Source organism: Carassius gibelio, chromosome A16 (genome assembly GCF_023724105.1).
Source record: "Carassius gibelio isolate Cgi1373 ecotype wild population from Czech Republic chromosome A16, carGib1.2-hapl.c, whole genome shotgun sequence".
In the NCBI taxonomy this organism is placed as follows: Eukaryota; Metazoa; Chordata; class Actinopteri; order Cypriniformes; family Cyprinidae; genus Carassius; species Carassius gibelio.
The window spans coordinates 10,174,758-10,304,014 of NC_068386.1; the positions used below are offsets into that span (position 1 = coordinate 10,174,758).

The 129,257-nt window shown below is 37.0% G+C and overlaps 13 protein-coding genes across 23 annotated transcripts; 4 read left to right on the forward strand and 9 right to left on the reverse strand.

Annotated features, from left to right (window-relative positions):
* Window positions 1-6,293: 6,293 nt before the first annotated feature.
* Window positions 6,294-11,397, reverse strand: LOC128030566 (G-protein coupled receptor family C group 6 member A-like). Its single transcript, XM_052618290.1, has 6 exons — window positions 11,060-11,397; window positions 10,357-10,654; window positions 9,282-10,040; window positions 8,944-9,141; window positions 8,249-8,372; window positions 6,294-8,147 (listed from the first exon to the last, which is right to left on the reverse strand). Exons 1-6 carry the CDS (start codon window positions 11,266-11,268, stop codon window positions 7,105-7,107), a joined length of 2,631 nt encoding a protein of 876 aa, XP_052474250.1. The 5' UTR covers window positions 11,269-11,397; the 3' UTR covers window positions 6,294-7,104.
* Window positions 11,398-13,137: 1,740 nt separating this feature from the next.
* LOC128030567 (sphingosine kinase 2) lies at window positions 13,138-23,828 on the reverse strand. Of its 4 annotated transcripts, none has more exons than XM_052618294.1 (7): window positions 23,696-23,828; window positions 20,224-21,018; window positions 19,170-19,319; window positions 18,957-19,051; window positions 17,996-18,111; window positions 15,778-17,479; window positions 13,138-15,649 (listed from the first exon to the last, which is right to left on the reverse strand). In XM_052618294.1, the coding sequence occupies exons 2-7, from the start codon at window positions 20,675-20,677 to the stop codon at window positions 15,587-15,589; spliced, it is 2,580 nt and encodes an 859-aa protein (XP_052474254.1). In that variant the 5' UTR covers window positions 20,678-21,018; window positions 23,696-23,828; the 3' UTR covers window positions 13,138-15,586. The 4 variants fall into 4 exon arrangements, with proteins under 4 accessions (XP_052474254.1, XP_052474252.1, XP_052474251.1 ...); XM_052618292.1 differs by having other exon boundaries at window positions 20,224-21,827; window positions 23,696-23,826; XM_052618291.1 differs by having other exon boundaries at window positions 20,224-21,830; window positions 23,696-23,823.
* Window positions 23,829-25,107: 1,279 nt separating this feature from the next.
* Window positions 25,108-34,437, forward strand: LOC128030568 (CCR4-NOT transcription complex subunit 3). Of its 3 annotated transcripts, none has more exons than XM_052618297.1 (18): window positions 25,109-25,273; window positions 25,903-25,963; window positions 26,072-26,139; window positions 26,236-26,310; window positions 26,566-26,655; window positions 26,860-26,988; window positions 27,081-27,176; window positions 27,360-27,579; window positions 27,676-27,803; window positions 27,975-28,025; window positions 28,316-29,243; window positions 30,036-30,141; window positions 30,248-30,389; window positions 30,547-30,646; window positions 30,891-31,068; window positions 31,224-31,356; window positions 31,442-31,567; window positions 33,090-34,437. In XM_052618297.1, exons 2-18 carry the CDS (start codon window positions 25,939-25,941, stop codon window positions 33,186-33,188), a joined length of 2,694 nt encoding a protein of 897 aa, XP_052474257.1. In that variant the 5' UTR covers window positions 25,109-25,273; window positions 25,903-25,938; the 3' UTR covers window positions 33,189-34,437. The 3 variants fall into 3 exon arrangements, with proteins under 3 accessions (XP_052474256.1, XP_052474257.1, XP_052474259.1); XM_052618299.1 differs by having other exon boundaries at window positions 27,366-27,579; XM_052618296.1 differs by having other exon boundaries at window positions 25,108-25,273; window positions 27,360-27,803.
* A 1,042-nt stretch (window positions 34,438-35,479) lies between these two features.
* Window positions 35,480-40,062, reverse strand: prpf31 (PRP31 pre-mRNA processing factor 31 homolog (yeast)). The gene is made up of 14 exons (XM_052618300.1): window positions 39,930-40,062; window positions 39,613-39,825; window positions 39,455-39,515; window positions 39,285-39,368; window positions 39,090-39,187; window positions 38,802-38,908; window positions 38,395-38,564; window positions 37,981-38,138; window positions 37,799-37,888; window positions 37,531-37,658; window positions 36,808-36,880; window positions 36,581-36,709; window positions 36,143-36,241; window positions 35,480-35,933 (listed from the first exon to the last, which is right to left on the reverse strand). The coding sequence occupies exons 2-14, from the start codon at window positions 39,823-39,825 to the stop codon at window positions 35,814-35,816; spliced, it is 1,530 nt and encodes a 509-aa protein (XP_052474260.1). The 5' UTR covers window positions 39,930-40,062; the 3' UTR covers window positions 35,480-35,813.
* A 1,088-nt stretch (window positions 40,063-41,150) lies between these two features.
* On the reverse strand, window positions 41,151-56,966 carry LOC128030570 (uncharacterized). Of its 2 annotated transcripts, none has more exons than XM_052618302.1 (16): window positions 56,182-56,966; window positions 54,018-54,151; window positions 53,698-53,842; window positions 53,386-53,456; window positions 52,860-52,978; window positions 52,308-52,395; window positions 51,746-51,894; window positions 51,532-51,616; window positions 51,155-51,276; window positions 50,774-50,923; window positions 44,199-50,562; window positions 43,961-44,124; window positions 43,530-43,663; window positions 42,834-43,171; window positions 42,659-42,737; window positions 41,151-42,526 (listed from the first exon to the last, which is right to left on the reverse strand). In XM_052618302.1, exons 1-16 carry the CDS (start codon window positions 56,267-56,269, stop codon window positions 42,399-42,401), a joined length of 8,358 nt encoding a protein of 2,785 aa, XP_052474262.1. In that variant the 5' UTR covers window positions 56,270-56,966; the 3' UTR covers window positions 41,151-42,398. The 2 variants fall into 2 exon arrangements, with proteins under 2 accessions (XP_052474262.1, XP_052474261.1); XM_052618301.1 differs by having other exon boundaries at window positions 43,530-43,666; window positions 56,182-56,965.
* Window positions 56,967-57,660: 694 nt separating this feature from the next.
* On the reverse strand, window positions 57,661-60,983 carry LOC128030572 (leukocyte receptor cluster member 1 homolog). Its single transcript, XM_052618303.1, has 4 exons — window positions 60,174-60,983; window positions 59,693-59,884; window positions 59,269-59,570; window positions 57,661-58,258 (listed from the first exon to the last, which is right to left on the reverse strand). The coding sequence occupies exons 1-4, from the start codon at window positions 60,303-60,305 to the stop codon at window positions 58,045-58,047; spliced, it is 840 nt and encodes a 279-aa protein (XP_052474263.1). The 5' UTR covers window positions 60,306-60,983; the 3' UTR covers window positions 57,661-58,044.
* Window positions 60,984-61,113: 130 nt separating this feature from the next.
* LOC128030573 (transmembrane channel-like protein 7) lies at window positions 61,114-69,221 on the reverse strand. The gene is made up of 16 exons (XM_052618304.1): window positions 69,005-69,221; window positions 67,541-67,715; window positions 67,179-67,321; window positions 66,806-66,970; window positions 66,076-66,161; window positions 65,439-65,584; window positions 65,201-65,348; window positions 64,456-64,614; window positions 64,049-64,203; window positions 63,644-63,770; window positions 62,890-62,987; window positions 62,587-62,770; window positions 62,368-62,498; window positions 62,094-62,249; window positions 61,783-61,861; window positions 61,114-61,519 (listed from the first exon to the last, which is right to left on the reverse strand). The coding sequence occupies exons 1-16, from the start codon at window positions 69,045-69,047 to the stop codon at window positions 61,337-61,339; spliced, it is 2,178 nt and encodes a 725-aa protein (XP_052474264.1). The 5' UTR covers window positions 69,048-69,221; the 3' UTR covers window positions 61,114-61,336.
* Window positions 69,222-71,352: 2,131 nt separating this feature from the next.
* Window positions 71,353-75,436, reverse strand: LOC128030574 (lysophospholipid acyltransferase 7). 2 transcript variants are annotated; one of them, XM_052618305.1, is made up of 10 exons: window positions 75,286-75,436; window positions 74,901-74,977; window positions 74,699-74,778; window positions 74,184-74,313; window positions 73,963-74,089; window positions 73,725-73,881; window positions 73,138-73,333; window positions 72,853-73,005; window positions 71,960-72,136; window positions 71,353-71,865 (listed from the first exon to the last, which is right to left on the reverse strand). In XM_052618305.1, exons 3-10 carry the CDS (start codon window positions 74,772-74,774, stop codon window positions 71,478-71,480), a joined length of 1,404 nt encoding a protein of 467 aa, XP_052474265.1. In that variant the 5' UTR covers window positions 74,775-74,778; window positions 74,901-74,977; window positions 75,286-75,436; the 3' UTR covers window positions 71,353-71,477. The 2 variants fall into 2 exon arrangements, with proteins under 2 accessions (XP_052474265.1, XP_052474266.1); XM_052618306.1 differs by having other exon boundaries at window positions 74,901-74,926; window positions 75,286-75,427.
* Window positions 75,437-75,829: 393 nt separating this feature from the next.
* On the forward strand, window positions 75,830-78,854 carry LOC128030575 (glutathione S-transferase kappa 1). Its single transcript, XM_052618308.1, has 8 exons — window positions 75,830-75,988; window positions 76,521-76,592; window positions 76,680-76,761; window positions 77,430-77,558; window positions 77,757-77,902; window positions 78,096-78,212; window positions 78,310-78,403; window positions 78,588-78,854. The coding sequence occupies exons 2-8, from the start codon at window positions 76,521-76,523 to the stop codon at window positions 78,635-78,637; spliced, it is 690 nt and encodes a 229-aa protein (XP_052474268.1). The 5' UTR covers window positions 75,830-75,988; the 3' UTR covers window positions 78,638-78,854.
* Window positions 78,855-84,897: 6,043 nt separating this feature from the next.
* On the forward strand, window positions 84,898-90,687 carry LOC128030576 (tyrosine-protein kinase STYK1-like). The gene is made up of 10 exons (XM_052618309.1): window positions 84,898-85,136; window positions 86,443-86,501; window positions 86,604-86,777; window positions 87,553-87,879; window positions 87,968-88,149; window positions 88,661-88,741; window positions 88,879-89,087; window positions 89,176-89,216; window positions 89,340-89,436; window positions 89,552-90,687. Exons 2-10 carry the CDS (start codon window positions 86,444-86,446, stop codon window positions 89,745-89,747), a joined length of 1,365 nt encoding a protein of 454 aa, XP_052474269.1. The 5' UTR covers window positions 84,898-85,136; window position 86,443; the 3' UTR covers window positions 89,748-90,687.
* A 988-nt stretch (window positions 90,688-91,675) lies between these two features.
* On the reverse strand, window positions 91,676-101,159 carry LOC128030577 (polyhomeotic-like protein 1). Of its 3 annotated transcripts, none has more exons than XM_052618311.1 (15): window positions 100,980-101,159; window positions 100,285-100,434; window positions 100,029-100,139; window positions 99,407-99,481; window positions 99,097-99,240; window positions 98,762-98,920; window positions 98,311-98,389; window positions 96,368-97,290; window positions 96,149-96,287; window positions 95,005-95,174; window positions 94,792-94,864; window positions 94,605-94,692; window positions 94,297-94,468; window positions 93,399-93,636; window positions 91,676-93,315 (listed from the first exon to the last, which is right to left on the reverse strand). In XM_052618311.1, exons 2-15 carry the CDS (start codon window positions 100,402-100,404, stop codon window positions 93,164-93,166), a joined length of 2,643 nt encoding a protein of 880 aa, XP_052474271.1. In that variant the 5' UTR covers window positions 100,405-100,434; window positions 100,980-101,159; the 3' UTR covers window positions 91,676-93,163. The 3 variants fall into 3 exon arrangements, with proteins under 3 accessions (XP_052474271.1, XP_052474272.1, XP_052474270.1); XM_052618312.1 differs by having other exon boundaries at window positions 94,297-94,429; window positions 98,311-98,395; XM_052618310.1 differs by having other exon boundaries at window positions 98,311-98,395.
* A 3,724-nt stretch (window positions 101,160-104,883) lies between these two features.
* Window positions 104,884-106,804, reverse strand: LOC128030579 (40S ribosomal protein S9). 2 transcript variants are annotated; one of them, XM_052618316.1, is made up of 5 exons: window positions 106,755-106,804; window positions 106,205-106,317; window positions 105,992-106,119; window positions 105,638-105,819; window positions 104,884-105,136 (listed from the first exon to the last, which is right to left on the reverse strand). In XM_052618316.1, exons 2-5 carry the CDS (start codon window positions 106,299-106,301, stop codon window positions 104,959-104,961), a joined length of 585 nt encoding a protein of 194 aa, XP_052474276.1. In that variant the 5' UTR covers window positions 106,302-106,317; window positions 106,755-106,804; the 3' UTR covers window positions 104,884-104,958. The 2 variants fall into 2 exon arrangements, with proteins under 2 accessions (XP_052474276.1, XP_052474274.1); XM_052618314.1 differs by having other exon boundaries at window positions 105,638-105,824; window positions 105,997-106,119; window positions 106,755-106,801.
* A 1,203-nt stretch (window positions 106,805-108,007) lies between these two features.
* Window positions 108,008-120,577, forward strand: LOC128030578 (RNA binding protein fox-1 homolog 1-like). The gene is made up of 12 exons (XM_052618313.1): window positions 108,008-108,410; window positions 111,901-112,131; window positions 115,042-115,209; window positions 115,870-115,923; window positions 116,012-116,104; window positions 116,182-116,239; window positions 116,364-116,423; window positions 116,563-116,710; window positions 116,842-116,881; window positions 118,567-118,637; window positions 118,727-118,808; window positions 118,918-120,577. The coding sequence occupies exons 1-12, from the start codon at window positions 108,324-108,326 to the stop codon at window positions 118,960-118,962; spliced, it is 1,137 nt and encodes a 378-aa protein (XP_052474273.1). The 5' UTR covers window positions 108,008-108,323; the 3' UTR covers window positions 118,963-120,577.
* Window positions 120,578-129,257: the final 8,680 nt, after the last annotated feature.

Consider the following 129,257-nt stretch of genomic DNA (forward strand, 5'->3'; position numbering starts at 1 on the left):
TAAAACAATACATTGGTGGTTTGTAAAATACACACCGATGTCTATGGAAGCAGCAAAAACTATCTATCAGCCTAGTCAGCAGTTCAACTGAGGGGTGGGTGTGGCAACAGTAGCGTGCTCAAGTCAACTGTCAAGTAATGTTCGTTTGGCTGCCAGGGGCTCGAGGATATAGAGCGACCAACTTTCAGCCTAGTCAGCAGTTCAACTGAGGGGTGGGTGTGGCAACAGTAGCGTGCTCAAGTCAACTGTCAAGTAATGTTCGTTTGGCTGCCTGGGGCTCGAGGATATAGAGCGACCAACTTTTTTGAGCAAGCATTGATTATGCGTGACACAGTCTCAATTTGTGGGAGACGCATGAATTGGGCTTTAAACGCTGTGCGCGCACGCGCTATGCAGGACGGGTGGTCACCCTATTGAGACTATAAAAAATAATTCTGCATCCATTTTTAGGTGTTCCAGCTGCCACTGTTGGTGGCACCAGCACACCCTGGCACACCTGTGGCTACGCCACTGAGCTTAACTTATTTAAAAAAGTTTTAATGCCTATGTGGCTGGAGAGTTTGACTCCTAACCATAAAGTTTTGGGTTCGAGTTTCGGGCTGGCAATACCACAGCTGAGGTGCCCTTGAGCAAGGCACCGAACCCCCAACTGCTCCCCAGGCGCCACTGCATAAATGGGTGCCCATTGATCCGGGTGTGTGTTCACTGCTGTGTGTGTGCACTTTGGATGGGTTAAATGCAGAGCACAATTTCTGAGTATGGGTCACCATACTTGGCTGTATGTCAGCTAGCCCGCTTTGGCCCAAGGTTTATGTTGGGCCAAAAAACCCTGGCTGTTGGCCCCAAGGAAGCACCAACGAAGCGTGAACAAGCACCGGAGGTGACAATGGAAATGTGACTGGACCTGGCACGCACTAGCATGCCCGCTTTTGGGCCGACAGTGGAAATGCGGCTAATGATTACTCAGCCCCCCTAACATCCAACTTTTAAAATCTGGCAAAAGCTGGCCCGGGGGTAGAGAGAAAGCTTTCAGGACCAGCATCAAGTACCACAGTGGCACCAAAATTGGGTATGGTGGATGTAATCTCCTTGCAAGAGCAAGTGCTCTTCTGCCATACAGTCTTCATTTGTATCTGCTTGGAAATCGTCACTGTTAATTTTGTATCACCATACTTACTTGTGCAACTACTCATGTTACCTTTAAATAGGGAAAACATGGAAGTGTTTGGTAGCTTCTACTTGCAAAGAGTGAGGGACGGTCAGCAGGCCTGAGTGAGTGGCGGCCGGCAGTTAGAGTGAGGAACGGGCGGCGGATTTAGCTCTAGGGGTGATGAAGCAGACATTGTCCTCTTTTGGAAGGCCAAACAAAGTAGTTTCGCTTTCACAGTGAAACAAACAGCATCTCCACCCATGGCGGCAGCGCCAACAACAATACTACAATGAGAATAAAAGTTACGCCTTCTTTCTTTGGGTGAACACAATTATTTGTTTTATATAAATGTTAAACTTCCATGTAACATAAAGCCCCAAAATAAACTATTTTAAAATATTTATATTTACCAGGAAAAAAGACAAACGTCAGACCAGGGCCATTTGATTCATAACATTTGAATCACTCTCTGTCATAGTTTTCTAAACAAGGAATTTGCACGCAAGTGTGACTTGCAAGACGACAACTAAACATTAGTCATAGGCCTACATCTTTCTTCAAGTTCACAGGAACAGATAGATCTTCATCAATTGTTGTGCACTGATAAAGGAATACCTAGTAAGTTTTCACATATGTGGGCTTGGAACACTACAGTAAAGGGTAGACACCTAATTTACAGGTTTTGCTATTTCCAGTAAAGATGAATTGCAATGCTATGCCATGACATTTATAATATGAAGTAATGACACAGATTGAGAAGGGACTTTTTTCTAAAGAAAGTAAGATCTATATATAAATAGTTTAATAGTCTGATGTGCAAAATCTTGATTGGCCTGCTAAAGCCCAGCTCTGAGCCCGTATCCACAAAAAACATTTGATCTTACCACTAAGAGGTCTCCTAAATAGCAGTAAAAGAGTTTTCTCTTAAAACCTATTCACAGAGCTTCCGAGACAAACTTTTACTAAAGAATAGAGAGAAATGTTGGGCTAAGAGTAAGGGTTGACCTCTTGCTATGGATGATGTCAACATGCTTACTATATATATATATTATATTAATATTATGTTGCCATATTCAGAAAATGGTTTAAAAATATGCACATTCAAATAAATATTTAAAAATAAAAATGTTAATTGCTACATTCAATGAAAGATTTTAAAATGCAGGCTAAGTATCACTAATTAAACAAGTATATATTCAGCTAATTGTCAGCCTCTTATATGTATGCTTCTTGGAAACAATTAGTGAATATGGGAAGGGAAGTCAGGCCTAATGGTTAGAGAGTCAGACTCACAATCGAAAGGTTGTGAGTTCGAGTCTCGGGCCGGCAGGAATTGTGGGTGGGGGGAGTGCATGTACAGTGCTCTCTCTACCCTCAATACCATGACTTAGGTGCCCTTGAGCAAGGCACCGAACCCCCAACTGTTCCCCGGGCGCCGCAGCATAAATGGCTGCCCACTGCTCCGGGTGTGTGTTCAGTGTGTGTGTGTTCACTGCTCTGTGTGTGTGCACTTCGGATGGGTTAAATGCAGAGCACAAATTCTGAGTATGGGTCACCATACTTGGCTGAATGTCACGTCACTGTCACTTTCATATGCTTATAAACAGCCTTTTAATTAACTGAGTGGAATAATCACGGCTGATAGTAAGACATGCAAACATAAATGAAAACCAAACTGGACGCGAGAACAGCTATACATTAAGGATTTAATAAACATTTTTTGGAATTAGGATAACATCCAAACTAAAGCCGATACCTTTTTAAAAGCTCATTATCCTCAAATGTTTCTTAAATGTTTTTTCATGTTTATATTCCGAGGCAGATTGCTGGCAACAGCCATTTTAGGATAGTTCAGATTTGTTCTTAGTGACTTAGGAGTCCTCTTCACTACTCCTAACTTTTCACAGATTTAGGAGCAAGTTTAAGTGGTAAAATGCTTTGTGAAAATACTCTTAGAACAAACATTTAGAAAGCCTGAATTTAGAACTGACACGCCCATTATTTTTAACATTTTCTCCTAAATTGGCAGGTTATGAGCTACTTTTAGCATGAGCGCCTCATTTTTAAAATGTTAAGTAGAACACTTTTTGATGTAAGCAGTCACTGTTTCTGTATATATACTGAAACAGTGACTGCTTACATCAAAATGTTCATTGATGATGTAACAGTCACCAGGAACATCACCACATGTGCCAACCAGAAGTCATGGATGACAGTAGAGGTTCGTGGACTGCTAAAGAGCTGTTATGACGCGACAAAGCAGTCCTCAAAACAGCAAGAGCCAACCTGTCCCCTAAGCAAAATGATTGAATGCGCAAAAATATCAATAATCTCTTCACTGACAGCAAGGACACATGGAGTCTCTGGCAAGCTATTCAGACCATCACAGACTACATGCCCCTGACACAGGCCTGTGATGATGACACATCCCTCCCAGAAGCACTCAATGAGTTTTATGCACGGTGTGAAATGCAGAATGACAAACCTGCACAAAAACTACCCAAACCTCCCAAGACCAGGCCCTCTGTCTGTCTCCAGTCAATGTAAGGAAAGCCCCATTTAGGATTAACCCATGCTGCAGGTCCTGACAACATACCAGGCTGGGTACTGAATTACTGTGCTGAACAGCTGACAGATGTTCACAGACATCTTTAACACCTCACTAAGCCAAGCAGTTGTCCCCACATGTCTCAAGCTCACCACCATCACTCCAGTAAAAAAGAAGTTACCTGTGCCCTGCCTGAATGACTATTGTACCATAGCACTGACCCCAATCATGATGAAGTGCTTTGATAAGTTAGTCATGCATGATATCAAATCAAATCTCTCCAAAACATTCCAGTTTGCATACCATCCAAACCGCTTCACGGACGATGCCATTTCCTCCACCCTCCACCTGACCCTTAGTGAAAACAAAGACTCTTATGTTATTATGTTAAAGCTGCGGTAGTGAACTTTTGACGCTCTAGCGGTTAATAAACAGAACTGCTTGCGTCTTGCGGAAGAAGATCGTAGCCGGAACTACTTCTCTCTGTTTATGTCTATGAAGAATCACAAAGGTACTCGGTTACTCCGCCGCGGTACCCCCGAAGAAATCTAAAATACTCCGAATATAAACACTTATTATAGGTGCACCCTAGTGATTCAGGACAAGCCAAAAACACATTTTGAACACAAACAAAGTTACGGACCGCAGCTCTGATTGGTTATTTTTTACCGGGAGCGATGGAGTTTCTGCAAATGGCAATAGGACCACTGGGAGGAGCCAGAGGAGCTTGATTTTTTTCACAGATTATCTGTCTCATATTTTACTGTCAGGACATAATGACAGGTTTAATAAATATGTAAAAAATATTTTTTTTTACAAAAGTTCCCTACAGCACCTTTAAGTACTTGTATAGTCTGTCTTAGGTTACGTGTATGTATAGTAAACTATTTATGGTGTGTATAGTTAGATAATGTATAGTTAAAGACATTATAGTTTTATTAAATTAGCTGTGTAGGTCTAAAAATTGTTCTTATGTCTAGTGTTGAATGTTTATATATATATGTTTATTTAAGGAGCACTGTGGTCCTGAAAGACATGAAATTTAATTCCAACGTCCACACATGTAGTGGAATGACAATAAAGCTGGACTTGACTCTATATTTTATATATATATATATATATATATATATATATATATATATATATATATATATATATATATATATATATATAGGTAGATAGATAGATAGATATTTTATAACAGGCATTCAGCTTTGCTAAGGAAGACTGTGAGCCAAAATATATAATTATCTTTACCAGTTTATGACTGATACAAGAAAACCCCTCATTTAGAAAAAATAATTATTTAATAATTATTTAAAACTGTATCAACATAATTTGATAAGTTCCCATTGTGCACTGCTCTTTTATCTCGGTAGAGTTAAGACTTCATTTGCTTATGTACATATAACTACAAATATACCTGGTGACCATTTCACATATTCTAGAATATTGTGCATGTACATAATCTCAATCATGTCAACAAATATTTGACAAGAGATTATAAGCAGCACTATCTTCCAACAACATTAGCATCCTGAGCATGAATTTCAGTGTAACTTTATCTAAACCTTTGAGTAAATACTATTTTTGTGTTGAGTTGTGTTGAGAAATATTTCCATCCAGGTGACAAAACTGGACATGCTAGTTCATAGAGGGGAATACCACAAAACAACAACTGAAGACTGCATGCCACAGGCAATAATGACTCCACTGTCTGCTTTTGTGGCTCTGATAATTACATTTCTCACGGGGTAAAAATAAAGAATTGATTCATCACCTGTCACATTTTAAGAACAGCAGCATATTTGCATATTTGCGCCCGTTTCACAAATTTCAAGTAAGACCTTTCTTACACTGGGTGACATTTGATATTGAAGCCTGTGATATTATGCTCAGGGTGACAGATAATAGGTAAACCTAAACATTTAGCATTTACACAAACCTTCACAGAGCAAGACATACAAATACATGTATATTCAAAGTGAGCTACCACTGAATTTTACACTTCAAATTAACGCTGCATAACAACATCTTGTTTTATGTAACCGAAATCCTTAGCTGAAATCCTAATCCTTAGTGCCAAGTTACACAATTGCTAAGCATTTTAGTGATTGAGTGCATAGTGATTTCAGCATGACATAAGAAACATGATCTATTTCCCTGTCTGGGATGAGAGTTTGTGGCTCTTGTCAATCCACGAGCTTCTGGCATTATGTTTCTCTAGTATCTGTGATGTGTTAGGCCTCTAGCCAAGAGAGATACTGTCACACAAAAGAGAAAAAAGAAGAGCAAACAGAAAAGACAGTTTCATTCTCCACAGGATATGGTAGATGTTGATTGTAAATTTACTGGAAAAGTCCCAGCTTCTAGAACGTTAATTTTAATAAAGTAAACCATTTTCAAGGATCCCCCCCCCACCACTGTAGATATGCAAAATTAAATGGGTAAACGTTGCATTAGTTAATGCATTGAGCTGTGAAATCAATATTAGCTTGACAACATTTAATTATCTATAATGCTTATTTCATACAAATTAATTTCAGTATCATTTTATTATTAATAATTTTTAACAGTAAATATTCATAATAGATGTTCATGTCAGAAGAATAACTGTTTATTGGTTGTGATAATGTAATAGTTTGTGTTGACAAACTAAACATTATTGTAAACATTATTGCTACAATTAAACAATTTATACACAGTACACAAAAATATATAATAGTACAAATACTAACATATGTATTTATTTGTTTTCCACAATTAAAAGAAAGTATTAATCATTTAGATTAAGCATCATAAAGTTTGGCCTTTCTTACAGATCTTAAAAGGGACATTGGATGAAATATTACCTTTTGTGCATTTTCCCCCCATTTAATTAAAGGGATAGTTCACCCAAAAATTTAAATTTGTGTTCTATATATATATATATTGGATGTGATTCTCTTCACTTACATTATAAGACTGCTAGACTGCAACAATTTGAATAAAATATCTTTGTGTTCTACTGAAGAAACAAAGTCACCTACATCTTGGATGCCCTGGGGGTAAGCAGATAAACATAAAATTTTCATTTTTGGGTGAACTATCCCTTTAAGTTTCAAGACATGACCCATGGAAGAGAGGGGTGAGGTAAGCAGTAGCTCATTATCATTTAAAGAAACGGGTCGCTGTGAAGAGAGCTGATTTTGACCATGTAAAAAGGGTGTTTTTTTACATGACCTTTGAACAATTTGAACCAAAGTATGTTACGGATATTTTATGAAGGCCCTAAAGAATCATACCAACTTGTGGAAATGGGCATATATGATGTCCCCTTTAAAAGATAATTGTATGTAAAAATAAATAAACAACAACAACAAAAACAAAATAAGTCTATTGAAGTTTCATGTTTCATGTTCATATTTTAAGCCACATTATCTATTTTTGGTACAGAAACTTGTTTCTCCTCAGTCACAAGTGATGGATTGGAAATGACGTAGACTGAATTCTTTGTTTTTCTTTGTGGATCAATTCCAGTCAAGCCCCTGATGTTCTCGGCACTCTTTTTGGCATATTCATAAACACTGTTCAGGAATGCATCTTTGGTGTTTTGCTCCTTTTTGAAAATAATGATGTAACACTTTGGCAAAAAGTGGCAGCTCAGGATCCCATAGTTTGAAATGAGAATAACAACCACCTCCACAGCCGGTACATATTTGCCATGGATTGTGATGTACACTGGGATGAAGATGACCCAGGCCATGAGGTAGATTAGCATACCGAATGTGATGAACTTGGCCTCGTTATACTTCTGCGGAAGTTTTCTGCCTTTATAAGCAAATGTGAAACATATCAGCGCCAACAAAGCTATGTAACCCAGCATTAACCCAAACATCACATCTGAGCCCTCTTTGCATTCCAGGAGAATGGATTTGGCCTGCACCTCTTTGCCTTTAAATGGCATGAGCAAGGTCAGCCAAATAGTGCAAATGGTGACTTGGAGCCCCATGCAGATGCAGATGATCACATACGGCTTGTAGAGCTTGCGAAGAAGCTCCTTCAGGTCTAGGTTCATCTGGAATGCCAGAAGGATCTTTAAGGACTTCACCAAGATGCATGAAACACACAGCGTGAAGCTCAGGCCAAAGATGACCTGCCTCACCATACATGTCTCATTGCTTGGTTCACCCACAAAGAAAATTACACTGACAAAACTACCCAGCAGGGAGAAAAGTATCAGATGACAAAGCGGCCCGCCTGCAGCCTTTACCACCAGAGAGTCCCTTTGCCAGAAGAACAGTGCAAACACTGAGAAGAGGAGGAGGATCCCGAAGGCAGTCAGCATCAACAGAATGATAGCGAACACACAATTCCACTCAAAGAACTCATAAGCCTTGGGAAGACATTCTGAGCTATTAGTGCTTGACCATGTATTCTCAGTGTCGCACATGGAACATGCATCTGCATCTGAAAGAAAAAAACATTGTATTTATAGACTGCTGGAATAAAATTTGAAATGAAGATCAGAGATTTTCATCTTTAGTGTAAAGTGGCACCAAGGAATCTACCTGTGTGGTTGGAGTATTGGTTTTCCCCACAGACGAGACACTCATAACAACAAGTGTGCTGACCCTCTGCTGTTTTTCTATACTCCCCTGGCTGACAGCTGTCTGAACACTTAGATACCACGTTCTGAGAAGAAATTAGTGAAAAATTGTTTTAGAGAAGGCTTTATAAAACTTTTAAATAAACTATAAAAAAATATTAATATTGAAATGTTAAAAATAATAATAATAATAATAATTAGGGATGCACCAATACCAATTTTTCCAGAACGATTCCGATACAGATACTTTTATTTTTGGTACTTGCTGATACCAATACCTGTATTTTTATTGCATTTGTAAATTTAAAAAATATTGGGTCCAGAAACCTAAAGAATATGAATCATGTAATTTGGATTCATTTAGCAAATTGATATTTCCTTCAAATTTTTTTTTTTTCACACTCAGTCATGTCTGGTAAAATGTATTGTTCAAGATTTTGTTATACTCTACTGTCAATTTTACTGTTCTATCGTTTGTCATCTTTAATTTAATAGTGCATTAGCAGCGGCACAGTAATCACAAGATATTTTCCTGTAATAATGTAGGGATCTTTTAACAACAATGAGCATATTTTCTGAAATATAAGTTTGCATTTTCTTATAATTATTGTGCCAATTCAATTCAATTAAACATGACAATTAATGAGAACACAATACCTCAATATCACTTAGATTTTTCCTAGTGAAAGTAAAACTGCTGTTAGATGGATAGTATTCTGCGATTATGTCACATTCCTCAGATTCATGTTCCTCCCATAGGCAGACATCATAGCCCAAATTGATGTCGCCGTTTGCATCAAAATTGTATATTTCTCCTTCTTTCTCAAAAGTGATGTTCCTCAACTGTTTTAAGAGCTGAAACACAAACATGCAATGACTTTTAGGATTTCGATTGTGACAAGTCAAAAATAATAATAATTAATGAGTATAAATTATTAATAATAATAATTTTTTTGATTTTGACAGCAAGTGTCTCATATAGTGTGGTAAAATACCTCCCAGGGCTGGATAGCTGTAGTGGTCTTGCATTGTTTTTTTACACATAGTTCAGCCACAGCATTAGCAATAGCACTTACTGCCATCTGAACACTGAAGACCATGTCCAAATCTTTGTTTTTGATCAGGTTCTGTATTGCATTTGTAGCATTTCCTATATCAGGCTGTTTAAAAAATTCTTCCAGGAATGGATTTTTCAGCTCAGCTTCACTTTCAAACTGGAGATCCGTTAGGTATTGATGAAAAGTTGTAACATTTCCACTCTTGACGGTGAAGCCCAATACATTCCCTATATCAGAGAGGTTAACGTCTTTCAAGATATGTTTAGCTGTTGACCAGTTATCACTGGCCACCCATATCTTATTTGAAACATTCCTACTATGCAGGCCCTGAAATAGCAACATCATTTGGGATGCTTTAGCAAATGAGATCACCACATTAACCTTGGTATTTTTTTCAATGATGTCCACAGTGTTGTTGATTTGGATGTTTAATTTTTGTTCATCTCCTAGTGAGTCTGGTAGGATTGCCTTAAAGGCCACACAAATTCCCTCGGTTTCAGTGTTCTTAACAAAACTTTCCATAGCAGAACGCCCATAGTCTCCATCTGTAATGATAATGCCAACCCAGGTCCATTTATTGTCCTTCAGAAGTTTTACCATGGCATGGGTTTGGTACTCATCATTGGGGACAGTCCTCATGAAAGCAGGGAAACGACTTTTGTCACTCAGAATCGTAGCTGTAGATGCATAACTTATCTGCACAACAGATGAACAGACAGCAATTAAAGTTGAAATTTATTACAATCTCTTAAAAATTAATGTTTTTTATTGCCATCTATAATTCCATGAAAAAACACAAAAATTCATTAAATCTTTCCATTGGACAAAACATTCTTTATAGTTGAACAAAAGTTATTTTAAAATGTTCTTCACACAAAGGAAAATAAATGTTCTTTTAAGAACTGTTTAATGTAAGGTTTTTGAGGAACCAAAAACGATTATTCTATGGCATTGCTGCAAAACCACGCTTTTGGAACCTTTATTTTTATGAATTACTTCATGGTTAACTTACCTGTGGAATAAACTGGAGGTTGAGTTCCCTGGCAACTGCGATGGAGATCTCAGAAGAAGAGGGCCCAATTACCGCCATTATCGGCTGGACCGGATGAGAAGAGTTTGTTGGTGAGTCACAGTCTGAGAACGGCCGTGTGAGATCTTGGACGGCCCAAAGTGCAGTCGTGACATCAGAACATGTGTCATAGATGCGGTATCCAAGGGTAATGTTCAAACTGCTCAACATGGGTGACCTGTTTGCCATTTCCACAGCATGAATCATAGCTAGAGCCTGATTTAGACCTTTTGTGTAGAATCTAGAGAGACACAATAAGACTTAAAAACAATACTAAATATAATTACCTAAATATTATGATAAATAATTTAGCATTTCATTCAGTAATTATAATGATTAATAACTATAAATATATATAATAACTGTAATAGCTATTAAATAATAAATTATAGTTATTAAATTAAATATTAAAACACCAGCAATATGTCACTGAAACCCTTCTGCCCCAATTTGGAATCGAACTGTAACTTTTTACTGTAAAATAAAAATGATATTATTTTTACCCTTCAAATCGAAATGTTACTGTAGTGCCCGTAAATGACAGATTAACAAATATTTAATATCCAACATGAATAAATTTCATATCCAACATGAACATCTTTTTTTGGTGTGACCTTCATGACTATTCTTCACAATGAACTCTCACCTGCTGCAGTTTGGACGCTGAGGAGTAGAGAAGCTGTCTAAGCCAGTATTGTTCACTGCCTCCACTGCCTCGTGGATGGGGAAAAGACCTCCAATGATGATGTCTCCATGGGCCATGGCTCCTTGGTGGCTGAACTGTGGTAGAGAAGCTTCTGTGACCCCTACCAGCACGGACAACATGAGTAAGAAGCTCAAATTCAAACAAGCCATCACTGCTTTAGACTGTTTCCCTGAGTTCACCTGGACGACTGACAGTTGTGCTCTCACACATCTTTGTTTATAATTCACATACGGCTTATAATACACATATGAAAGTAAAACACACACCTCCCAAACTTTTTTTAGGTTCCTCCCCCACCCTCCAGACTTGGATAAATCTACCTGTAAAACAGGTGAAACATAACCGGTGCCAAAAATTGCCTTAACAAAAGAACACTCAAGGTCACCAGTTGTTTCTTAATATAGATTTGGTAATGCATATACAGAAACGAAAATCATTTGTACCAGGGATATTATAAATAACTAAAACTGAAACCATAAAAAGGTTTTTCCTTACTTGACATAAGCATTCAAACACAGAAAACACAGCAACTCAAACACAGAAAAAAAAATAATAATCATCATATTTTATTTCAGCTATTTGCAAAGGAAACATCTAGTATTTTCTTTCATTTTGATTTGATGTACTAAAATAAACTAAAGCTGAAATAAAATTTATTTATAGAACTATATAGAGGTTATTTTATAGATATAGGTAGATACTATAGATGTGTATAGAAACATTAGGTTAAAAAAACTAAATTACTAAAAACTTAAAATGGAAAATAAAATAAAAAAATAATATAAATTCTAAATATTAATTAAAACTATAATAGTATCGCTTTTAGATGCTATATGGTATCTATTTTAGTATGATACTAAAATTACACTGATCTAATTTATGCTGATCAATGACAAAGTGAAATGTTAAGAAATGTAGCAATATTAACCATTCATCTCTGTATACGAAATCACAACCGCTGAGCAAATGGTTTGTTTACGCCACCTTGTGGTGAGAGTGCACATGTTAAACTTTGTTTTCATCAATACTATGCACAGATAATTCCATAGCATGATTTTATGCTTTCATTTTTTTTTTCTTTTAATAATGTCTCTCAGTGGCTTATTGGTCAACTGCAGTTTTTTCAGTCACCGTTGGTCAAGGAACCAGTGCTACTTTCACGTCTCTCGTATCACTCCGCGGTAAATAATCACAGGTTTCGAGACTTTAAGCCAAAATAAAAGGTTTAACTGGACACTCTTGAGCGTCTATACATTTGTTAAACGAAGAAAACGAAAAGATGGTTCGGAAGAAAAAGAAACTCTTGAGAGACAGAGAAGAAGAAAAGAAGCTGGAGAAGACGCTACAATCAGGCTAAATAAGTTGTATGCCAATAGATCAAGCGGATTGGTTTGAAGATTAATAATAATAATATATTATAGTGTTTATCTTGTAACTAGGCTAATTGTTTCCCACAATGTAAAGGACTATTTTTCCTAGGTGAAAGCTTTATAGTATAATCTACAAGAAAGCTCAAATAATTACATCTCAGATGATGTTTCAATATTTATCTAAGCAGCTGTGTAATGTACAGCCAGTTGGTAAAAAGTTTACAGTGGGTGGTGTGGGGTAGACTGTGAAGAGAAGGATGAAGAGCTTAAAGAAAAAGAGGAAGAGAGTTTGAGACGTCGCCTTCCTTGTTTACAAAGTTGTGCAAACCTAATAACCAAAAAGAGACCTAGAGAAGTGAAACAGGCTATCAGACGACTGGTGCCTTACTCATATTGTCTAAGACGTTTTTCATAGTTCCAGCTCCTTTTTGTTTGTGTGCTAATCAAAAAAGAAAAACATTACTGAGCTGAGATTTGTTGAATCAGACCAGACCAAAGTTTTTATCCTCAGTGTCTGTAGTGATACCTCTATTGTACAGTTATTTCTCCTAGCTTGGAAAGCCTACAGAAGGTAAAAGACTGGAGGCGCAAATTAAAGGTTTCATAGTAAAACTTTATCTGAAATTAAACCATAACCATACCAGAAACTGTAAATGATGTAATATGTTTAATATTATATTCTTACAATCTTAATACAAGCATTGTAGAATGAAGAAACATCTTAAACTGGCATTTTCAAGATGGATAGCAGCTTAATTACAAATTTATTAGATCTCTAAAGATCAGGAGGAAGGAAATATAGGGAATGAAAAACAAAAACAAATACCTGGCCATCTGATTGCAAAATCATTTTGAGTTTCCAGACTTGCAAATAAAATGACTAGACTTACATACCAGCTAGACACTTAAGATATGAGGACAGCGCTGATCAACAGAAGCTGAAATGATTGCACTAGACAGAAACAGCTGTTTAGAAACTCCAGTCAAGTTATTGGATTTAAAAATTATTTGATAATCATTGTAAATTCACAAAAGAGAGGAACATTTGTGGTCCTCTGGAAAATGAAAAGGACAGAAGAAACGTAAATAGCACATTTTTTCTAATATTTAGTTAAAATTAAAAGCACTGGAAAGGCTCCATTACAATCTTAATCAGCTCCACAGCTGGACTTTTCAAAGGCCTGTTCTCAAGACAGCAGAAAAAAACAAATGACTCAGTGAATCAGTCTTACAAATGAGATAAATAGTCTAAAATGTTATCAAGTTGCTGATCACTATGAAATAGTCTTTGCCTAATATTTAACAGATGAATCTTTCAGTAAAGGGAGTTAAAAGTGCATTACCAGTTGATCGATAACTTCCAGTTCTTTCTCATTCATTAGGAATAAAAATGAGCAAAACGTTATGCAAGTTTGGATTATGTCAAGACAGTGATACAATATTACTAGGGGGGAAGAAAAATGCTGAACTGGAAGTTTTCCTAGCATTATTTCGGTGTTCACTGCAATGCATGTAGCTAGTTACTTAATATAATCATCATTATCATCATCATCACCACATGCATTTCTTACACAAACTAGCAATGCAATATACAATATAAAATCCTTCATTTAACTGTTTTACTCAATCTACAAAATTATTTTGTCCAAAAAATACTTGCAAAAAAAAAATGGATGTACGTAAGATGGAACTAATTGCATTTCTGATCAGTCCCATAAAACAAGTTTTCAAAAGTTGGATGGAAACTTAGTTTGATGCAGATAAATCTTTACAAATTGAGGTTTCAGAGCAAGTGATACTAAACAAGTATGTAAATAAAAAGGAGAGGGATGCATTCCAGGGATACCTATTATGCAAAACGGTTGGAGCCATATTTGGATGTGGGCATGACAACCTAAAAGCTGGCTATTTTGTTCGTGTCTGACTGTCATTTTTTTCCACTTTAAAATAAGGCAGGGGCACAGCTGTGAATCAAATTATATTAAAATGTATACACCACTTGGACACATTCAGTTTCGCCGTTTCCTCCTACATAGACATTTTAGTGTTCTCTCTCAAACTACAGTGTAGGGAATCCAAGTGTAACCCTACAGTCGTCCAAGTTTTCATCCCTTCCTTAAATTAAAAAAATACTCCTTGCATATGCAGTTTGAATAAGCTATCCCTTAGTTAATCCCAGTAAAAGCAGTGATTGCAACTACAGATGTAACAATTAACATGTTATGCTATGTCCTCTAGGACTCAGTTTTTCAAAAAATAAAATAAAATGACAATAATAGACATGAAAAGGCAAAAACAATGGGATTTTTTTTTCTTTTTCAATCAATAAATTTGTAGGTTTCAGGATTTTTTATATACCTAACTTTAAGGATTGTTCTCAACTATGTTCTCAAAAATATTTGGATAGTTTCACAAAACTGAAGTAAAACCATTGTTTTTGCTTCAAATTTCGTAATTCTACAATCTAATTTAGATTAAAACTGCACCTGTTGCTTGTATCCAGCATCTTTGTTTGGATCATGATGAAAATGCAGTGGTTGCCTCTCATTTTAAATAGAAAGAGCATAGACAAAGCCTTATTTTGTTTAATATGAAGAGATTTATTTTCTTGGTGTTACTTATTTGATTTGGGGCTTGTAATAAAATTTCAGTTTTAGTTTTGTCATGTACATTTACGTAATATTTAAATTTTTTCATTTAGCAGACACTTTTATCCAAAGTGACTAACAAAATAGGACAATAGAAGCAATCAAATCCAACAAGAGATCAATAATATGCAAGTGCTATATTAGTATATTATTATAGTAATATTTCAATTTCACAAAGAAATGTGCAGCATTTTGTTCAAGCAATAATAAAAGGACACATTTAATTTATAATTTGTCTTAAATCTAATTATGTAAAAAAAAAAAAAAAAAGAAAAAAAAAAGAAATCATGAATCAAATCAAATCGTGAGTTGAGTGAATCATTACATCCCTAATAGCAACTGCTCGCTTTCTGTCTCTCTCCCCACCCCCACCCTACAATATGCGGACGGCTAAATATTATATAATTCAAAGAGCCAAACTAATCTCTGCCTGTTCAAATCCAAACAGGTCAAAATCTTGTAATCTTTATTCCAGAGTCCCCAACAATCAAACGGGCCATGGAGGGATGAACCTGTGACGAAAGAAGGTACAATCAGGCATGTTAAAATAGAAAGCTTTCATATTTTTTATATTATATATATATATATATATATATATATATATATATATATATATATAGAAAACACTGACGAAGCTCACCTGAGCCTGCAGTGGCCCATAGGGCACTACCTCTCCATCTACAGTGAGGGTTCCTCGCGGTGAAAGTGGCTGAAGGCGAAACGCCCGAGCAGAAATATGACTAACGTAGGGAGAGCTAACAGACAAATGGGCTCCTCTCTCCATTGCTAGGAACAGTCTAAGCAGTGTTGCCCGTGAGATACCAGCCCGCACAAATGTCAGATGGATCAGCCCATCATCAAATTGAGCCTGAGGCGCAGCAAAAAGATCTGCTCCCAGGTGGGTCTGATAGATGGCAAGAACCAGGACAAAATCCCCCTCAATAGTGACCCAGTCACTTGTAGGAAGAGGTTGGTCCAGAGGAGGTAGCAGATCATCCTCTGGCAGGTTGATGGAGGATGTCATGTGAGGGCAGTTCTTCAGGGGTCCTCCAGTATCCGCAAGGTCAAAGTTGAAGGAAGGGGTCGGTGAATGAATAGAAGGGGATGGGGAAGACGAGCTGGGTGTGTTAGGACGTGGCGCAAGATAAGAAGAGTGAGGAGAGGTGCAAGATGGAGATGAAGTAGGGGTCGGGGAGAGGGACAGAGCAAGGGATGGATTTTTTTCCGGAGGGAGAGAGTTTGAATGCGATTGGCGGAGAAGAGAGAGGGGCCGAGGCCGTGAGGGGTTCTGGTTCTGGTCCAAAGTTTTAGATTTAAAAGCTTTGAAAGGAGACTGACGGAACGGAGAAGATGAGATAGTGAGGGCTCGCTCACGAGATTTGTCAAGTGGAAACGCCTCTCGCTGAAAGTAGGTGCCATTTATGTCTTCATCCTCCCTGCCATAGGCTGCCAGCTCCAAGTCTTGGTCAGTGTCTGCACCGATTGGCTGGCTGAAGAAGGCGTTAATTATCTGGCTAGAAGGGGCCGAGTTTTTACGTTGCATGTGTTTCATCTCAGGTGGAGTCGTTTGATAACACTCATTGCACTCGTTTACCTCATCTCTCACTTTCATCAAGTCTTCTCTGTCGATCTCATCCCCACCCGGTTTATTCTCTTCTTCTCTGTTCCCATTATTACTGGCTATGCTGTCACACTCTTCCCTTTCATCTGATTCCGAGCTGGTCCCTGACGTCTCCTCCATCTTCTCTTCTGCTTCCACCTCTCTCTCTCTGTCTTCTGCGAGACTGCTAGCTCTCACTACCCCAACCCCTCTTGCCCTCTCTCTCCTCCTCTCCCTCTCTCGCTCTCTCTCCTGCCTTTCCCGCTCTCTCTCCCCATCTCCCTTACAGAGACTTCTTTGTTCACTCAGGCCCATGTCTGAACAGGTGCGGTGAATGGGAGTGCGACAAAATCCCGCCAAGCCTTCAGTAATGCTACGTGAAAGTGGCCTTTGGGGCGGCTGAGGTGTGGCATCGGGGTTGACTATAGCAGGTGGAAGGTAGGAAAGTCGGCCCTTATAGGAGCGCAGAGACGCCAATCTCACTAGTGTTCCCAGTGTAAACCGTGCCGAGCCCAGCCCTCTGTAGCGCTCACTCTCTATGTCCACATCGGACACAAAACCCCAGGCCACTGAAAGGAAAGAGAAAAGCCTCCTGGGAGCGGGTGGGTGCCCATTCTGATTGGATGTGGATGAAGTGCATGGGCTGGTTGTAACAGAGACCAAGTCCATTGGTTTAACCCCACCCCGGCACAGCAGGAAACAGCAGTTGAGAAGGAGAGGCTCCCGAAGGCACATGTCATATCTGAGAGATAGACAGGAAAATAGAAATATTCATGATGGAAAAAAAACAACTTAATTTACTATCCATATTTAAAACATGACTCAAAAAAGTATTTAAATACTGCCATGAATCATCACCTCTGCATTACATGGATCTTGCCTATGAGTGTAAAAGTAGGTACATTGCAATCAGTACACCTACACTACAGCAAACAGCCCTTGAGAAATGTATGAAACTCATCTTAATAACAGAAAAGGCAAGTTTTTTGTACAATGAAAAAGATTTTAAAATACAATTTATCTCTACAGGGAACACAATGCTGTTGTTTTTCCATATAAAAAATTTTCAGATATTTATTTCCTGTACAATGAGAGTTGAGAGAAAACAATAAGAATATATATGTTTGAAATCTAGGTGAGTAAATCATGACTATTTAAATTTTGGGGTGAAGTGTTCCTTTAAAAATAAGGGAGGTTCTTTGAAGAACTGGGGATTTTCACACAATGTGTCCCAGGTGAGCTCAAGCACATTTCGTACCCTGCACAGTGGTTGATGGAACCAGCGAGTGCATTTCCAGAGCCACAAGGAAGGATTCCCACTGGAGTTTTTATTGCTTGTTCCCAGTCTGGCCTTTCCATAAGGCCATTTATCACCTTCAAAAAGAGGACACACAGATGAATATGTAAATCATCTTATTTTTACATAGAATATACTTGAAATAGTCTATACAAATTTTGTAGAAAATATATTGATTTTTTAGAGTCAAGATGTCCAAGGTTGTGAATGAAGCAAGTAAGATAATAGATAAGATGTAGAGACATTAGGCTTTAAAAGTCAATTGATAACACTTTATTTTAAGGACCATTTCTAACTACTTGCTTAATATTATTACTAGCATACTGGCTGTTTATTAGTACTTATAATACCTTATTCTGCATGACCATATTTTAGATCCCTTCAACCTACCCCATACCTAAATATAATAACCACCTACCTTGGAGTTTATTGAGGGAAAACTTTTAGTTAATAGTGAATATGTGTTCCATAATCTAAAGTTTTATCAGTTTATCAGTCATCTTTCGTGCCCAATGCTGTCAAAATTTTAAAAGCAAGTGACTGATTTATTTTTCATAAATTATTGTGTATTGCATGCTTTCCTAAGCGTATACATATGTTGTCTGTGATGTACTGTGAAGCCAAAGACAATTTTCCACAAAATGGATAAGTAAAGTAAATTAAAGTAAGTGGTATCACTCAGGTACTTAAGAAATCAAAATTGTGTAATTTAGAATGTTCTAAACATCCTTTGCTCGTACAGTTATTAAATATTTTCACTTATTTGGCTATATCTTCAGCTACTGATAAGAGCCGTTTAACATGTTTTACCCTGTTTTAATAAATTCCACAGATGATCCAAGAAACTTACCAAACAAATTTGCTTTGTAATAAGTTAATTAAATACATGTGACAAAGCAATCGAGATTGTTATGATATTTACCTCGTGCAAGAGTCCATCTCCAGAAACAATGACGATTCCATCCCATTCTGGTAGCAAGATCTCTTTGATCAGCTCACGTGCATGATTCTGACGTTCTGTTTAACAACAAAACCACATACGTCACATCCATTCAATTCAATCAATCAAATTCTTAGGACTGTTGGTCTGAACCATTTGCAGCTGTATGAGTGTGATCGTGCATGTTGTTCTTACCTGTCTGAATGAGGTTGTAGCTGATGTTGGCTTCTCTTATCATTGGAAGTATGTGCGTTTGACACCATTGCATTGCCTGACCCCGGCCACTGAATGGATTGACCAGCAGCATCAGTCGACGGGGACGGGGCAAAATGCTTTTACAAAATTCTGCTCAATAAGAGAGCAAAAACAAGCAAGTGAGGATAAGGACTTCATTTTTAGGCTGAAAACAACACTTAGCCACATCCTAAACTATCCGAATAACAAATTCCATATTTTATTCAACAAAATAAAAATCAATCACATAGAGTTTCTTACATTAATGGTTCAACTGGATGGCATTTGAGAGCAATTCATTTTCGTTTTAAGATTGGAAATTGGGATAGGTCACATCTATCCAGAAAACAGTGAATATACAGTCAAGATCTTAATCTAGATGTTAGCTGGCATTTTGTTAAGATCAAAACTTCTTCTTAAACTTCCCATGTGGGTGAAAATTGTGCTGTCTTTTTCAGATTGTTGACTCATGTACTTTCAAATTAACTGAGGCAAGACTTTCCCATCAATTCTTTCACAACTTTGCCTATAAAAGTAATAAAGTACCATTGTTTTTTCTTGTTTAAACAGCTGATTGCAAACATTTGTTTCATTGTTGCTTTAATGTTATCTATAAACATCCAAGTTTTACCTACCAGCATAATTGGACGGATGAAAATATAAATAAATGGTGTGCATTTATATTTTCGCACCATTAGAACCACTATACTGACTCAAGATCTGCACACCTAACACAAACTAGCAAACACACTCTTACAAAAATAAATGCAGACAGACATGATTCTTACTAACATAAATTTAGCTCACTATAGAAGAAATCAAAGTGGCATCAAACTAATGACACAACATTAACGCAACAGCACTGACTCAGACGTCTTGAAGAATTAGCAGCATCTGGATGCATTTTTTCTCTTTAGTGAAGACACTGAGGGGGTACATTAAACGTTTCCCACTAACAAAAGCAAAGACATATCTGAGACAAAGCATGTTTGAATGATCAAACCCTGACACCCACCTGTAGTGGAGTTGACATCCATCCCCCTCAGAAGGCTCTGTATGGCAGTGTTCCATTTCTCCGCCTCAACTCTGCTCTCTGCCAAGTACGCCCTCACCTGTCTGTGTCTAGAGACACCTTTCCGACGACGTCCCTGAGGGTACCAGTAAAGCACCAGCAAAGGAGGGGCTGGCGAGCGTGGGCAGCTGCATCCGGTCAGTTCCGCCAGTGGCAGGATCAGCCTGGACTGCTTTCCAATAAGTGGAGACAACCGCTGGACATGGATATGAGTTGGTGTGAGGGTCAGGGCATAGTTGGTGGAGGCGGGGCTGGAAGGCAAAGAAACACCTCCAGAGCTGTTGGGGCAGCTGTCGCTGTTACTTCCACTTCCTCCTCCGCTGCTCCAACCGCCGAACTGTCCATGGAGCAGAGCCTCCTCAGTCGTAGATGGGCTCTCTGGGACTGGGGAGCGCATATTGGACGTCTGGGCTCAAAAGGTAGTGCCACTGGGATGGGGAAAGTATGTTTGGACTATACAGCTTGAATGCCCCATGTAGGGTTCTTTCTTCTGATTTGTAGAGATTACTTTCTGGATGGATGCACTACTTGTTCTGAAAAGTGTTAGGTTTAAGCCCAAATAATGGGCTTTGACGTAAAATGAGTTAAAATTAAAAATTACAAATGATGACAGTGTTTCAACAGATGTCTTTTCAAAACACAAGAAAACTCCAGCAGGCTTTTCTGTCCCTGATAGTGTTAAATCCTTTCCATCAGTGCATTTTTCTTGAAAACAATGCTAAATCCTGTAAGGATCATCTAATCAAAAACACAATACAAGAAGGAGATTTCCCGTTTAGTATTGCAAGTATCCCAACAAAAATGACAGTTTTGTTTTAAAAACGAAGATGTACAAGATTAAGATGTCAGATTATTTGCTTTTCTCTCTTTGACTGACTGCACTGGCAAAATGTCACAATATGAAAAAAGGCAAGGTTTTGTCAAGGTTAAATGGTACGGTGTATGCATCTGAATAAGTAACCATTAAACAGATTTTCTTCAGTTATTAATTTAACAATTTTCCATTCTTACAAATTGTTTAAATAAAATAGGAAGCACAATTTCAAATAACAGTGCATTGTCTTAAGGTCAGCAAACTTACAAATGACTAAAAATAAACACAAACTAAGGTTATAATAACCTTATAAATGTTCAGTGACAAACAAGCACAGAGAGCAAAAGTAACGGCCCAGCCGAGGATATTGTTTGAGAAGTATCAAATGAAACTTTATCAAGGTGGTTGACTAAAAATACAGTTCCTCTCCAAAAACAACAAGGATTAGGAAATGATAGAGATGAACAGGGATGTCACTTCTGGTTTTGGTTTAAAATAGTGTCAAGAGACTGTAGTAGTGCGGAGAAATCATGTGTTTTTGTTCAACCAATAAAAAAAAAAATGCCAGAAAATCCAGGATTTTATATCCATGAACGCTGAATTCTGTTCTTCAACCCTTGCAAGATGGTCCTCAAAATAGGAAATAAATAAAACACAGAATGCAGAACGAGTAGGACAGCTGGAACAGGGTCTCAGGGCATGGTAAACCTCTTTATCCGATGTTAAAGGTGCCCTGCTGCGCAGAGAAGAAAAGGTTTGGAGAGAGACAGAAAGAGTAAGATTACCTTTCGCAGTTAAACGTGATATTCTACATCCTAAAAAGCGATATATATGAACCCTAAGAACATGAACAATATATTATTCTAAATAGAAGTTGAGGACCTTTTATTATGGAAGATGTACTACCTTCCAAATGTTTTTTTTTTTTTCTTGAAAGAAGTCTCTTAATTCAACTTAAAATAACTTTATATATTAATATGTTTTAAACTGTAATGTATTCCTGTAATGGCAAAAAAGCTAAATTTTTAGCAGACAGTCTGGGGTGGAATTACACCTGTCCTGCATCAATCTTGGATGACACTACATAATGTAAATTCCGCAATTGAGCCTGAAACGCAACACCAGGACCATGAATGAAAACTACAGTTGAGATGTAATCGCAATTTTTTACTCAGTGGAGAACAGGAATGTTTGAAATGTGAACTGACGACAGATTCAACAGATTAAGCTCTCATAGTATGAGCATATAGGCTGACAGGAAATGCCTGCAATTGAGAGGCCTAATTTATCGACACAGTCTGTAAATATCTAGGATGAAATGGATGATGTTCAAGCTGTAGTTCAACATTCTGCAGACTTTGTTTTGGAATTTGACCAAAATGCAGATATACTCTTATCATGCACTTTAATTTTCTGCTTGTTAAGACTTCTGCGAAATCAATGCAGAAGTCTTAATAATTGTTAAAAACTCAAATAAACTTGTCCACTTTGTCCTCATGTGTCCCTGAAAAGTTGGCCGGCGACACTGTCAAGTAATCAAAACCCACAGTAGACCAAAAGTACATTCCTCTCTCAGGCTGTCTCAAGCTTTACCTTTCAGGAGCCAAAAGGAGCTCTGCTGGCTGTCTGGGTTCTCACACATGCGTGCACGCTTTGACCCTTTCATCACAAAGAGTTTTAATGCAATTTTTTTGTTTTGCATTAAATGATATGATCGTTTCAAGACCTATTCAGTTACGCCAAAGCAATTTCAAAGGCTTTGACTATAATTAGTCAGTTGCGACCTCAGATTATAAACTAAAAGCACTAATGACCTTTGCTCACGGTTGCTTTACCTTTCTTTAGGTGAGTCGTTATGAAATTAAAAACAATGTTGCCAGTTGAGCACAGGTAAAATGCAAAGCTCTGTCACATTGCAAATCAAATAACTTTATAAAATTAAAAAAGCGTCTCAGAATGTTAAAGGTGTTCAGTCAGCTGTCACAGTCACAAATTCATTTAAGTGTTACGAGTGGGAAATCAGGCTTTCATGATCTGAGTGTACTTGCATTAAATCAGGGTTTTACATGCAAAAGGCAGCTCATCTAGTGACATTTGTGAGTTTATGAGGTATGATCATAAAAGTGAATGCAGAAACAAAATGCATCTATGATATCTTGTACAAAAAGGCAAAATGCGATTTTAAACCATCATAGAAACGAATGGCAAGAAAATGAATAAGTGCAACTGCAGTTTCTTAGCAACTCAGAGCCAAACTCACATATAAACACAGCTAACTTAGCTGATGTCAGGCCAACACAAGAAACTAGCATATCACATGAATATGAGTGGACTTTCTTTTTAACTGTGGAAGTTAAAATCGTAAAGCTGGTAAAGACAAAATTCGGTTTTATCGATGAAGACAACAGAGTATTCAGCAAACATGTGTCATTTCAATAGCCAAGCTGACGGGAGCTCGAGACATCAAACTGAAAACGGATCCGCTTCTGTTTAAATTGTTCACCAAATAGGGAGTACTAGAAACTTTTATGTGTCTTAGGAAATAAATGACTATAGTAATAATAACAATAAACGACAGAGAGAGATTAATACAGTACTTACCTGTTTGTTTGTTTGTTTGTTTTTGCCCCCCCACCCCCGGCGAGTTATCCAGGTTTCCTGAGCTGTAGAGGAGGGAGGCACGAGCGGTTTCAGGAACACTATCGACACGGTGGGCGGAGACAACAGGATGATTGACGTGTTAAACGTACAATCATCAAATACAATCTGTGTGGCCAGCCCTTATCATTGATAAAACACGCTTTCGCGCGTTGTTGAAGACCTTGTTTGCTACTTTTATATTCTGTTTGATTATTGGAGAGAGAGATATTTAACATTTAATTTCATTACGACTATACAGTTATTTGCAGTTAATGTTTAGTTTTGTTCAGTCAAATTATGCACAGCACTGAAGCTAACTCACATACATATAAAACCAAGCGTATTTAAAGAATAGAAAAAGGCTGAGAACCTTAAGGGCAGAACATATTTTTGATCATGTTTTGTTAACAGACCTTGATACTTCACCTGTATACTGTTTTATTTATTTTATAATGAAACTGTGAAAAGAGGTTATATGTCTGCATTCAGAGATGTGGAATGAAATTAAATTAAATGCTTAATAAAACATTAATCATAACTGAAATGGTCATTTATATATTTAATGAGATCATTTATAGAAGTATAGCATATATGTTATAAAAATAGTTTAAGAAACATGAACAATCAAGATGTCAATACTATTCAAAAGATTTGGAGTAATTTGGTTCAAGGTTTCACAAAGAGAAAAAGAAATATGTAATTATCTGATTGGGCAAAATTATGAATTAATGTTAAAGAGCTATTTTTACTCATATATTTATTTAAAATAAAAAGATTCACGTTCATTTTAGAAAATATATTGTTCTGATAAGAAATGATGGATAATTTGGATAAAAATGGATAATAACATTTTCTATTTTTATCATTATAATTATTTCTAATTTGATCATATTAAGTCAAGGAAAACAAAAACAAAAAATAATAATAAAAAAAAAGGTAAATTGATTCAGTCAAGAAGGTAAATCATGATTATCATGTATTATTATAATAACTATTGAAAATTCCCATAGGAATAGGCCCCATATCTAAATTATTGTGTTTTTCTGTTATTGATATTTTGCATTTAAAAATCAAATCTGAAATAAATCTAATCAAATAAAATGTCATCATTATTACACACTCTCCCTCAATCAATTCCTTTATAAAAACAAATTTTTCAGGTATTACATTTTCCTATACAAACTAGTACAGTCGTTACAAATAAATAAAAATGGTGTTAGGCCCAGGAGAAGTCGATTTTTGTAAAGAGAATGGTCTTTTCCGTAAATATAACCTTTCACCCAATGCGGAAATGGTCACAACTTGAGAAATGATTGACAGACATTTTTAATGAATCACAAGAACGAAAAAAAGACGAGAGGCGGGACCTTCAGTAGCGAGCGGTGGGCGGAGTCTGCCGTCCATCTTTAATGTACTACTGAACAGAAGGGGGACTGACGAGCTAAAAACATTACCAAATTTGAAACAAGGAATTAGCGGATATATTGGTCGTGGCTGTCACATAGAGATACTGACGAATATTACACACGTTTGAAAAAGGTATACGACGACTGTGCATTCAATTTCAACAGTTTAAATCCCTCACACCTTCTGTTGGAAAAACTATGTGTGTGCTAGCAGATCGTTAGCCGTCAGCGCTGCTCGACATCTCAACAAGAGCAGCTTAATCCATAATAACTGCAGAAATATACATTATACTGTCTATATATACTGCTAGGGTTACATATTATGAGTGTAGATGAGGTATGGCGATGAAATAACGCTAATCTAACACGTTAGCATCTTGGTGGCTAGTGCTCAGTGATCAGAGGCTGCGTAAATCTGCGTGAACGCGCTGTGGTAGTGTTGGCGTTACCGTCCAAGTGATTTAAACTATGAGGACGATCAAGGCTTGCTGTCATCAAAATTCTTCATATTTTTTCTTATTTAGGGGGATTGCAAAGGTGAAAGTTGTGTTTATTTCTTGACCTGGAAAGAACTCGATTAAAATGTAACTTTGAAGGTAGTAGTTCATCGTTTTGTGGGCTTTGGCAAATTAATTAAGCGGGGTGTTATGATATCAGACTATTCTATAGAGATGAGATCTATTTTAGGAGCAGTAGAAAAACTTACCATCTGCCTCACACTGAATACGGTATAAGTTACCAGTCTCTCTGATGTGCTTGCAGTGACAGAAGGTATGAAGACAGTATCATAGCGAAGCCATGGCTGATAAGAGAAAACTACAAGGTAAGATAATATCTCTACTCTCCCCTGCCAGTTGCATATACGCAGAAGCTTCTTTTGAGAGGTTTTCTAAATCATCATATGATCTTAAGACTTCATATGCTCAACCAGGTGAAATAGATCGATGTTTGAAAAAAGTTGCTGAAGGCGTCGAACAATTTGAAGACATTTGGAAAAAGGTGAGACGTTAACAACTCAAAAGCCAATGTGTAATTCAAAAAGCTAAAGGAATCGTGCACCTGTTGTTGTATTTTAATAATCCATTTCATTCTCAGCTTCATAATGCAGCCAATGCCAATCAGAAGGAAAAATATGAAGCCGATCTCAAGAAAGAGATAAAAAAGCTTCAGGTGAGGATGTGCTCGTTCTATATTTAGCTTCTTTTAAGGCTTTCTGGAATCGTGTGAACATGGATTAATTACAAACAGAGAAGCATTTCTTGCTGTTGGACTAAGTTGCACTTTTGGATCACTTCTTGGGCAATGAATTTAGAGAAGCGAAACTAGCTGTTGCGTAGAATGAATTATTGTACACTTTCTTTAGAACCAAGAGAAAAATATGTGTTCGCAATCAGTATAATTGTTCTCACCTGTTTTTCTTCTTAGCGGCTACGAGACCAGATTAAGACATGGGTGGCATCCAATGAGATCAAAGACAAACGGCAGCTAGTGGAGAACCGGAAGCTTATTGAAACGGTACAAGGGTTTTGCCTGATTCCTCAATGCTATTTTATTGGAATGCGCTTAAAACAGTGTGCAAAATACTTGTGTACTTTTGATAAAAATATCAGTGCATTGGCTTAACACTTACATTTTGCCTCATGAATTCTTAGATATATTTCTCACGTTTAATGTCAAGATTGGACTGCTTAACCTGGATCACTGTCTCTTTCTTCTCAGCAAATGGAGCGATTTAAGGTTGTTGAAAGAGAAACCAAGACAAAAGCCTACTCTAAAGAGGGGCTGGGCTTGGCTCAGAAAGTGGACCCGGCGCAGAAAGAGAAGGAGGAAACAGAACAGTGGCTCACGGTACAAGAGGGCTCATGGATAACATTGTGGGTAGAAAAACTGTGAACAGGATGCAAGTAGTGCACTAATGACATGATTTCTCTCTCTCACAGAACACAATAGACACTTTGAACATGCAGGTGGACCAGTTTGAGAGTGAAGTTGAGTCCCTCTCTGTTCAAACACGGAAGAAGAAAGGAGACAAAGAGGTCGGCATTTCACTTTCCATTTCTCCTCATTCTTTCCTCTGCTTTTCTTATTTTATTATAGATTTGCTTTCCTATATATGTATTCAATATTATGTGAAGCCTCACTGTTTAAGACCTCAGATTGTTCTCAGCTTTTCACACATTTCTGTCCTATGGAAAGCTGTTTATTGTGTTTGTGTTTAGAAGCAGGATCGGATTGAAGAGCTAAAGAGGTTAATCGAAAGACACCGGCACCACATTCTTATGCTAGAGACCATCTTGAGGATGTTGGATAATGATTCGATCCAGGTTGACGCTATCCATAAGATCAAAGATGATGTGGAATATTATATTGACTCTTCACAAGACCCAGACTTCGAAGAGAATGAGTTCATCTATGATGATCTGGATTTGGAGGAAATACGTAAGTTTGTGTGTGCGTGGGATGGAAGTTTTTTTTTTTTAAATGATATGGCTTTGTCAAGATGGGTCGCATTTCTAAACATCTCTTTCTCTCTAGCAACAACTTTGATTGCAACGCCTCCTCAGGGCCATATTGAAGATGAGATGTTCCTTCCGTCCAGCAGCACACCGACCTCCACCACTTCCTCTTCCCCCATCCCTCCATCTCCTGCAACAGGCCCAATGGTAAACCATTTTCTCGCATTCTTCCTCTTGTCTCAGTCTAGTCTGCATAGGATTTTGGTCATTTTTGTATGACATAGAAACACCCATCATGCGCTTTTTCGTACCTTTTATTGACTTTTGGTCACAGAATTAATTGTCTTACTATATATTGTGTGTGAATGTTTTACTCAGGAGATTTCGGAGGAAAAGAGAGGTCGATCTACAGACAGTGAAGTCTGTCAGGTGAGACCTCAGCATCAGTGTCAGTTAAAGGTTGTTCCATACCTGTATGACTTTATTTCAGTGAATGGAAACTAAAGCTTTCAAACTCAAAGAAGGGTGCAAAAACATTATAAAAGTAATCATATGACTTGATACAAAAAGATAAAATACTCCCAAGCTGTATGAACCACTTTTTGGAGCTTTTGTTTCTTTTTAAAATGGCTGTTTTAAGTGAACAATCCCTTTAAATCACATGTATGCTTAATGAAAAAGATGTGTTTCTAACCTCATGGCTTTCTTGCTCTGATCAGTCTCCTGTGAAGAATGGCAACCCATCTCTCTCGTCGTTCTCGTCATCCGCCTCATCGTCGGGCTCCTCCTCAGGCTCCTCCTCCTCCTCTTCACTGGTTTCTGTGGCGACTGCTGTTGGTGGCTGCACAGCGATCTCTGGGAGCAGCAGTCTGCTGGGAAGCTTTAGCAGCGCAGTGCAGCAGCATGTTCCTCAGTCTCAGCAGCAAGCACAGGTCAAACTCTCCTCGACATCTACACCCTCCAACAACACGCCTAGTCCTCCTAGCCACCCCACGTTACCTGCCTCCACCACTGCCTCTCTGCCTAGTTCCAGCACACCTGGCCCAGTAACTTCCAGTTCCCAGTCCCAGGCCTCATCTGTTCTTGGGGTTGAGGGCTCTAGACTGGGTTTGGGCCTTGTGAAGGGGAGCGTGACAGTGACCAGCAGCAGTAGTGGAGCTCAGATGCCAGGTCTGGGCATGGCAGGCTTGTCTGGTTCTCTCAACACCATGGCGGCGCTTCTCTCAGGCTCTAACCCTGCTCCCTATGCCCAGGCAGCTGCTGGAGGAACATCAGGTGGTGCCTCCAGTGGTCCAGTAGGGAGCAGTAGTGGTAGTTCTGGCATGTCTATACCGAGCGGAGGTGCAGGGGGAACTAACACGGGCGCAACCAGTAATGGCACGGGGACAGGGGTTGGTATGAGCTTGCTAGGGTCCAGTCCGGGTCATGGTTCTCTGACCGGAGGGATTCTAAACCTGGTACCGGGGCAGACGGCTCTCCAGGGGTCTGCACAGATACCTGTGAGCCATGTGGGCACAGCACCTGGAGGAGGAACTGGAGAGAGCGGGTTGGGTGGAAATGGAAGCAGTTCTGTGGCAAGTGCAGGAGTGGGGACAAATGTAGCACCTGCAAGACCACCTAGCGGCCTCAAACAAAATGGAGCAACCAGTGAGTTTTTTTAATCTGGCCATTACCGATTTTCCGGACTATAAATCGCAATTCTTTTCATAGTTTGGCTGGTCCTGCGACTTATAGTCAGGTGCGACTTATCTAAATTAATTGTACATGAACCAAGAGAAAACATTACCGTCTACAGCCGCGAGAGGGCGCTCTATGCTGCTCAGTGCTCCTGTAGCATACCACTGAAAACATAGAGCGCCCTCTCACGGCTGTAATGTTTTCTCTTCGTTCTAAATATATGCAACTTACAGTCCAGTGCGACTTATAGTCCGAAAAATAGGGTACTTATCCACTGTATTTACCAATTTATAATTTTAAGTTTAGGATTTATGAGTAGGAATAAATGTTTAGCTGAAGATAATGGTTGTATTCTTTCATCTCTTAATAAAGCTATTAAAACCTATTATTATTATTATAAATTTCTCCTTATAAAGATCTATTATAATTATCATTAGCTTTTTATAATTTATTTAAAATAATCTTTATTTTCTTTTATTTCTTTAATTTTTATTGTTCTGTTTAATTGTTTTTTAGTATTTTATTTCAATTATTATTGTTATTAGTAATTTAATTCAGAATTTTTTTAATATATTTTTTCAATATTATGAATCTTTTAAATTACTGCCTTTTATAGTTATGATTATTATTGTTATAATAATAGTAATTATTATTTATCTTTTAAATTGTTTTTTTGTTTATCTTTTTATCCCTTTTAAAATGTTATAATTTATTATTATTATTATTATTGGTTTAAATTGATCCTTATTTTTCTACATACAGGTTACAGTGCTGTGGTTGCAGACAACACACCAGACTCCTCACTTAGCAGTGCCAGCCAATCACAAAACAGCCATTCCTCATCCTCGAGCTCATCAACCAATCAAATGTGAGTGTGCATCTGCATATCTTTGAGTTTTAGCTAACATAACAGTAATATGATTGATTTATTGATTGTTGCTGTTGTTCTCTCTCCAACTTCCTCTGTATTATAGTCTGGATAATGGCCCCAGTTTATTGAGTTCTATCACTCTACCCCCCTCCTCCCCATCACCCTCCTTCACTGACAACACACCTGGTGGTGGGAGTCTGCTAAATGGCCCACACTCCTATACACTCAACACAGAAGCCATCAAGGTGTGTCTTTTATCCTGGTTAGACTAGATTCAGACTGTCAGTGGCACACAATTCACTCACTTCAGCTTTACGTTTCTCAAAAGGAATTTCCTTCAAATGCAATAAAATCGATTTCAATAGTGCTGTTTCCTATGTAATTCCATTTGGTCTCTCACAGGCTCCTGAACCACCGAGCTCTCTGAAAGCTATGGCAGAGCGGGCTGCCCTGGGATTGACACTGGATGGAGAGATTTCATCACTACACCTCCCAGATCGAGGTACCTTACAGAAATAGTTAAAACCACTCGTTTTCAGTACCTATTTAACTGGCATACATGGTTATTTGAAGTACAGTCAGTCATCTCCCCTCAGTATCCTTCAAGTTTATGATTAAATGACTCAACTGCACACAGCCCACCCGGTCTAACAGCTAGACTGCAGTTTAATGTGCCAGATTATATGTTACGTAAGGTACAGGCTGGTATAATCTTCACAAACTCTAAAAATGTCTTTCTTTCTCAGCCCCACCTGGACCCACAACGGCCCCTCAGCCTGCCGTTTCAGAGGTCAACCTGCCGCCAACTTTAGGGGCATGTCCACTAGGTCCCACCCCCCTCAGTAAAGAGCAGCTTTACCAACAGGCAATGCAGGAGTCAACATGGACGCACATGCCCCACCCGTCCGATTCAGAGAGAATCAGGTACACAATATTAGATTATGCTATCTAGTCTAAACACAGAGTAAAATTAGTGTTTTTATTTCATTGTGAAGACATTCAACTGGAAGAAGCTGCTCCTCAAGCTGAAGATGTGAACCTGACATGAGTCGTTTTTTTTAATTTTTGTCCGTTTGTAGGCAGTATCTGATGAGAAACCCCTGTCCTACACCGCCATTCCACCACCAGGTTCCCCCACATCATTCGGACTCTATCGAGTTCTACCAGAGATTGTCCACTGAAACGCTCTTCTTCATTTTCTACTACCTGGAGGTCTGTGTTTGTTGCTTTTAAATAAGCACATGTGTTGGATGTTGCAGTCTTCCAAATGTTTCTCTTGGTTGGCATTTTACCTCAGGGCACAAAGGCGCAGTACTTGTCGGCTAAAGCACTGAAGAAGCAATCGTGGAGGTTCCACACCAAATACATGATGTGGTTCCAACGGCACGAGGAACCCAAGACCATCACTGATGAGTTCGAACAGGTACAAACCCACTACAGTTTTCATGCTCAACAAACTGAGTTTTTTTTTTTTTTTTTTTACACACATACTTTTTCCCTGGGCAATAAGCGATGTCCAATCGTAAAAGATTAGGTACTTTGAGTCAATTTTGTTCAAAGGCTTGATCAAACCAGTTAGTAAACCAGTGAATTGGTTCGTGAATCAGTTTGAATGATTCGTTCAGTTCCCTGATGCACAAGCTGAGCTGTCTGAAGCGGTTCTTACTTGGAGTTTTAACAGAAAGTTTAAGTGCACCAAGAGCGTTGAAGACTTGGCTTTGGATCTACAGTCAGTTGAAAGTAAATCTGCAAAGGCTGTTGTTTGCTAGCTATGAAGATCTTTATTAGATGAACACAGGGTGTTGTCGTCTACAGTTCAACATGTATGACTTAGGCTACATTTGATTACAGTACACAATACCACTGACATTACCAGTTTGTTGGATGTATAACTCTAAAATATTATTTTTACATTAAGTAAGCTGTCAAAGAGTATGTAATGAATACCCTCCAAACCTGTGTTAGCTCTGTTCCAGAAGGAATGCCTTTGCCTAGATTTCCACAATATTTATGCTTGCAGAAATATACATTTGTTTACATTTTGCAGAACAGAAGGAAGAAGATCTGTCAATGTGCATTTGGTTGGTATTGTTAAGATGTTCTGTAACTTAGTGGTCATGTGAGGAGTTTTCACTCATCTCCGTGTCGAAGGTTATTTATACATATACATAATGAATATACTTTAAAATATAATTTCATTCAGTGATGCAAATCAGAATTTTCATCATCTGGTACTCCAGTTTTCATGATCCTTCAAAAAATATTTCTAATATGTTGATTTATTTTAAGTGCTGGACAGTTTTTCTGCCTAATATTTTTGTTTAGGATTCTTTGATTAGAAAGCTAAAAAGAACATCATTGATAGTAAATCAACGTATTGGAATGATTTCTGAAGGATTATGTGACACTGAAGACTAACTATTCAGACTAGTACTTTTAGTTTTACTTGAGTAAATATTTCTATAAGTACTTTTACTTGAATACAGTTTTTGCGTACTCTACTCCTCTCTGTAGAGCCATTACTCCAGTCGTCAGTGTCACATATTCTTTAGAAATCATTTCTGATATGCAGATTTGCTGTTTGAGGAACATTTCTTAATGTTGAGACAGTCATTGCTTAATACTTTTTGATAATTTAGTTTTATGAATCTTTAATGAATAGAAAGCAGTATTCATTTGCAATATAAATCTTGTTTTAAACGTTATAATGTCTTTACCGTTGCTTGAATTTGCGATTTCAATCGAATGCATCCTTGCTAAATAACAGTATTAATTTCTTTAAAAAAAATCTATAATGTTTTTACAGTTTAATAAATATACAAATGAACACATTTGCATATCCTACAAACTGGAACCATTTTAAGAGCCCTATTTTCTATGATGTAATAATATGCTTGAAATTTCTAAACTCCGTTTAAATGAATATATTCTCTTTCTGTCTGTAGGGCACGTACATTTACTTTGACTATGAAAAGTGGGGCCAGAGAAAAAAGGAAGGATTTACCTTTGAGTACAGATACCTGGAGGATAGAGACCTGCAGTGACTGACGGAGAGAGAGAGAGAGAGAGAGAGAGCGATCGCTACGACAGAGAAAACGCTGCTGTTAACATTCCGAGATGAACTCTATGTCGTGGTTAAAGTTGGATGTGATGATGGCCTTTTTCTTTAAAAGAGAGAGAGAGCAGGGGGTCGAGTGCCTGTTTACATACAAACATTTGAACCTCCATTAACGTTGAGTCTTTATGCCCTTCATTTCTGTTCTAACTGAAAACCCCACCTAGTCAAACAGAAATGAAAGGAAACAATTTGATTTTGCCACAGTCAAAACATTTTTGCTCATAGTTTGTGTTTGGTGGAGTGCTGCATTAGCGAGTCTTATCCTCTTTGATGACATATACTGACTATGATGTACCGGCACTATGCGAGATCCCAAGTCTAATGCATTGATTGGTTGTTCTTAGTTCATTGAGCCCCTCTGGGAGTGTTGAGGCACTGTGACTTTGCCTTGCGAGATAACGTGTCGATCATTAAATTGCTATGCAATTGAATTCCTCTCGACCTCCCTACCTTTATCATTACCTAAATGTGGTTTCCTAGACCACAAAGAAATATGGCGTTGATAGGGTAATGTTCTGTAGCATCTCTTACATTTGTTACCAAGCAAGGTGGGTTGAAGTTGTCAGCCTTCAGAGTGGCGTGTGATTATTTGTCTGTTAAACATGGCATGAGTGATCTCACTTCAAAAAATATCTAATAAAAAGACAGAGTAAAATATGTAAAGTTAAAAACCTTATTTTTCTTTCTTTCAGTGTCCTCTAGGTTGTCCATTGCTGAATATTTTTGTTGTGTAAAAATGCATGTAAAGCAAAAGCTTTCCCCGAACTGTCCTAGTTATTATTGAAGTCACATCTCAAAATTATTCTTACATGCTCTGCTGCACAGTTTCCCAAAACAAAAATAAATGATCATTGTCCTGTTACTTCATGTATAAGGCAAAGCTTTTTCGAACACCCCACAGAATCCCACGTGAGTTTCCATTCATTTCAGTTTTCTCTATTGTTTGGGGAGAACGACGGGCTCGACCAACACTCAAAATGAGATAAATGTGATGAGAGAAAGTATTTTTGATGCACAGGGCAGCTGATTGCATTTGTCTCTCCAGTAATAAACACCATCATCCTTGCCTTTTTTGACATGGACAGGACAGCATTCGATTGTGATGTCGCGTCGTAGGTTGGGAGGAAACAAAAAACAGAGTTGTAAAATTTCAATAAATTACTTTTGTGATGCCATATCAGTGTTCTTGTTGTCTCCAAAAACAAGACCATATATACAATGAGCAAGTGTGGATCTATATCTATATATATATATATATATATATATATATATATATATATAACCAATGCAAATATGCACATGTAAATTATAATATACATCATCAATCAGTTGCAACCAGATGGAGCAAACAATAGTGTAACTGTTCCTTACCCCACTTAAGTAAACATAAAATGGATGAGAAATATTTAAGTTTAATTTTATATCATGTGAGAACACTTTACAAGATTGATTACCAGAGGCAAGAGTCAAACATGCAATGAAGTTGGCACACTGCATAATTCATACTGATATAATAAGACAAGCCTGCAATTGACTAACAAGAAGTGTATAATAAAACATTAAAAAGATCATATCTTGATAATTATTTTTCATTTTTGTAACTCAAAAATGAGCGGCGCACTACTTCCTGTCAATTAATCTTGAATGTGATTCTCATAAAAAAAGAAAAAAGAAATCCAGCATGACATGGTGATCATTATGTAAGAAATGACAAGGTGAAAATGTCACAATTATTAGAATTCATTTAAAATGCATTACGTAACTATGAAATGTGGCATAACAGGATTGACAGAATAAAAGTGACACCAGAATTTCTTTAAATACATATTTATCTTAGTTAAAACAGCCTTGTTTTGCAACCATTTATTGCCACAATCCATCCTACACTGCAAAGAGTGGAAAGCAATTCAGGTGACCACCAGAAAACATTTACTTGAGGAACATTCAAAAAGGATTTTGCAAACCTTTTTGACATTTAGCTTTTAATTTAGCATATGAAGTTTTAAGATCTTTAATTAATGATAGCATTTCAAAAATGTGACAACATTGTGTCTTCTCTGATAGGAAAGTGATTGAAATGCTTGCAGTCAAATACATTTTGTACAAGCATGCATACCAACCTAAACTATAAGAAATCCTCAAGGACAAAGCATGCATCACACAGAGAAATTAACAGGCAGCTTTGAACTAAAATGAAAAAGGACTGGAGACAATGAATGTGTGCTAGATGAACAACTTTATTCAAAGTGTTGTCTACAGTTACTGAAATTAAAAAAACTGGCATATTTGTTATATATACAGACAACACACAATTCCTTTGTATAGATTTTAAAAGATCAAAATTAACAAAAACCAAAATCCTCTCCCTCTTCATCTCCTCTGAACAGAAAAAGAATTTTCAGCCATGTGTCCTGGTGCTGTCCTCATAAATGTCACTATTCCCACACAAGTCCATCTGTGTGGGTGTGTGATAGAGTATAAATTAACAGCTGAAGTGTGAATCAGACCATGGCTGTCGATGTATGTGGTTTCTTTCGTCTGACACAACGCCTCACACTTTATCATCCTTCTCGTGCTTAACCTTGAGGAACTCGGCCATGTTGGAAAAATATTTCTGATTGGCTTCAGCCACCTTCTTCTCTGCAGCCTGTGGGTTCACAATCTCCAGCCCCTGACAGAGACAAGACAGTGCACACTGTTAACTAAAATCAGCCAAACAAACCACAGCTGTCAGTCAGTGATACAGCAAGGGAACCAAACAGAAATCAACTGTACTTGAACACGAGAAAACACTCTGCACATGAAGTCTGTAACCTCTGCACCGTGGAGGCAGGAAAAGAATGGTAAAAACAATCCATTTTCAAATAAGATTTTGTGTACCTGTAAAGGAGTGAAGGCCACACTGGAGCTGGTTCCAGAAGATCGGTCTCTGACAGTGGACTTCCCACCGTACGTCATGCTCTGCTTCTGCAGGGTTCGCTACAGTAGCAAAACAGTCATAAGACCATATAGAAATGCTCATTATGTAGCAATGCAAAATAATTTTATAGATCAAATTTACATTACTGTTCAGAAGTTTCAGGTCAGTTTTTAAAAGAAATTCATGCTTTTTTTATTTTTTTTTTAAGACTGATAAAAGTTCTATAATCAAATAAATTGTTATTTTATACTTCCTAATTCTCAAATAATCCTGAAAAAAACAAAAAAAAAACAAGGTTTCCATAACCGTTTTCCACACTGATAAGAAATGTTGGTGGAGCATCAAATCAGCATGTTAGAATACTTTCATATCACTCATGCTACAGTAAGCATGCATACCTGTAAGGACTTGGATATTCTGGCCTTGGTGGAGTTGTTGACCTGAGCTTGTCTGACCCTGCCGCTACCAGACTTTCCCAGTTGACCAAGACTGAAGCCCAGATCCTCCTGATAAGCATCATCCTCGATCTTACAGGGGAGAGAGACAGTTTATAATCTGAATCAATCTATGGAATTAAAAACAAAAAGCCATGCTAATGGAGCAATACTGACAGAGGTCAACTAACCTCTGCAAATGTCATTCTGTTGGCATGTTTTCTGATTTCTGTCAGACCCAGCCTCTCTTTCATCTTACGATACCTGAGAGCATAAAAAAAAGAATGTTTCTTTTTCAAAGTCGTCAAAACAAAAATGATTGCATTAGGTTTTACAAGAAAATACTATTTCAGTCTTTCTACTTCAAAATTTAACATACCATTCCATATGTTCACGTATAATTCAATATTTTGAATTCAACAAAATAACTTCACAGTTTTTATTGTGTGCTTACACCTTTCTTATTCTTCCCTTTTATTGTATTTTTTTTCTACATTTTTTTGCTTGTCAATATTGAATATAGTCAATGCAAATTGTTCTGCTTTTTTAAGATAAAACAAAATGAATAAGAATGAGTGAATATATAATACAACAAAACAAAAAAAATACATATACACATTCATACACACACATATACATATATATACATATACATATACACATATATACATATACATATATATATATACACATATATACACATATATACATATACATACATATACATACATATACATATATATACATATATTTTTTTTTTTTTTTTTAATGTACTTCTCCTTATTTGTTTTATATAATTTGAAAAACAATTTCTTTAAAAAAAAAAATTATGAAAGGATTCATGAAATGAAAGTTTGTGGCATGCTTCATTAGGTTGACAAGGACCCATGATTCCCACCCTCTACGAGCCTCACCTTCTTCCTCCTCTCTTCTTTCTCTGTCCGTCCAGGGGAGCTGGAAGAGGCTTCACCTGCTTGACTGGTGGGGGCTCCTGCCATTTATCAAACTTTCGTTCGATCTCTTCCTTCAAGTCATAGCCAACCTGTGTATAAACAAGTTAATCAAGGCAAAGTACTACAGTGCTTCTAAAGACTTTTAACAGCAAATACAGTCTAACTTTATCATCTGAAGCAAGTAAACTCTAAACCATACAGTGGTGTAGAGCTTGATGAAACCACTGACCTTCCCAACTGCACTCTCGTGAAAACTGTCCACACGGGCAGCCAGAGTGCATTTAGCTGCAACCAGACGAGCTGCTTTTCTCCTCAGATCCTGGAAACAGAGAAAAACTCATGACATTCTGAATCAAAATGATCAAATTAAAGCAAGGAAAAATAAGTGAAAGCAGAAAGGTTGCTGCTCACTGGAGGCAGAGACTGCACTACGTCACAGTGGTAGATGTAGCCTGTGTGGGGGAGCAGGGATGTGCTGCTGAATCCAGACAGAGTCCTCCGTTGAGCTCCCAGCAACATCAGATTACACGCAGGCATCTTGGACAGGTTAGTCAGCCCCCCAGCAACACCTGAAATGATGGGGAGGGGGGTTACATGTTGTCAGGGAAACAAAATGAAAGGATCTTTACAGTAGCACCAAATTTTATTGTGATCATCAGGCATAAGTGAATATGTCACCCAAACAAAAATATAAATAATAATAAAATATATATATATATATAAACCTTTTGTCTCACACAGTCATGCGAGTTTGGAACAACATGTAAATAACAGAACTGTAATTTTTGGGTAACTGTCCTTTTAATTCAGCAGTCTTGTTCTCACCCATAATCTTGGCAGCAGTTGAAGCTCCTACAATTATTGAAAGATTTGGAGCAATAAATGACATCCTGGATTCCACATATTCATAGATCCTGTGTTTTGATTGGTTGAGCTCAAGGGCCATGTCACACGCCTCCTCCAGTCGCTGAAGCTCATCATCACCAAGCATCGTTCTGCCAAAACCCAACCATTTAATCAGAAAACCAAGCAAAATTATATTGCGGTTCAAAAGTTTGGGGTTGATCTGATTTGAAATATTTCTGAAGGTCTCTGCTGCTCACCCAGGTTGCGTTCATTTCATTTATTTCAATAACAAAAATCCCACTAGCTCCAAACTTTTAAACAGAAGAATTTAACAAAATAAAAAAAAACTCTTCCTGTAATCAAACCAAATAAATCTGCTCGCTCACCCTTGTGTGGTCGAGGCTGTGACACTGACCACCATGATAGTAGCATTAGTCAGGATCTGCTGGAGGGTCTCATTATTTTTGCATTTCTCTAGACTGTTGCCCAGCTCCTGAAGACACACAAACACATTAACTTATATAACACACACAAGAGTTTATCTTCAATTCTCATTAATTAAACAAAATTAAACAAATGATCAGATGATGTAAATCATATGAAGGTAACATTTCGCATGATTAGGCTACTCAAAAGTGCTCAGCCCATCATATTTTTCAAATTAATCTTCATACCTTAACGGTTCTGATATAGTCTAGTGCGTTTGGCACCAGAGACTCCAGTTCAGGAAACCTTTTGGAGTACTTGTCACGGACAAACTTGTGAATGATATCTGATGGGGAAATGACGATGTTATAGTGCTTGATAAGTGATACACAAATCTTGTAATTTGACAATTAGTTTGCATATAAAATAAACATTAAACGCACTGAGTTCATTGTCAATTTCCACTGTGAGATTGTTGGCAGCGACGATGAGTCTGTACTCAGGGTCTGCTTCAACAGGTCCAGACACTGAAGAGAGTGGGGGGAAAAAACGTGTTATATATAGAAATTAATGTTTACACATGTTTCGGAAAAATTTGATGGATGTTACTCACCTTCTGAATTTTTACGTTGATTTCCAACATAATGGCCGATTTTATCCATGATTTCAGCAAACTGTACGAAGTCGAGAAGTTGCAATAAGTTAGTGTAACTTTTAAGGGAGACGGTACTTATTAGAATCCATTCAGAGATAATGAAGTCAAAAACTCACTGGCTTGCTGTGTCGTAGTTTTGCTATGGATGTGACGCTCTCCGTCCCACTGTAATCCACCTCCATCTCCTCCGGTATGTCCTCCAGACCCCCATCGGCTTGATTCTCCCCGGGTTCCCCATCACTCTCAGCCCCTTCTCCAGCGGGATACAGCCCGTCCTCTTCTTCTCCTGCCTCCTCCAAGTCGGCAAGCAATTCGTCTGCCAGAGACATCTACGAACAGAGCGAGCAAATACACGCGAATTACATCAAAACACCGTTGTTTTGCTGAACTAGTTTTTTAAAATAGTTTTCAGGTTAAATGTGATCAAACTTACATTTCCACAGCGCCTCTTTTCTTCTCACTTCAATAAAAAATACCAATACCCAACAAAATGCAACGATACACTAACGCGCAGTACCGAACAATGCTAAAGTCGCAGGTTAAATGCGTCATGTTTTACAGCAAAGGCTTATGGGAAATGTGTTCAGGAACACCCCCTTTTTTACAGTCTGTTGAACGCACACATGAAAAAATAATAATCATTTGCTTATGGTATGGTATTAATCAATCAAATGTCGTTTTTGAACACAAAAGGCAACACTGGGAATTGTAAAAAAGGTGTGTAACCACGCAATTTTCAATAAACATTAAACCATAGACTGCATGCATTAAACTAATATTTTATAATTGAAGTCTTCATTTATTTTTAATTTTTTTAACAAAATAAAACCAAAACACCCATAACAAAAAAAAAAAAAAAAAAAAAACAGCTTCCAAACACGATTAATTCACATTTACATTTACGTTTTGGGCCTGTTATCAATAATCCCTACAGACATACACACATGTAAAAATAAGAAGGTACACTAAAATCAAATTAGAAAGTACCTTTACATGTAACACCACAAAAATAATAGACTTAACAAAAGAGAAGCGCACTAAACAATAAAAATTCCATCAATCTCAGTCAAAAACCCGTCCCCAAGATTTGTCAAAACCCTCCAAATCATTATTAATCCTGGCCAAGAATTTTTCATATGATACAATTTTCAGCATATTTGCCTTCCACCTGTTTAACTCTGGAGGAGATGGATGCATTAAACTAATATCAAAGGGATGAACATGGTTAAGAATTCAGTCTGTGCAAAGTTTGAACGAAACAGAAAATATATTTTTGGTTTCATGGCATAAAATAAATGCCGCAATTTTTGTATATATCTTTTTTTTCTGTAACTTTTTTTAATTTCAACTGGAAAATATAAGGTAAGGGTTACGTGTGACAAAGCCAATACTATTTAAATGATACTAACAATCTTTTAATAATTCATTGTTTTTAAATACTTTTGACCAACCTTTACTACTAAATTTCTGGTAGATATTAGGTCAAACTAAAATAAACATGGGATTTATGCTTCATGGTACAGTGTAAAGTATTATGGATTTCGCTAAGGAGTTCTACTTCATTTTATGCCAGTTAAAGCTGTATTGTGGAAAAATGCACTAAAATAATGTTAATACAAAACAATGTTAGTAAAGTAAAATGTTGAACAGAAAATATTATAAGACAGAACAATTTATTTTCAGCAAACAGTTCAATACATGTTTCACAGTTTCCATGTTATTTTCACTCCTTCAGCTTCTTACAGAATAATATGAATCCTCTAAATGAAACAGATGCTGAACGTGATGTAATGATCTGGACTACCTAAGAGTCAGACATTTGCATGAACGATAAGATAAAAAAACTTAAAATGAATAAATAAGTCAATTAGTAGTTATGTATGCTAATTTCTCTTTTTCCATGCCAAGCAATAATTACTGCTTCGAAATAAATAAAGGAAAAGCTAATGTCAAATACATTATTAGAAAATAACACCTGCGTAGAGACACATCCTATGACAACTAGATACAGACTGACATCTAGAAATAGCTAAATTAGAGAAAACATTTCAAAGTCTTTGTACCTATGCAAAGATATGTTTTTTAGGATTAAATGGAAAATAACATTAATAGAAAATAATTTGATACAAACTAAATATACAATATACATAAATTTCTGAAGTGACTTAAGCCAACAGACAAACATATATTAAAAATAAAAAACAAATGCAGAATAAATAAACAAGTAAAGAAATTAGATACAGAAATAAATAACATTTGCAATAAAAAATACAGTATTAAACATGACAGTTAGTTGCAGTTGTGTTTTTTCGTGCATTCTAAGAATACAATTAAAATAAATGTTTTCAAAATGAGTTTGCATTCTGTTGCAATTTAATATTTAGTTTGTACAAATGCTAAATGAGAACTGCACTGCTGTGATTTGGAAAAAGATGATTTTCTCCTCAACCACAAACTACAAGAACGTCTGACTGCAATGAGAACAAATTTACCGTGTTGATATTTCTAAGCTCACAACTAGACATGTACTGGTCAGAGAAAGTGCTCCCCTTCATTCAAAGGGAGTAAAATACAAACATACCTCAAGAAGCCATGAAAATAGAACAGTTAAGCTGGTACATAATAAGACTCCCATTGCATAGCCCAAAAGTACATGTCAGATTTTACATAACTCCAAGGATTTTGGCTGTTTGGAAGGAACTTTCTATGTGTGGATCAACCACTACAACTGCAGTGTGTAAAACCTGGACTGCCTCCAGCCTTTTGAAACGGGAGTCCTTCTTTTTCTTGCAGTTAAAAAAATAACCTCCAGGAGTCGTCATAGTTACCGATGACAATGGGGGCCACTCATTCACTCCAGGGGCATACATTCTGTCCAGGTGTTCATGGGAACTGTAGTATGTCACACTAAATGTGGGTCATTGGCAGGGCTCACTGTAAACCTTGATGATGAGCCGGAAGTTACTCCAGTTGGAGATCTTGCCTTCACTACATGGTCTTTACTTTTTGATGCCTTGTGGTTGCCTGATCCTGAAAAAAAAAGCCATTAATCAGAACGGAAGACAAAAAATGTGACATTAGAAGTTTGTACAATCATACGTTTTGCATTTGCTCTTTGCAAATGAAGCCAAAATGATCATATCTTCTGCTGAATACACTTACCAAAACCATCAGTGTTGGGGGGCTTTCCTTGGGGAGATGAACTATTAGATCCAGAGCTCAGTTCATTGGTTGGGGTTTCCTGGCAGATACAGAGAAGTAACAAACCAGATGATGTTTAAACATGTGAAATTGCAACTGAAGGCACTTTTCTGTATAAACAACACCCTTGACATACCTGATCAAAAAGATAGACTGTGACATCATCAAAAAATGACACATTCCTCCCACGGTCACGGTTCTCTTTGTCCACTTGTTCCTTTGGTGATTTCAGCAAGCTGCGCAAACCCACTCTCTTGTCAACATCTGTTTCTGTGACAACGATGACGCGCCTGGGAGACTCATCCTCCTGTTCCTCTTCATCATCTTCATCTGGATCGCTACCTGTTGAAGCAATCCTCCTCCTTCCCCCTCTGTGCTCTCCCCCTTCCCAGAATCCTCCTCCTTTGGCATTTGGTGAGAGAGGAAGAGAAAGAGCGAGCGGAGGGAGGGATAAAGAGAGACGGGCCAGCTTAGCTGAAACAAAATGATGGTACAGATGAAGAGATGAAAGATAAACATCAAAGAAAATGGTGTTATATGTGTGTGTGTATGTATATATATACATACATATATACAGATACAAAGAGAGAGAGAGAGAGAGAGAGATTATTATAAAAGTTTACATAACAATATATCAATTAAAAAAATACTGGCCATTTTTTTTCGGTTTGGTATTTCAACTAGCTATCAACCCCTCATAATGGTTCAGAGACTAATGTGATAAAAACGGGATAATTAGCCAAATCGTTCAATTAAAATAGAATAATCTTTCAAATATCAACTTTTTCAAGTTCTTTGGTTTTAATTTATGAGTGTTTTCAGTTCACAGTACCTTTCATAGCTTGATTTGCAGCTGGCAGTGAAGGTGTAACCTCAGGCTGTTCGAGCACAGTAATTCCTTCTGTCTTTGCTTCAGCAGGTTCACTCACAGACACAGAAGGAGAGGAGGGTGGGGTCTCCTCTTTACTGCTAAGATAAATCATTTACACTAAGATGAAGTCTGTTTATTATTTTTTTTTACCTTCTTTAACCAAGAAATGCATTCAGTTAAAATTGATTTAAAGGCAAAGACTGCGGTTACATTAAATGCCAAGATGACATCACCTTCTCTACAGTTCATATTTATTAAATTTAGAATATGATGGATATTTTATTATTACTCTTAAAATAGTATTAAATAGGTATATTATCTCTCTCTTAGAATATTGCTGTTTTATTCATCACTTCATCTATTTTCGTAGTATTTCTGGAGCATAACCACACCTCTCATTTTCTTGGAAATCTTTGTTTGCAACATTTTCTTCAGAGGACGAAGTGGTAGAGGCTCCCCAAGGGCGCTGAATCACACTGTCACTAACTGCAGACCCCCACAGGACATTGGCTTTAACATTTTCACTGAGAGAGTACTGGAGTCTTTCCTCACAAACCTAAAAAAAGACAAAGAGAATTTCAGAAATAGCAGAGCATCAATAGAGTACAGGTCATAGTAGTTTTTACTCACCTGCATCATCAGTCCATTTTTTGCCTGCATTTTTGAAAGAGACCTCTGCCCTTTGGAACCATCTGCAGAATTGCATGGTGAGAGAGATGTTGGCACGAGCTGCCCCGTTCTCTTTTCCACTGACTGCTGAGCTTCACCAGGGAAATTTGGAGAAATGTTTTCATATTGCTCTGACTGTTGCAAGACAACCGTGGTACTTTTCGATATCCCATCAACTTCCTCTTTTAGCTCTTCTCTCATCATCCCCTCTGCATCTGCTGAGTCATGATGATTTATTATTCCACCAGCACCACTAGTTCTTTGCTCTGGATTTCTCTTCAAAGATTCAAGCAGATCTAAGTTTCCTAAAAACAGATCTCCAAGGGTCTCTTCATCTCCAGAAATGCAGCACAGTTGCTCCAGTTTTTCAAAATCCTCTAGAGGCTCCTCATCCATGTCCTTCCACTCAGAGATCAACAACTCAGGGATGGAGTTCAGCGAACATTGGGAGAGAGGTGGATGGGCCACTTTCTTGAACAGGCTATTTTTGTCATCCACAGCCTTTGATTCTGGGTGAATGTGGTATTCTTTTACGAGAGATGTGTGCAGTTTTTCTCCCAGGTTTGCGGTGATACCTTTGCTGTGTGTGGTGGTACTGGTGGCAAGTTCTTCAAAAGACTGATCTAAACAGTTAACATCATCAGAAGAGTCAGACAGTTCCTCATGTCCTTTATTAGATGTTTGTTCTGCAGCACAGAACGGACTTGAACTGGTCTTGATTTCTATGTGGTGTACTGTATTCGGGAAAGTACTTGGGCCTTGGCACTTACCCACTCCTGCACATGGGGAAGCAGCACATTCAGAAAGCTCCATTGAAATTAGTGCAGGGGCTGAACACTGAACGCTGCTACTATGAATCTTACATGGCTCTGGATCAGTGCTAATGGTGAGATTTGGGCAAGATGGAGAATCTGATCTTCCTTTCTCAAAAAATACATCACTGATTGCGGCAGGACAGTCAACATTACGTCTAATAGTTTCTGTACTGAGACACTCTGGATACAGTGAAATGATATGAGAACTATCACCTAAGTCAGTGGTTGAGTTTGACATATCTATTGTGCAGGTTTGATGGCCTTCAAGTGCTGCAACCAACGTTTTGCTTGCTTCAGTTTTGGGTGTCCGTGTGGCTTCGGTTTGGTCCATTTGTACACTGTTATTATGAGTAGAAAGAGATTCTTGGTGACATTGTACAGGTTCCAACTCATCAGTAGAAGCATTTGTAATAGAAAATGAGGGAGAGTGAGTCATACAACCTCTTACACCCACTACGTTTTCGTGACTGTCAAACTCTTCATTATCTTTGTCCCCAAACAATTCACCTCCCACAAAATGTTGTAAACATGTCTGGATATCAATCACCACCTCAACAGGTCTGTGTTGTACAGGTGCCTCCAGTTCTGGGTTCTCCAGATTCTCAGCTTCCATCTTTATATTGCTAGAATAGCACTCTGGTGTTCTATTTTCCATGTCTGGATTTTCCATGTTCTCCTCTTGCTGAAAATCGAGCCTTTCTACAAGTGCCTGCTGAGTTCCCTTTGCCCCACTAGAAAGGATCTCATGTGGTGGATAATCAGGCCGTCCTAGCTTCTCATCATTAAATGCATCTTCACATATTCTCTGAGTAGAGGGATGTGACTCACTATCTGCAAGCTCATCATTTGCTTCAGATTCCCAAAATTCATGACTCACCATTAAATGTTCCTCCTCCCCCCAGGCCTTTTTTCCAAAATTTGGGAAGAGCTCTGATCCAAGCCCTGCTTCCGGTGTCTGAGCTTCAGCTGCAGCCCACTGGTCATTTTCTACAGGCCAAAGGTGAAGTTCTCCCTGCTTAAATGTTTGGCAGCTGAATTCCTCTCTCACATTTACCTCCGTACTGTAATCTTCCTCAAGGGCACTCCACAACTCCTTCTGTTTCAGTTCAAGACCCACTGAGGCACCTCTGCTGAATTCATCAGAATGTTCATCTTTTGAGATCTCCATACTGCTGGCATTCTCATCTGCAGCACTTTGGGGGGATTCCTTGACAGTGAAGCAGAGCTCCCCTACAGCTAGCTGACTCTCAGACCTCTCCTTTGCCTGTTGATCCTCACACTCTTCTAAATATGAGAGGTTTCTCAAGCCTAGTTCATTTGCATCTGCATCTTGGATATCAAGCTTACCCTTCTCTTCTACTGTAGATTGTTCAGCTTTTGTCTCAGACCAGATGAATTGGTTCAAGCCGCATTTGGTGTCATCATTGCTGAGCTCTGTGTTTATATCAGGGCTGGTGATGCATTTTGAATAATCAGATTGAAAGCTGTAAAACCGTGATAACCTGGATTTACTTTTGTCTGATGACTGTTCATCAATTGGGAATTCAGGTGATGTACAACGTTCCTCTTTATTTTCCGCTGTTTGCAAATATGAACAATGTTCGATGAGTTGTTCTTGACAAACTGGTCCAGAAATGGGTTTTTGAGGCTCTGAGACCATGTCAGTGAGCAGTCTGGGATCTGTAGCACCTGAATCGTGAAGCATTCTTTCTTTCGAAAGTGTGTGAGACATGAACAGCTCAGTATTTTTAACTAAAGAGGAGTTTTGGATGTTAAGGTAGCCATTGCTGAATGGAACGCCCTTATTTGACTCACCCTGTCCATTGGAGAAAAACCTGGCAATAAACTCAGCATTGCATTCACTCTGAGAATCTCCTGAAATGACAACACCTTGTTTGAAACCCTTCTCTACATCAGCTCTCTCATTCAAACCCCACAATCCCTGCATATCTTGTTTCATCTCCACTTCCTTTTCTAAATTCTCCAGTAGTCCTTCATCCTCAACCTTTTCCTCAATTCCCATCAATATTCCTCGTTCTCCTGTTTGAACGCTACCTGGACGAGAAGGGCCAAGTACATCGTTGCCTCTTCTGCTTAAACCCTCTCCACCATCCCAGTCACTGTCAGAGAAGTAAGCTGAATCCCGATGTGGTGTTTCAGTTCCCAGGGCTCTCCATCCACTGTTTCCTCCACCCAACCAGGAATCTCCCGGTGTGAGGCAGTCTAGTGAACTAGAGGTCAAAGGTGACAATACAGAATCTGTGGGGGTCATGGTGGAAAGTGACTGATCAGAGTTGGGTTCATGCACCATAGGCGAATAGAATGCATCTGTGCTTGATTCATTCAAGGAGAATGAAGAGTCACTTGGAAGTATTGGCTCTTTTTCCATTTTCACGTCTTGATCATGACACCCAGTCCTTGAACTGGTGTCCTTGTCAGGCAAATCGGTTTGTTCAAGGGATTTAGAGGATGTCTCCATTAGCAAATTGGCTGTGGGACAGTCTTGACTCACATCTGAACTGTATTCCCTCTCCTTTGTAGAGCTTGGGTCACCTGCTGAATTACTGTTTTGTGAAGGATCAAGGAAAGTTGATAAATTTGGCCTCTGGTTTAGACTTTCTGGCAGTTTCTTACTGTGTACATTTTCAAATGTTGCATTTGATGTCATCACCTCAATTTCAGTTGAAACACTGTGAATGTTTTTCTGTGTAAGTTCTTTTGGCTGAATAAACATGCTCTTCAAATAATTTCCATCTACACTTCCAATTTGTGTATCATCAGTGATTTGATTTTTGTCACAACTCAGTGTACCATTAACATTATGCATATTTCTGGGTTCTACTGGACCATCACTTACACAGTCATGCTGATCGTGAGACACTTGAGAATTCTGGTTCTCTTTTATAGTGGGAGATATCTGCTCCAATAGAGGGCCATTTTTAGGCAGTACTTCTGAGGGAGAAAAATCATTAAGGGGATGTTTCTCTAGCTCCATTTCAGGTGAAAGGTGACTGACTGGAGTTAAGTTCTGAGCTGATTCAAGATTTTGTAAATCAGATGCAATGTGAAGTACTGGAATTTCTGGACGCATAGCAACTTTTATTTCACTCCTTTTCGCCCGCTTGGTGACTTGAGCATAAATTGCTTCTTTTGTGTCACCTGGCGGCTTTCCTGCTCTTGCTCTTTCTGATTCAAACTGTATTGTCTGAGACAATTCTGGGTCAATGCATATTGACTCATACTCAGGAGACAATGGAGTAGGTGATACACTTTCTTCCTTTTGGCGTTGCCTTGTAATAATTTCAGTCAGAAATGTTTCAGCAGATTGAATCTCCTTCAGAAATTCCTCTCTCGTCATTTCCCCTTTCTTCGGCTCCGTTTCATCACTCTCAATGGATATTTCAGAGAGCCCGAAATGAGACTTCTTCATCCCTGATGAAAAAGCCTCCTCAGCTTCTGCATACACTGACAAATCTGAGGGATGTGCAAAAGGATGAGGAGTAGTTCCAAATCTGGAAACCGGGGTGCCACCTTCGCCATCATATGCATCCTCACAATCTGACACAGATGTCTCAATCTCTGTAAGGAACAAATCTCTCTTTTTGGTACTGCCTTCATAACCAGGCAGGGAGTCTTTGTCTGAGGCCCAAACCTGTGTGGATGAGTCGAGTTCTGAGAGAAGAGACTGGGATCTCTGCATTCCTTTGTCTTTCCTTCCATCACTTTCTTGTTCCCATAAGCTTTCTCCATCTTTCATGTTCACAGGGTCATTGGAGATCTCAGTCAGAAACAAATGTATGGGAGATTTCCTAGCGGCTGCAACTCGCTCACGTTGCATGACTGCGTCTTCCCTCCATAGGGCCGGCAGGATGGTTGCGAGGCGGGATTGTGTTCGCTTCATTCCCCTTGAGAAAAGCTCAGCAGTAGCTGGATCGGGTTCATCAGCCAGGTTGGTGTGCTGAATGTTTGTGCCACTGCTGGATCTATGCGGTGACATGAAAGGTGAATTGTCATCATCATCTTCATAGTCCTTTGAGAGCTCTGGACTAGAGGATGATGTTCTCTCAATTTTTGGAATTGTGGATTGGGATCTAGTCATTCTGGAGCAGGACTCATTGTCTGTAGTGTATGTCTCTGAACCATCTCTTGAATTATACAAAGACTGAGACCGTGTCATGCCTCTGTCAGCATGTCTCTCATCAGTATGGTTACAGCTTAGTGGGTCTCTTTGTAAGTGCATCACATTGTATCTGGAATATGTCTCTGAAGAGTACCTTTGACCCTTTTGGAGTCTATAGTGGGGAGGGAGAGGTGGAGGACAGGTCTGAGGTGGGAGGAACAAGGAGTGACTGCCAGAAGATGGTGGAATAGAAGGAGAGAGTGATGGAGATGGGGGCAGTGTCTGATGAGTGCGGTTTAAGCTCAGATGGTCAAAATTGACTTTTGACAGTGAACTTATTAGTAAAGAATCAGAGGTCTCAACTTTGCCTGTCGGGAACGAGGATCCAGGGTAGATGTCTAACCCGTATGTTCTTGCGTAACCTAGTGGAGGAACAGGCAGGGGACGTGAGTGTGGATGGCTACCAGAGGACATAGACATTGAACGAGGTTTAGGCGGGAGAATGGGTGCTTGAGGACCAAATGACTTTTGGTTTGCTTCTCCAATGTTTATAACAGCGTAATCCGTCACTCGGTTACAGTTCTCCTTACTAAACTCAACCAAGCCAGTGTTTGGAACCATAAGCTTTACCTCACTGGATCTGACAGTCTGAGAGGTGCCTCTCATAAAGCCATCTTGCTGATTGAAAGCTGGCCTGTCTTTTCCAGTAGTCCCTGTTTGAAGCTCGACCAGCTCCAGATCTCCAGAACACACCTTTTTTTTTTTAAAAGAGCACCCTTTTCCTAGACTAGGGGACTTATCCTGGGGAGTATGCTCTTCCAGGCGAATGTAATACTCGCTGGCCAGTGAAGGGCTGCGGGCACTGATCACAGGGACGACGGTCGGTGTGTCCAAGGTTTGTCTGTGGCCAGAATTGGGTGTCGGTATTGGTTGAGGAGGAGGAAGTGGTTTGTAACCTCTCCTGCCATGGGCCCTTTCCCAGAAGTATTCAAAGTTTAACCCTTTGCTGGTCTCTGTTACAGTAAGAATGTCATCTAGCTCAGATGTTGGAGAGATCATATTGTCCACAGGGTCCAAAAGTGGAAAAGAGTTTCCGTTTTCTCTGAGGCAGCCATCCTCCCTCCCATACTCTCTCTCCCTCAGAAGTTTGTGTGCGGCTGACTGAAAAGCTGGGGGCCGGAGGGCATCCCAACGTCTTTCAAACGACTCATCACTCTCTCCTCTCCTTCCTTCTCCACTGTCTTCCTCATAATCCTCCTCATCATCATCCCTTCTAGCACACTTACGACTTCCTTGTTCTGCAGCAAGGAGAGAGGAGAGAAGGAGGAAGACTTTGTTGACCGTTGGCCGCTGGGATGGGGGTAGCCAGCAAGACTGCATGACCTCGTACCTAATGAAACATGCAAAAATAGTTCACATATTAGTATGTGACATTAAATACTACATATTTTACTTTATTTAGATTACATTCACTTTTCTCTCATTTTATTCTTTTATTCTCATTTTTTAGTGCAGTAAGACAAAATACACTCACTGAATTCTATTTCTGCATCTGCTTGCAGATAGTGTTTTATCTAATTAAAGCCATTAAAAATACTGACCAATAGTCTGCATGACCGAGTTTGAGGCGAGGTTGAGCCAGAGTGATCTGTCGTTCCCTGATAACAAAGGTGAGAACCTCATCGTCGCTCAGGTGTCTGTGCGGCTGAGCCCCAAATTCAAACAGCTCCCATATCACAACACCCAGTGACCTGTCAGTTGTCACATGAAGGGAAAAAAGTGGTGGAAGTTTAGAAAAAAAATAAAAATTCAGGAAATGAAACAAGTTGACTCCTCAGAATATAAAGTCAAAATATTATTTATGTTTTTATAATAATAATAAAAAAGCTAACTCCATTACTGTTATTTTTTATTTATGTGCTATTATTGGTCTTTCCATTTAAATTTCCATTATAAATATATTTGTCTATAATTTTCCATACCACACATTGCTGGTTTTGGTTTGATCAGTGACAATCAGATTCCCACGAAACTCCTCCAGAAGTTCAGGGGCAATCCAGCGGAGAGGTATCCACAGTTTGTCTGGTGTTAGATAGTAATCCTCCTGTTTGTGTAAAATATGGAAAACCACATTATCAAAGTTCCTAGTAAAGAGGCTAAGCTGCTCTAAAACCATTATGCATCTATATGCTGATTATGCAATATGAAATATTTGTTTTTAATACTGACAAATCATTTTCTATAGTGTACAGAAAAAATAAATTCTATACTATAAGAAACCCTAAGATACCGACTGATTGAGGTCCTGTTCTGTAAAATCTATGTGAAGTGGAATGACGTTTAGTAATTGTTTAAGTACCTTATATTGATTATGCGAGAGGCCATAGTCTCCAATCCGAACAGTGAGATCTGAAGTGAGGAGACAGTTCCTCAGTGCCAAATCACTGGAGAACACACAGACAAACAAAGAATAGTATCAACATTTTTTGATCAAGCATTTTTTACAAATGCTTTATATCTGTCAGTCACGTGATCCTGAACAGTTTTAAAGTTAAAGATTTCCTCAGTCTTACCTGTGAATGTAATTGTTCTCATGGAGATGCAAGAGTCCTGAGGTGATCTCATATGCCATTCGTTGTAAGGTCAAGAGGTCTCTGTTTAACAGGTCAGGGGTCATCCCATCAGACTTCCTCTGAGCTCTTAAATACCTCTTCAGGTCACCCTGTGGATAAAGACACGAAAATTGAAAATCCAGAAAATTAATTGATACCTATTTTCATAGGATCAAATTTATAATTAAAAGCACTAAGACAATTTATGATTTCATAATACACTGATTTATTTACATTTTGTTCAGTCTAATGAGTACACAATGGGCCTTGTTAATGAAACATGCAGAATACTTTTGCAAAAAAGAAAAGAAAAAACACATTCACTATATAATCCAATACATCATGAATCCATTCTTGCATAAATTGCTTCACTGAACAGAATTTGCAGTAATTCATGAATACATCATTAGCTGTATTTCCCTGAACTACCGATAACAGACAAACACATCATCCAAGGCATTAATTGTTTTCTCTTAAAAAAATGATCTAAAATCGGTTTCAATGTCCAAATCTTGGTTCTCACCAGTTGACAAAACTCCATGACCAGGAGGAAAGGAACGCTCTCACTACATTGGCCCAAACACTGCAGTATATTTGGATGCTGCAGGCTTCTGTGAGATGAGAAAAACAAATCGATTAATATTAGCTGTGATGTCAAAGTTCTTGTAAACATAAGTTTTAAAGGGTTAGAGGGAGAAGAGAAATTGAGATTGCAAATGTAATTAAAATAAAACTTTGGTCTAATAAATAGATCTATAATTTTTTTTAGCATTCCCAGGGGCATCTGGGCCCAAACACATCATGTGTTTATGTATTCATGCCCAGCGTTCAAATGAAACCTTCCTAGCCAACACAAGCCATTGTAATGCAAATAAACGAGCACAAAAATAAGGTAATCCAATGCTTGAATGAGCAATCTGATTGATCAATAAGTGGCAAATAATAGCCTCAATAGAAAGCAGCAGAAATCTTCATTTCATTTTCACTACTATAATTTAAAAAAAGCATGGACTAACTAGGAATTACAACAATCAGCAAGACATGATGCCAGGCAGAGCGACCCAGTCTTTCTGACCTGTATGGCTCGGACTCTGCCAGGAACTTCCTCTGCTCCAGAGGACTAGCACTGATTCTCAGCTCCTTCACCACAGCCTGATAGGAGCTGTAGTCACACAGCACTTCAGCCAATATCACCTACCAGAGACAGATCAAACAGTTATACCAGAGAAAAAAAAGTTTACTATGCTATATCTGTACAAATGAAAAAGACGAAAAGAAAGAGAAAGTCATAAAAATCACATTTTAAGTGTAATATTTAATAATAATAATACTTGCTTGAGTAGAATGATCAATTTCACCAATATTTACACTCTGAGACACTGATTCAGAAACATCAGTTTCAAGTGCATATACATAATATACACTTTATAAATTACTTTCTTCCAGTTTTATTATTACCTGAAACAGCCTACATAAAGGGGTATGTAAAGAAATTATAATATGACACCTTTACAAATTCTTGGGAACCCCCACCAACATAGGTTTCCATTAGTGTTAGTTACAATTCAAGCTGTTCCTGAGATTAGAAATCTTTTGTTTACCTTCCCAAACCAGCCATTTCCAATCTCTTGCAGGTAGTTGAGAGAGTGCCTTCGGAAACATTGGGAGGTGTCTGTGGGTTTCAATAAGACTGTGTTAAAGAGAGTTATAATATATATATATATATATATATATATATATATATATATATATATATATATATATATATATATATATATATATATATATATATATATATATATATATATATATATATATATATGTATATATAACTGTACATTGACAGTTTACTTGTCACTTATGAACATGTTATGGAGTTCGATGTGCATATTGCCCTTAGTAAATGGGTTTACCTGTGCCATTCGGTAGAATTGAGCAGTTCTTATCCCGCAGTGGAAGAGTGTAGACCTCCGGCAGTGATGGACAGGAGGACAAACTGTCCTCAGGAACAGGGCTGGATGCCCCAGAGCATTCTTCCCCTTCAGCATTATCAAACTCCTGAAAGAGAAAGGTGGAGGAGGGAATATATATAAAAAAGAAGATATTTAACCACCATCAGATGAACAAGAAAACATATGTTTCATGCTGATTCATATTATTATTAGTAACACCCACGTTATGCAAAATTCACATACACCTACATGTAAAAAATACACACACTAAAGGGACTTACATTGAATCCCACACCTCCTCTCTTACAGCAAAGGCAGGTGAGAAGCAACAGAACAAATGAGACCAGCCCAGAGCAGGAGATGAGAATAATCACATAAGGGGGAGGAGAGAGAGAGCTGTCCCGGGACAGAGAGACTGAGGGGGAAAAAAAGAGGGCAGAGTTTTACATATGCAGTCTTAAAAATATTAAGGGATAGATAGATAGATAGATAGATAGATAGATAGATAGATAGATAGATAGATAGATAGATAGATAGATAGATAGATAGATAGATAGATAGATAGATAGATAGATAGATAGATAGATAGATAGATAGATAGATAGATAGATAGATAGATAGAGTTAAAGCTAACTTGTAAATATTCCTAACAGGGAAAATCTGAAAAGGGCAGCGTTACATTCAGAACATAGCACAGGAATCCAATGAAGTGTTTTCATTGCACAAGGGGAGAAAGTACAGAGAAAAGCAGAGGAACTCATAATAGATCACCTTCAGAATGGGTTTCGGGAGGGGTTTGAGAGTTAAAGTTTAAGGGAAGCAAAGGAGATAAACCAGAGAGTCATCATACAAGACATTTCTTGTACTCGTCACTATTGAAGAAGAAGGGAAGGTTTTTGGAGTTTTGTTTGGGGGTAGGGCCTTTTTTAAGGGAAGGGACTGGATTATTGAAAAAGATTCTTGTTTCTGCAGGGTTGCTGGGTCAAAAGGAAAGGTGCCATACTTGATTTTGTACCTCAATTGGGCCATTTGTTTTAGGAGAGCCATCTGTGGAGAAGAGAAGGTGGGGAGGAGGGCAAGGAGGTTAAATTCCTTTGGCATTATGATTGCTAAGACAATCCACTACTAAAATGTATTCAATTGATTTGAAACCTCATTGTTTATTGATCAATGTTAGCACACATGCCATTGCTAGAGAATCTTCACCTCCCTTTTATTTAGCTTTTATTAGCTTTTATCATTTGCAATAATTAATGTAACTTCTAGAGGCCATGGGTCATGGTTTTCCTAAAATAGCATAGGCACCGCAAAGACATTTTTGGACACATAAGGACTGACAGCAAGGACCTAGTTGAAGCTGGGCAAGGCTGTTTAAAAAGAGTCACAAGCAGTCATTATGGTCTGTTGTGTGAAAACGGTGCAGGTCATTTGAGGATGTGCCCATTTAAACCTATAGAAGGTATTTTCAGGAAAATTACATATACATTACATATACATTATATAATATTAATAATTATAATACATAATTTGGATTTTTACATTTATTATTTTCAAATTTAAATATAAAGCTTTATAATTTCAAAATATCAAATGATGTCGGAACACTCGAACGTTATTTGTGTTGCTAAAGATCTGGCTAGTAGTAAAAAAAAAAAAAAAGTTAAAAGCGTAAATGAATACTAAAAATCACAACTACAAACGCCACGTTTGCAATTAATAGACACGCGTTTTGATTTCAAGAATCACCCTGCGGAATTAGTCTACTTTATCTATATGGAAATGCATAGGCTACTGAGCAGGTAGCAGTGAAAATAAATGAAGGGTAATATTATTCATCTGATAACCTTTTATTGTTCGAGGGACAGTGGCCAGAGTTTGGCAGACACGGACCTGTGCGCAGTTCCCTTCTTTGACCATATGGTTATCCATACTGCATACGAAAACACACAAATAAACACACGGGCCTGTTGGCACATTGTGTTCACGCTACTGCTAAAATAACGCGCGGAATAAAACATCCGACATAATAAAACGCCGCGTATGATGCAGATCTGCGAACAGCTAAAATAGGGACAAACAGGAAAAATTGCGTTATGTACAAACTATGATTTACCCCAGCCCCATAGGTAAAATAACATAGAGGAGAGATGTTTTTAGGCCCACAATGTAGAATCAAACATGCGTACCAGAATACCAGCCAGACACCTATTATTATCATCATCAGTGCGGGATCTACTGGGCTCAATATATAGTGCCAACATGAAACTAGATCTAATAGATATTATTTAATTATGATATAATAATTAGCGTCGCCACACATGATTCACCCCATCCAGACATATAAAATATTTTAATCAGACTGTCACATTATGCCTTTTTCATATAGCGTCTCATCGCCGCCTCCCCCCGAGCGCATCAATAACGCCGTCTAAACGACACGCTCACCTTCCTTCTGCGGGGCTCCCAGTGCTCTCTCCGGGTTGAAGTACGACATTAGCCCAAGCAGAACAATCACCCAGCACTGCAGTGACATAGTCGCGCGGTCCACGGAACCACCATCCGAGCGACGCGGTCAACGTTCCCCGCCGCGCGTCTGGCTCCCCACTAATAAAGAAGCGTCTCCTTGTTGTGCAAAGACGATGCTCTCGATTAATCCGCAATTAAACACGGTGTACACGCTCTTTTGTGTCAGCTTAATCCCGCGATCCGCATCCTCACCAGCGCGCTGTTACTACTATTCCATGCTCATCGAGTCCCATCGGTGGAAAACGGGTAGAAAATACCAATGAAGTCATTCTATTGGTTCTATATCCGATCCTATATAGTGTGTCAGTATCATGTGAGTGGTCCAGCTATGTTTTCTTCCAAGAAACCCCTCTACGTCAGACGCAACCGAGCTTGCGCTATGATCCCTGTGGAGCTGCGCGCGCCTCGCGGCGATTTTCGTAGGTAGACGTTGCCTCGCAATCGAACGATTACACCATGCTTTTCACTCAGGTACCTGCTGTGTGCCAACAAAAGCGTTTGTTTGTGAGACTGGAGAGAACGACAACGCCCCCGTGTCTTTGCTTTGGGTATCATTGCATCAAAATCCCCCTAAATTTTGCTTTGGCTATCACTGCATCAAAACCCCCCTAAATCGGACCACCTCCACGGAGCGATGACATGATCCGTTTGGGAGGACAAGTACACGGAGCGCGCAGTTGAAGCCTTCCAGTTAATGACATGCAAATCTCTGTCTGTATCTGGAAAAGGCCAAATATTTTCACCAGAAACGTCAATGGGGCCTTAAATACAATTAAATGCCTTAAATACCAACTACTTTTATAATCTCATCCTCCAAGCAGTCGTTTTTATACTTTTTTTTTTTTTTTTTTACAAAAACATATTAGCTTGGAATGAAAACAGTGCATGTGAATTAATTCACAAAATTAATTATTGCACTTTATAATAAGAACCACCAAGGATAAACAATAGCACCAAATGGCATAACAAGTATTTCTAGTGTCAGCTTTAGATGGCATTTCCACAATATGTGACTGATACATATTGCACAAAAATGTATATTCTGCTTAATAGTCTATACATCTTTTCTTCACTGTACTTAGCGCCACCACACATATGTGACATTTTTACAAATACATATCATTGTGGTATAATCTCAGATAAACCTGCCTCTAAACTGTCACATAAAAACTTAATTTCATCGCTTCACATCAGAGCTGGTCGATTGATGTTTTAATGCCATGCTAGCTTCCCTGGATACTAATGTAACAACGAACAAACTGAAACAGTATAAAATAGTGATTTTTAAAAACCTATATCAAGGTTTCAAAGTTTGCTTTAGATAAAAACTCTAAAAGGACATTTTGCTGCTTATCCCAGCAATGTGATAATGGGGTATAATGAAGTCTTTACACAAGAGAGGAACAAAATAGTTTATGGACTCCAATTTCAGCAGCAGAAAGAAAATGTTCTTTGTCTCAGAATAATGGCTTAATGACATTTTAATGCTGATGCCTTAGAATTGTTCAGGAAAACTTTAATATCCTACAAATCATAAGATCACATTTTTATAATCACTCTTTTGCTGTGAGCACAAACAAAAAGGAGGATTTCTTGTTTGACCTTTTTTTCCAAGACATCTGACGCCAATAAAAGTGTTGCAGAGGCCAGATCGATGGCTTTTAGGTACAGTAGTAATCAGTCATTTTAAATGCTCTTCACACTTTGCATGTGGCTAATTTCTTGTCCGACCACAAAACAGTTCTGCAGTTTCTAGACTTATTGAATCAATCACTTTATAAGCTAATAAAAGCCATACTGATCTCGATCTCTCCTTTGCCTTTTCCGTGCCAATTCAGGAAAGTAAGCACTGTTGTATGGTCTGTCTCTATCCCCCATCTCTCGCTCTTGCTCTTTTTCTTTCCCGCCTCCGCTCCTCTGATCCAGTAAAGCCTGTGTCCTTTTCTTCTCCTCCGCTTCTCTCTGCAGTCGTTCAGCCCGTAATCTCTCAACTGAACTGTCATGAGAGGAAGAGAAATCATTTTAGGATGAAAAGGTTGACAAATGTACACAAGTTACTATTGCATTGGGCATCTACTCATGCATGTCTGAACATGTTTGCAAGGGGAACAATACTCCGAGTGTAGTTTATATAATACTTTTGCACTTGTTTGTAATTCTAGACTGCATTACACAACAGAAAAAGTGTTTAAGTTATTTAAACCTGACATCAGGAAGATATCTGAAGGCAAAACCATACCAATTATAAATGCATACATTTAAAAGATTTGCATCAGCAAGATTTATACTTTTACTCAGCAAGAATGCATTAAATTCAATTGAAAGTAAAGATATTCATATTGTTAAAACACTTCTATAAAAAAAAAAACAAATGCTGTTCCTTTGATTCATGAACTAATCCTGCAAAAAATGTATGATAGTTTCCACAAAAATATTAAGCAGCACAACTGTTTTCAACATTTATACTTAAAAAAAAAAAATTCTGTCTTCATTATGATAGGTCAGTAGACAGGAAACAAAGTGGGAGAGAGAGAGGTGAAGGGGATCAGGAAAGAGCCACGAGTCGGGACTCATACTCAGGATGCCCAAAGCGCAACAGCGTTATATGTAGGCACAATGCCCACAAGATTATTTGCGCCAGCAAAAAAAAAATTCTTAAGCATAAAATCAGTATATTAGAATAGTGTCTAAAGAATCATGTGACACTGAAGACTGGTGGCTGCTGAAAATTCAGCTTTACCATAATAGTAATAAATTACATTTTGAAATATACATATAAAAAAAGTTAAAGTTATCAAATATATACAGCTTTGTTGAGCAGAAGAGACTTTTTTTCACCTGTACATAAACATCAAATTCTTACTGATTGCAAATAATCATGGTCACATGTTCACTTTCAAGAAACCACTCAGTGAATGTTCTGACATCTGAAGTAAGACTAAATTGTTGTGTAGCCAGGGAAGAGGCTCTAGCGGCATTGACAGAAATAGAAAATTTATTTCACACCTCTCTCCACTCCTCTTCTCTCCTCTGTATTTCTTCTCCTTGTTCTTATGCTTTCTCTCCTTCCCGTGCTTCACTGCCAGTGATTTCTTCATTTCTTTAAGAGGATCCAAACTGTCTTTTAGCTTCCTGTCTTTCTTTTCTTTCTCCTCTTCAGTTATGGTTCTTGGCTTGTTGTTGCCTTTCTCTTTCTTTTCTTTATCTTCTTCTTGTTCTTTTCCACATTTCATGTACCAGGGAGTTGCTTCTGTTCCAGGAGCTGGACCTAGAGACACTAAAAGACCAATAGCACGTTCCTGCTTCTCCTAAAACCAAATATCACAAACCTAATTACAATTTTGAACCATCTATGTGCAATATACAAAAAGATAAATGTCAAATCTTAAAATTGTAGGTAAGGATGCGTTTTGGTGTCTTTTTGTCACACCTTCTCTTCCTTCTTCTCTTTGAGGTATTCTGCATTTCCTTTCTTTTCAGAGGAGTCCTCTAGAGGAAACAGATTTAGGTGTTCTATCTCTCGGGCTCCTCGGCTTGCCTCTGCCGTCTCTCCATCCTCTGTTCCTTTCCCTGTCTGCTGAAGGGCTGCTTGAGATTTCTTTCTCAAATATTCGGTTCGAGCCTGAGGGATCATGTGAAAGATAGATATTTCAGAAATCAACACTCAGCTCAAAATTCAAGTTGATAAGGTGACATTTAGATATCGTAGACACAATACACATTTTTAAGCGTGCATTCCATTTATTTCACATGCGATGCAAACAAAGACAAAATACACATTTTATTTATTTTAAAGTAATGCTGTGAGGTCAAATTCGACACGTCATGTCGGGGTCACTGAGTACAGGAGGGGATGAGAATGTAGTAAATGAACTAGAAACAATGGAAGGATGCTGGGTTGCTATGGTTACCTCTTGCTCTGCGCGTTCCACTCGCCGCTGAATCTCGCGTTGTTCCTCTGCTGCTTGAGCCTCGTCGCGGCGCACGCGCGCAATGTTGTCCTTATTGCGCACATGCCAGCTCTTTTTGGGCAAAATGTTCATTATGTAATACTTAAGAGAGCAGTGAAGCAGACAAATGTAGTTCTAGTCTCGTAGCAAGTTCGTCAGACCACATACAAGATCCAATAAATGAGGCAACAGTTTAGTTTAAATGGCACGAAACAGACTCGTAGACTTACTACGCAAGGAACTTTAAACTCGCCAATGAATCCCTTAGTAAATTTAAATCGGTTTCATCCATACTGAATATTCACAGCAAAACAGCTTTCGAAAAAAAATATACCAACTCGACGGTACGGGGAAAAAAAGCTTTGGAAATACCGGAAGTTGCCGTGGCGCCCTTTGTGACGCAGTGAAAAGTCATGTTCTACATGTAGGCTACCACACGAGGGCGCGACTAAAACCCTCAACGACAGCCTTTTGTTTGCCGGGGAAACGATTTTCATAATTTATGTAATACTTTAATATATTATAACGCTCACAAATTTAAACTGATGTATTTTAATTATTCCTCTTTGAAAATGCTGTAAAGAATGAACAACAAAATATGAAGTAATGGTCTTTTACTTTTTGTGTTATGGTTTAATGGTTAACAAAGCCTTCAATAAATAAATATTACTTTATGCTTAAGTAGGTGCATAGTGTACATTATGCATCACAGAAGTAAAAAAATATTTAATAGGTACACTGGCTCATGAACATTTATTTATTTCAATAAAGAAGACTGTTACAACGCTACACAAGGTTACATTATATTGATCAAATATACAGTAAAAAAATGAAATATATATATATATATATATATATATATATATATATATATATATATATATATATATATATTCTATGATTAATAGAGAACACTGAAATATAAATCTTTTGTAACATTAAAAATGTCTTTTTTTTACTTTTAATCAAATGTATGCATCCTTTCTGAATAAAAGTATTAATCTCCTTAAAACAATTATTCCTGACCCCAAATCTTTTAATGGTGTGAAAAAATCATTGCTTGTATTTCTGTTAAATAATGGAGTGCACAGTTTTCAGAATTCTAGTATAAACTTATATTAGTCTTAATATGGATTTGGATCTTCATTGGGGTCAAATGCATAATTGTTATATTGATTCCACTGTGGTGATGTGTGGTAGAAGGGCTCAGTCTCTCTCAGGGGCTGCTGTGGTTCACGGTGTAAGTTCTGCATTGTGGCATTTAGCTCTTCAATTTGTCTAACCAGGAACTGCTTGTCACGCTGTTCCTGTTAAACCCAGATAAATATGGATTAAAGGACATATTAATAATGGCTCCAGTCAGAGGATAAATTGGAAACGAGAAAGATTTAGTAATACCTTTACTGATATTTCTATAATATTCAAATCAAAAACACTTTTTTCTGTGCTTAAAAGGTATACAAATGACTGTAACCAAATACCAAATATTTTTATATCATACAATTACACAATTTAAATATGCAAAATCATTCTAGTCTGTGAATTGGATTGCTAATGACAAAGAACTTACCAGTTTACACTGTGATTTCAGCAGTGCTACACTTTTCCCATGGACAGATGTTAAAACGTTCACATAGCAGAGGAGCACACTGTATATTAAATATCAAATACCATGTAAAAATCAGTCCGAATCCTGCAGCAATATACTTACGCATCATCTCTTAAGCAATCCATAATAAGAATTCATTATAAGAATCTCAGTGCTTTTAGACAAATTACTGTTATGGAAATATTGAATATGGTACTTGAATGCATGTTGATAAAAGTTTTACATGAAACCATAAAGAAATCCTGAACTGAACCAAGGCTGTTTATACTGACCAGGAGAAGATGAAGAGTGGTATAGAGCATTTCTGGGAGCCAATATAAAACAGGAATTCTTTACTGCTGCTGCTTAGCATTTTAACAGCTTCTGGTACAACTTCCCACATTGCTGGGTAAATGCGGAAAGGCCCACAGCCATAAGACGGATGGATCCTACCAAAAAAACAAGAGAGAAGGTCTACATAACACTTGACATATACATGATTATACACAAATATTCTGTCAATAAAATCAATATGCTACAACATGGAAAGTGACAGGCCTCACTCACTTAGACACACTGTAAAGGAGAACCACACTGGACAACATCCATCCAAAGAGCAGAACCAACAGGAAGAAGAAATTGGAGGTGGTGGATCGGAAGTTTCTTGTTGCTGGTTGACAGTTCTGGAAGAGAGTTATCTGATACAAGCAAAGAGAAAAAAAATGAGCAATTGCAATTAATTTCAAATGTAAATGTGTGTGTCTGAGAAAAGCATGGTCGTGGTACCTTTTTGCAGTAAAAAAAGAAAATGAATTTGATGGTGTTGATGAATGGCAGCAATGGACAGAAAAGAGCTCCAGTCCAAACTACTGTTTGACTGTAAACTAGAGCAAGAACATTTGGGGCAACCAGAAACTCCTGTCGTCCCACCCACTGAGTTAGTTTACATGAGCAATGATCAACCACGATCCTGAACATGGCAAAAAGATGTTATAGACTTAAATTTTTAAATGTAGGAATGTATACATATATACATATACCGTACATATATATTTAATATAGACCCAATATACAAATGTGCAAACAGACCTGCGTGGGAATTCTACCAGGATTAGTGTAGTGATGGTGATCAGGAAGTCAAAAAGAGTTAGTTTATACATTTCCTGTCCAACCCGTGTCTCCCAGCACTACATGGTTGTGAGAAAGAGATTGAAAGTAAAAAATAAATAAAATTTAAAAAGGTACCTTTTTTAGATTATTTAGGCATTAAACTGTGAAACATCTATAGTAAAACAATCAGTATATCTTTCATATATCATTTTTTATTTTTTTAAGATTTTGTAATTTTTTTATTCATGCATTAGAATGCCTTAATCAATCAAATGCGACAGTTAAGCAATTTACATTGTTGCAAAGATTTCTATTTCAAATAAATCTTTTGAACTTCCTATTTATCAAAGAATCCTTAAAAAAAAAAAAAAATTTAAAAAGATTTCCACCAAAACATTAAGCTGCAAACATTAGTATCAAGAAATATTTTTGTGCATCAAATCAGCAATATTAGAATGATTCCTGAAGGATTGTGTAACATTGAAGACAGGAGAAGTGGCTGTTGGAAATTCAGCTTTACCATCAAAGGAATAAATAAAATTTAAAAACATATTAAAATAGAAAACAGTTATTTAAATTTTTAAAAATATTTAAATATGAATGTTTTTACTGTATTTACAGCCTTGGTAAGCATGAGAGACTTCTTTAAAAAGCATTTTAAAAATCTTATGGATCATAGAAATGGTAGAGTATCTGACCAATTTAGGAATGAGAGCATATCTTAGTTGCTTACCTTATATTGGTCGTAATAATAACTACAGGGTTCGCAGTTTCCACTGTTGATTTCTCCCTTACAGGTAATCTGCTCCCACAGAGTGTACAGCAAAACACCCAAACTCACCAAACGCAGGAAAACTGCCCTACAATGACCAATACAAAGAATTACTAAAATTCAGCAAGCAGAAGAATAATGACAAAGACAAAATGAAAGACAGCAGTGGTTGAATAGACAATGTGTGAGTATTTAGAGAAAATGAATGGCACTTCATTTGAAAGCATTCACTTTCGAAAGCTATTTAATGAGAGTCACAATAGAAATTGAGGCTTGATCCAAGGCTAAACAGGAATTGCTCTTCATCTATCTGCTCTTGTCCTCTTTGATATCTTTTTTCTGTGTGGGTGTGAGCGTTGATCGAACCTCAATAAGGCCAGGATAACAGTGGTACTTGGAGAATACTTTTCCAGTAATGCTATCTTGTCACACAGCAATGGGACCACAAAATTGCTTGCTGTTATCACCATGGAGGGTAAGTATTGCAGCAGTAGCCCCACAAAGCCTGTTGTTTTCCTAGACTGAAAGAAAGGGAGATTTTATCCAATTAATTATTGTAAATCAAAGCTAGACAGGGTGATCAGAACCTCAACTAAATTAATAAAAACTGATTTTTACTTTATTTTAAACTTCCGTTTAAAAAAAAACCAGCACACAGTCCTAATTCGTCAATCTGAATTTAATGGCCCAAGGCAATATGGGATTTACGTAAATTGTAATGATATTATTTAATGTTAGATACAGTTCTTGGTCTTCTTTTTTTTTTAGCTAACCTGGCTGAATTGAGTTGCCTCTGCAATGCCATAGAAAGCTGCACCGATGAGTATTAAGACTACGAGGTTAAGGAAAACACGTAGTGCATAGAGAGACACTGTTTGGCCCAAAGTTAAGGAGGCAGCCTTTTTCTTAAGCCTTTCCTCTTCTAGATCCACCTAGGTGTGACAGACACAGTGAGAGAGGGAGAAAGAGAGAAAAAAAAGAATCTATTATGAACATTATAGTGCAGGGATAGTTCACCAAAAAATGAAAATGCTATGAAAATGTAATCTTCATCACTTGCTCAGCAATGGATGCTCTGCAGTGAATGGATGCTATCAGACTGACAGTTCAAACAGCTGATGAAAACATCTCAGTAATTAACAATTAACCGGCACAACTGCAGTCCATCAATTGATGTAAGTTACCGTGTTTGTAAAAAAAACAAAAAAAGAGAACAATTGCTTCTGGCCAAATACCAGTCCATAATCCATAATAACACTTCCTCAAGTGAAAAACTCCAAGCCCTGTTATCACCTCACATCAAAATCCACTGATATATTTGTTTAGAACTATTTTGGACTGTATTCATTTGTAAATGGTACTTGATTTAAACATATTGCTCTCTCTCGCTCTTTTTTTTTCTGGGTGAACTATTCCTTTAAAGATTTCTTTTCCATAAGCAAATTTTTAAGTTTCCCCAACACAATTACTCACAGTATGTGTGATATAAAATATAATTATTGTTTGCAATACACAGACCTGTAATCTGTGGCGAAGATTGTTTTGTTTAAGTTTTGTTGTACGGTCTCCTTGGAGACCGTGATCCCATCCTGTAAACACCAGCATACTGTAACCCCCTACTGCTCCTCCACCCGTCACTACGACAAGACGAGCCGTGCCGCCCATTCTGTTGGTCAATCAGAGATGTTAACGAAATACATCAGCAATGTGTTTTCAGTATGTTGGGAGAAAATGTGACAAAACTGACAAGATTCACCTAATAATCATACAAATCAAGCAGAAGAGGAAGTAGAACGCTGCCGTCAACAGATAGGCCAGAGGGATGTTGTAAGAGAATCCATTACTCTCAATCTTTGAATTATTATAATATCCATAAAACAGGTATGAATACTCCATAAAACCCTAAATAAAAAGACAATTGTGATGAGTAAAGATCATTCACCATTTTTGTTTTTATTTTTTATTTTTATTATTATTATTTCAGGCTCACAAATAAGCAAAATTCTCATTCTATTTGCCTTGTTGTCTCTCAGTTATTTGAATTCAAAGTTTAAATTACAAAGTTGTAGGTTTAAATTGAAAAGCTGCCCTGCCAGCTGCCAAAACTAAAGACTGGAGTGTATAGGCTGCGGAATATTCAGCTTTTCCATCACAAATACATTACATACACACACACACACAAATATATATATATATAATAAAACATTAAAATAGAAAAAAAATTCACAAACTTACTGTTTTATTGTATTTTTATCAAATAAAAGCTGTGTTTGTGAGCATAAATTCAAACTCTTAAAAAAACATCTTACCAACCCCAAACCTATGAACAGTCGTCAGAGATTATGTCATCAGAAAACAATAAAAAAAAAAAAAACCTGAATGTGTGTCCATACCGTTCCTGAGACCAGGTCCAGAAAGTATGTGTAAAACACCATCAGGGCATCAGGTTTTGGATCATAATGCAAGCATGACTCAGTGCCTGTTTAAATAAATAAATAAATTTGACTGAACATTAAAAAAAACAACAGTACCATTAAAGTGAACTTAAAGTTAATTAAAAAACAATGAACATTCAAAGCAATTTTTTCTTAAAATGTAATAATATATACTTACTAACAATTTTTGTTTTCTTTTTACAAATATATTTTTGTATGTATATTGTGAATAGTATATTTTAACAAAGAGGGTTACTTGCTAATAGTGTTTTACCCTAAATCCAATCATATTAGTAGTAAAGGGTTAGTAAAATTAGGAAAAATCCCAGCAACCCTTATTACTAATTGCATTTGGTAATGAAAACAGAACAGAACAGGGAAGTATAGACCCATTTTAGTCGGTTTAACATGTTTATAAAGTGATAAGGTTTTCTTTGAAAGGATTAGTTATTATAATGGATTATAAGCTAATTATTTTAAACTTGACATGACATATTGTTTTTGAATTTATTATACCTTTGTGAAGTTAGACTGTGAATGTATTAGCACTAAACTTGTCAGACTGGCCTTGTTGCTTTTATAAATACTGTATACTGTTATCCGATAACCAGTTAGAAAGTTCTCATAAGATGCAATCAAGCATGATAAGTTTGTGTTGTGTTGAATACCAGAGAGACTGTGTTTCTACCGTTTAGATTGACAGTGAGAGCGATGGTGGAGTTGAATTTCATGGAGCGAAACACAATGCTGGGAATGAGGACAAATGCTGCGATTAACAAGGAGGACAGGAAGTTGAGAATGACAAGAAATCTCAGGAACAAGAAGTAGGATCGGACTCCTCCGCCAAAGTGACCTACAAGAAAACAAGTGGATGAAGGACATCAAATATTAAACCCATCTTTTTATTTTATTTTTATTTTGTGTCCAGCTCCACTAGATGGCCTAAATTTGATCTCTTTTTTCTTTACTCAGATTATATTATTTTAGCTGGAAAAATCACATGTATGTGCAAATGAGAGCAGTATTTCTCATTTTTGTAAATTAATTAATACTTTCATCACCTCCTATCCTTTGGATTCCCCTATTCCACAGAACAAAATAGCTGAGAATGTATTTGGCAACCTCACAGAAACGATGAAATGTCTTTGATCGTTTGATGTTCCAAGAGCTAGAAACAACTGGAACTTTCATCTTTTGCACCTGCCTGGAAGAAGACAGCGAAAACAAGCCATATTATGAATTAACTTTCTAAAATTAAAAGTTTTAATATATACTTCTGTCTGAAACTTTAGGGAACTGGAGTTAGAACAGAGGAAAAAATAGTTTTTCTTTAATTCAAGTGTATCCCTAGCTAAATTTTGGTAATGTAAAAATGTAAAAGTTGACACTGGTGCACATATGTAATACAATACTGCATGTATACCATACTGCTCTCTTCAGACTCATGTGCAGCGGCAGCTCTCTGAGATTTTGAGGTTCATTAGAATCTTCAGCATCTTCAGGTGGGGAGGACCAATCAAACTGAACCGCACTTGTGTCTTGGGTAGGCCCTGTCCGCAACCTCAATGAATGCTGGGAACTGTAAGGACTAGGGTAGTCTGTGAGCGTTGAGAGAAAGCAGATGTATTTCAAAGCAATCACAATTACAAAAGTTGGCATGTTAAAATATTTCTGCAAGTGATCGTCGCTTGATTGTGCCATCCCAAAGAAGGACTAAGTCACTTTTACAGACTTTTAAATTAAATGTTCCCTCCTGGTGGAATGACCTGCCCAACTCAATCCGAGCAGCCTTAGCAATCTTCAAGAATCAGCTAAAAACACATCTCTTCCATCTTTATTTGACCCTCTAACTTTTGCACTCACTATTCTAATTCTAATCTTAAAAAAATATCTAATCACCTTTCTTATCTTTTTGTATTCTATCCATTTTCTTTTCATTTATTAAAATAAATGATAAAAAGACCTCTAACACTAGCTTGCTCTATTCTTTTTCTATTCTATCTGTTTTCTTTTTATTTATGATATTATTTAAAAGCCCTTGCTATGTATTCTGTGTTCAAGTTAACTGAGACTTCTTACAGCACTTGTATATCATTGCTCTTTTGTTGTTTTTGATTGCTTCTATTTGTCCTCATTTGTAAGCGTCTGCTAAATGACTAAATGTAATGGTAATGTAAATGTACTGTAAAACTATATATTGCAAAGAAAGAATAATACTGACAGTTAACTGTACTGTGAGACATTATAGTCAAGTACAGTAATGGTTGTGCTTAAAACTGGGACTGAGAACAAAATGGAGCAGCATTTCCCATCAGCTCTGATATGCACTACATTTCTATATATAGCCAAGTCCTATATACAGTACATATTCCTATCAGTTCTCCTTAACACTTCTAAAATAGCATAGACCTTACCCCTAGACTTAACACTGAAAATGAGTGAAATTATTAGGGTCAATTATAATTTCTTTTAGTTTTTCACTACTCAGTGTAATAGATGTCACAAGACCATACAGAATTTAAATGTAAATCTTAAATCAGAAACAACTATTGGAAAGACATTTTCAGAATTCCCCCAAATCACATTTTGTAAGATTATTCAAAAGATTTAATTATTACTTCATTGTAGTGTTACTTTCAATACATTATACAGCAAGAAACTTAAACTCAATACAGTATATTAACATAATTATTGACAGTTTACAGCGGCTATTGAACTGTCAAATATAGTGTCACCAACATAATGTCTCATAAGAGCCTATGATTTTCCAGTTATTCGACTGTAAATAATAGCAATAATTGCCAGCTAATAGTAATATAATAATTGCCAGCTAACCCCCCTTATGTACAACATTAACTCAGTTATACACACATCCACACTGTCTTACCTGGAGATGGATGGACTTGATTGTTGAATTCTCTCAGCTCCATCAGAAACAGGTACAATCAGCATGGATTCCACATATAACAAACAGAAAAAAGACAAAAAGCCAGTCCGGACACCGCAACTGTCAGTAGTGCACAGATAAGACGAATTCACACTGACGGATAAGAACACAGGTGTGTCAGGACTCTGTCATCTGAACTTTGAGTCTCATGGAAATAAACTTTGGAAACACTTCCTTGTACTTATTGCTACCAAAACACTAGCTTCACGTGCTAGGCAGAGATCTAAAAGGCAAAGGCAACCTATTGATAGATCCTGTTACCATGCGTGGATATCTTTAAAGCATTTTTCTTTCTCTGTGCACCGATATAAGATTTAATTAATTAGTTGCCACAGTTTAAATGATGAATAATTGAAGAATGAAGTTTATTTGTTGAATAAAAAGTTTAGTTTCTTATGAGCTTTGGTCAGCGTCTTCCTGTGGTTTATTGCCAGTTAAAAGTGTTGTCATGGAGACAAGGGCATAATGAGCCAGCCTTTATATTAACAGACTATCAAATCTTATAACTATCACACATTGTTAATAAACAAGAGAATTAAAAACTAAAAACGTCCATCTCTCAGTGCAACTTATAAAACATTAACTAAAATGGGGTTGAAAAAAAAAAGAGCTAAAACGAAACAGTTGGTAGGCTACGTTATACATTAACGTTACCGTTTTAATTTTTTTAAAGAAAGAAATGAGCCATGGACACATTACATTGATCAAAAGTTACAGTAAAGACATTTTTAATTCAATAATACATTTATATTTCAAATGTTCAAATGTAGAGCTTTCTACAAAAACAAAATCGTGAAAAACTGTAGGCCTACCATAGTTTGCACAAAAATATTTAGCAACTCTTTTCAACATTGACAATGAGAAAAGAGCACCGATTTTATTTTTGAGCACCAAATCAGCAAATTAAAATGATTTCTGAAGGATCATGTGAAAATTAAAATAATGATAAATTAATAATACATTGAATTATAACAGATTACATATTACCATATAAAGTTTAAAACTCCAGTAATTTGTGACTTTTTTTTATTGTATTCTTAAACAAATAAATGCAGCCTTGTTAAGCATAAGAGATTTCTTGCAAAAATCTGAACAAAAAAAACCTACCATCCCCAAATTTTGACATGGTGTAAGTCAGAGAATAGAATGTGAGCTAATATGGTAGAAAGAAAGAAAAAGAAAAAAACAATATCCATCACAAAAATGTTTGAAACAGTACTGAAAACTGTCACATCATTTAAAAATCAGATCGTTTAACACATTTTGTCTTCAAACTGACATTCCACCTAGAAAAGGAAGTTTGTCTGGGATGAAATATAATCACTGTGATTTTAATGAAAATACTGTGATTTAAAAAAAAAACTCAAAGATTGGAATGGCACATTCTGTGTTTAATACTCCAGAAAAAACATTAGAGATACAACATAGCAGGTAGACATTACAGGAACCATGATACAATCTCAACTGATCAATAAACTAAACACCAGCGCTTCCCTCCAGTGTACCAGGACAAAATATTTTGAATGTTATAGAACCAGACAGTGATTTTGTAAGAATAAAACTTTTGAGCTCTTTTGAAGAGATCTTAGTAATAATGCATTACTTTTGAAATGTGAATTGGTGCAAAATCTTAGCTTGATCTTTTTAATCTGCACTTTACATCATGTGGTATGAAACTGAAAAACGAATGAAAATAGCAAAAACATTCACTCCTACTTTCTGAAAATGGATACTCAATCCATCCCTCAGAATGTATGAAAAACAAGGCAGACTAACTTTAATGTTTCATACATACACCTTATTATTATAAAGGTTGTATTACATCCAATACACCATTAGAGAGAGTAAATCACCACAAATTTGTGCTCATAGTGATATGGGTGCTACAGTTATTTTTTATTATTTTGTAAATTAATTGATTCAGTTATAAGTACTTAATAAGTACTTAATTTGAGTCCTAAGGTCACTGATGACCAGAGAACCACTATTAAAATACAAACCTCCTTTCCAACTGTTTACAGCAACAAGATCATAATTTAAACAATACTGAACTGGTCAGGATAAATATATACAGTTGCACAAAAGAAGCACTTTTCAATATAAGTAACAAAACATAAGATAACATTAAATGATGGAAATGATTTGAGATGTATTTTCACTGCCAATAAGTAACAAAAAAACAGATAACATTAAAATGATGGAAATGATTTGAAAGCTATTTTCACTACCAATAAAATAAAGATTGATATCCTCGGGTCTATAATCTATTACTCTTCTGTCTGTGTGTGTTTTTTTTTTAACACAATACCTTTAATGGCAGTTGATGGCTATTACAGTTCATGTTGGGAAATGGTTTTGCGTAAACATACAAACTCTCCGGTTATCACCACGATCAGCATGTCACACATTCGTTTCACTCAGCCTTCTCTCTTACCACATCCTCTTTCTCTCCTTCACCTCGTTCCCTTCTCTCTCTCTTTTTACCTCCTTTCATCATTTGTCCTACTCCTATACAAATAACAGCAATGATGTGAATTATGAAGTATATGGAGCTCCAGTAGTTGATGGTGTCGCTGGCCTTCAAGAGAACAAATCCCATGCACATGTAGTCGTAAGCCCTCATCTTGAGGAACCAGTGGATCCAGTCGAAGATATTCTGGCCCATCGGCCCTAGACGGGCTCTGACTGATGCCTCCATGGCTGATTCTGCTGCTATACACAATGGGATAGTGAGAAAAGAGAGGTAGTAACCAGCATGGAGGCCATGCCAATAAGCACTGATTAACATAGTCCATCCAGCCCTGGCATAATGTAAGAAAGAGAAAGTTGAAGATTAGTGGTGGTCAATAAGAGCACAATGCAACTGAAACTCAATTGAAATGTACATGCTTTTACCTGAGAGCATACGCTCTGAAAGGAGTATTGGGGTAGATGTAGTTGTGAAGCCACCACTGCACCGTCATGTTCCAGTAGCGCATGCCATGCCGAACCTTTACGCAGAAATCTGTATTATAACAGTCAATGTTCTGGATCGTTTTAAAGTCATACTCCACAGCTGTGTTTGGATCAGGACTGAAATATAAACAACATTTTGTTAACATTATCAACCACATGATCAAACTACAAGTCAGCTTCTAATTTCCTGTAGATAGTCTAGCAAAAGAAGCTTGTAGATAACACACTTAAGAAATTACCAGCAAAACTGTTTGCAACTTTGATAATAATGATAATAATAATAATAATTTTTGAGCACCAAATCACTGTATTTGAATGATTCCTGAAAGATCTTATGACATTAAAGACTGTAGCAAAGACTTTTGAAAATTCTGATTTCCATCAAAGGAATAAATTACATTTTAAAATAAAATAATATATATATATAAATATATAATTAGAAAAGCTGTTTCACATTTAAGTGATACTGCACTTTATATTTTTTAACAAAATGCAGCCTTGGTGAGCATAAAAGTTCTTGCAAAAACATTAACAAAATCCCTAAACTTTTAAATGGTAGAGCAAATATATATTTAGTGATACTTTTCTGTTCCATTTCAAACTACATAACTGTGTCCTCTAATGCTTTTGTAATGTTTTATTGGATCCTGTTTCATTACTGTAAAATGTCCATTTCTCTTCTTGAGTAATTCAAGTTCTATTGTATCCTTTCAAGATTGTACACTGTTATTTCCTGGTATAGACATATCTGTAGGTGGACTTTAAAATCATCATATTTCCAAGTTACAGTCAAACATTACGACTCTATCCGGTAATAAAGTGAATCACCCTACCTATATTTCACCGTTGGCCCTCCTCCAGGTTTAGAAAGCGCCCCATGGGGGTAACAGCCTAGACCTGCACTGATGCAGCCAGCCTCTGCCCCACACCACGCAGAGTAGAAACGCATCCGGAATACAAAGAATATTGCTACCATGTAGAAAAGCCTGAAATATAACACCACTATTATTCTCAATATGTTAAAAATTAGTGATGCAGTATGATTTAATTTTAATATCTCCTTTGGCATTTACTTTTAGACTCAGTTTGGAATGGTATTTTAATTCAGAAAAATTTACCTGTAAAAATAGTTGTGCTCCAGGAATTCATCAGTACGGACATATGACAAGGGAAAGACAGAGTTGACGGCTATGAAGAGAGCTCCATAAACGGGCACCATCTTCAGCCTCTGCAGGCAGGGCTCTTTACCCGGCAATGACAGAGAATTAGACTGATGCAACCAGTCTGCATACGTCTGATAACGGAAGAAGGGACCTGCAGAACACCGGCAAGAGTGGGTGGGAGAAAGAATGGAAAATGAAGGAACGTGAAAGAGAATGATAAGAGTTATCAATGAAGACATGAAGTAGATGTGCAAAGATAACACACGATATTGAGATAGAATGGAGTAAAGGTATGGAATCAAAAGGAATATTGGAATGAAAAATGAGCCACGGTTTGGGAGGACAAATTATGACCAAAGAGGAGCAATAATAAACACAATCAGTTATAAAAATAAACTGGACTCACACATTACTGAACTAGTAGCAGAGAAAAACAGAGAGAGACACGTTAGCATACATGCAAAACAAATAGTTCACAACATATGTATAGACTCAAAAGCATTCCCACATATTCAAATCAACACAAAAATCGTGCAAAATACCTGTCATTATGCCCACATAGCAGTAGCTGTAGGATATAATATCATAAAGTGAAGGCTCATGGGAAAGTCCTCCCACCACTGGGGATTTGGTGAAGGCGCTCACTTCTTTTTTCTTCTCCAAGTGATAACTTTGAATCTCATTGGCTAAACTGACCATCTGTGTATTCGAAACAAACCTCATTAAATATATATCAAGAGTTTAAAACATGGACAAAAGTCTAATTTTATTGTGTTTTACCTTCAGTGTTAACAGAAGTTGAATGGCATTGGCAAAAGGTGTTGGCTGAGGGAGGCCAAACCAGGTGACCAGACGGAAAAAGAGGAGGTACAGAAACGTCCAACCCAAAGACAGAGCAGGGGCACTTCTACACGAAAAAAAAAAAAAAAACAAGGCAGGGGGTACAAGGTTACAGAAGATTCATGCCAAATCCAATGTAAAAGGGCAGATATCATACTAACCGCCAGTTGATTTTTATAATAAGCCATGTTCCTAACACTGTACATAGAGAATGGAGAGTGTGGAGCCCACAGGTTGTTATGGAGATGATCAAACCTAACAGCAATGCTGCCCCCTGCTTGACTGGAGGACCTGGGAAACAATACACAGGAAAATTATTAAGGGCTGTTAAATTCACAATTCTGAATACATCTCTGTTGTGACATACATCTGAGAGTTATAGATTGACGAAAAATAAATAAATAAGTGTGGAAACTTGCATTCCATCCATCGGCTGTAGATTGGATTTTGAGGCATTACACTTATCAATACAGAAAGATGAATATGAGCTTGTCCTGCATAAGTCACAATTACTGCAATTACGAGGGTAAATTATTAAATTTTTTTTTTATCAAACATATACACAGATGAATCATTTACAAGAAGATTTAGAACATGCATTTAAAAGATATGATGAATTTCCATTTCATGCTGAGTTTTTACACATTAATATGAAGAATAACATTGCCAGACTTACTTAGGTAGCGGAAGAGGAATCCTACAGGTATTGATGCAGCAAGGATGCCTAGGTAGACCAATTCATCTGGTGACATCTTTCTGTTTACACCAATAACAAGGTATAACAATAGTCTCACTGTTTAGGATATCATATTTCATAGTCAAGCTTATCAGTCTAACATTCAAATGAAATGTGGGAAAATATAATTAGCATCACTTACCCAACCTCAAATTTAGTTTCTTTCTTCTGTTGAACATAAAAGAAGATTCTGAAAGAATGTGGGTAACTAAACAATTGCTGGTCCCCAATGACATCATAATGAAAAGTAAAGGAGAGAAAAAAGAATTTCTTGTGAACTCTCCTTTTATTCAGTTTGGAAAAATGCCAACATTTAACCAGTCATCCCATATTTTGACTATCCCATCATTACTAAAAAATTAAACAATAGGATGTTGAGGTTATGTTTATCTGAACAGTGATTTGAATCATATGAAATGAATCTAACGTTACTGTAATAGCCTTGCAGATATGCAGACTGACATTGGCACATTTAAACATCTAATATATATCACATTTAATTCTGAAATAACCATAACAATACTTACAGCAGTGATAAATGGAGATGTGCTATCAGAGACGATAAACTCTGGCGGATATTAAAATATCCTGCAGTCTCCTTTAATCGCCCGCGCACTGGCGTGTTCGGTGTTCTGTCCACTTCACTTCCTATTACCGCATATGTTCGTGGATCGCTTTACGGGTTGCCAGATATTAATAATAAACTCAACAGCAAATCAATACAGTGGGAAAATAGGAAACAAATGATACGGGTTCGGTCGATATAATACAAATAAATTATATAGAAAATATGAAAAATAGCTTTATAAAAGTCTTATCAGTCACCAGTGCTGGTGTAATGTGAGAGTTCCTCTTCTTATTATTTATTTATTAATTTTCGGACTGTAAAATATATCTAAACACCAGAAAACTGCAGGTTTTATTCATGAGGTTTACAATAATAAACGTAATCCCCCATATTCAGGAACGTTATGTTTAAATGAAGAAGCATTAACAATATGATTATCTGGCAACCCCTTCAACAGACGGGGACTTTCAGTGCTAGGGGGCGGAGCACTGATACAGCCAGGCGCTCAAGCCTCGAGTTGTTCTGTCATTCCTCAAATATTTTGGAACTTGTTGCGAAAGTTTATCAGTAACTACAAACCACGGTGCGAACAAACCTGCCTGGTGATTAGTTTTTAATCGAAGCAAGCATTTTATTGCATTTGCTTTTCAATTTAAGCAAATGTAATTACAAATTCTTTTATAAATTCTTCACTAACTTTAGAACTAAGTTAACGTTACATGCTGCTTACAGTATGCTTAAACTGACTGCGATTACTTTGGAGTAGTGATGGGAGAAAGAAATGAAGCTTTGCGAAACTTTGTATCAATTTAACCAGTTGCTTCAGAAAATGATTACATTTTATTTGAACCACTCGAAACGCAGTGTTTTGAGTTTGAAATCGTCCTATTTCGAGACAAGTATATTATTTCTGTCTGTGTTGTTCCTAAACGTCGTGCATAATATGCACAAATACATTTTGTTTGTAGCTAATAGAATTAAAACGGTCGTTCTAGTAAACTGTTCTAGCGAATGAGGGGCATTTTGTAGTGGTTGGTGTAACAGTTAATATCTCTTGATCTAACTGCGTTGAACTTTAACACGGTTTCTCAAGTACACAAGTGAAGCAGTAAGGGTAAGGTGCTAGAGTGCATGCAAATTACATGATTCGAATAATCCATATTTAGATTTTGGTTTTGCGGTTTTTCTTAACAGATGTCCAGTTCAAGAAAAGTGGTCGAGTTGTTCTATGATGTTGTTTCTCCGTATTCGTGGCTGGCATTTGAGGTGCGTAATGTTTTTCCCCCCACTTAAAGTAACTTAGTCAATTGTCTGCTCCAGATATTCTCATATTTGTTGATTTCGTGTTTAAAGGTGCTGTGTCGCTATAGAAATGTTTGGAACATCGACCTCAAATTTAAACCGGCATATTTAGGGGGAGTCATGCATGAGTCAGGTAATGGGTAACTTATAACGTTAACGTTGTGTACATATATACACTGCCGTTCAAAAATTTGGGATCAGTAAAATGTAAAAAAATTGTTTTATTTTTTTTAAGAAGTCTCTTCTGCTCGTCAAGGCTGCATTTATTTGATCCGAAATACAGGAACAACAGTAATGATGTGAAATATTTTTACCATTTAAAATAATGGTGTTCTATTTGAATATCCTTTCAAATATAATTTATTCCTGTGATGCAAAGCTTAATTCCAATCAGCATAATTACTCCAGTCTTCAGGGTCACATGATCCTTCAGAAATAATTCCTAAATGCTGATTTAAAATGGCTGATAATGTATATATAGTGAATGTTGTAGTGGCACAATTTGAGTAAAGAGAACTTCAGGATACAATTTCATAAAAACAATAAATAAATAACATCTATCTCCATGGTCATTTCATAATATCTCACATTTTAATCAAATAAGTATTATCCTTGCCTATTTCTGACAACCTAGTTAAAATACCAAAACCAGTGTGGTTTTTATGTTGCATTAATTACTGAAACAGCTCAAAAGTAGCTAATATTAGGCTGTCATGGGCGCAATAATCAAGTTATTTATTAAAGCAATATAAAAGCGCGCTTCTATAAGATAATATATTGTCAAGTTTCTTCTATTTTTAGGAAACCGCCCCCCTGGAATGGTCCCAAATAAGTTTCATTACATGACCACAGATCTGAAGCGGCTGTCTGACTATTTTGGGGTCCATTTGTCTCCACCTTCAAATGTTTTTGAGGCAATGTTTGAGAAAGGTATTCAGACAGTTGTTTCTCATTGCTATGGCACTCATGATCAGATGCACAATGTAAGCCGTATTTATGGATTTTTATGTCATATACAAAAAGAATGTTGGACTTTTTTTAGGAGCAGTTTTATTTTTGAGGGGAATTTTTTATAACTTTCTGTCACAATCACTTTTATTCTCTTTCATCTTCCATCTTTCCACGTAGGCACACTGAATGCGATGCGTTTTGTGACAGCTGTAGCAGAGAAGGAAAAAGGGGGAGACATGCTGGTGGAGAGGGTATCTAGAGAGCTCTGGAAAAGAATCTGGAGTACTGATCAGGATATTACCCAACCTGCCTCACTCACTGAGGTATTCGATACCCAAGATTAGTAGCTTTTAAATGAAGAGGCGTCAGATGCAGAACCTACATTGTAAAATTGCTAATGTGGATTAATTTACATGTTATATATTATGTCATACATACATGACAAATTTTATGATAACCTCTGTTGTACTTCACCACTGTGTTAAAACAGACTTAAGAGAATTTTGTTTTGCACAGGCAGGATTAAAGGCAGGTCTCTCAGCCAATGAGGTGGAGGCAATTCTGACTCTTTCGAAATCTCAGCCAATCAAAGACAAACTGAAGAGTGTCACACAGGAAGCACTGGAGCATAAAGTCAGTGTCTTTGTAACCAGAATGTGTTTGTGGTAGAAATGTAATCTATATTCCTTACAGTGATATCACCACCCCTTTTTTTATTTTATTTTTGCAGTGCTTTGGTTTTCCTTTCATTGTGTGTTATGTGAATGGGAAGCCTGAGGTCTTCTTTGGTTCTGACAGATTTGAGCTCATGGCTCATTGCATCGGTAACTATGGATTTTTATTATAGTCTAATTGGTTATATTTACCGCACCCAGTTTTCTTGATGGTTTATTGGACTTTATCATGTTTTAAACCATAAATTCTTACTAACCTTTGGATATTAAAATCTAAAAATATATCTAATTTTACTATTCATTGTCCAATCCTTGCCTTTCTTTTGTGTTACAGGGGAGAAGTGGGTGGGGCCTCAGCCTGCCAACCCCAGAGCCAAAATGTGATAGATGCTCTTCTATATTTCTAATTAAAATTTTTAAATGGTGTAAATTCATAACGCTCTTACAATATAAACATACTGAATACAAAAGAGAGGGGGAAAAAGCATTGGGAGACAGAAATAATAACATTTGTCTTTATACTATACTGTTCAAAAGTTGTTGTTTTTTTGTGCTCACCAAGGCTGCATTAATTGAATTAAAAATACTGTAAAAACTGTAATGTGGAATATTGCAATTCAAAATAATTTTCTATTTTAATACCTTTAAAAAAAAGCATTTTTTTACTGTGATGGTAAAACTGAATTTTCAGCAGCGATTATTAGTCTTCAGTGCATTTACATTAACATTTAATCTTTAGCAGACCATTTTATCCAAAGGGACTTAGAAATGAGAACAACAGAAATAATGAGACCAACGAGAGAACAACAGTTTACAAGTGGCATTTAAAAAAAATAAAAAAGAAGAATAGTATTAATAATAGAATGGAATAAAAAAGGTAAGTGCTTGTATTAGTTGGTCAGCTGCTGGCGAAAAAGATGTGTCTAGAAAATGGCTAACCAGTGTTAATATTAATATTGTGTGATTGAATAAATATCTCATCATATCCAACATTGTCACTTCATACTCCAGTCTAGTAGGTGGCAGAAATACACCATAAACTGATCTGACCATTGCCATTAGACAGAATCAGAAGAAATAGATCCTTAAAGCTGCGGTAGGTAACTTTTGACGCTCTAGCGGTTAATAAACAGAGCTGCTTGCGTCTTGCGGAAGAACATCGTAGCCGGAACTACTTCTCTCTGTTTATGTCTATGAAGAATCACAAAGGTACTGGGTTACTCCGCCGCGGTACCCCGAAGCAATCTAAAATAGTCCGAATATAAACACTTATTATAGGTGCACCCTAGTGATTCAGGACAAGCTAAAAACACGGTTTGGAAAATGGATTCATGGTGTACGCTTATTATATAAATTTTTCTACATTTTGAACACAAAGTTACGGACCCCAGCTCTGATTGGTTGTTTCTTACCGGGAGCGGATGACTTTCTGCAAATAGCAATAGGACCACTGGGAGGAGCCAGAGGAGCTTGATTTTTTCACATATTCTACTGTCAGGACATAATGACAGGTTTAAAGGGGGGGTGAAATGCTCGTTTTTACTCAATATCCTGTTAATCTTGAGTACCTATAGAGTAGTACTGCATCCTTCATAACTCCAAAAAGTCTTTAGTTTTATTATATTCATAAGAGAAAGAAAGTCTGTACCGATTTTTCCCAGAAAAACACGACCGACTGGAGGCGTGACGTGTGGGCGGAGCTAAAGAATCACCAGCGCCAGTAGGCTTTTGCGTTGAGAGCATTTGGAAGCTGACATTACCTTGAGGAAAAACCATCATCCAAAACAAACCATGGCTAACAGTCAGATTCAGTCGTTTATTTATGATCCAGAATCAGATCCCGAGGCTGAAACTGAACGAGAGCAGCAGCAGCAACGACTCGCTCCAAGCGGGGCTCGACCCGGGTCTCCGATGGGAGACGGACGCACTAACAAGGAGGCAGAGATATTTGAAACAGTTTTACTCACCGCATGCGGTTCCAACACACGATCGTGACCCTTTTTCCTTGGGATTGCATCATCCTTAAGAAATAAACGATACGCAAATCCGTCGTCAAACTGGACCTTGTTTGTAAAACAAGCATTTTCGAAATGCAGGGAACAAACACTTGCACAACTCCGTTGATGCTCTGTAAAAATAAACTCCATCCACTGGTCCCTTAATGCTGTTTTTTCTTTGGTAATCTGTGCAGGGTTGTCTTGCCCTGGCAACAAAAACACACTCCTTTTGTGACATTTCGCGACGCTCTCGCTCTGCCTCTGATCAGTGATTGTCTGTGCTCAGCCTCTCTCTGCTCTGCTATACGGGAGCGCGCGCTCTTCCGGCAGAAGTGCCCTTAAGACCCATATAAGGAAATTCCGCTCCATCTAACGTCACACAGAGCCATACTCGAAAAAAACTTTCCAAAACTTGTGACAAACTGGAAGGAGTATTTTTGGAACAGAAATACTCCTTCAAACGTACAACTTAATTTTTGAAACTTTGTCCATGTTTAGCATGGTAATCCAACTCTTAAACAGTGTAAAAAACTCAGTATGCATGAAATAGCATTTCACCCCCCCTTTAACAAATATGTAAAAAATATATTTTTACAAAAGTTACCTACTGCAACTTTAAATATGGGTAGAGGACAACACCAAGGGTAGATTTCACATATGCATGTAAATTACATTATCCCACTGTTTCAACTGAGTATACTGTAACCGTGATGCAACCAAACGCAGCTGGTAAAGTCACAGCATTTCAGCCAGGATTCTCACTCTTATGAAAACCAGATTCGAGGACATTTACAGGCACCTTTTATTTCATATCAAGCACCTTAAGAAATCACATTCCAGTATATGTGTAATAAATTGCAGTTTCATATTTCTTTTTTCATATGTTTCTACATTTAACTGCAAATAACAGTTAAAAACTACCAATTTCTTTACATATTTCAAAAATTCTTTACTACTTTTCTATCTTTGCAATATGTATTTATACACATTAATGCAAAAGTGGTTCAACCGTAACGTTATGAAGCGATGACAATATTTTTTGTACACAAAGAAAACAAAAATAATGACTTTATTCAACAATTTGGTGCGGTGGAGTATCCCTTTAAAGGCAGGTCTCTCAGCCAGTGAGGTGGAAGAAATTCTAATTCTTTCCAAATGGATCTTGTCAATGGCTTTTTTTTTTCTTTGTCATTTCATAGTAACAAATAAATTACTTGTTTTCACAGTTGGTTTCACTTTTTCTTCCAGTCATTGTGTCTGATATGAACGGGAAAACTGAGGTCTTCTTTGGTTCTGACAGATTTGAGATCATGGCTCATTGCATCGGTAACTATGAACTAGGGATGTAAACTGTTGACGAATTACCCGAAAACCTTTATTAACAATTAGTTTAACTAATGACATCGTTGATTATTTTATACATTTACATTATGCTTTATATTTTTGGAAAGGTTACTTCAATTACTGTCATGTAAAAAAGTGTAAACTAGTCTGGGTTCGTCTATGAACAATTCTTTAATTTTGAACTTATCTTTCAAATAACCAACAAGTGAATCATTTATTTAGTCTTGGCAACACATGTGCAACAATCTTATAGTCTCATAAAAGACCGTTTGTACACACACCACGCACATGAAATCAATCACACATACTGTTTTTAAAATTCAAAGAGTACCTTCCACGTATTAGAATGTCAAAAGTGTTTGAGTTTGTGGAGCATAAGAATGTGTGTGAATATTTCATAAATTTCATATATGTATGCAAAGACTTTATAGCTGTGGCTGGAGTGAGTAACAATAAATGTGCGGGGGGCCCCCTAAATTTGTAATGGTATTAGACCCAAACATTTTTGGGTGCAAAAATTTTGACAAAAATGCCCCTGTGCTGTTAAAACAAATATATCACGGCTGTCATGAATAAATGTACAATTAAATAAGAAAGTGTTGACTGTGGCATTAAATTTAGATCTGCTTATGTTGTGTCTTCTGTTTTACACGTTTAACAGCGTTGAGCATTATAACTGATCACACACGATTCTGTTGATCTTATGAATGCAATGGCCAATCAGACTACCCGGTACTTGCCTAAAAGATGGATTTATGATGTGTGCAGGGCCGGCACTACCTATAGTCAGAGCAGGCTGTTGCCTGGGTCCTCAGGCTTTGAGGTGGGGACTCCATAACCGTAACATCCCCTAAATGCAAGTCCACCAGTCAAGACAGGCAGCAAAATACTAGCCTCACTGTCATTGGTATATTTGAATTGTCACTCACCTGCAATTAAACCAATTAATGTTGCTGTTTCAAAGTGTGTCAAAGTAAGTGTACTGTGATTTACTGTTCATTGTCCATTCATTCTCTTTCTTTTATATTGCAGGAGAGAAGTGAGTGGGGCCTCACCCTAACAAGCCCACAGCCACAATGTGATCACTACTCCTCCATGCTCTATTTCACAACTTCTAAATAAATTGTGAAAGTGGTGTAAATTCCCATTGTTTCAATTCAACAGCAGACACATACACACACACACTTACATCTAAAAGAGGACATTGACTTCTAATCTTTTAAATACAGATAGGGGCCTGTGTTGCCAATTTAGCTATTTTGTAGCTCGATTTAGCGACTTCCCCACCCCTTTTGAGATTTTTTTCAAAAGTTCAGAGACAAATATAACTTCTTGGACAAACCTTATTTAAGTTCTCATCTTGCTCATTGATATACATTCATCTTCATATAGATCAGTCAATTTGCCATTAAGATGTAGTGACATTTAGCTACCAGTTTTAGCTACTTTCAACTGAAAGCAGTTGGCAACACTGCTAGGGGCAGATCTACTGGTGTGGCATTGGCTCACTCTGAGAAAATGCATTGCCACCAGTGTTACCAACTGTTTTACATTTTTTTTACAATTAAAAAATAATAATTGACTATTTTCATATGGTGTAAAATATTTAGTCCATGTCTGATGATGTGTGTAGACCTTAAATAATTTTGATTTTTATAAAGGCTCTTCCATTTACTGTCAAGATAAAAAAATAAAAATAAATTATTCAAAAAGCAGTCCTTTCTCTTGCAAGATAAGCAAGCATTTATACATGCTTTGTGAAATACTTTTAGATAAAAAAATTAAGGAGTTCTAAATTTAGGACGGACACGCCCATTATTTTAAAGATTTTGTCCTAAATCATCAAGTTACGAGCTACTTTTAGCCTTAAGATGTTATGCGAATACAGGCCCCGATTTTAACTTGATAAACTATGTTGGCTCGATAAAGTCTTGACATGGTCTTGACTAGTAAAAGGAGATTTAGAGAGTGTGTGAGAGAGAGAGAGAGAGAGAGAGATCGTAGGCAGTTGCTAGGGTTTTGCTAAATGGTTGCTATGGTACTCTGGGTGACCTTCCATAATGTCCACCTAAGACAGACGTTTTTGTTGCTCTCAAACATGATGCACTACAATTTGTGATTTATGTCATCTGAGCAGCCTGTGCATTATTACTAAAATATTCTTATATTTACATTAATGAGAGACCTACTGTCATGAGCTCAGAAACTTTTACTAATTTAATAGCCATCATCTTGGTGCCCTGGATATTTATATTTTAATATTTATTTGTAATAGTTTTTAAACATTATAGAATACTTTATGGTAATGCTACTGTTCTGCAAATTCATGCACACAGATATATATATATCAGACCAGAAATCCATGATACACTGATTACATGCACTTACTTTAGTTTTGGCATTTACATTTCTAGAATTAAAAAATAATTTACCTTATTTACCTGGGTGTAAAATATTAGTCCAGGTCTGATAATGTGTGGACCTTAAAGGAACACTCCACTTTTTTTGAAAATAGGCTCATTTTCCAACTCCCCTAGAGTTAAACAGTTGTTTTACAGTTTTTTAATCCATTCAGCCGGGTACAAAGTGTAGTGTTCCTTTAAAATATTATTCTGTGTTAAATATAAACAATTAGCATGGTCTATAGATTTAGCCAGTAAAGACCTATTTTTAAAATATTGGCCTTTTGTCATGTTTGATCACTTTTTATCATATTTATTTATTGCTTGCTGATTAACCGATTTTAACTGGTTAGTGATGCACCTGAATGTTCAATTGTAAGTTCCTACTATGGACTTTTTGAAGTCCTACTTCCTAAGTCCTAAAACCATCAGCTGTCAGACACTGAATGCAAGTGCTGACGAAACCATTTTCATTCCAAACGAAAAGTAGATGAAAGGTAAACCTGCACACCCTCTTTTACTGTGTTTGATTGAGCCAGGAGTTGTGCCCGGATGTCTGAACATCCTAGAGGAGCTTGAGGAGCTGGATAATCAGGTTTTGGTTTGGTTATATTCCGGAAGAAGAAGAAAATGTTACATATGCTGAAAGTGATAGATGAGATAAGTTTAACACAAGTGGCCATAAAGGCAGTGTCTGAGCATTTAACTGGATATAGTGCAATTTCATATGGTTTGACAGCAGTGAAAGGCAGAATTGGCTCGGCACTATAATAAAGCCTTTGGTTGTAAAAAAAAAAAAAAAAAGAATGTTTTAGCACTACAGAAAAGGAGGGTGTTACCAACAACAGCAAGTGTAGAGACAGAGCACAGGTGACCAGGGTGGAGCTAAGTCTCCAACAAAGGTGGGACCTAGACAAACACAAGCAGGCTTAGTATACAGTACACCATAAGAACATTCTCTAGAAACAAGAAAGAGGACAAATAAGATGTACTAATTACACTGTATAGCATGGGACAGAGTGATGTTTTCAACAACAGGATATCATCTCCATCATGGAAAACTGTCTGAATAGAGACAATCTGAGACACAGACAAAAAAGACTGAGCATCAAGGAGTAAGACAACCACAGTGTCCAGCAGGTAGGCCAATACAGACCTGCAGACAAATGTATTTATTGTGAATTAGTTTATATTATAAAGTGCACAGAACACATCTGATGATGTCAAAACATTCCTCGATTACATCAAAGAAGGACAAAAGACATTATATAGAGCATTACACTGTTCAAATGTTCAGGGTCAGTGTGATTCTTTGTTGTCATTTTTGAAAGTCCTCAAAATACTCTTTATTTTCATATCATTAAAATGTCAAAAGACTGTTTTCATTTTACAATATGTGTGTGTGTGTGTGTGTGTAATTTATTCCTGCGTTGGCAAAGCTGAATTTTCAGCATTAATCCAGTCTTCAGTGTCACATGATCCTTCAGAAATCATTTCTTGATACTTAATATTTTTGGTGGAATATTTTTATAAACTGTGATTTTTTTTGATGACCATAAAGGAATGGGCATTTATTTGGAATAGAAATCTCTTTTTTTAACATTGTAAATGTATTTTCTGTCACTTTGAACAACTGAACCTTTGATGAATAAAAGTAAATAAATAAAGTCAAGATATTTATTCATAATATATGTCAGTTGCTTACGCTGGTTTCCTTATGCACCTCTGTGTATATGACGTGTCGTCGTGTGGTCTTTGAGAATGAAAAATGCAGACTAACAGGTTGAGCATCAAAATCTAAATAAAAAGGCTGCTCCGTGTATGACAGAATTTGAGCTAACATAGCTGCCTTTTACTTTACAGTCTGGAAAAACATTTAGCACATTTAGCTCTTACAGGCCTAGAAAGAACACATTCATTTAGAAGCACAACACAAATGACAATTACACACACAAAGTATGGCAAATGCTACCACTTTTTGTACTGACATTTAGAAACCATAAGATTGGGTGTTCACTGTTTGCTCACAAATGAGGTCCTCTCATATTGCACACAGAGCACAAGTGTGTAGTGTAGCGTCTTTGAGATTACACTTACAAAACACTCTCATAATGTAAACACATAGAATTCACATTTGTGAAATGTATTTCCTGGTATTCTTCCTATTTTCTCTCTGTAAAAAAACTATTTTTTACTGGAATGAAAACTGATGATGAGGTGATGATTTGTCTCTATTACCCAAAGCCTTTTATGCTGATTAGAAAGAGTGATCATGTTACACTGACCCAGAATTCAGAATGTTTTATACTGCCATTATAAGAGATCCTTAGATCTGACATTGTTTCAGTGTTTTGTGTATTTGGACAACAAGAAATACAGTGCTATTTGGTAAACAAGTAGTTAATTAAAAAAAATCTTTTCAAATCCATATTCTGTCTCTGCGCAGGATGGCGACCTCTTCAAGTTCTGTGTATTCTGAGTGTAAACCTGGAGACACATTGTGTGGTGAGTAATCATGTCTGTTGATGAGTATGTCTCCAAAGTTGTAAGCTAAAATGTAAAAAATATCACTCTTATTCCATGTCAACATGTGATCTGCTCCCTCAGAGATCCGTGTATATGAACAGGAAGTGATAATCGTACCGGTGTTGTTTTTGATGAGTTTCTTGGTCACGCTGGTGTTTCTCTTGCTGCTGAAGTTCTGTCCTGAGAAGGTGGATCGCCTGCAACCCAGGTCCAGTCGAGCAACCAGGAATAGGAGAACCTTGCAAGGCATTGATGGTCAGTGTCTGCATATATATATATATTCAGAAAACAACATGCCAAGAGTGTCATCCATAGATAAAAGTACTATAATACTATTTTAGAGTAGTATTATTTTGGTGGTTAATGTTGGGAATTTATTTAATTTTGTTGTATTACTGTCACATGATTATGAAATTATGATAATATACATTCATGTATTTCTTTTCTTCAGTATATTCCCTATTGGGTTTTTATTAAAGATTAAATCCATTCATACCATTAATACTAATTTTAAAGTTTAACTGCTGCCAAAAATGCAATGTTTGCCAATATTTCACGGTGTTTTCACATTATCTTTTCACATTGTTCACTTTATTTCTTCTTTAAGGTTTTGGCAGTATATTGTTCGATGTTTTGTATTATATGCAAAAAACTGGCATGTATGTTATGTTACATGAATGATGCATTTCAAAATTGACTGTAAAGCTAATTACAGTAATGTAATTCCTAATTAATAACATACATATAGAATGTCTGTACATAATACAGGGATTCAATATTTGCTTTAGTGATAATGTTGAATCTAAAATGCAAATCAATGTGTTTGCCTGTCATGGCAAGGGTGTATAAACCACACCTCTAATCTACACATTGAGATATGTTTGCACAAAATGGTTTCGATTCTGACTTCAAGTACGAAAAAATGATATTTGATGGGTAATAAATTTTAAGTTTCCTGTAACATTTTTTTGTATATACATATACCTTTGATTAATTGAATCCCACCCTTTTTCTATTTCCCTATACGTAGCTCCTCTGGGTCTGAATGTTCTTGAAGGTGAGCCCATAGCAATGGACACTACATCTTACAGCACATTCAACCCAGTTCGAGACCCCTATAGACATGAACATGCCTCATTCAACGCCAACAATGTGGCCTTTACTGATGGCGGAGGCACTTTTGGCGCCGCAGCTTCAGCCTTCACAAAGCCCAGGGAACTTCCACGACAGCAACTGCCAGAGAAATTCAAAGGGGTGGCTCCTCTCCCAGCATCATACTCAATGAAGTCAGACAGCTCTGTCTCGCTCTACAGGGCTCGTATGGAAAACAGAAATGTGGTGCTGCGTGTCCTTAAAGGTGCCCAAGTAATCAATGATATAGTCATAACATCTGATTGAGATCTTGAATTCCAGTTTCACTCTTCTTTTTTCATTCTTATACTCAGATTCAGCCAGTAGCCAGGAAAGTCAGTCATTCTTGGGCTTTGCATCCTTCCTTTCCCAGTTAGGGCCCCATCCCTTCTTACCGGAGCTTCTGGGAGTTGTATCCCTGCGAGCTCCTCTCATCACTGTTATTGAAGAGATGGAGAACAGAGATCTGCTCGGATTCCTGTGGAGGTGTAGACAGGTAAGAGGTTTGATCAAGATGTTAGAACAGGTAGCAGCTTTACATTGGTCATAATTCTTATAGGGTCACTGACACCAGGGAAAAAAATGCTAAATCTGAAAAAAAAAAGCAAAATAGCAATAAAAATATATGTATTATTATTTTTTTTTGAATGGTATATTGGTACAGAGCCCAGGGTTGGTAAATATGGGGGAAAAAACAACTAAATTAGTAAAAAAAATAAAAATAAAACATTGCATGCAGTGAAAAAAAGATATTGTGGCCAATGATTAATAGCTAGTTCCCTTGTTTTAGTTCAGTCAAACTAATAAACTGTAGCAACAAATGAATAAATCATCAGAACAAATTCTTACCTTTTGGCCATGATATTTGTTTTTTTTTTCTTTTGCATGTTTATCAACTTTTGAAAGTTCTAAAATGCTTCCTATATCTTATGTTGCTGATCTCAAAGGTCGTGCAACTAAATAAACTTATTTTGTTGTGAATTAATTTGTCATTTGGCATTAAACAGGATAACGCTGGACCAGACGGCATGTATCAGATGACAGAGAAAAAGATTTTCACCATGGCTTCACATGTGTCCTCTGCACTGGTGAGCACAATGTTGTTATCATCACTTTCTCAGTGTCAAAATCCAAGCATTCTGGCATTTGAAGTGGCAATATAAGCATTTATTGGATGTGATATTTTTGCTTAGTTTCAAAGAAGGATATTGTTCTTTCTCTGTAGGACTTTCTCCATAGCAAAGACCTTCTCCACTGCAACATCAAGGCTCGCAGTGTATTGGTCAGCAGGATTTGTACCGCAAAACTCTGGGGGTTGGACGATTTGTATAAGAGGTCTTCAGCAAGTGCTGATCACAGTGAAGTTCCTGAGAGAAAAAAGTGGCAGGCTCCTGAGCTATTGGCCAAGAGACCAGCCACTCCAAAAAGTGATGTGTAAGTAAAAAGCACAACACATGTTTTCAGGAAAAACAACATTCACATTTTCACCTCAAATACCTGTGTGTCTTCATCTTTTTGACAGTTGGTCATTTGGGCTGCTACTGTATGAAATGGTGACTCTTGGTGAGTCTGCTGTCCTTTTCTTTTGGAATGATTTAAGTTGACTGTATCTTGCTTAGAAGGATTAATAAATCTGACCTTTAGCTTCTCTCACATTTTTATTTATCATATTCTTTAAACTTTCAGGTGAGGTCCCCTTTGCTGAAATACCTGCAAAGGAACTTCTACAGTATCATCAGCGAGGGAAAACCCTAAAGAAACCAAACAACTGCTCCAACTCACTGTAAACGCACCTTTAAATTTATTGTTTTATAAAATGATTGTATTGCATTTTTTTTCTTTATATAATAAAAAATATAATATCAAAATAAATAATTATTGATACTGCTTTTCTCCAGTTACTCACTTATCAAAGCTTGCTGTCAGTGGAAGGAGCACGACCGCCCCTCATTGGCTGAGGTCAGGCGCAAACTCCAATCAGGAGAGAAGAGTGCCAACGACAGCAGCGTCATCCGGGTGCCTGAGCCAATCAATACTGAACAATATCTGAAGGAAGCGGGATATGGAGAATCCAACAACTACACCATTTTCTAAACTCCACGTAAAAAGATCACATCTATATGAATATATTATTTTGTGTTTGTGGTGTAAACTGTGCATCTCCAGTGCTTCCTGCTGAGAGATGTGAATGTTGACCAGCCATACTGACATTAAAGAATTTGAATGTATGAAATGTTAATTTTAGAGAATGTTTACTGATATTATCCTTTCTTTAAAACGCATTGAACAAATTGCAGTGTTGGCAAATTCTGGGATTTTATTTATGTTGGTCAAATGGCACTTTTGTTGTACAGTTAGATATTTGAACCTGATGCTTTGAAATGATGTAATGTAACACTGAGAAGGTCAAACTTACTTGACTGATCTGATCAAGCAAAATTCAAATCATCTTTTCAGGACAGACAAATTAGCAGTTGAAGAGGGTTGTGACTAGAAAGGATACAGCAAATACTGGAAACTAACAATAAACTGAATTTTCTACTTATTAGATTGTGTTGTATTAATATCTACACCTACCACCCTAAACATAACTCTTACAATAATTCTAAATATAGTAATTATTGTTGTACAGTGTTAGAAAAAATATGCTATACTGATGTGCACATGCCCAGTAGTTTTTGCTGTGTATGCCATCTAGCCTTAACCGTAAGAGAACCAGGTTAATGAAGCACTCTTGTTTAAAGACATGATTTCCAGCTGACTCAAAGTCTGTTTAAACTTCTTTGGATGAATTTAGCTAGGCTTGTTTAGATGTAACATGTGCATCTTGATTTAATCTGTATTGTATTCCTCTTCAGTCACTGAATCTTCCCCAGTTCTTTCAACACATTTTATACAATAATAAAAAACAATAACATTTAATCTCTGATATTCTCTGATCTCAATCAAGATCACTATTAACCATATGTTATTATTCATCACTGCCTCCTCTTCAGTAACTCTTGTTTTGTCCTCTAACAAAACAAGTCAACTAACCGGCATTAAAATTACTGGGTGAAACTCATGTCATAGTTTCAAATTACTCGCTCTTTCAGAGTTCTTTATTGTGCATTCCAAGGATCAATACACATTAGAAAAAGGATAGTTTTTCTTTGTCTTTTTGGCGCCCGGTTGTTTTACAAAAAAAAAAAAAAAAAAAAAACAATTCCGGTTCGAAAGACAACACGACCAACCCATGGCTCATCTCATTGCTCTGTGTTTTTCCCGTGACTGCATTATCAAAACCGTGGCCCTGAAGACACTTCAGCAATTCTATTTTTAATTACGACACACACTTTTCATATCAGCAGACATGGACTGATACAAAATATCCCCACAAAAGCACCGCAACACCGAGACTTTTTGGTGGTGTAAACGATTTATTCTGAAGCAATATTTTAATCGGTGTTCTGTCAGTTTTAACTAAATCAGCATTTTTAAATATTTACCCCAGGGTGCTTTTCACCTTTATAAAGGCCAATATTTTTGACCTTGCAAAATGTATGCATCTTTCATGTCTTATAACTGATCAAGAAATTCGGTATACCCTACAGGGCTGTTACCAATCAAATTACATTTACACAGCAAAATTACAAATGCGATAATGTTATGAGATAAATGTTTTAAATCAGATTTTGAATATACAATAAGAAATGCATACAGTAGGTGGCGGTAAGTCACTAATTCATCCAACGATTCCTTTTTTTAAAAGGACCTGGCCACCCTGATGTTAACTCACTCCTAGTAACTTGTTGCCCCCTACTGGCATAACGATGTAACCTGCAGAAAGACATATTTAAACTCAATCGTAGCAAATCAAATAATCGAAATCAAATCTTTTAGCTGATTATGTTTTAAAAAAAAATTAATTAAAAGACGTGCATTATCCACTGTCAAAGCCATCAATGCAATATAAAACAAGGACCAGAAACTAACGATATTTGACCAACCAGGAAATAAAGACTTAAGGGAGTATCTGGATATGAATGTCAAAACACATTCTTTATTCATATTTAAGCATACAAAGAAACTAATCAATTTTCTCTCATAAACATTCACACACTACCTCCTCAGAACAGCACTCAGGTAAAGCTACAAATACTTGTCTATGAGGCTGGTAAATTGTACCCCCAAAAATAATGCTGCTACTTTTTAATACAAATGAAAAGTTTCCTAACCATCTACAGTACAAAAAAAAAGTTATTGTTCTAGGATCAGTTATCCAATCACTCCTTCAGTCTGTAATTTATATAAAAAATAAAAACCTACTTCCATTCAGTAATACTGTGTAGTGAGAACATAACTACAGATCTTCCATCTCTCCCAGGCACTGAATCATTAAGAGCAGTGAAACAGGAATGCACACATAGAAAGCTTCAGTATGAGATCGCTAATGGCCGCAATGAACATTTTAGATTTCCCGAGTTATACAGAGTATGGGAATCTAATTATATTAACCTAAATGGCACACCGAAGATAATCAACAAATCCCTTATTCAGTGCTGATCAACCGAAAACTGGCATTCTAAACAAAAGTAGTGAAATGACACAAAATAAAGGAAGCCCTAAAGCAGGGATCCTCAAATCTAGACCACAAGATCTACGTTCCTGCAGAGTTTAGTGTATGCTAATCAATGTCTTCAGGATCAGTAAAAAAAATCACAGGTAGGTGAGTTTGATCAGGGTTGAAGCTAAACTCTGCAGCACATTGGCCCTCCAGGACAAGATTTGAGGAACCCTGGCCTAAAGGAAGATCCAGCTGTCAGAGGCAACGTACTTGTTTTTTTATAAAGGCAACTTATTCACATCTTTGACTCTGATAGTCAAAAGCACTACAGGTATATTACATTGATTACTGTCTCTAATGTCATTATCAGTCATACTTTGATTATTATTGTTTAACATAACTGACAAACACAAAAAGACACATACATACTGACTTAAATGCTACACATTTACAGTAACTGGTTCAAATCAGAGATGCGAGGCTCACAAGCCCGTTCAAACACAGCCAATAGTTTATATATGTAGCACATCCAAATTATCGTGTTTATCACCTCCAAACTAATCGATTCTGTAATTTGAAGATTATACATTATCATCTTTGTGCTATTGTTTCCCTTTAGGATCACTCTCATTCTTTTTTTAGAACGGTTTGAGAACAGGACAAACTAAAGTGAGAACTAGTCAGCTCCAATCTAGCCATCATTGAAAACAATATCATAAAAAAATCCAGGCTTTCACATTTTAACAATAATACTACAGTAAATAATTTGCTTTTAATAAGGCATCACTTGTTTTCCCCCTTCAGATGTTTTTCCAGTCATGTTTTTTTTTTTTTTTTTTTTATTAATCTCTAGGTCAGCCATAAAATCTAATGTCTTTTCATGCCCATCAGTTTCAGTTTCTTAGGCTGGTGACCGAAGTAAAAAGTTCTAATCCTGCTGCATCTTTCTCTCTCCATCCCTAGTTCAATCCTTCAGGCTGTTGATAGAAGCACAGATTTTGAGAGCAGGACCGAGTTTGATGTTCATGGTGGACATAAGATGCTCTTCCTTAAGTAGCATCAGTGCCTGCCCATCAATCTCCTGTGACAAGAACTGGGATGCCAGGTCCTCACAACCTGACAAGAGATGGAGGAGCACATGATATAATAAATAGAGGTGAACACAACGCATACATCCAGAGGAGCATCAGAAAACTTACCTTGAAGAGAAGAAATGAACTGACACACTTCCTCCACGCTCCAGTGAGAAGGGTTGCCAGATAGGAAGTGGTTCTCATCCACCGGGAGGCCACTTGGTGCTGTGTCATCCAACTGAGGGCCATAGTGGGTTGGTCTTGGGCATGAGAAGGACGAGCCGGGAGAGAGCGACAGGAAGTCTTCCTCTTCCTCACCCTCACAGCTGGAGATGTCCTCAGAACGACTAGATTCTGAACGACACTGCAATAGAGAAAAACTGAATTATTTAAAATGTTTTAAAACCGTGGATATTAAAAGTATGATTTTCAGTACCCCTTTGTGTGACTTTGTATATCTACCCTGTTGATCAAATTATTATTATTTTTTTTTGCATATGTTTTTGAAAGTCTCTTATGCTTACCAAATCTACATTTACTTGATTAAAATTACATTCAAAACAGTAACATTACACAATATTATTACAATCTAAAATAATACATTTTCTATCTTCATATATTTTAAAATGTAATTTATTCTTGCGATAGAAAGACTGAATTTTCAGCAGGTATTACTCCAGTCTTCTGTGTCACACGATTCTTCAGAAATCATTCTAATATGCTGATTTGGTGCTCACTAAACATTACTATTATTATTAAAAAATAGTGAAAACAGTTTTAATATGTTTGTGGAAGCAGTGATACATTACATCAGGATCCTTTAAGGAATACAAAGTTCACAAGAACAGCATTTATTTGAAATATTATATATGTCTTTACCATAACTTTACATATTATATGCATCCTTGCTAAATAAAAGTATTTACATAAAATCTTACTGTCTCTAAACTTTGGAACGGTTGTGTACATAAGATTTTAATTGGATTGTCTTATAATCAGGTTGCTGCAATGTCCATTATCTCACCTTTACGGGAAGATGCCTGCCTGTTATTTTAGCACAGGCGATCTCAGAGCTGCTTCTGCGAGGACCTCTGCGTCTAGCAATAACATCCTGCACAGCAGGGGCCCCTGGTGGCCGTTCTACACCCTCAAGACCCCTACTAACACGGTAGTGGTTACTGCAGCTGACATTGTACCTGAATGAAAAGGTTTGGGTGCAAATACAACAATACACAGCACATACTCATTCAGGTAATTCATAATTAATTTAGATTTTTTTATTAAAAAGGCATTTTAAGCATCTATCAATGATTGGGATGAGTTTGGTCTTACCTCTTGGCACAGGTTTTGGAACAGAAGCGCTTGGATCGTCTGAACTGGTTGGCTGGTGCAAATCTTAGACAGTATTCGCACTTTAACTCTGTAAACGAAACAAAGGCACAATGTGTAAGAGATTATGCCTGAACAACTTAATTGTAGTAAATATTTTTCCACAAAACTTTGAAACACAAAAACTCACTATCAGAGCGGATGTTCTCTGGATGTAGGATGGGTGGAACAGCCACAGGAAGTTCTTTCACTGGCCCAGTCACCTGTCAATCAGAAGGAAACGTTCATGTGTGTTGTAATCTTCTCAGATCTTTGGTCCTCTAAATCACTAACGCTGGATTATACTTCTTTTGTGGTCTAGATAAATCTAAAAACTAGATTTGTATTTAGCAGACAGACTCACAGGGAAAGGTTCGGCTCCCTCCTGGATAACGAAGCCTTCAATGAGGTGAGTGAGAACCTGAGGTTTGACCACAGCCTGTGGGACGGGTGCTCGATCACCCTGTCCTCCTCCACGGGGGAGAGGGAGAGAAATAGAGAGGGTAGGAGGAGAGGAGAATGCCATCTCTGGGACTAAACAGCAAATTGACAAGGAAAAAACAGATTGTTCAGAAGAGCACAACATTAATATAAATGAGAAAACAAAATAGAGAGACAACAGTATTTCCTGCACTACTTCATAAACATATTAAATTATAAAAAGACATGCTTATTACATTTTAGAATTATATTTACATTCGTCATATTATTAGATTTACATTAGACGCAAACTTGCAGTAGGATTTGGATGTGACAAGAACACGTCAAAAAGAAAAAATAATTTGATGTCAAGATTTTTTTTAAAGATTACATTTAACAACATTAATAAATGATTAGTGAGTGAGTGTTGATGGCAGAGGTAATGTAATGATAGATATTGAGGGAAGTGAGCATCAACCAACAACAGGAAAAAAAATCATGATAACCAAAATGGAACCTATATATATATTGTGCAACTATAATAATTATTGTACAGTTATTCATTTGCAAATGTGTGTGTAAAGATACACATAAAGTTTAAAAATACTTTTTAAAAAGTATGACTTAAACCGTTGAATCAAAATGTGACCAGCAACACTTCCATTTTTAACCACATAGGCTATATTTATTACAGTATATAAATAAATAAATAAATATGAATATAATTTACAAATTTATAGGAACTTCTCCATTTTAATATATAAATGTTATTTATTCCTATAATGACAAAAAAAATGTATTATACATTTTTTAAACAGTTGTGCTGCTTAATGTTTTTGTGGAAACCAAGGCACATTTTTTTCATGATTCTTTCACAAGAGAGTATGTGCAAAAGAACATAATTTGTTTGGAATATAAATCTTTTGTTATATTATAAATGTGTTTACTCTTGATCAATTAACTATAGCCTTGCTCGCTACAACTATTTATTTATTTTAAAAAATCTTACTGACCCAAACCTTTGAAATGTAGTGTATTATTATTATTATTATTTAGTTTTTAACAGAAGCATTTTGCGTATGGCTCACCTGTATCTAGTGAGGGAGCTGGTGAGAGAGGAGGAGCACAGTCTTGCATTGACGGACTTGCATTGACGGCCTCGGCTGACATCTCATGGGGTAAGTCGGATTCAGATTTTCTTTTTAACGGAGCAATCCCAGTCTTCGTCTATAAGAGAAAGATGATCACTTGACTGTCACAGAATGGACAGACCATAGGAAAAGAGAGTTCAGCAATTATCTACTAACCTGAGCTGGTCCAGACTGAATGAAAACAGAATCTCCAGAGTTATTCTGTCCATCCATCGAGTGTGTGACCGAAGTGGGATTACCCTGACTCAACGCTGGGCTCTGATTGGTTTGCATCGCAGACATTGGGAGGGCACTTTGGGCTGTTTTAAGGCACATGCCGGCTCCGCCAGTTTCCACAGCAGACACCATAGTAACAACATTATTGACAGGCATGACAGCCGTGGCGTCCTGCTGGGCACAACAGGTCCGAGCCTGGGCCACTGCTAAAGCCTGGGAGTTTCCTAGTGCGCTCTGCCTGGCTCCAACCAGCTGAACTGGGACGTGGGGAGGGTGATGGCCTCCCATGGCCTGGCCATTGTTGGGTGGTGCTGGGAGAATGGGAGGTGGGTGGCGAGGGGGCATCTGCACTGGAAGCCGATGCCCCTGAGCAGTTTTCGGTTGAATGGGCACATGTCCTGTTCCATGAGCCAGTTTTTCAGTGCTCAGATTTGCCCCGGTCTGCTGGAGTGGCTGCACAACTAACGTCTGGGCAGTCAAGTTAGATTTGGTTGCCACAGTGCCCATCGGATAGCCTTGAGAAGAGGTAGGAACATTGGAGGTGGGCACCAGGATGTGGGTTACGGTAGCCGTAGCAGCTGGTACTCCTCGAGCTTGGCACAAGCCAGATTGAGAAAGGAGGAGCTGGGAGAGAGGGAGCGAGGGGGAGGGCGAGGAGGACGAAGGATTGGAGGAACCTCCTGCTTGCTGTGGGTTGACAGCGGATTGGTTAGCACCCTTCACGTTGAGGCCAGGAATGCTGGGATTGGTGGCACTGGAGCAGTTTTGCAGTTTGGTGTTGGCGAGTGGTTGAGTCTGTGGTTGAATCTGCTGGGCTGACTGTCCAAACTGCTGCTGAGTTTGCTGATTAAGCGGGAATGAGCCTTAAAGGTCAGGGACAGAAAGAGAAACTACAGTTAATTTCACAGTCAATGCATTTGGGAATGATTGTAGCAGACATATACATTTAGGAATTTGAAATGCAATACAAGGCAGAACAACTGGGAGTGATAGTGTACATTTATTATTATGCCTTGTAAAATTCAACACTTGGCTTTCTGTGACACTTGGTAATAGATGTGTTAATGTTTAAACTTGACAGATAAGGACAGTTATTTAGATGAATATCAGATCAAGTTGTTTGAAATTGCAAGAATGGCTTTTGATTGTCTTGGTAATATCATTGAAAACAATTGAAAATTACAAGCCAATCTGAAATGTTTTGCCATGTATGCCATTGTTTTGTTTTTTTCTCGGCAAAAGTGTTTATGAATGTTGTCATGGAGTTTCCTCTATAATTATAATAAGTGCAAAACGTTCAGCAATTATTGCATATTTTCTTTGTATGGTAAATAAAACCTATCATCCTATTATTATTATTTTTTTATTACTGTTATTCCAAGCTTTGGGGTGGATAAGGGTTTTCAATGAGTGAAATATCTGAGATTTAGTATCTTATGCTCATCTGAAATGTATTTTTTTGATTAAAAATACAGTAAAAACAAATACATTAAACATAAATAAATAAAAACAATTATAAAACAAAGTATCTGTCATTGCTTAAAAAAAGATCCCAAACTCATGAATGGGTACATGTGAAAAAAATAAATAAATAAATGATTATTTAAATATATTATTGTTTAAAAAATAAAATGATACTATATAAAATGAAAAACATGTTAACATATTTATATTAATAATAAAAAAAGATTAATACTAAGATAAGAAATATAAACTAAACTAAATTATAAATATACAATTTGAAAAAAATAAATAAATAAAAATTATAATAATTGCTTGTGTGCTGGAGCAGGGCAAGTGCAATCTAAACAACAGGCTTGACCGGCCAAGCAGAAAAAAAAACATATTTTTAAGACCTGTAATATCTTCATTTTAATCCTCACCACTTGTTTCCTTCCTGTCTGCAAACTCAGTCTTCACAGTAGCCACCCTTGGAGTGGAAACGCAACGCATAGCCAAGTTCTGCACCTTAAAAATTGCAGACAGACAAAGGCAAAATAATGAAACGTGTGAAAGGAAGAAAGGTACACCAACATCACACTGAACAATTATTTTAGTACTACGGTCTAACCAGATTTCTACCAACAATTAATATTTCATTCAAAACTGACAGTGAAATGCTTTGAAACAAATTATATTTGATGTTCAATATACAGTTATATTCCTCAGGATTTTAGACCAATAAGATCTGATCAAAGACACAAAAACCATAAAAACAGGTTTCATTGCATGGTGAAGTTACTTAGCAAATAGGAATTATCACTTACTACACTACTACAGATTATGGCACAGTTTAAATGTCAAAAAAAAATAATATAAGGCCAAATGTCACACCTGATCATTGTCTGGCTGGTTACTTGAGGATGTGGGAACGGTTTCCTGTTGCTGCTGGGGTTGATGCTGTTGGGCAACCGTTGCAACAGCAGCTGTCGCCGTGCCACCAGGCATGAAAATGAGCTGAGGGGTGAGAGGTGCCCTGAGAGAGCGGTTTACCTGTGAGTGGTGAGAGCGGTAAAATTACACCCTCAGGAAAAGAGTGAGCTTGGATAAACATTACATTAATGTCAGCAGGTGAACACTTTTATACTGTTGTACGGTGTCATTACAAGCTGTAAAAACATACATTAGGCCTTGGTCTGGATTTAAGTGCACTCTGACAATACACTTACTCTCAGGTACATCTGACCCTGTCCACCTGAGTTTCCACCCAACAAAACTGACTGACTGAGGGCTGTTGATGTAGCAGAGGTGGCAGGTCCCACTGGACGAGGGTTTGTTATGGTCCCTCCACCAGAGGTGGTACTTAAGTTGACCTAAAAGAAAAAAAAGGACACCATAGATCAGCTCTATTTAATAAAAGATTCCAAATTTATCGTCAAACAAACATAAGCTCATTTTCATAAACAAATAATTAGAACTGAGCACAGTTGTAATTTCCATTAGCCGTGTCACACATTTAATGGATTCAAAACAACTCACTGTGCCTTGCGCTGAACTAGCTTGAGAGACACTGTTACTGGGAGAGCTGGACTGACGACTGGCTGCAAGAGTTGCCTGAAAGTATAGAAAGGAAATCTCTCAGGGTGAAATACTGAAAAAAAGATATTTGTAGAATAAAAATACAGATGGTACACTTTTTGGTGTAAAAATAATAAAATTTATGAAAAAATACATTTTATTGAATGTTTTTAATAACAACAATAGGAATGGTAATTATGGTAAATACATTATATTAATAGAAATATAACCATTATTAGCAATTATTTTTTTATAACTCCATAGTAATACATTTCCATTTGCAATAAATAACTGGAAAGTTTACAACTGCTGTGTAACTCCATAAAGGCTATGAATTCATAAACACTTTGCTGAAAAACAATTACAATAAAATATGGTTCAAAACAATGCTTTTGTATGTTAATTTGTATATCATCACCATTACGCCAGACATATTTTTGTATATCATTGCACTTGTATATCATTGCTTTTTTGTTGATTTTGATTACTTCCATTGTCCTCATTTGTAAGTCACTTTGGATAAAAATGTAAAATAACTTTTTTTGTGGATTTTGCTTGATATGATTTACTGACTGAGTCTGACCTGTTGCACAGCAGCCAGGTTATGGAGTTGAGCACTGTTGATCTGCTGCTGCAGCATCAGTTGCTGGAAGTACTGAGCTGCATTGGGCTGTCTCTGTAATGCTTGTAGTGCCTGGAAACATATTTATAAGTACAGACAACTACATTTCCCACAATTCAAGACAAAATCACACAGATGCATTGATGGAAATAAGTGATTTAAATTACACTTCTACAGTTTGGCTGTTAGTGGAGTTTGCAGTGGATTTGTGACCCACCTGCACAGCTTGCCTTTCATAAAGAGACATCTGAGCTATCTGAGGGGGGCGGGAGTTGCCCCCTGATGCTGCGCTGCTATTGGCTGAGCTAGAGTTGGTCTGGTCTTCTCCTGCCTCCATGCTCACTGGATGGACGACCAGTCAATCAAACTTTGTAATAGAACACCAGAGAGAGAGAGAGAGAGAGAGAGAGAGAGAGAAAAAAATGCATAAACAAATGATTAAGAAGAGGTTTTATGCTTACCTTTTCCCTAAAATATGAATTTAAACAGCTAATTATAATCAAAACAACGAAGTAGAAAAACACGTTCGCACATGCACACTTGTTAGAGCACACAAGTCGTTAAAATCTTTTGATAGAATATCTTAAAACCAACCAAACAATGTTACTTAGTTTTACTGTATATAACATTAGAAATTAATATATACAGTTTAATGTAATCTGTCATCTGCGGGTGATAAATGTTCGGGGTTCTGCTGCATTATTTCTGTGCAAAATATTCACCTTTCACCATGTTGCGAAGCATACTATACTAAATATTATCATGCACAATTATTTATTTCCATATGTGTACAAGCAGAAACAATGTATTGGGTGAAAACAGACACCATGTCCACCCCCAGTATCTCATCCGCTGCTGCAAAAATGTTGGCGAAGTGGCGACTCCCAAAGTGCCAAACAGACAGAATTTTACCTCTCTGCGATCGGCACTGTTTTGTCTTCCCTGTGTCGTAATGGAAACAACCACCCCTGGCTGAGGCCACTTTGCTTATGATATCGATATAATATAGTTCCAGTGTTTATTTTTTGCTTTTGCAAGTATTGTTGGAATTCTCCAAACAACGGTGATTGCGATGAGGCTCAAAAGCGACGAAGCCCCGCCCCGCCCCGCCCCCCGCACTGTTTACTATACTTTTTCCGGCGCCAAAAATGACGTGCAAGATAGAGGTCTGCAGCGGCGTTAATTACACAAAAGTCTGCTCGTCTGTCTGTCTGTCTATCGCTGTCTGTACAATAAATAAATAAATAAAATATTAAAAAATTAAAAATAATAATAAAAGCGGAAAACATGAACGTCAAGCTCTTGAATGTTAAATCAAACATTTTGATTTCTTATCAAACATGTTGATTTCTTAAATAACATGTAAATATTATGTATAGCCTATATGTCAAAAATAAATAAATAAATAAATGAAAATAAAATTAATCAAATGGTGAACCATTAAGTAAAAAGCTAAATCAAACACTCTTTCTTTCATTAAAGCATGCATATAGCTGTACACAATTCTCAAAAAATTATTTTAAACAAATATTTAATATATATGTATTAAATATATTTAATATATATATATATATATATATATATATATATATATATAGATAGATATATATATATATATATATATATATAGATATATATATATATATGTTAAATATAATATATACATATATAACGAGTGAACTTGGCAGCCCAAGTTCACTTGTTTTCATTCACTCCTTCAAGTGGATTATAATAGTGGACTGACACAGGGATCAGTGAATGAGGAAACGGGGAGATTCCAGACACAGCAACTGTCTACAGTGGATGCATCAAATTAAACATTTCAAATCCATTTGTCCTGTTATTGGAAGTAGCAGAATCACACATGGTTCACTGTAAATGGAGTGAGAGCATCCTTTGCCAGCATGCATCTTTATTTGCTTTTAACACAACTTGATGCTCACATCATGTTTAGATGGGTGAGAAGATAAATTACATTTATTTAGGTTTAAGGGCAAAAGTTGATGACTTTACAAATTGCAGGTTGGGGAACCATGCTGGAGTATACTAATAAACTGTATTGTAATTTTAATAACAAAATGCATTGTATCCAGAGCCGATTCTCCCAATACGCAAAGTACGCAACCTGCGTAGGGCCCCCAGATGTCTAGGATTGGCACTGATTGTATCACTTTCACATATAATCACTTTCTATGAGATATTCACTGTGCATTTTAAGCAATATGTAAATAAAATGTTTTAAGACCAGTGAAAGACAAAAATGTCGTGTCTTTTCAATTCTAACAACTAATAAGCTAATAAAGATTCCTATCAAACAGGAAACATAAATAAATTAAATGTCAGCCCACTTATTTCTCTATTCTCGTGTCGGTAAATTGTCTTGACCCCCCTCTCTCTCTTCTTCTTTTTCCTGCTCCTTCGCCCCTGCTGCCTTGCCTCCTCTTGGTCAATAATTTATGAATTTTGCTGTCTGACAGGGTAACAGGTCTATAGCAATAGTCCATTGCCCATTCACCTACAGGTGCATCTCAATAAATTAGAATGTTGTGGAAAAGTTCATTTATTTCAGTAATTCAACTCAAAATGTGAAACTCATGTATTAAAATAAATTCAATGTAATTGTGATGATTTTGGCTCACATTTAACAAAAGTGCACCAATTCAACAACATCTCAACAAATTAGAATACTTCATAAGACCAATAAAAAAAATGTTTAGTGAATTGTTGGCCTTCTGGAAAGTATGTTCATTTACTGTACATGTACTCAGTACTTGGTAGGGGCTCCTTTTGCTTTAATTACTGCCACAATTTGGCGTGGCATGGACAAATGTCTATGGGACATTTTGGATTCAGAGAAGAAGATGATTTTTGTGGTTGTGTTTGTGAGCAGGGTAACAGATTGGATGAACAGCATTGTGAGTTCCCACCACCGCTGAGGGTAGGGATTTTAGCTGAAAATCTAAATTATTGGTGGTTAATTAAAACTATTTATTTACAGAAAACTATTGTAGCAAATCATAAGTGGTGTTATTTTAACTTTAAACACTTGTAAATGTAATTTTATGTCTTTTCAATAATTATGGCCTATATGGCTCCTCATACCAATTTAAATGATTTGAGGAATCTTGAAATCTCATAAACTGCCAGCTAAACTAACAATTAAATTGCAAATGTAAAAAAAAAGAGCTCCATAAATGTTGTTTCTTATACTTAAAATAGTGTTAAAAAGCTTTCTCTCTCTCTCTCAAGCATGTGCAGTTACAATAGGCACAAGTCAAAGGTTTCTATGGGAACCGGAGCTTCTAACAGCAGCTGCACAGAGCTGTTGAAAAACTTATACCAACTTATTTTTCCTTGAATTACAACTCGACTCATCTCTTTTTCTTCTCACATTGGGAATGACGTTGCCCTAATTTATCAGGAAGGTAATACTCCCTTAATTTTGGATGTCATCAGATCTCACTTCTTGCATTGTTTCATTGCAGTGAGAAGAATATTAACTAATAATTAATTTGTCACAGCCTCAATTTTAAACACGTGCTTCTCTTCTCTCCTATTATGATCTCAGTTCCGTACATGTTAGTTTTTTTTTTGGAAGCACTGTGATCTGAATTATCCTATCGATCCCAGTGCATGTTGGGAGAGCTGTTGCTGCTGAGCATCTGAAGGGTGAGGAGTGTTGCAGCGGGTGGTGGAGGATTTCATTGACAACTTCTCCTCACTGAGAATAATGCACAATAGGCCTTGATATTGTTACCGGATTTGTGCTTATTACAGTTTGACATTAAAACGAGCTTCAATTCAGTCTCTTTATGTGACTCTCTCCATCTTAAGAGAGCTATTAGGGTGCGAAGCCACTCATTCGATACCTTGGGAGTAACAAAGAAGATAGGCAGTGTAACAGGGCACCGACTAAAGGTCAGCAAATAGTAGTTACACACCAATGTTATCTTAATACATGTAATGAGTTATGTTAAAAAGGACATCTTTATTTTTTCTTCTTTATTTTGTGGGCTACACTGAGACGAGAGGTCAAACCAGTCCCTAAGATGCCTCCTAGATGAAAATCACATTTCTGAGGCCGAAGCACAAGACTTCCACACAATTCAAGATCCATTGAAGAGTGCAAGGGATAAAGATAATTTAACTAAAACTTTGTGTATTAAGGTAAATTTATACTAGCTTCAAGTATAGTCAAAAAGATACAAGAATTCAGATACTGTATATTATTTTAATGTAGTTTAGATTCAATAGCTGCTTATAGCGGATGTATCCCAGTGAAAGTGGGTTTATTCATTCAGTATTTCAGTTTGATTCATAGTGGGGGGTTAAATGATCTGACTGAACTTACCATCTACCTTATTTTTAATACACGTACAAGGCCCCTGTCTGTTGTGGTTTTAATTTAGGTGGCATTTAAGATTAAAATGGAATCATAAAACACAGATTTGCAGCAGAGATGGGTTTTAGCATTTACAGCACTTTGCTATGCTTCAAGTGGTTTACTTGTAGTAGATAAATCAAAATCTAATGCATTCACTGGAATTAGGTGTTAGAAATTTGTTTACCATATCCTACACAGGAGTGCACTTCACAATGTAACTTGATCACAAAGTAACAAGTGTTTTGCAACAAAACCTTTAGTCTAGTTTGGGTCCGTTATACAGCTTTAGAGTCTCTAAGATCATTCAGTCAATTTGCTAAAGTGATACTTCACTTTAGTCCATAAAATTAATGCAACATTTAATTTAAAATATTGAATGTACCTACTTATTTTATGAAAGCACGTAATAGTTTGACTCAAATGAAGACAAGATTATTTGGAACAAACCATTTTTATTGAAAACTTAAGGGAGCAGAGTGTCCCTCCACCCCTCTGAGAGGAATGAGTTTAATCCTCCTCTTCATCATCACCACCTCCACCACCACCCTGGGCCTTCTTGGCATTCTTTCGCTTTACTCTGCCAGGGCGGCCACCACCATACGGAGAGCGGAGAGAGAAGTCGATGTGCTTCTGGCTGTCCAGCCTCACCACAAAGGAGGGGATGTTCACAACCTGCTTACGCACCCTGCAGAACATAAATGAATCAATACTTTGGCAAATGTGCAAAGGTTACTAAAGGCTTCAAAGTTGATACTGCAGATCTCGAGGCCTCATTGACGAGGAATTCTTGACACCACTGACAGTCTGACAGTGTTTAGTTTAATCACAGGCCAAGAGAAGTGCAGTTTTGTTTCAGTACAATATCTGCCAAGTGCCCATATACATTACCTGGTGGACTGTTTTGTGCAATAAAGCCCCCCAGACATCAGCGGGAGCTGTGGTTTATGGGCTTATCTTTTACGAGCAAAGGTATACGGTTTAATCACCGAATTGACCTTGCAGAATATACCATTCCCCCTCACCCGGAGAGGTTTAAACATGGGCAGCTAATGAAAGAGGAAGAAAACCTCAATGCATGTTCAGAAAACCAGGATGGTAACCATCATACCAACCCACACGTACAGGAAAAAGACAGCTAACATGATTAAGTCCTGAACTATAAGGGCTTGAATAAATCAGCTCTTACCGGATGTGCCTCTGACGAATGAGCACACGAGCATGATGTATGCTTTTGGCCAGTCCAAGCTTGAAGACCTGAGTCTGCAGCCTCCTCTCCAAGAAGTCCTCCACTTTCAAGCCCAGAATGTAATCAAGCTTCATCTTGCCCTCATCCAGCACACCAATGCGCACCAGACGCCTGAGCAAAGCGTTACCTAGAAGTAAAAGTTGAACAGTTAGCAAAAAAAAAAAAGTGATAATTTCAGATATCAAATTTATAGTAATAAGATGGCCTCATTGACGAGGAATTCTTGGCAACACTGACAATCTGACTAGTACTCTTTTAAATCACTGGCCATTAAGTTTTAGGCAAGTCAGCTAGTTTACCCTCAAAGAGACGCTTCGGATCCTTCTCATCCAGAGTGAGAAGCTCTCTGGCAGCCTTGCGGATTTTGGCCAGAGTGAATTTCACCCGCCAGACTTCTCTCTTATTTCTGAGGCCATACTCGCCTGTGGAGAAAAAGAAATCCAGATTAAAAAAAAAGTTTTAATAATAATAATAATAATAGTCTGCAATTAATTTTTTTTTCCTTACCAATGAGTTTCAACTCCTGGTCGAGACGTGACTTCTCGAAGGGACGTCTTGGGGTGACATATGTCTTACTACAAACCCAGCTCCTGGCAACCGGCATGGCCACTTATTGACGCCTGGGAATCAATAAACATTTAATTATAGTTAATATAAACGGTTATTAAAACTGTAACACTCAGCCAGTTCACAACCATCATATCCTGCATTGGTAGTTACAAAACACTTTGACAAATTATTTTATTACGGGCCCAACCTCAGGTTATACAATTTAAATTCCAAGTAAAATAACAATTTAATAAATTCAACAATTCAAGGTAGAGATTCAATTAAATATGAAGAGCACGAGGTATCAATTCGTGACTAGGCCTGGACGCGCCTTGTGGAAGCACGTTGCGCTAAAGCTCGTCGCTCCACATAATATAACTTAACGTTACTTACGAGATACTGTGCGTATAAAACAACCCCTTACTATATTATATATTTCATAATGTTTAGGTGAACGGGTATTAGTCAGAAACAAGGACAGAAATACTGAAGATCATGCCGCCATTACCTGTCTGTATCAGGCTCGCCAAGAAAAGAGAACGTGCGTTCTTGCTTCCCGGATATTTATATGTGCTTTTTAAACTACATTACCCACAAAACTTTGCGAGTACGGTCAGATGTCTTCCGTTAACATCACGATTTATGAATTGTTTGCTTCCCCTGCTGGTCAAAATATGAATTTCTGTCAAAAATAATAATTACAACCGAAGAACTTGCGAAGGCTGCAATCGGAAATATCATATTTACGAGTTCTGTGCTCATGAATGACCGAACGAAGTCGTATTTACAAGTGTGAAACTTGTCTGCTGTGATGCTGAACTGTTGTGACAATGTCATGAATGATTTTAAGAATCTGTTGCATTTCTGTTATAATGAGGGGCCATATAGGCTTACGAAAGAGCTTAGAGAACAAATCTAAAGTCACTCACCTTTCACAGTTTGCTTTATGCAAAATAAATATTTTTGTTAGATTTCTCATGCGTTTTTTCCCTTCTCACAACACAAAAGATATAAACCCTTACCAAAAAGTAGTATACACTTCAAGTTTATTTTATTAAGTATACTTAAGTAAAAATCAAGTACATTTTTAAGTATACTTTATGTAGCAAGTAGGCTATACAAAATCATTGTTCTAGTAGTTTACTAGTAAGTGCACTGTTTCAATACTCCTTTGGACTAAATTGGCCCACTTTCTAGTATATATAAGTATACTTTAGGTATAACAGTAGCAAACTTTGAGTACACAACTAGTTTACCACTATGTTTGTAGTTTGCACTGCAATTATACTAAAAGTGAACTTAGGTATACTGATAGTTTACTAATTAAATGTGAAGTATAGTCTCAGTCAACTAATAGATTGTTATAGTATACTACTGCAAGTACAGGCTACTCATAAGTTTTCTTTAAGTGAACTTTACATCATACTACTACGTCCCAATTTAGGGTTGAATTTGTATATGTTTTTTATGTGAATATCTGAACAGGACATCCAAAGGAAGAACAGGGTGTCTGCTTTTAAACAAAAATATTTTATTCTAACATCATGCATTTTTAAAAAATACTTGTGGGTAAGTTTCATAAAAAAATTAATAAAATTTGGACTAAATTGTGAATTGCTGCATGACTATCAGGTTAATTTCTACTGCTGATACCAGCACAACTAAGAGGAAAGGGGACTATTTAAAGGAGTGTAACACAACTCTGAACATGTGTTTCTGTCCATCAAATATATCCACTGACACACACACACACACATGCGGTGTCCCAGAGAGATCTTTCAGTAGTACTGATCTCCTCTGCTCGGGACTTTGAACTCTTGAATAGGGTTTTATTTTTTTTATTCTCATTTTATCACCTAGAAGTTGTGACACCAGCCATTAGTGCAGCGCAGCCCACTCTTCTCTTTCCTTTTCTTTTTCATGCCCCTGGGTCTTTTTCCTCCTCTGTTTGGATTCTAAACTTTCTCAGTCTGGTGGTTCTTTCTTGATTCGAAAGCTCTCCTTCCCTTCTCTCTTTCCCCGGTTTCCCATCCCTTTTAGCTGTACCTTTTTTCTGTCCTTTTTCTGGTTATGCACCATGCTGTCCTCCCCTACAGTAATCCTTCAGCCCTACGGACTCCCTGTTTACCCCCAGACAGCCTCCTGCTACCCCAGCATTGTACAGGTAAACATGTCCCTTTATTCTCAATGTCTTCCTCTTCCACATTCTCTTTGTAGTTTGTTTGTTTAATTTGATTATTTTTTTATTTGTATTTAATTTTAACAACTTTTTCCTTTTGCAGTTTCTGTCACATATCTGGTAATATTTTTCATAAATCAACCAATCACTAGCAAGCAAAAGGCTTGTGTATGTCCTAAACTGTCATCCACCAGTGGGTTTGCAATGAGGACATTAAATTTGTTTCTCTCTGCCAGTGAAGGACGGAGTGTCCTTTTGTTAGTTATATTTGTCCCTGCAAGGTGGCTTACTGAAAACAGGTTCAGTGTATGTTTGTATGCCGCTGTGTGATTGTATGTTTGTGTGTGTCTGAGAGAGAAATTCCAGGACAGCTGATAAACAGTGTGCCTGCTATTTCTCTCTGTCACACTCATATTTTTAGTCTGTTCCTCTCGCTGCAAATTCCCTCTCACACACAGATATAGAAATATATAGAGTCTCAGGTTTCCCCTTGAGTTTATCTGAAGTGACAGATTATGTCATCTAAAGAGTAGGACTTGAAACAGAGGAATTTTCATAGTTGCTTCTGCTCCTTTAGTTGCTGTTCATCTGTTATACTTTGATTGAACCTTTTATGTTTGGGCTGAATTATGTGGTCATTTTGATAGCTATGTTTGCATTAGTGCAAAATTGTATAATTTGGTTGATTTATTTGTGTGTGCATGTCTGTTTATTGGTTGAATGATTAATAAATAGATATTCATTATTAAAATAACCCCCTAAATAAACCCTGTTAATGTTAATCTGAGGTTTATTGTGTCACCCAAAATGGTTTATTTTGCAATAATGACTGGCACAACCAATATTAATACATTTTAAATGACTAAAAAAAGAGACTGCAGAGTGAAATAATGTAAAGTGTTGGTTGGTTTATTCATTTTTTTAAATATATATATTTCTTTATATAATTTGTTTATTGTTAACTATTAAAAATGGTTTTCATTAATTTAAATAAAAATGTAAATAATTTAATTAACTAAAATAACATAACACTAAACCAAACTAATAATAATAATCTAAAAACAATAAAATAAATATTTATTTTAATATATTCTTTAAAATAATAATGACAACAAAATAACTAAAACTTAAATTAGGTTAAAAGAAAATGTTTAAATACAAAATGAAAAGCTAATTAAAAATGTAGATAAATACTATAATAGTTTACAAATAATATTACATTAAAACTGCCTTAATTGGATTAAACATCTGTTGATTAAAAAAATAAATAAATAATAATAAAACACCTACCTGGTTGCCAGGGCAAACAGCCAGTTATATTTTAGTAGTAGGCACAGTATGCCACAACTGGCCAACAGAATCAAGTATTTCAGAGAGCCTTGTAATATAGGAGTATAATCTACATAAGCAGTTCTTGTCATCAGCTCTGTGTGAGTGTTTGAATGATCCCGCAGCTGTCAGAGCACGCACCTGGCATCCTGCCTCTGATCTTTAACCCCAGACCTGACAGCTGAAGGGGGCAGTGTGTGTGTGTGTGTGTGTGTGAAGGGGAGGGAATCTCCTATCAGCCAATATACTAGAAAATACATTTTATCTGCTAGATAGAGGCTTTATTTAAATACTCTCACAGTCACAAAGAATCAGGATGGGAAACAGAACGGTTTACAAATCTCAAATGACACCTTTGCATGTTAGATAGCAAATTTTTTAAACAATTATCTCATGCTTGTTTATGATTAGTCTCCATTTCCTCTGTAGAAGAACATAGCAGGGTGTTGTTTATGGAAGTTATAACTGTATGTAAATATCTCACCAAGCGTGTATTCTTGTTGAATAAATTCTCTGAAGTCTGAAGTCTTCATTTTGATCTTTGACTTGATCTACAGCCAGCAGCAACGCCACACTAGGTGACATTTTGAGTCAGCAGTACTCAAATCACTGTAGTGTTTCCGTTCACACCTGACAACACCTGTTTACATTTCATAAACCTTTAACAGGGGTGTCAAGTAGCTTTCAGGGTTTTTTTTTCTTTTTTTTTTTAAAGGAATGAAGGAAAGATGCCATGCTCTTGTAAACAGTCAACTATGGTATATAACATCCCAATGCTGAAAAATAGCTATGATGAGAAAGAAACCATGTTGTAATATGAAACTTTTGTTTCTGCTAAAGGAATCTAAGCTTGGTGGTGATATCCAATCAAAGCTGTGTCTCTCAGTGTCATAGTTTATCAGTGAAGTCTAAATTTACCCTTATCTGACAAACAGCTGATAAACACATAAAAAGTGTGTTTGTGTGTGTGTGTGTGTGTGTGTGTGTGTGTGTGTGTGTGTGTGAAGAGCTTCATACTGGTTTAATTATTTTGCCCATAATTTTATGCATTTTATTATATTATATGTTGAACAGACTCAGAAATGAAACCAGTCTATTAACCAAAGCTTGACAATATCAATATAATTTGACATGTACGCATAAAATTGCATCTGAGTGAATTGAATATCTCCAGTTTTCTTTGTTTGAAGAACTCAGAGTGAACAGTTACTTGAGTGATCTAACCTCTTTCACCTGATCTATTTCATGCACACTGTAAACACTTCAGTATAGTCACAGAAATCTGGTTGGTCTGGTTTAAATAAATAAAATAAATAAATCAAAATGCTTTCACCTGAACATGAATAGGAGCAGAGTTTTACAGAGCAGTTGAGTTATTAGTATGTAAGAATAAACTTTTATCCAAACAGTTGTGTGTCTGTTTAGTGTCTTAGAGTAGGAGGGTGAAACAGGTTGATGACTGACATGAACAAATGAACACAGCTGGTGTAAAGTTCCCCTTTGAGACAGGTTTGGTTCTCTGTGATTGGTGGGCGCGAGGACTTATGGTGGGGTGGGCGGGTGAAAGCTTTCCATTAAAGCATGCGTCAGTTGTTGGTGAGTATTGGGTCGCCTGTGGAATGCGCTGAAGGGGTGAGATGTCTGATTTATACTCCTGATTTTGAATAGGCTATATGTTGTATCTTTGTCAGGACCTCTATGTGATGTCAGAATTGGTTTATCTGTGTTTTTTTTAGTGTCTTTGATTTGCAAACAAAATAGTAAGAGTATGTCGGCTTCTTTATAGCTGGTAAATTCAAGTCAGTTTTATCTGATAAAAAAAAAAAAAGTGGATTGCATATTTTAACAAACTGAAGGAGGTATGAATTTGTTGGAAATGCTTTTTGTGTCTGTTTCATTGGGAGAATTTCCGGAAACTGATTTTGTAAAAAGATGATCAGTTGCTGATTATAAGTATGAAGTATAATCAAACAGGCTTTTTTAACAGACTTAAAAAATCACACTGAAAAGAAGAAGTTAAAACTGGTAAAATGTTTTTGATCTGTTAAAGTAATGGAAAAACATATGCTACCATGACTAATTGATCAAATCATATTTTTTTCTTGTAATAAACAGTTCTAAACAGTGCTTCTCTGTCTCATTTTAGGGTGCCGCTGCCCAAGAGGCGGGGCAAGGCAATGGTGACCCTTCACTTCCTCAGGTCTATGCCCCACCTCCTTCATATCCTCCACCTGGACAAGGACCACATACTGTCCGGCTGCCACCCCTCGATTTCAGCGCTGCTCACCCAAACTCTGAATATTCAGATCATCATCAGTTGAGAGTCTACCAGGGCCCTCAGCTTGATGGGACGGAGTCCATAACAACCAATAACACGGTAAGAACAATTAACAAATGACTGAATTCGGATGACAAAGGGTGTTTTATACATTAGTTTTTCTTACACATCAGTTAACAGTGGGGAGCATCTAAAGTACATGTACGGTACTTTATTCAACAAGTAAATAATAAACTGAACTAACATAACTCAAGCACAAACATTTAAGTAATCAAATTTACCTCAAAACATAGCAGGAACAATATGCCTATGAAAAATTAAGATTTTGGGAAACAATGTCCCACTGCTGTGAATTTAGTACAATCAGCGTATATTAATTTCAAATGTTTTTTCATTAGAGGAATGTCAGGAATATATATAGGCTGATGATATATAATCCCATGCTTTTGTCCTCTGGGATCCTCTGTCTGAGCTAAAAATATCTTTATGTCCATTACACAAATCCTAGTATAGTAATTCAACTCGCTCAGGGCACCAGAAGAATATTTAGGCTTATCATGGAAGAAAAACTCTTTTCAAATATGGATTAGTTTGTAGTAATCTTATATGCGTATATAAAAATAAATTTAGTGATGTGTCTGAATATTAAGTTGCAGGGAAATAATTCATTGTACTCTACATTTACTTTTAAACTGAATCACATTCTGTTTTTTTATTTTATTCTCTATAATTTTTTTTTTCTATCTGATCAAATGAGAATGATAAAACTTGTCCTTGGCATTAAAAAGTTTGAACATCCCTGATATATGACCCTGGATTACAAAACCAGTCTTAAGTGTCATTTTTTCATACTATATCTTTAAGTTCTTTAATATTTATGACCAAGCGGGTACAGTAATTACAGAAGGCCATTTTAAGTTACAACAAAGGCTTGTGCCAAAGGGAATTGTGGGAAGGATTGTGAATAATTTTTCAACATGAAAGAGTTTTTTTTTTTTTTTTCACTGAAAAGGTTCATGCAATGAGTTCTCTCTTTCTCTGTCACACCATCTTCTGTCCACATTGCTTATATCACTAGAGAGCACCAGATATTGGGACTATGAGACGTCGCCGTGGAGGGAGGGGTCAAGGGGGGGAGTCGGACGGGATGACCCCTCCCCCCTCATCTATGTTTTCCAGGTCCAGTCAGAAAAGCACTCTGCATCGTGACGTGATATCATCACATACCTTCCCATCACACCTTTCCCCTCCTATCTGCCACTTCTCCCAAAAACCCTCCCTGGCCTGTGTCTCTGGATGAATGTAATGATGATGATGATGGTGTTTCAGCAGTGTGTCACCTGCTGTGGTAGTCATTACAGCTAGCAATCAGCCCGGCCAGCTCAGACTTAACCATAACCATGAACTGTTTGCGTGTGGATGTGTCTGTGTGTCTACATGTGTTTCCTTTCCTACCTCTTTCTTCCTTATTAATACAAAGTTCTGTCTCAGTTCCAAAAATAGTATACATTGTTGCAAGTTGACCTTTAAAGTTATACAGCAAAATTCATTGGCTGCTTTGAATTCCCCTGTGTTTAGCGCTTCTGTCTTTCACTTTCTGTTTTGGGGTTCACTCGGTTCGAGACCCTTCCTAACCTTCTTGATCGTATTAGGATTATCAAATCTCATCATTTCTCTTTTTTGCTTCTTTATTGTCTTTTATCTCTAAATGCTGATTCATTTTTTTTTTGTACAATGCAGTGGAAATGAATTTTAATAGATACAATATAATGACTGAAGAATTATGCAACTTCTGCTGAAATGGAGAGAAAATTAGAAGATTAATACAATTTAGAAAAGTGTTAACCAAGAGGGACATCTGGGATGATGGTAAAAAAATTTGTAAAAATGAAAACTGTAGAAATAAAGGAAGGGAACATGATGAACCGAATGCACCCCTTTTTTTTCTGCTCATGCAGATTAGCACTGTTTTGTTGCCCTTTACCCTTATGGATGAGTTAAAGCAGAGGTGATATTGCCTTACTGCTTCAACTTTTTCCATCCTTATGAAATAGATAAAGAATTGGCCATTTGTCTGTCCTTCTTTCTTGTTCTAATGACCATTCTTATCATTTGCATAACATTTTCCCCACTGCTTTTAAATTCATGTCACACGATTCGTTGTGCTATCACAATTCCTTTTTTTTTTTGTTACTTAAATTTCTTTTTGACCTTTTCACCATTTTCCCTTCCAATTGTCACGCTCTGCTTGGCTACTCTTTTTCTTCTACTTATTTCTCTTTTTGAAAAATGTAATACACCTTTTTTGACTTCTTAATCCATTTTTTAATAGTAACAGTTTTGTGACATTTGGTGAGGTGGGCTGTGCAGACATACGAACTGGCATCGTGATGCATTGTGGGATAGTGGATGCTTTGGGTTTGAAGCACAAATACTCCTATGTATTGATCTGCATGGGGGCATTTTATTCACAGTCATGTACAATCAGTGCAATAGGAAATGCTGTGTAACAATGCAATACATAGACAACATTTCAGTTGCAGCGCTCATAAAATTACACATTGTTAAGTATGCTAGTAATATTTAACGTTTTTCAGCTGCTGAATTAGTGACTTCACTGTTAAAATTTGATTGTGCTCTAAGGAAATTGTGTTTTTTATGTCTATATCTAACAGGCATGTATAGACAGTTCACTAAAATGGGAATTTGTCACATTTCCTCACTTTTGCTTGAGAGGAATCACTGGATGAGGAATGCTCCTTTGCGTTTTGTTGTGGTCACTTTATAAAAACAGTTTTTCTCCCAGTAAAATGTTAGATTTCAATAAGTTTGACAAGCAATCTTACAACAGATAAGCAGTAGTTATAAGGGTTTGATTTAATGCAATACATACTAATGTTTCTTCTGTTTTTCTATTCTTCTCTTTTACTTCCTCCTATTTCTTTCCGTCTGTTGCCTCCTTCTCCACATTTTCCTCCTCCCTATCTTTCATTCTTGTTTCCCTCATAGAATGATTCTTTAGTGCCTGTGACATCTGACCCACAGTCTCTCAGTGTTTCTGTGGCGTCTGGAAGTGGAACTGAGGAGGAAGGAGCTGGAAAGGCTCAACCCAAAAGGCTCCATGTTTCCAATATACCTTTTAGGTTTCGGGACCCAGACCTGAGGCAGATGTTTGGGGTGAGAGAGTCCGTGTTTGTCCCAAATGTCATGCATTACTCAATTGGCTTTTGTGGCATTTTTACTCAGCCTCATGTTTTACCCAAACTGTTAGGCTTTCTATTGCAGAACGCAAAAGAAGACATTTTTTAGGGATGTTTAAACTTTTTGGGTTGCACTTTATTTTACAGTACGTGTACTAACATGTACTTATAGTGTACTTACAATGTATTTATCTAAGCAAGTTCTGGTAACACAAGGTAATTACATGGGGTAGGGTTAGGTTTAGGGGTAGGTTCAGGGTTAGTACCTAGTTATTACATAGTTGTTTTTTTTTTTTTTGAACATTATATTTATTGAATTTTTTAACAAAAGTTATTACATAGTTATTGTAATTACTATAATAAGTACATAGTATGTACATGAGGAACAGGACTGTAAACTAAAGTGCTACCACTTTTTTATACAATTAAAGTCAGTGGGGCCCAAAACAACACTGGAACCATCTGACTTTCAGTTTATGGACAAAAAAGATTTTTACATTTCACAGAATAAAGTCAGTCATACAGGTTTGACACAACATAAGGGTGACTAAAAGATTTTTGTGTGAATTATCCCTTCATATAAACTCATTCTCTCACCTGTCAATTGTTTAGTCAATATCTGTCTTTCATCTCTCAGCAATTTGGCAAGGTTCTAGACGTGGAGATCATCTTTAATGAGCGAGGCTCAAAGGTCAGTAGATTCCCGCGGGTTTGTGAGTTAGTTGCTTCTTTATTTGAGTTTCAACTCAAATTCAATTTGATTTCAATCCTTTCTTTAGGGTTTTGGATTTGTGACATTTGAGAGTGCAGTGGAAGCAGATCAAGCGAGAGAGAAGCTCAACGGAACGATTGTCGAGGGAAGGAAGATTGAGGTATGAGGGTGATAAGTTTCTGTGTTGGGAGAATGGACAACTGAACAACTGAACAACTAAATGACTCTACTTCTCAGGTGAACAACGCCACAGCAAGGGTGGTAACAAAAAAACCTCAGACGCCGTTAGTGAACGGTGAGCTTCCTTCATAATATTCTGGCAAAAATGTTATGCTTTAAAGTTGTTACTCCATTTTCAGTATGAAAATAAAGGGTTTGTAAAATTCAACTCCAATTCAACTATATGTCAACTCCTGCAGCTTCTGGGTGGAAAATCAATCCAGTAATGGGAGCCATGTACGCCCCTGAACTTTACACAGGTATTTTTAATCTTGACTTTTTTTTTTCATTTTTGAGTAAAAAATATAAAAGCTAGCAGAAATGTCCTATCATAGACAGACTGTAGTACATGTAATTTGTTATTTAGCTATCTAAATGTCACTTTGTTTGGATTAATAGTTGCCAGCTTTCCTTATCCTGTTCCCACACCGACCTTGGCCTACAGAGGCTCTGCCCTCCGTGGACGTGGTCGGGCAGTTTACAATACAATCCGCTCAGCAGCAGCCGCAGCCGCAGCCACGCCAGCTGCAGTACAAGCCTACCCAGGGTCAGTACTACACTTAGCTTTTACACTATATTATTTGTTAAAAAGACAAATTAAACCTTTTCTTTGCACCTATGTTATTGTATAATTTTATGCCGTTTTGTAATTTACTGCAATTTTTTTGTCTCCTTCAGAGTGGTGTATCAAGATGGATTGTATGGTGCTGAGGTCTATGTAAGTTACCAGTGAACGTTACCAGTACTTTCTTTTAGTGTTTCGATAGAAATTTGATTGCTTAAACCCAAACCGGAAGATGAGTTATGAATTGTTTTGTGGTTAAATGTGTGGGCTTGTACAGGACTGACATTTCATACACTGCCAGGATCTTGTCATGCACTGTTGTCAACAATAGGCTTCTGCTACAAATAACTCTAAATTAATTGTCCAATGAGTGGGTGTTTTACTGACCTTTTAATCAGCCAATATTTTCTTTTATTATCAAGCTTTTTATTATCAGTTTCTCCCAATTCATATCCCACCATTATTTTTCATCCCTCTTAAAGCTGCAGTAGGGAACTTTTGATGCTCTAGCGGTTAATAAACAGAACTGCTTGCGTCTTGCGGAAGAACATCGTAGCCGGAACTACTTCTCTCTGTTTATGTCTATGAAGAATCACAAAGGTACTGGGTTACTCCGCCGCGGTACCCCGAAGCAATCTAAAATAGTCTGAATATAAACACTTATTATAGGTGCACCCTAGTGATTCAGGACAAGCCAAAAACACGGTTTGGAAAATGTATTCATGGTGTACTATCTTATTATGTTCATTTTTCTACATTTTGAACACAGACAAAGTTACGGACTGCAGCTCTGATTGGTTGTTTTTTACCGGGAGCGGATGGCTTTCTGCAAATGGCAATAGGACCACTGGGAGGAGCCAGAGGAGCTTGATTTTTTTCACAGATTATCTGTCTCATATTCTACTGTCAGGACATAATGACAGGTTTAATAAATATGTAAAAAATATTTTTTCACAAAAGTTCCCTACAGCACCTTTAATTAATGGTTTGAACAGATGTTTCATATGGCGGGACAAAACCCCAAGAATTAGTCTTGAAAAATTAGCTTTAGATTGTAATCAGGGAGGATTGAAATGACCAAATTTCTAACTTTACTGTTGGGCAGCACATTCCAGATATCTTGCCCAGATGTTTGAAAGTGACCCCCTACCTTCACGGCTCAAACAGAACTATTTGAATTAAAGGATTATGTTCCCTTGGACATGCTTTATAAATGGGATGAGAAATTGATTTAAATGGTAGCCAACAATACTATGATCATTCATTCAATTCAAATGTGGGAAAGGTTGCAAAAGACATTTGGACAGAAAGAGTTTCTTTCACCATGAGACACCAATGTGGGGCAACAGATTGCTTCCAAAATGTTAAAGAGTTAAACCCAAGTTTAAGTTTAACACAGCTAGAGCAATTAGTTTATTCGAGCCGACCAATTTATATAATAATCTCTGATATTACTCTCATGTTATTCCTATAAATCTGTGATTAAACATAGTTAATACTTGTATACCTTTAGAAAAACTACATACTGATTAAGAAATAAAAGTAAACCATTTTACAGAGTTTGGCAACCCTTACTTGTTTATATGGCAAATAAACCAATAGACCAGATTTTCTCCCAACTAAAATATTACAGATGAATATTTGAATGAATTTTTTTTCTTTCCTGTTAATTATTTAATAATTTTATTTCTTTCTTAAATCTATTGTATTTTTCATTTGTCTAGTTCTGTTGTGCCTTGTTTTGTCCTGTATTGTGTGATATATAAGTTAAAAAAATGAAAACGAGTTTTCTGAATGAATAAAAATGTAATACAATACTTAAGCCATCCTGTCTTTAGGGAGGATATCCAGCCACATATCGAGTGGCCCAGTCCACCTCAGCAGCTGCAACAGCCACATTCAGTGATGGGTAAGAACCTTAATCTATCAATCAATCTATCCATCCATAAACTCAATCAATTAATCTATCTATGAATTAATTTATGTATTTATATTAAGATATGGAAGAGTCTATGCCACAGCAACAGACCCCTACCATCACTCACTGGGACCTACCACCACTTATGGAGTTGGAACAGTGGTAAGTTACAATGTGAAATACCACACATGGCAAGTCAGCTGTAATTAAACACTTTCTTGAAAGACTGATATAATTGAATGTCTGATTTATTTTATTTCTTTACAATCAGGCAAGTTTGTATCGTGGAGGCTACAACCGCTTTACTCCATACTGAATGAAAACAGCTCGCCTCTGACAAATGAAGAGACTTCAGCTGCTATCTGCTGCTGAGGAACCATTTGATCTTGAGATTGTTAAAATATTAAAATATTAAAATGCTGAAAATGTAATTAATTATATTTAAGGACATTTATTTAATTCTTAATTTAAGAAAATAACCCACCCGGAAAAAAGAAAAGTACATACTTATCAGACAGCGTCTATTCATGGTGCTGTTATGTACAGTTCATACTTTCATAATAGTGGCGTGGTATGGAAGTTATCATATAGAAGTTATTAAAAGATATCATATAGTTATCAAGCCTCACAAGTAGATGATAGGCCTCACAAAGAGTGCAAAAACACAAATTGTATTACAACCTCTGGATTTGTTGCACTGTTTAAGGATGATTAACAGTAGACAAAGACAGATACCCCTAGTTGAACTTCCCTTTGACTGAGAAATAAAAAAAATCTGAACCTGTCTAGTATGTATAGGATTGTGTGCATGTTGGAGTGTCTTTGGAGTGTTTGAGTGCGTGTAATTTTTCTGCTGTCAAAAGCAATACTGTGAGATACAGAAATGTCAGTGGGGTAATATGTTCTCTTTCAGTGTAATCTACCTCTGATCTAAACATCTCTTTATTCTAATGTAATCTATTAATCAGCTTTCTTAGGTGTTTTTTTTTTTTTTTTTTTTTTCTGGTACTTTCCTCTGATTCTCTCCTATCATTTCATGTTGTTCAGTATTTGTGGTCCACTCGTAATTTTTCTTTCTGTTTCTCTTTTGTCATTCAAATACTATTTTTGCTTCAGAAATACTACTACTGTATTCTTATTCTGTCTTTATTTTTATTTATCTTTTGCCACTTTAACTTCTTTCTTTCTTTCTTTTCTTACTTCCTTTCTTTGTTTTTTCTTCATTCCTTTTTTCTTTCTTTCTTAATTTTTCTTTGTTGCCTGCTTTGTTTTTTCTACTATTAAACTTTCTCTTTTAGTGCCTAGAATCTCCTTTGCACTTTGATAGTAATTTCGCACCCCCTTTTAATATTTCCTGCTTTATTTGTTAGTTTTTTTTCTCTCACTGTCTGTTTTGTTCTTGTTTCCATTTCTTTTTTCCATTTCTATTTCATTCCTTCTCTGGGCTGATTTAACTGTGCTTTCACTCTGATTCTGTTCTCTCAATGTGCCAACAAGGCTTATTTTTTCTTTTAGCTTATTTCCAACTAATTTTGCCCCTTGGGTGCTTTTCATTTTCTGTCTGCTTTCTTTTGACCTCTCTGTTCTTCTTTTTGTGTAGCCTATTTAACTTGGTATGCTTAAGATTTCCCTGCATTTATTGTAGTGTTCTTTGTAGAGTTTATTAGTTAAGTTATCATTTTATTCTTTTTTTCCCCTCTTTTTACCAGACAGCTTAATTATTTTATCTTATAGCTATTACAGGACCCCATGATGTCATTGCTGTATCGTGTTTTTTTTTTTTTTTTAAATTTACTAAAGTGTAGGCCACTCTGTGGCTGAATTGTACATTAAAGCAGTTTAATTATGTTTCTGTCTGATCACTGAAGAATATTAGTCATTGCAATATGTTAATTTTTAAAGAACAATAAATAACACTTTTTTTGAGAAAGTGAAGTCTAAAAAAATTTTTCATTATATTTCTGGTATTTCAAATATGTAGGCTAATGCCACACCTGTCTTACACATATCAAACAGGACTTTTCCACACACCTTCTCAGTTATTAAATCTTTTAAAATATTTATTTTATTTAGCTTAAAGCATTCATTTCGTCAGATGACATTGTAGTTATAAACCAAAACAGCAACATGGAACTGGATTTTCAAAAAAGCACCTACTCAGATTGTATGTGATTTCAGACACAGCCGAAGATATTAAAAGCAGGTGTTCTGAAGTATTTGGTGTCTGAGACACTCAGTGATTCAGAATAGATTTTAATGAAATCAATATTCATGTGTTTCCTGTTTGAACGACAAAAGATATTGGTGCATATGCTCCCTGCATCATAGAAACTGATTTCAACAAGGTTCTTATGTTTCATTTTCGAAATAAACTATAACTAGTAATAACTAGATATTAATAAGGTGAATTGCTTCTGTTTCTTTCTCACACTCACCCCAAAATGTCTGGATTATGTTTGGTGAGGAGTTATGAAATTTAGTGAAAGGCTAGATTGCTTCACAGCAGCAACATATGCACAGTACAGCCAGAGATTATATTAATTGAAAAATGAGATTAAGATTGAAAAATGATGCCGGGATGATGCAGGGATGTATTCCCAAGGTAGAAATACAGCAAGGCACTTCTTAATCAAATGTATGCTTCACTTCCAGTATCCTTAGCTGCCTTTAAAATGCCACAATCCTGTGTTAATTAAATATTTGCTTAGTTATGACCAAAGATCTCTCTGTTTTGGTTTTAGATCATAAACATGTTATGCTGCTTTAGTAATCTGTTTGAAAATATATCATGAAGCACCATCATGTGCAAACGCTGTCTGCAAAGTCATTGTCTGCTAAGGCAGCGAGGCATCAAGTCAGCCACCTAAGCTTTCAGACACAGCCATTATTGTGATTTACCAAGGGCCACAGTTCTACAATGGGATAAATTATAATAGTCAATTTGGACCATGTGTGCCTTGATAACCAATCACATCACGGCCTTGACATCATTGATTTTCTGTCAGAGTTGTGGTGCAAGATTACTGAAGAAGATTTCATTGCATATTACTTAAAGCTAGAGACCTGCTCAGCATTGAGCAATAGAATGAGATGCTTAAATGCTTTAAGTACGCAACATAGCATTTATGTCGTAAATGTTTCCAGCCCTGCAGGCACAGCATGAAAATACTAGAATACATTATACATTAAAAATATTTATATTTACCATTTTTACATTAATGCAATAAATTTAATGACGGGAAGTCTTGGCCTATTACTTAGAGATTTGGACTTGTAGTCCAAAGGTTGTGAATTGGTTGTGCCGGCAAGAATTGTAGGTGGTTGAAGTGAATGTAAAGCGCTCTCTTCACCTTCAATACCCCAACTAAGGTGCCCTTGAGCAAGGCATTGAACCCCCAACTGCTCCGTGGGTGCCGCAGCATATGTGGCATACCCACTGCTCCGGGTGTGTGTTTACTGCTGTGTAGAGTTGGGGTACTCGAACTTGGACTCGGACTCGAGTCCGGACTCGAGTCCAATTTTGAATGAACTCGGACTTGTCACGCACTCGGGTGAATTTGTACTCGGACTTGACACGGACTTGAACATTTTGGACTCGGAAAATATTCCGAGTACAGTCGAGTCCACGTCATGTAAAACCAGCATAAAATTGAAATGATAAATTAATGAATGTCTCCCCTTCTGTCATTTTACTGCACCACACCGGCAGGCAGAAGTCTCATGCTTGCAGACGAAACACACGCACCACTCACTGGATATCAGTGTGGATTAGTGATGGGAAGTTCGATTCTTTTCCGCGAACCGGTTCTTTCGGACGGTTTGATTCAATAAACCGGTTGAAAAAAAACAGTTCACCGGATACATAATCCATTGCGATGTATTTGTTATTAAATGAACTTACGTTTCGTCAGATTGCCCTTCATTAAAGCCCTCGGTTTACCCGCACTCATTACATTAGCACAAAATCAGTTCAGAATCAATCACCAAAAGAATCAGTTCGGTTCAGACGCGCTGTGAGTCAGTCGGCTTCATGCTGAATCACGAATGCGCAGTATCATCAGCTCCTCGGTTCTCGAATCGGACGCGTCCGAAAGAAACGGTTTTCGGTTCAGTTTACTGATGATCTGAAAACTGATACAACCGGTTCTTGACTCGAGAACGAGAATCGCTCAAAACCCGGGTAGGAAAATCTGACAGGGTAGGATAAAATGTCAGGACACCGGCACATGCTGCAGTTCAGTATCATCAGCTGCTCTACTCGTGTTCATGTTCTGTTTACTACAAACTCAGTTTGTGAATCTGTCATCATTAACTATAAATACAGTACAGATATTTCATAAATCATCCCTTATTCATATTAAACATGGAGTCTTTAGAGTCTTAATTATTGTCCAACTTCCCTGAAAACCCCTTTGGCCCATACATAATCTACAATATACAGATTTGAAACATGTTGCCCCTATCCTAAAAAAAAAAACGTATATATATATATATATATATATATATATATATATATATATAGATATAGTTTTATCACACTTTCCGATGTTTAACAAAATACTTGAAAAATTACACGCATGCGCAGTATCATCAGTTCATCGGTTCTCAAATCGGACGCCTCCGAAAGAAACGGTTTTCGGTTCAGTGTACTGGTGATCCGAAAACCGATGCAACCGAGTACCAAAGACAGCAGCAGCAACCAACAGATGCTGCACAGCTCAGCATTGCAGGATTTGCAAGACCAGAACTGACCAAACAAGCAATGCAACTTTATGATGCAAGTTCTCCAAGACAACAAGAAATTCATAATGTCATCATTAAGGATCTCCTCATTGGCTGCACTTTACCTCTGTCAAATGTGGGGGAGAGGCATTAAATAACTGAAATGTCATCTTTAACTGGAGGACAATATAGTGTGATACAATAATAAAATAGGTTCATTTGTATTTTCATGCACTTGTAATACAATAAAACCTTTGAAACCTTTTTTGATAGGAAACTAGTTCTGTTGACATAAAATAAAAATGTTCAATGGCAATGACTAGATGTAACAGTGGTATTTTTTTATTATTACATTTTTATATTGCCATTGGTTTAATGGGTTGAAAGGTTAAAATATTAATAGAATGTAAAAATGTACAATACCAATTTATAATCTTTTTTAATTTAATTACTTTCTGGACTCGGGCGGACTCGACTCGGACTCGGCCTTTAAGAACTCGGACTTGAGTCCAACTCGACCCCTTCTGGACTCGGACTTGGACTCGATGTTTGTGGACTTGGTCTTGACTCGTACTCGACAAAGGTGGACTCGGACCCAACTCTACTGCTGTGTGTGTGCACTTTGGATGGGTAAAATGCAGAGCACGAATTCCAAGTATGGGCTAACATACTTGGCTGTGTGTCACGTAGGGCTGGGCGATCAAGTTAATTTATTGGCCAATAGCGCTTAGCACCGCCTCGAGCATACATATGTATGCTCATATATGTGTGCTGCGGCTATTTCATAAGATTTTAACAATGGGTTTGCTGGAACCACAAGCAGTTCTGTCTTCGCAAGTTTGAGTTGAAGGTGATGTTCCTTCAATACCAGGGCTGAGGTGCCCTTGAGCAAGGCATTGAACCCCATACTGCACCGTGGGTACTGCAGCATATTTGGCTGCCCACTGCTCCGGGTGTGTGTTTACTGCTGTGTGTGTGCACTTTGGATGGGTTAAATGCAGAGCACAAATTCCAAGTATGGGTCACCGTACTTGGCTATATATGTGACATGTAGGGCTGGGCGATCAAGTCAATTTATTGGCCAATAGCGCTTAGCACCTCCTCGAGCATACGTATGTATGCTCATATATGTGCTGCGGCTATTTCATAAGATTTTAACAATGGATTTGCAAGCAGTTCTGTCTTCGCAAGTTTGAATTGAAGATGATGGTCCTTCATCCAGCCAGAAATGTCTGTTAGACAAGCTGAGTTGCGAGCAGCTATCTTTAGATGATCAGGATTGAATGAGAGGTAGAGTTGAGTGTCATCAGCATAGCAGTGGTATGAAAAGCCATGCTTCTGAATGACAGAACATAATGATGTCCTGTAGACAGAGAAGAGAAGTATTCCACTAACTGAGCCCTGAGGCACCCCAGTAGTTAGATGTTGCGACTTGGACACCTCACCTCTCAGAGATACTTTGAAGAACCTATCTGATAAGTAAGACTCAAACCACTGTAGTGCAGTTCCTTAAGAGATTGTTAATGTTTCTTTTTTTCTCTTTGTGTTCATCTTTCTTTCTATTTAACAGCATGCTTACACAGCAAGATGTAATGGTATGTTGGTCACAATAAACATTCAAGGTCTTAAAAGATAAAAGATTTTAGCAAGGGTTTTATTGATGGTATTATGGCAAATATAATGTTTGGTTTAGATTAACAGAAGTGCCCAATTAGGTTTGTTGTCCGAGTAAACAATAACAATCTCTGTTTTTCATTTCAGATCCTGCTTTGGACCTGCCCAGAACTATAGGTGAGATCAGATAAATGAGATTGTGCAGCATTCTTTCGAAGCCAATTTTTTACTTACAATGTAATGGATTTATGAGTAGCCAGAGTCTCTTGACTGTTGTTTTTTTTTTTTTTTTGTAAATGTTTTGTTACGTTTAAATACTTGCATTCTTACTGCTTCAGGAAACCCAGTCTGAGTCATTGTAAGACAACACTGATTATGCGGTTAGGTATCATACTCGTGCTGAGATATTCATATTATTGCACTATTATCTCATTAGTCATTATTCAAATATCTGTACTTTTTGCTTGATACAAAAGAGTATTACTTATTGAATAATTAGAGGACGTTGCTTTTGTGAGTTGTTTTTCAATGCTTCAGATATTTTAAGTTGCTTAACAGGATCTGAAAATTAGATGTGTTTGCACAGGTGCGAGTGGAATGAGGGGAAAACAGTGCTTAAAAATCTCAATAATAATTACAATAACATGCTATACTGTTTTTTTTTTTTTTTACAATGTTTCTGTTTTTGCTACTGATTTAATATGTATATGTATGTGAATATTTACTTTTTACCTGTTTTTCACTTGCTTAGAGTTGTACGTTTTATGTTTAGTCTAAACCCTTGTTTTTATATCTCTTTAGCCCCATACAATGACACCACTGAGGAAACTGGTGAAAATCATGGCATTATGTATATCATTGGTATCATCATCATTATCATCATCAGTATCGCTGTGACTGTCATCTGTCTCCAAAGAAAGTGCCAATCTTCAGATCTTACTTTCAGGTAAAGGAAAAAGGGTTTTATCAATGCAGAGGTAATTTATCTTAGATAAGCCAGATTGTATGTACTGTGTGTTGGTTGATGTAAGTCATTGGTTCCCAAACATTTTCTGCCAGCCCCCCTTTTATGTTTTTCCCCACGGGATGTTTTAACATGATCACCTGCTCAGTTACCAATTCTGATTATTTTAATGCTGAACACAGTTGTGCTGCTTCATGTTTTTGAAGAAACAATTGTTTCATGATTCTCTTATGAATCTACCTGCACCCTCTAAGACATGACCTTGATTACAAAATAATATATATGATTTGAATGTGATTTACGTAGTACTACTTAACTTGCCTACTTGCCATCTTAACTTGTTCGGCTTCATTACCTATCTTTGTACTGGTGAATCTGAGGGTGGGATATGCCTAATGTCAGTCATATTTTCTTGTCTTTTTACCACACTGGAAGCAACGGCTGCACCGCAGGAGCTGAAGTTAACTGGACACAACAAAGTGAACATTTTGCAAACACAATTGTCTTTTGAGTCAGAGCGTTGGCGTTTGTCCGAAAAAGAACGTGCATCAGTTTACTGTCATGGATTTTTTTATGTCATGTGGTGCCACAACCACGAATAGAATCACTGGGTTCCATTTGCTTTTGTCATGTCGTGCTGCTCGTGTCTGGTGTAGACACGTTGTTTTGGAATTTGTGAATCTTAAGTATATTCATCATCTGCTTTACGTATTTACTGGTATTTTCAAGTAGGTACTGCGAGCCATGTTGAGGTATTTAAAATGTCAAAATATTTTGCGTTCAATTATTTACTTATAAGACAATGACTAGCGGGAAAATTACGCAGGGTAATCTTTATTACCCTGCAGAGGTTTCTTTTGCAAAATAATCTGCTGACTATAGACTATACCTCAGCCTTGCCGTGCCTCCCAGTTTGAGAACCACTGAAATAAAGAACAGAAATATTATAGCTGGATAACTTGCCCTGTTGGAAATTAGTTGAAGAGCATTGATTTACTGTATCTCCCATTCAATATATTATGTCCTCATTTCTGTTATTTTGAATGTTTTCAGGTACATACGGAAAGTAGTGCCAAAGGATGAAACCCCAACTGTCTTGGTCTCTGATGCTACCTGAACAAGACTTTTAATTATGATAACACTGAATTTTGCTCACTCTAAATATACTGGAAAAATGTTAACCTAAAAACATCTAAGTTAACTGGTTTTATTACAGAAATATTTCTTGAAAAAACCTTAAAGGCACAATATGTAAGATTTATTTATTTTTTAAATATCCAAAAACCACTAGAATGGTGTTATATATTTTATATATAGTATATTTTGCTGACTTTTGTACTTAAATTATCCCAAATGTTTAGAAGATTGTTTAAATCCAGAGAAATACGCTATGTTAACTAGTGACATAGACCTGTGTCCTTAGTGTCATTGTGTCTCCTCCCAAAGGAATCATACACCCCCGATTTTTGTTTTGTTTTGTAGAAAACATTGAAACACCAAAGACGCTTTAATATGTTATGTGTTTTATTAAAGAGGTGACAATCGCGCAAGTAGCATTATAACAGAACTTAAAATTTGATCTGATAAAACAGCGCTGCTTTACCCTATGTACACACGAGCAGAAGCGGTCGACTGTGACATAATAAAAGCTCCATTGCTTTCAAGCAATGCAGCCTCGTTTCTGCATGAGTCCCATCAGATTGCATCGGCTGTGGATGAAGACGACAACTCCCATGATTCCACACTCTATCATGGCATCATCAAACTAGCCTTTGTTTCTTTGTTTTGAAAACGCGCCAAAATAGACATTTATCAACAAAACTTAGTTTTATGGGTTAAATCAGGTAGAAAAAGCTTTTTAAAGGTATAGTTCACTCAAAAATAAAAATTTTATGTTTATCTGCTTATCCCCGGGGTATCCAAGACGTAGGTGACTTTGTTTCTTCAGTAGAACAAAAAAACAAACCGTTGGAGTCTGTCAATCATATAATGGAAGTGAATGGGAATCATAGCTTTTGGGAGTAAAAATACAAAACAAAACATAAATAAAACAAAATGAAACCTTTTGGCTCATGACGATACATTGATGTGTAAAGGCATTGAAAGGAATGAAATTATTTCATTATGAAATTAATTCCTGGTGAAGCCAATTAAACTCAGGTACTCACACAAAACAGATGCCATGCCACACGTAAAATCATAAAACAATAAAACTGATCTGGAGAAGAGCAATCTCTTCTGCTGAATCTTCGAAAAGAGCAAACTACAACTATTTCCTTGCTCATTTACGAAAGCCCTGCCTCTGCGTCTCTATGTACAGAAGTGGTTTGCCACGCAGCTACAATGTGATTCACAATTGCATTTTATTTTCTAAATTGGCTTCTAATTGTGTGACCCTGGGGCAACAAGAATCTAACAAGTCAAAAGGTCTTTATGTTTTTACATCTGATTTGAAGATTTCTTTGTTTCTGGTGTGGGTATAAAAGGGAAGTGACAAAGCATTACTTTGGGAAAAACTGTGATCAGAAAAAAACCCATGCAGTGTGTGAGAGTGTCTGAAGCTCTGCACCAGAACTCTCACTGTGGTTTGTCTCTCTGCTGCTCATTAAATAAAAAAATGTAATTGTGTTAAACACATTTTGAGTGTGCCCATAGAGCACACTGTAAAGTTGTTTGCACTACTTCATGTGCACATAAGCTTAAGTTTATTCTCTAAAATACCTGAGTGCTTTGCTATGCATTTTAGACTGTGTGTCTTAAATCAGGATAACTGTTACATGTGTGACTATGCTAAATTTGTTTTTCATTGCAGACTTATAAGTGCATTACTGCCGCCTAACTCTCAACTGGACCACTGACACCTAATTGAGATTGTAGAGTGTCACTGTCAACGGTTCATTTGAGAAATAGTTGGCGGTAATGCACTTATAAATCTGCGATCTGCTATAAAGCAAGAAGAAGACACGTCACGCACTGGCTGTTGAGAATGCTCTCAGTTCAGACATTGAGTGAATCAGAGCTAAAAAAACGATATAAATACTGTTCAGTTTATTGCACAGAGCTATCGTTTCGTGTCTTAAAAATCTTCATTTGTGTTCTGCTGAAGAAACAAAGTCACCTACAACTTGAATAAACTTAAACATAAGCGGATAAACATCAAATTTTCATTTTTGGGTGAACTACCCCTTTAAGGTAACAATTGCAGGTCATCACTTTTTAAAGTATAAGCATGAGTGTGTCAGGGTTAGGCAAGGAGGAACTCAAGTGCAGACTGGGATCTCAAAACAAAGGGTTTATTAAATACAAAAAGG

What these genes read in the sequence shown, in the direction of transcription:
- LOC128030572 (XM_052618303.1), bottom strand. Translation starts at nt 60,305, where the DNA reads ATGAACATTTTGCCCAAAAAGAGCTGGCATGTGCGCAATAAGGACAAC. An exon ending in TGGAACGCGCAGAGCAAGAG is followed by an intron (nt 59,885 to 60,173) that starts GTAACCATAGCA and finishes ATGATCCCTCAG; the next exon opens with GCTCGAACCGAATATTTGAG. An exon ending in AAGAGAAGAAGGAAGAGAAG is followed by an intron (nt 59,571 to 59,692) that starts GTGTGACAAAAA and finishes ATTTGGTTTTAG; the next exon opens with GAGAAGCAGGAACGTGCTAT.
- LOC128030566 (XM_052618290.1), bottom strand. Translation starts at nt 11,268, where the DNA reads ATGGCTTGTTTGAATTTGAGCTTCTTACTCATGTTGTCCGTGCTGGTA. An exon ending in CAGCGTCCAAACTGCAGCAG is followed by an intron (nt 10,655 to 11,059) that starts GTGAGAGTTCAT and finishes GTGTCTCTCTAG; the next exon opens with ATTCTACACAAAAGGTCTAA. An exon ending in AAAATCTAAGTGATATTGAG is followed by an intron (nt 8,373 to 8,943) that starts GTATTGTGTTCT and finishes ATTTCTTCTCAG; the next exon opens with AACGTGGTATCTAAGTGTTC.
- LOC128030573 (XM_052618304.1), bottom strand. Translation starts at nt 69,047, where the DNA reads ATGGAGCTGAGAGAATTCAACAATCAAGTCCATCCATCTCCAG. An exon ending in TCTCACTGTCAATCTAAACG is followed by an intron (nt 66,162 to 66,805) that starts GTAGAAACACAG and finishes TTATTTAAACAG; the next exon opens with GCACTGAGTCATGCTTGCAT. An exon ending in CTCCTTTACAGTGTGTCTAA is followed by an intron (nt 62,250 to 62,367) that starts GTGAGTGAGGCC and finishes TTTTTTTGGTAG; the next exon opens with GATCCATCCGTCTTATGGCT.
- LOC128030578 (XM_052618313.1), top strand. Translation starts at nt 108,324, where the DNA reads ATGCTGTCCTCCCCTACAGTAATCCTTCAGCCCTACGGACTCCCTGTT. An exon ending in TCAGACGCCGTTAGTGAACG is followed by an intron (nt 116,240 to 116,363) that starts GTGAGCTTCCTT and finishes CAACTCCTGCAG; the next exon opens with CTTCTGGGTGGAAAATCAAT. An exon ending in CTTATGGAGTTGGAACAGTG is followed by an intron (nt 118,809 to 118,917) that starts GTAAGTTACAAT and finishes CTTTACAATCAG; the next exon opens with GCAAGTTTGTATCGTGGAGG.
- LOC128030567 (XM_052618294.1), bottom strand. Translation starts at nt 20,677, where the DNA reads ATGCGCTCCCCAGTCCCAGAGAGCCCATCTACGACTGAGGAGGCTCTG. An exon ending in CTACAACCTCATTCAGACAG is followed by an intron (nt 19,052 to 19,169) that starts GTAAGAACAACA and finishes GTTGTTAAACAG; the next exon opens with AACGTCAGAATCATGCACGT. An exon ending in ATGGGCCACTGCAGGCTCAG is followed by an intron (nt 15,650 to 15,777) that starts GTGAGCTTCGTC and finishes CTTTCGTCACAG; the next exon opens with GTTCATCCCTCCATGGCCCG.
- LOC128030574 (XM_052618305.1), bottom strand. Translation starts at nt 74,774, where the DNA reads ATGTCACCAGATGAATTGGTCTACCTAGGCATCCTTGCTGCATCAATA. An exon ending in ATTATAAAAATCAACTGGCG is followed by an intron (nt 74,090 to 74,183) that starts GTTAGTATGATA and finishes TTTTTCGTGTAG; the next exon opens with AAGTGCCCCTGCTCTGTCTT. An exon ending in AACTTCTGTTAACACTGAAG is followed by an intron (nt 73,882 to 73,962) that starts GTAAAACACAAT and finishes TCGAATACACAG; the next exon opens with ATGGTCAGTTTAGCCAATGA.
- LOC128030576 (XM_052618309.1), top strand. Translation starts at nt 86,444, where the DNA reads ATGGCGACCTCTTCAAGTTCTGTGTATTCTGAGTGTAAACCTGGAGAC. An exon ending in ACCTGGAGACACATTGTGTG is followed by an intron (nt 86,502 to 86,603) that starts GTGAGTAATCAT and finishes CTGCTCCCTCAG; the next exon opens with AGATCCGTGTATATGAACAG. An exon ending in CACATGTGTCCTCTGCACTG is followed by an intron (nt 88,742 to 88,878) that starts GTGAGCACAATG and finishes CTTTCTCTGTAG; the next exon opens with GACTTTCTCCATAGCAAAGA.
- prpf31 (XM_052618300.1), bottom strand. Translation starts at nt 39,825, where the DNA reads ATGTCTCTGGCAGACGAATTGCTTGCCGACTTGGAGGAGGCAGGAGAA. An exon ending in TCAACGTAAAAATTCAGAAG is followed by an intron (nt 39,369 to 39,454) that starts GTGAGTAACATC and finishes CACTCTCTTCAG; the next exon opens with TGTCTGGACCTGTTGAAGCA. An exon ending in GAATATCCAAGTCCTTACAG is followed by an intron (nt 36,242 to 36,580) that starts GTATGCATGCTT and finishes TTGCTACTGTAG; the next exon opens with CGAACCCTGCAGAAGCAGAG.
- LOC128030575 (XM_052618308.1), top strand. Translation starts at nt 76,521, where the DNA reads ATGTCCAGTTCAAGAAAAGTGGTCGAGTTGTTCTATGATGTTGTTTCT. An exon ending in GGGAGTCATGCATGAGTCAG is followed by an intron (nt 76,762 to 77,429) that starts GTAATGGGTAAC and finishes TTCTATTTTTAG; the next exon opens with GAAACCGCCCCCCTGGAATG. An exon ending in GCTCATGGCTCATTGCATCG is followed by an intron (nt 78,404 to 78,587) that starts GTAACTATGGAT and finishes TTTGTGTTACAG; the next exon opens with GGGAGAAGTGGGTGGGGCCT.
- LOC128030577 (XM_052618310.1), bottom strand. Translation starts at nt 100,404, where the DNA reads ATGGAGGCAGGAGAAGACCAGACCAACTCTAGCTCAGCCAATAGCAGC. An exon ending in ACCAGCCAGACAATGATCAG is followed by an intron (nt 98,396 to 98,761) that starts GTGTGACATTTG and finishes GCAATTTTTAAG; the next exon opens with GTGCAGAACTTGGCTATGCG. An exon ending in GTTCATTTCTTCTCTTCAAG is followed by an intron (nt 93,316 to 93,398) that starts GTAAGTTTTCTG and finishes ATCTCTTGTCAG; the next exon opens with GTTGTGAGGACCTGGCATCC.
- LOC128030570 (XM_052618301.1), bottom strand. Translation starts at nt 56,269, where the DNA reads ATGTCACTGCAGTGCTGGGTGATTGTTCTGCTTGGGCTAATGTCGTAC. An exon ending in TCATGGAGTTTTGTCAACTG is followed by an intron (nt 51,895 to 52,307) that starts GTGAGAACCAAG and finishes CTTTATCCACAG; the next exon opens with GGTGACCTGAAGAGGTATTT. An exon ending in GATTTCCAAGAAAATGAGAG is followed by an intron (nt 43,667 to 43,960) that starts GTGTGGTTATGC and finishes GATTTATCTTAG; the next exon opens with CAGTAAAGAGGAGACCCCAC.
- LOC128030579 (XM_052618316.1), bottom strand. Translation starts at nt 106,301, where the DNA reads ATGCCGGTTGCCAGGAGCTGGGTTTGTAGTAAGACATATGTCACCCCA. An exon ending in CCAGGAGTTGAAACTCATTG is followed by an intron (nt 106,120 to 106,204) that starts GTAAGGAAAAAA and finishes TTTTCTCCACAG; the next exon opens with GCGAGTATGGCCTCAGAAAT. An exon ending in ATTCGTCAGAGGCACATCCG is followed by an intron (nt 105,137 to 105,637) that starts GTAAGAGCTGAT and finishes TATGTTCTGCAG; the next exon opens with GGTGCGTAAGCAGGTTGTGA.
- LOC128030568 (XM_052618296.1), top strand. Translation starts at nt 25,939, where the DNA reads ATGGCTGATAAGAGAAAACTACAAG. An exon ending in TCCGATTCAGAGAGAATCAG is followed by an intron (nt 31,069 to 31,223) that starts GTACACAATATT and finishes GTCCGTTTGTAG; the next exon opens with GCAGTATCTGATGAGAAACC. An exon ending in TCACTGATGAGTTCGAACAG is followed by an intron (nt 31,568 to 33,089) that starts GTACAAACCCAC and finishes TTCTGTCTGTAG; the next exon opens with GGCACGTACATTTACTTTGA.